Raw genomic sequence first — 144,179 nt, 5'->3', positions numbered from 1 at the left:
CCATAGAAAAGTTAGACTTCAACTTTTTATTGGAAATATGAAATAAAATCTATTATTTCATATGATTAATGTTAAGACAACATATAACATATTATTAGCGTGACCATGGATAAATTAAAGTGGTGTAATGTTTTAATTATTCACTAATATATCATGTATTATAAATGGTTAAGTAAAGATAATTGTTGCAGAATTTAAGCCACTTTCTATAGTGAAGCACATTTTATTGATATTAAATTTTATTTAAAAGTATTTTTGTAAAAAAAATATTGCTCAATCAACAAAATAAGTAGATGAAATTGTCATAGCAAAAAGGAAAGAATTTGACTTTTTTCACTAATGAAAATGATGAAATTATTTAATGTTTAAAATTTTAACTCTTTCACTCACTAACTCGAAAGAATCAAATGTTTTTAAGCCTCCATTGAATAGATTTGTAAGATCATTAAAAAAATCTCTTGTTGAATATGATGTTCTACTTTTACATCGAACTAATGGTTTTGATCCTCTTGCCTACAAACTACTTGTTAGTAAGTAAGAAGATGTTACAAAACTATTTCACGAAACTATAGATCCAATCGAAGAAAATTCATACAGTTCAATCAAGATCAATTAATTTTGACAAAAGAATATCGATCATGTTAGAAATTCTAAAGCTGAACTTGGATTTTTTTCATTAAAATTAAAGATCATTCATAAAGAAACTTCAAGATACAGAAATGTGGAAGAAATTCCTAATTAGCCAGAAAATTCAGTCAAGCTATTTAGGTTTTAATTTTTTATCGTTTGGTTATACATTTAATATGAGATTCTGTGTTTAACCATTTGAGTATGCATTTTTCTTAAAGGACAATTTTTTATAGTATTAGAGAAAAAAATACATAGAAGCTTTTGTAAGTAAGTAAGTTCCTATTCATTCAAAGTTTAGAAATCCAAACTTTAAAAAGGTTACGTACAAAAAGAAAGAAAAATGCATCATATTAGATAAATTTAAGGATTTTCATAGTGAGAGTCCTTATTGAATGAAGAGATAAAATAAATAGGTGGTAATTACTAGTGAAGCATTGAAGGCTAAAAAGCACACTGTTGTAATAACCAAATAGGTTCCATGTATAAAACAAAAAAAAGCTTGAAGAAACAAAAATTTTTACAATTAGTCATATCTTTATAGAAGAAATTGGTGGTAAATCTCAAGAAAAAGATACTTAAGAAACTTTTCCATCATTTGAAAAAGGAAATCAAAATATAATATATAAGCTAAAAGATGTTAACATTGACACTAGTAAAGGTCCTCATCTAATTGTTATCAATGCATGTTTGGCTCTATAAAAAGAGTAAGCTTATCTTGATTTTTTGATAGAGCATAGAAATTTCTTTGCTTTAACTTATAAGGAAATATCAAGAGTTGACTCGAAAGTTGTTGTTCATTATTTGGTTTTAAAAAAAAAGTGTTCAACTTATTGAGTAAACTTAACATCAATTTCATCATAACATGATTCGTCAAATTAAAACTAAAGTGAATAAACTCATCGAAGCTAGCTTTATTCGAGAAACCAAATATCCCACTTAGATCTAAAATATATTCTAGTTAGAAAAAAGAATGATCTAATTTGAATTTGTGTGGATTTTCAAGATTTGAATAATGCTTGTCCAAGTGCAACAATTAGACATGAAACTATCTTTTACAAATGGATCATTTGATTATAACCAAATTCACATAGCTTTATTAGATAAAGAGTTCATTGTATTTCAAACTTTGAAAGTAATATATTATTGTAAAGTTATGCATTTTGGATTAAAGAACACAAGTGTCACTTACTAAAAAAAAATGCAAAAGATTTTTGATAATATGCTTCACAAAAGTATCAAATGCTATGTTAATGATTTGATGGTGAAGTCAAAGAAAATGATTAATTATTTTGTTGATCTTTACCATATATTTATAAGATAGCAATGATACCAAATGAAGATGAATGTTCTAAAATGAGCTTTCAAAGTATCTTCAAGCAAGGTTTTAAGATTCATTATACAAAATTGTGGGATTGAGATTGATCAATAAAAGCAATTATGAAAATGCCAAGGCCACATAATCTTCATGAACTTAAAAGTTTACAAGGAAGATTAGCTTATATTCAACATCTTATATTCAATTTGGCTGATTGATGTCAACCATTTAGTCAATTGATGAATAAGGATGTTCCTTTTGTTTGGGATGAGACTTGTAAGAATGCTTTTAAAAGCATTAAAGCTTATTTGTTAAGACCCACTGTTTCAAAGGCACTCATACAAAGATTTCCCTTAATCTTTATGTTGTTAAACAAGAAAGTTCTTTAGGAGCATTTTTGGCACAACAAAATGATGAAGGAAAATAGACAACACTCTCAATGCTGCCAAGTTAAATTATCTCCTACTGAAAAAGAATCATTAACATTTAATTTTCATAGTGAAAAAATTGAGGCATTACTTGCAAACTCATTCTATTCATTTGGTCTCATGAGTGGGTTCTCTTAAATATCTCATGTCCAAGTTTATACTTAATGAAAACTAACAAATGGCTTTTATTTGTTGCAAGAATTTGACGTCACATATATTTCACAAAAAATCGTTAAATGACAAGCTCTTGCTAAATTTTTTGTAGACCATTTGATCCAAGATGATTGGGAATTCTCTAAAAATTTGCTTAACGAAAATGTTTTTTTTCATTGAAATTGTCAAACCATGAAAATTATTCTCCGATGAAGTTTCTCACCAAGATAGAGTTAGAATAGGTGTTGTCTTTGTCATTTGGATAGAGAAGTGTTGCTTTATGCATTTACTCTCATTGAAAACTATTCCAATAATGTAGCAGACTACAAAGCTTTAATCATTGAATTGAAAATGGCAATAGATATTAAAATTACCTAATTGGAAGTATTTCGTGATTTAAAGTTGATCATTAACCAATTACCTTCACTTTATGATGTAAAGAAGCTTAGGTATGTCAACTACATGAAAAAGTTTTTGAAATGATTTGATAATGCTATTTTGGAGCATGTGCCAAGAAAGGAGAATAAAAAAATAGATTCTCTAATTAATTTGATGTTAGTAATTTCATTTTCCCAATATAGAAGTAAAAGTTTTTCTGAGTTTTGCCACCAATCACGTTATGTGAAGACAAACTATACGAAATCCAATGTTGTTTCAATCTTAGAAGTTGAAAAAAAAGATTGACAATAACCATTGATTGATTACCTAAAACATAAAATACTATGCAAAGATTTAAGGCATATAATAGAAGTGAGATGTCAAACTCCTCGATTTATCTATTTCAAAAGTACATTTTAACGTCGCTCTTTTGATGTAGTACTTTTTTTTTGTTTAAGGAAAAACAAAAGAAGCATCTAGAGTTTTACAGGAAGCTAATTCTTAGATTTGTAGTGCAAGGAGCAAAGAAAAAAAATTTGTTTAGGGGTGCCAAAATAAAATTATGTATTATATACAATCAAAGTAATTATTGAAAAAATAGTATATAAGACACCAAATTTAAATACTACGGAATCAGAATTACATAACAATGCATAAAATTGTTTTAATGAATAAAAAATATTTTCAAATATTATAATCCTATTTCTTATTGAAATAAAAGATTTAATAAAAAATTAGGCCGAATATTAAAAAAAAAAAAATCAAATCTAACTATCAACTTAAAAAGACAAAGGGCTTATATACCTTTTTAAATCTTTAAAGAATTATGGTAACTTTAAAGAAAAAAAAAAAAAGCAATACAAGTTAAATAAGCGATTAATTTTGCATAAAAAAATTCATTTTTTTCCTTGGCTTGATTTTTCTATTATTATTAACATAAAAATAAATCAATTGGGATAAACATTAATATTAGTGCTTATTTGATTGATTGAAAATAAAAACACTCAATTTACAACATTATAAGCTCAAGTATAATCATTCTTACAAAAAACATTATACAAAATTAAGTTAATAATCATTTCCACTGTCGGTTTTGGCTTCAAATACTGGCTCCATTGCGCTGACATGGTCCGATGAAAGACTGATTTTTGGACTCTCCGCTCTCGACCAGTGACAGGGTGCCCCTGCTTGAGACTAGAAAAGTAACCATATTGGGAACAAATTTCTGAACCTTTACATATTTGTGAAGAACATTTACCTGCAGTCCTGACAGAGTTCACAAGATGTTGTTAATATAGTGGCTATACTACTATAACTATGCAGTAAAGGTAGAAAACAAAACCCTAATATAAGGATAACGATGTACTAAAGCAGTAAAATAATTTCTATATAATCCCATACTAAGCCTATTTCAATTCACGAATTATCTATTCCCAGACTCAAAGGCTTCACCTGTTCTGGACATACTTCTATTTGTCACTGTTTCAAAATCATATAGTTGAGAGACATTATCATTCTGTGCCTTCCATAGTAAGCTAAAACCATGGTTATGTTACTGGTATGCTACCCATCTAGATCAATCGGTTTGTTTTTTTTTTTTTGTAGTTACATTGTCAGCTCTTGGATGTACGTTAGTTGGCATGACCAAGTTACAGACTATAGCGAGAATTTTTAAGGATCGTAAAAGTTGAGAGAAATGAAGTGAGGTTTGCCAAAGCCTTGAAATCAGCTTCAAAAGCTAAAAGATTTTGGTAACATGAACAGTGAATAAGGTAACAAAATTGTAAAACATAAACTTGGATTTTAAGGTTGTTAGAAAGACCCTAAATTTTGTTTTCAAGGTTAGTAAAAAACCCATAAACAACGTCCAGTATTATTGGTTGCTACTTGTAAATTATTAATGGAATTAACTAATGTCCAACAACCACATAAATACAATTTAAGTAATATGTAAAAGGGGAGGAAAACTTGGTTATTTATCTATTTGAAAGAAACCATTGCCATAATAAGGGCTACTTAAAAGGTGTTGAGGGTATGAAAAAAATGTTGTGAGGCAGTAACAATTGTTAGTAGACAAAATATTCTCATGCTAAGAACAAAATGGTAACCCAGTAGGAAGAGAAATCATGAAGAGGGGTTAAATAGTTGGTGAACGCGTAAGGTTGTGACTTTGGCAGACCTCATCTCATTTCCCTCAAATTTTCTCTCTCAAAATCTTTCCTTCTCTCTATCACCTAGGCCATTTGTCGGTAATTTATTACAACCTTGGTCAAGCTACCTACCATTCATTCAAGGGCTGATGGTACTTCCGCAAAAACTGATTACCCAAATTAGGCAGCACACTGTAGCACAGGACATAAGCCACCCAACCGTTGGCCAAATAAGTCTTATTTGGACTATCCTGTAAGCATGGACAAGCACTGCCAGAAGTCGACTTTACTAGGTTAAAGTTTCACATAGTTTCCAAACATAAACACAAAAATGGACCCAACCATAAATTTGAGCTATTTATTTGTAGGAACTCTAAAATGGAGGAGGTTACACTGCATATGGACAAGATGATGAGAAAGAATCCAACATAGCTAATAGAGAAGGAAAGGGTTAATTCTTAGGGAGAGCTTATAGTTCATGGAGTCATGGCATGTGAAGGATAGGTGGAATAAAGAAGGTATGTATGGGCTATGATAAAGATGACAAGATAAAGAATATCAAGGATTATATCATAATTGAAGGGTTTTTAGAGTGGGAACTTCTAATTTTGCTTGATAAAGCACATGAGGTACCAAAAAAAGAGCTAAAGATCCCAAACAAAGCAACTCATATGGTAAATATAAGGAAACGATGTGTAGGCATCACCGAATAAAAGGTGAGAAATCATATTGACATATTCTAGCAACATAGGAAAAATGCAAATATGCAAGAAACCATTAAATGGCAATATCCTTGACTAAGGGTATGATCTCATGTCTTGAGGACAGATAATGAGTATATGAGACTCAAAAATGGGATGAGGGGAGAGACTCCTACCATTATGTCACCCTTAGTCTATCCAACTTGTCACTTTTCCAACCTGATTGCCATTTTTCCATTACTTACAGTGTGACACGGTACAATTTTAAAATGATGTTACCCCTTCATGCAAGTACCATAAAATTTATTACATCAATTTTTTAACTCTTAGATAATTTTTTTGAACCAACAATGATTCTTACTATCCCATGTCAGACTATGACTGAAGAAATCCCACTCTTCAGCCATGATTCTAGATTTTTCCTATTTCCATCTCCTTTATTATGAAAATGAGAATAGTTTAATGCCCCATTTTTGCTGAATTTTGATACAACATTTTGGAAAAAAATTTCTACCATTTTTCCTACTTGTTCAAATGTGCCTCTAATTTCATGTGTTTAGTTGTAGCTATTTGTTTTCAATGGTGAAAATGAAGAATACAAGTATCCCATCTAGCCATCCCTTTTGTTTCCTCCCTCAATCCTATTCGGGTCGCCTATCATCACAATTTCACTTTTTCTAGTCAATTTTTTTTTACTTTGACATCTTTATTTTAACTTTATTATGAATTAAAATATTTCCTAAAAACTTTATATATATATATATATATATATTTATAAAGATAGAGGTCAAAGGTAGAAACTTATTACAAAAAAATTCAAACTGTGACACCAAGGGAGTTTTTCTCATGTCATAATCATTGTCAACTTTTTTTAGGCTCTGTTCTTTCATAGAAATCAGCTTTTAAAAAATGTTTTATGAAAAATATTGATTTTTTTTTAAAAGTAAAAATTTTTTATTCGTTGGATGATTCAATAAAAATATTTTCTATTATTTGTTGTTTTATGAAAAATTTGCTCTTTTCTCAAATGGTAATATTAATATAATTATTAAAATATTAAAAATTATTTATTATTAAAATATTGAAATTTATTTATTATTTAAATATTAAAACATTCTTTGGTTAAAAAAATTAAAAATATTCAAATTTTAATATTAATACTTTAAAAAGCAATATTAAAAACTAAAATAATACTATTTATTATTAAAGCATTATTTTTATTAATATTTTAAAATATTTAAAATACTATTACTATCAAATACTATCTATATTAATATAAGAATATTAACAATAGTAATATTTATTATTAAAAAATATTAAATCATCAAAAGATATTATTTATTTCCATTTATTATTAAAATAGTAATATAAAAACATGTCACTAAAATATACTATATATTTTAAATTAAAAAATATTAAGAGAGGATTAAAAATATTCACATTACTAAAATAATATTAGTGTTGTGTTAAATTATATTCATTATTAAAATAAGAAAACTATTATTTATTATATTATTAATAATATAATACTATTTATTATTAAAATATTAAAAATATTTATTTTTATAAATATTTAGAATCAAAATATTTAAAATTAAAATATTAAAAGATCATTTTATATTAATATTTTAACATTTTAAATATTTTTTGAAGTAAAATTAAATAAAATAATTTTTATTAATATAATAATATTTCGCAATAGGTCAAATTCAAACTTAAAAAATCATATCCAACATCTCACTCAAGTCAAAACAAACTCACAAGCTTGACGAGTAACCCTACCCATGAATAGCTCTCTTCTTAAAAATGCTTTCCACTTTTGAAAAGATGAAGCATTTTTCCAAAAAATATACTTTATTTTCCTTTGACCAGCAAGATATTTTTCATTAATCAATTTATTTTTTGTCAAACAAACATAAAAAATATAAAAAATTATTTTCTGCAAGTAATTTTTTATGAAACAAACGAAACCTTAATTCTCTTTACTTACCAAATGAAAATGTTTAATCATTATATATATAGTTAAGTTACAATGAAATCAAGGAGATGAAAAAGTAAGAAAGAAACTAAATAAAAAAAATACAATATAATTATTAACATTTAAACCAATATTTTCTAATTGATAAGTTATGTATATTTACTACTTTTAATATCTTTCCCTTTTTTCTTATAACAAGAAGATATGTAAACTAACTCCACATTAAATATAAGAACTATATAGGAAATCTACAATGAACATTATTCAAGTGAATTTTCTCAAAAGATGAGTTTTTTATTTTTAGTTATAAAAAGTTATAACTTTCTTGACCAAAAAGATTACTATAACTGTCACACTATCACTTATGAAATTTATTTATTAGAGTTCCAACTTACAAAACCTTAACTTGCAAAGAAACACAAGGTTATGGAACATTATTTGCAAGAATAGAAATCCGATGCTTTTAATATTACATTTAACACCACATATTACAAGAATAAAAGATAAAATTTGAAGAAATAAATTACTTTTGCCCTCCACGTACAACATTTGTAACTTTTAAAAGCAAATCAAGTTTGTTTTTGTCTTTTTGACTTTTTACCTTGAAACTTTCAAAGAAGGATACCGGTTGCAAAATTTTATTAACCCAATGTAATCTATAGGTGAACGAACATTTCAATCATTACCTCCTATGACTCAAATGGGAGTAATGCATCAATAGTGCAGGGAAGAATAGTGCACTGCAGTTAAGAATAAAAATATCACAATAAAACTTAATAAAAGTCACAGTGTCAGGTTTTATAATAAAATAAAGAAAAATGTCTACAAGATGTTAGGAGAGTTTTATGAAAAAAATAACCAAAAAAAATGGAGGAGACAAAGTTTGAAAAATTCATGTCTTACTGATCAATAATATGTAATGTAGAGTAAATGTTTAAGTTAAACGGAAAGAGCGACAACTAGTTCCAGGTGCTGTTTGTTTTCACAGCCAAAACACAGTGTTTTCACAGACAAAGTACAGTGCTCTACCCCATTCTTAGCCCTTAATACAAGAAAAAAAAATGGACAAAAACTAAAAGAAATCACCTTTAATACCATAGTTATAACTAGGATAAGATTTACACCTTCAGAAGTAAAGTACAACTTTATTTAGATGGTAATACCTAAAAGATTTAACTCATTCACTGTTAAAGAAAGAGAAAGGAAAACATACCAATTTAAAGTGCCCAGCATGAATTCAAAACTGCAGATTGGGCGAGCAAAATCAAATATCCAAGTCATCGTCTGGGTCCTCGTCAGAATCTGGCATCTCATCATCGGAATCACGGTAATATATAATCTCACCCCTGCCAGAGTCCTCACTTGTCTGCACTGTTTCTGTGGCACCAACTGGCCTCTCATGTTTGCTATCAGCCAGAGATCTTCGGCCATCATAAATTTGTATGGGTTTACCATTACCTAAAGAAAGCAAAAAGGCCAATCCAAACAAGATAGAGAGAGAGTTATAAATTCAACAAATGACATAAAATGAGACCTAATAGAAAGCAAATAAATGCTAAAATTCAAGCACACAATTATAACCTATCCATATTTTCTACCTTGGTGCTCAAAAGGAAGTACAACATTGGCCTTATCAATTCGCTCTTTCTCTGATAACTGCAGACTGAACTGGACCTATAACAACTGGAACTAGATAAATTGTGCACATGCATTTATAAGCCAGGTCACTATTTTTCTTTTGCTAGAGGAGTACACTAATTCATTGAGCAAAGGAAAGCATTCATGCAGGTATTAGTGTAACCTCACACTTAAAGAAAGAAGAGGGAAAGGCAGGAGGGAAAGATGGAGTTTAAGCTATGACCTTCGGCACAAGACCTTGATTAATTGCTCCTTCAGATGACAAAGCTGTAAAGTTGACGCCTAAATGCTCAACGTGAACTTCTTCTAACTACATATTGGTTTAAAAACTACCATGTCAGTCTGCTGCTATCTTAGTCAGTAGAAAAAGGATCCAAGAGAGAGATGAGATAGGGAAAGTTACCATCACACGGACCCGTCCATTTCTCCGCTTAAATCTAACATGAAACTTTCCTTTCTTTAGGTTATGCTCGATCAAAGAGAAATTTTCCATATCACCTCTCTGTCCATTTGCAGGTTGATGCAATGGTTCTAAACCGGCCACCATAGATGACAAATATTCCAGAACAGCTGTAACCTTGGCCTCATGAAGGTCTGAATGAAGTAACCAAAAGATACTGGAAACCTGATCTGCAACCATAAAGTAACACTGAGAAAAAAGCATCCAAAAAGGACTCACGCACTGCAGGTATCACTTATACCAATCAATTTCAAATGCTTCCACTAAAACTCAGAAAGCTGTCCTTTTAATAAAATCAACAAAGGTATTGTTACCAAACAACATAGGATTTTGCAGCCATGAAACTGAAATCTTTAAAGGGAAAAAGTCATAAAACACCACTAACCTTCCAAGAGAACTAAAGATACAGCAAATGGCATGTAAATACGAGAAATTTCAGAAAACTGAATGATTTCAGGGAGATGGATTAAGGCAGTAAAGTATGTATATATACCATGGCTACGAAGTTTGCTTAACAGGCCTGAAACTGATGACATGGATGCATGTCTCAACATTTCATCTACCTGGTAGAAATAGAAAAACCCAATACAATCAGAGTCGGAAATTCTAGTAACATGACAAACAAGAAAACAGGATTCAGCACTAACTCGACTAAGGACTAATTTCAGAATAGTTGGTTAGTTACAACTTGCAAGAATCCTTTTCATCTCTTTAACCCAGTATACATCAGTTCAAAGAATAAAAATTGAACAATGACAAAATTTCCTCCCTTGGTAATTCTTTCTCCCTTTTACTAAAACAAGTTTCCAAAATAAAATTTAAACTTATCATGGTTAAAGTCTCATCAAAGTTTGCAATTGAGCAAAGGAGAATCTTCTCAAGTAGAAAAGTTGTTCAATCTTTTAATTATCAACTTTCAAGTTTACTTCAACCCAAAATGCATTCAGTGATTAAACATTTTGTACCATAATACAGAAAGCCATGTAAGAACAAGTTTTTTTTTTTTTTTGAAAAGCAGAGTAATTTCATTAATAAGTGAAGTTGAACCATGCAAGATCAACTTAATAAATTATATGCAGAAATAAATTATTATAAACTTTACAATTTTTTTCCTACTTACATCATACCCCTTATATGTTCATATAGTTCTAAGCAGTAAATGAAACAGGATATTAGCTTTTTTATCTCATTCTAGTACAACACCAAAACTTGTCAGCCTATCCAAAGTTTTTTTCTTTTTTTCTTTTTTTTTTAGCTTTGGGCTATTCTATCCACATGAATTGTGACTCAAAATTCAATAAACTGGAGAACAAAGTTAATGAGCGTCAATCAAGAGATTGCAAAGCTTCAACAAGCCATGACTGGCATCCATGCTTATGAAAAATGAGACAAACAATGTACTCTCCCCTCCTCTGGTGAGGTACAACAAAGCATTATCAGGCAAAATTACAACCAAGCATTCTACCAAACAACAAAACAATACAAAAACATCTATATCCAATCAATCAATTTAGTGTTTAGGTAAAGAAAATAAAGTTTCTATGAATCCCATAAAGCTCTTCATTTTAAACAATGAAAATGCACATTCTATTCTGTATAGTGCCTTTCTTTTCTCTGATTGTACATATCCCTCATAATATTTTTTGGTACTTTGTTGTTTTTAGAGAGGAAACCTCCTTCTACTTCCTCAAGAGGACATAGTACTCCTCACATGGAAAATTGATGACATTTTTTGTTCTTGGCACTTATTCGCACTTAATGAAGTTTCGATAGATTAAAGCAGAATAGCATATTGATAGAAAATTGACGAGATTTCTTGTTCTCAACACATATTGGTACTTAATGAAGTTTCCATGCATTAAATCAGAATAGTGTATTTGTCAAAATTCATGCTAAGCTCCAAATTTCTTGATTGTACTCCTTTGCAAACTAGACAAAGTTACCTAGCTAGATATCCAACAAAAATATTTTAAAGAAATAATTATCATATAATGCCAACATGCTCATTTGAACTTTGTCTAAATTTCACATTTTTGCTTTTCCCTACATCGGATGTTTTGCAATTTATAAAAAAGATTAAATTTCACTCAATCAAATATTAACAAGCATGATAAAGAGGATTACCGAGTCTATGGCAACAGAAAATCGTATCTTTCCACCTCCTACTAATCCTGCAAAAAAACCACAAACAACAATCCTAAATACTCGTAAAAAACCATAGTCATTGGATAAAGCAACCGCTGTCTTTCACACTTGAAAAAGCTAAGAATAAAAATTACCTTTGCCAAGTTCAACAATTGAATTGTACAACTTATCCATATGTTTCACATCCTTAAAAACATTAGTAGTTCTCGAAATCGAAGTTTCATGAGAACAAGCCATTAAATTTCCAGTCTCTGTTAACCGAGACTTCCAACCAAGAGGATCACTATAACAATCTAAAGTTTGAATCCTGAAATGTCACCACTAAAAATCAATTTTACAAAAACAATAAAATTATTGCAGTTTTATAGCTTCAATTTATCAGAAGATTTGATTCACCGTTTATCCGATGAAACGACGTCGATTCCTTTGTTTTTCAACAACTCCAAATAGAACGAGGGACTCCGGGAAAAACAAACGACGACAAGGCCTCTGCAACAAACAAATAAATAATAATTACTCAAAGTTCAAGACAGGTAGGGTTAATTAAACGATGTCGGTTTTGTTTCTAAGAAAAACAAAGGGAAGCGAACCGCGACTGCGATTTTCCGGCGAGAATGAAGGAGGAGAGCTGGGAAAGCACGTGAGCGAACACGTGGAAGCCAAAGGGAGAAGCAATGGAGTCCTTGATGGTGAGCGCAGGCGCGTGCTCTCCTTCTAGAGCTCCATCTCTTAGTAATCTGCAAATTGATTCCGCCATTGTTGTTGCTGCTACTGAGTGAGTTGTGTCTTTTCGATTGTGTGAAAAACCCTACAGAAAAAGGTTCTTGCACGGTTTTTACAAGGGAACCCTGAATTTCTTTGTTATTACTGGAATGAATTTAAAGTTAAGAGTTTTTTATTGCTTTCAGCCATTAAACTTTTAATTCATTGGATCATACGCTTTTCTTATAACAGCCATTGCCCATTGTCAGCGCAAGGCAAAATGCATTAGATTAGATCCGGGTAAACGTATCATCTAAAGCACGATTTTATAACATAATATAAATAAGATATTTAAAAAGATATAAAAGTAATAGTTTAAAATTTTAATAATAATTATATAAAAATTTAATTAAATAAAAAAATATATTTTATATTTTTATATTAATATAAATTACGACACATAATTTTCATATAAAAAATAATATAAATATATAAATTTTAATATTTTATATAATATAAATATATAAATTATCAGATATAATCTAAGGTTATTTTTTAATTTATTATAATTAAGTTTAATTATAAAAAATTTTTTATACAAGTTAATTATTTTTATTTAATATGATTTTTTTTTATAAAAAATGTCCATTTAAAAATATAGATAAATAAAGAAGTTGCATAACAAAAAAAAGTCACATTAGTTTTTTTAGTAAAAATTTCAGCACAGTTATATTTTTATCTAAATCTTCCCTTATAATAAAATCTTGAATCATATTTGGTATCATCAATCAAATGTACAAATCCAATTGAGAATTGGCACAGAATCTAAATTAAATTATAAAAATAGTAAAACAGAAGGATATAAATATTATTTAATATAAATTTTAAATATTTATTGATTTTTTGAATTATTTAAACATTCAATAAAACATATTCAATTAAAAGAAATAATTACCTAACTTTTTTTTTCACTTATTTTTTTTCTATTTCTTATGTTTTTATTAATTTTTTCTTTTTTAAACCTAATCTAGGGACAAGTCTTCGCCCTCCAAAAAAATTTGATAATATTATCTATAAAACCAATTAAAGTTGTCCCCAATTTTAAATTATTAAACAAATCATACACCAAACAAAATTTTGACTATCATTTATTATGTTTTATTGTTTCTTGCAAGTTAAATTATTTTTTTTTTATTTTTTAAATGATAATATTAATAAAAATAAATTTTAAAAGTTTTTCAACAATATAAATTTTTAGACAATTTATATGCCATGTGTCTCAACAAAATTTCTAAAATAAGAATAATAAAGTAAGTTAACTTCAAAAAATAATATTATAGTACTTCACTCAATTTAAATAAAAAATAAGCTTAGACTCAATACTTGATATGGATTCTTGACATATATGATTAGCAACCAAAAGTAAAATAATATATACTAAATTAAGAGTAAATTTTTTTATTTTTGTCTATTTAATTTTGAATTTTACGCATGAATTAAATTTTTTTAATCTCAATAGAAAGGCCGAGCTAAGAATACAAAATAAATTAAATTAATAATTGAATAAATTAAATATTATTATTTTTAAATTTTAAAAATCAATATTTTAAAACAATTAAGTTGATTTATTATTATTGTTATTATTAGTATTTTTAATGAATATTGTTATTATTTATCATTTTTTTGGCTAACCACTGTCATTCAAGTGTACAGTTCAATCACATTATAAGTCACTAAAGATAGTTTGATTATTCAAAATTAAAGTTTTACTACCTAAAAAGAAAGATAATCATAATGAATGCTTTTTCTAATGGTGGAGTAGGACAATGTGTCCTTAAACCAGTTATATTATAAAACCTGCCCCCTCCTCCATCAATATCAGTATGAAAATTGGTTTCATGTTTCTTTAAAAAAAAAAAAAAAAAACTTTGGTTTCATTATATGTGTTATTATTTTTTTTTATCAACCCATTAACTATTGTCCATTTATTTATTCATCCCATTTCAAAACCCAAGTCAATTAGTAGTTGAAGCATAATTTAGAAACCTAATTTAAAAAGCCAAGTCAATTATTTTATTTTTATGTACCATAATCAGCCTTAAGCTATATGTATGCATGCCATGCCGACAATGCTTCCTTAATTTAATAAAAAGTTTAGTAAATTAAGTTCCATCCCCATTAGGTGTTGAAACACTTTCTTGAGAAGACAACAGTAGTCAGATTAGATTTTTTTTTTTTTAATCCTTAGATTATATTATTTTGTAATTATAAAAAAATTTTAATTTAATATGCTCTTTATTCTTTTTGTTTGTTTATGTTAATCTATTAGATTGTTTTAATTTAATAGCACCTTGTTTTTTATATGTTTGCATTAATCTATCATAGTATTTTAATTTAATATGTTGTTTATTTTTTTTATTTGTTTACATTGATCTGTTAAATTATTTTAATCTAATATGAGATTTATGTTTTTATTTGTTTGCATTGATCTGGTAGATTACATTTTTACAAATAGATAGAGAATTTTTATTTTATTAACTCATTATATTTATATGGTAATTAGTAATTTTATTCAAACTTTCATAAATATTGTTGTAGCTATCAAGTCAAGAACAATAAATTATTTTTTCCCTAAGAATGATAACCAAAATATATGACAACATCTTCTATTCTACAAGCCAATGCTACACATTCTCAATTCTACCTCACTAATTGAAGTACCTAGCATTATATCTACTCCTTTAATTCCTAAAACTCATCCTTCTAAAATTTTTGGAGTTGAAGTTGAGACAATTTATTTATCTAATTCAAAAAGTGATCTAGGATTGCAGAAGGAAATATATGAGTATCTGGTTAATATATGTGATAAAATTCAAAGAGCTTTGTATAAAGGTTGGATCATATCAACCTAATCTTTTAGACTGTCTTGCTTGTAATTTAGAAAAGCATCCTTATTACTTTCAAGTACTATGGTTCAAATAATTTTTTTAGTTAGAATAGTTAATTAATGATTTTGTTTGCCATGCTATCTCTTTAATGAAAAGTCAAGTGGGTGCATTGGATCAATTGTATTTACTTAATAATTAGAAAAGGTACATGAAAGATGCAATTGTATTTTTTTACTCATATGGGAAAATATATGACTTCGCCACAATCAAGGCACAATGGGCTTATGTACATTTAATGACTCAAGCTCAATATATTAGAGTATCACTTGATAGGCAAACAATATAACAAATTATAGTTAATAGTCTATGCCTAAAAAGTATTATAAATGTTAATTGTTCGATGCTTGACATTTTAGGGTTGTGCCTTTAGAGATCATGATGAAAGCTTAGGAATAAAAATTAGTGAAAAACTTTCTTGAGTCGATAAAATTATTGAAAGATTTTGTTTGTCAAATTATGTCAAATCTTATAGTTTTGACATATAAATTTTTTGCAAATAGGGATATAATGAAGCAAGTAATATGCTTAGAGATTTAAATAGTTTACAAGCTTCGATTTTGAATGAGTGTGAATGTATTTATTATGTTCATTGTTTTGCTCATCAACTTTAATTAGCATTGGTTGTAGTAGTTACAGAAAGTGGTTGAAGTGTATCAATTTTTTAAAGACCTAGCTAATATTGTTAATGTGGTTTGTGCATCTTTCAAACATCATGATGAATTACAATAAGCTCAAGCAATCGAAATTGATCATTTAATTTTTAATGATGAGTTGGCAAATGGAATTGGTATGAGTCAAGGGGCTTATAATGTCTTGGTGACATTTGAGGAATTCTCATTTGAATTCAAGTATCAATTTAATGAAAATGTTTCATGTAATATGCAATATTTTTAAAAATATAAAAAAATATTGCACCTAATTATTCTCAACGAGAAGATACTCATATTGTATATAATAGATCAAGATCTTTTAAATTTATTTTTATTTTACTTGTGATGAAGGAAATTATAGAAATTACTAGTAATTTTTTTCAAGTTTTACAATGTCATTCTCAAGAAATATTGAATGTCATAAATCTTATCTTAACAACAAAAAAAATTGATTCAAAAAGTTTAGAGAAACTGGACAAGATGAATTATTGAATAACATGATATCATATTGTGAGACTTGATAGTTAGATTCTCTAAATATGAATGCTTAATACATGGTAAGTCGTGGTTGTAACAAGAAAGAAAATGTTATAATGGAGGACAAAACTTAGATGATATTTTTTAGGTAAAATTTGTAAAGTTACTTCTTAAATATGATTTAATAAAAAATCTAAATCAATATATTGATAGAGTTCAATTTGATAATCTATAATATGTAAAAAAAATTATTAAAAGTATCATTAATAATTCAAATTTAATAGGTATTTATTCAACAATAAAATTTTGTAAAAAATGCTTATCTAAAAAATATATCAAAATTTATTAATTTTTTTAAAATTTTGCATACTTGATCTATATAACAAGACTTTTTAATTTATTAATTTATTATTTTTATTTTTATTTTTTATTTAATGATTTTTAGTAAAAAACTTCACAAACTTCATTTAAGGAACTTCATCTAAGTCTTTTCTTATAATGGATCATCATTATCAAACAGATATATATTTGTGCTACAATAGATACTTAGTTGTCGGAATTGAACAATAGATTTAATGAGAATGTTATTTAGTTGCCTACTCTTATTACAACTCCAAATGCCAAAGAGTCTTTCAAATTATTTGATATTGAAAAAATTTGTAACTTTATTAACATATTTTATCTAAAGGATTTTATTCACTAGGAGAAAAAGTGCCCTCTATATGGTTAAGAGATTATGAAATTAATGTGTCAACATTATGATTTGAGAAAATATCAACACTTTCTGAACTTTGTAGAATATAAGTTGAAAGTGAAAGGTCATAGACACTTGTTGAAAGATAGAGTCATCTCATATTAACTTTTTCGATTTCAACTATATATAAAAAGCATATTTTTTCAACTATGAATATTGTGAAGACTCAATTTCACACTAAGATAGAATAAGATTATTTTATAATTCTTTGACTATCTACATTGAGAAAGAAATTGTTGAAAAATTTATACTTATTTGAAAATTTTATACTTATGCAAAAAGTGATAATTTTCAGTATGATGAAAGAACAAAAAGTGAAATTCAAATAATATTTTTATTTTTATAGTGTATCCATGTTTAATATTATAATTTTTAAATTTTTGTGAAAAAAATTGAAACTATTATTATTATTCACTATTTCAACCCCTTGTTATGATTTTGCTAGCTTCACTTCTGATGTACTCAAAAGGAAAGACTTAGATGAAATTTTTTTTATGTAAAATTCATGAAGTTCTTCACTAAAAATAATTTAATAAAAATTTTAATATAAAATCAAAATTGATGAATTCATAGAGTTTAATGAAAATATCAATAATAGAAAAATTATTGAAAATATTGTTTGTAATTTAAATTTGATTGGTTCTTATTCAACGATAAAAATTATATTAAAATTTTTAGTAAAAGTATGTATCTAAAAAAACATATCAAACTTTATTTAAAAAATTCAAAATTTTGCATACTTAATCTATATAACAAGATTTTTCAATCTATCTATTTGAGTTTTCAATTTTAATTTTTATTTAATCAATTTTAATAAAAAAATTAATTTCATCTAAATTTTTCGTATACTCAAATCTAATATCTATACTATTGTTAAAGTGGCTGACTGAGATAATGTCAAGAGTTAATATGACACCAATTTGGTTTACAAATTTAGTTAATAACCACAAGTTAATTTATTATTAAAAAATTAAAATTAAGGATATTTATATATTTTTTACTTTTAAAAAACTACTCATAAATCTTACGTTAGATAACTTTCTTTTGTTTTTTCAAAATATAATTTCCTTTTTGACTCTTTTTTTCTCTTTTCACTCACATGGCAACAACGTAAATGTGTATTTCTATTACATAAATGGGTGTGCTAAGAACTAATATTTATATATACAGTGTTTAGCCTACTTATGTTGAGTAAGGTCAATCGATCCCATTCAATTTTTGAAATTGATTAATATATATAATTAGTATAAAAAATTAGTGTTTTCCTTATATTGACAGTACTAAAATTTGTTAAGAAGGGATAAAAAATAAATTTTATCTTCACTTTTATATCCATTTTAACTTGAGAATTCCAATAATTTTCTTTTACTACAAATATAAGTTTAACTGGTGAGTGTCAAAACAAATAGGTCAGTGAACCTATCGTTAGACATTGACTTAAAGAGTCGTCACAAATATTTTTTATTTAGGTACGATAGGCCACCTAATTGAATCTGTTCTTTTTTAAAGAGAAATCTTAAGTTTGACTTAAGTATCCTTAAAAGGTAGATTCAATGTCTGCGAAACCAGAACTAGGTTTAAGAGTACGGTTATGTGTGAAGAAGATTATAGCGCCCTCACAACGCTCATCGAAAGATAATATCAATTTGATTTCGTGTTATCCATTAAGCCTTAAAAATTTTACTAAGTAATTAATTCTTAGAAATTATTTTTAATTGACACCAATACTTTTGACAAAAAATTAAAAAATTTCCTTCATCTCAAGAGTATACAAGAAAATTACTGTTTCTCTTGTAGAGACTTCATCGTCAGATTATTTAACATTAAAAAATTTTCAAGAAAGAAAAAGAAAAAAAAAAGAATAATGCTTTCACCTTTGATAGGGATCTTTTTCATTATTTTTTTATTTTATTTAAAAAATTCATGCCTTTATATAAGAAAAATTGATACTTTCAACTTTTCCTTAAAAATGCTTTTTCAAAATTTTTATTTTCAAGGAAAGTTGATTCTTTCAACTTTTCCTCCAAAAATGCTTTCTTGAAATTTTTATTTTCAAGAAAAATTAATATTTTCAACTTTTCCTCAAAATACCTTTTTTGAAATTTTTATTTTCAAGAAAAATTGATACTTTTAACTTTTTCTCAAAAATACTTTTTAAAAAATTTTTTTTCAAGGAAAATTGATACTTTCAACTTTTCTTCAAAAATGCTTTTTTGAAATTTTTATTTTCAAGGAAAGTTGATTCTTTCAACTTTTCCTCCAAAAATGCTTTCTTGAAATTTTTATTTTCAAGAAAAATTAATATTTTCAACTTTTCCTCAAAATACCTTTTTTGAAATTTTTATTTTCAAGGAAAATTGATACTTTTAACTTTTTCTCAAAAATACTTTTTAAAAAATTTTTTTTCAAGGAAAATTGATACTTTCAACTTTTCCTCAAAAATGCTTTTTTGAAATTTTTATTTTCAAGAAAATTGATAGTTTCAACTTTTCCTCAAAAATACTTTTTCAAAATTTTTTCAAAGAAAATTGATATTTTCAACTTTTCCTCCAAAATACCTTTTTTTGAAATTTTTATTTTCGAGGAAAGTTGATACTTTCAACTTTTTCTCAAAAATATCTTTTTTGAAATTTTTATTTTCAAAGAAAATTAATACTTTCAACTTTTTTGCAAAAATACTTTTTTTAAAATTTTTATTTTCAAGAAAAGTTGATACTTTTAACTTTTCCTAGAAACATTTTAAAATTTTCGTTTTCAAGAAAAAATGATATTTTCAAATTGTCCTAGAAACGTTTTTTTTTTTTTTGTCATTTTTAGAAATTATTGGAAATTTAAATAATATTTAATTAAATAAATGATTTCAATTTAATCAATAAATAAATAAGCAAAAAATTTAAAAAATAAATAAACAAATAAATAGATAAATAGAAATAAAAACTTTGGCTCGGCTTGCTAGGCTTGAACAAAATGTGGCTCTAAAGATAGACATGGTTGGAGTGGCTTGGTGTGCAGCTCGATTCAATGGCTCAACAGTGGTTAAGTGAAGCAGGTAAACGAGTCAAGGCGCTGCGGGTCAGATCAAAAGAAAACATGTGAATCCTACTTAGCTTAAAACGACGTTGTTTTCAGGTAATGTAAAAGGCCTAAAATCTCTTTTTTTTTCTCTGACGACTTTTTTTTCCTCTCTCTACATTTTTACTTCTCACTCTAGGCAATTTTCAATCACCGTTCTTTATCAAAAGTTACCAAAAAACTTATCAATTTTTAGGTTTTATCACCGAAAACTGGATTTTTCATCGAAAAGTCACTGAAAAACTTGAATTTTCATCGAAAAATTCAACCTAATTTTGAAATTTCCAAAAAATTTTCAAAAAATACAAAAAAATCCCAAAAAAAAAAAAACCCTCAAATCCAAGTCGTGAATTTCCCAGACACTTCCTACTGAAAGTTAAAGCTTCTCCAAAAAAAATTTTGATTTTGATTACTCCTTTTTTATCCCTCTCTATCTGTTCATGTTCTTGTGATGGTTGGGGTTTATATAGGGTTAGTTCGAGATTGAATGAGGGTTTGAAAATCAAAATCCCTCTATCCCCTAATCTGTTTATCTTGGTTTTAAAACAAGATTCCTTTTATCCAGTTTCAAAATTCAACTCTTGATCTTAGAGTTTCATTAGGATTAGAACTCTATTTTTACTTATCTTTTTTTTTATTATTATTTCTATTTGAAGCTTACTAAAAATTGAGTGTCTATAGTTACTTCTCTTTACATATTTTTTATGAAACAAAAATTATGCAAAGACGTAGACACTTATAATGACTTTATTTAAGAAAAAAATAAGTTAGACTAATATGAAGTCTGAAAACAAAAAACTTTGGATTGAACTAAAATTCAAGATGAACAACTTGGACTAAGTCAAAAAAGGATTTAACGCAAGCCAAAATCTAAAAAAGTGATGACTTGGATAGAGCCGAAGTTTGAAATAACTTGGACTGAATTAAAAAAAGATTTGGCATAGGTTGAAATCCAAAACAAAATGACCTAGACTAAATCGAAGTCTGAAATAACTTGGACTGAACCAAAAAAAGATCCGGCATAGGTCAAAATCTAAAACAAAATGACCTGAACTGAATCAAAGTCTAAAATAAGTGACTTAGACTAAGCCGAAAAAGGATTTGACATAAGTTAAAATCTAAAATAAAATGATCTAAATTGAATCAAAGTTTGAAATGAATAATTTAGACTAAGTTGAAGAAGGATTGAATTTAGACTAATTTGAAAAAGGACCGACATAAGTCAAAATCCAAAACAAAATAACCTAGACAGAACCTAAGTTTGAAATGAATAGCTTAGACTAAACCAAAGAAGGATCTGACATAAGTCAAAATTCGAAGAAGGACTGACATAAGTCAAATCCCAAAACAAAATAACCTAGACAGAACCTAAGTCTGAAATGAATAGCTTAGACTAAATCGAAGAAGGATCTGACATAAGTCAAAATCCAAAACAAAATGACCTAGACTGAACTAAAGTCTAAAACAAATAACTTAGATTAAGCCAAAGAACGATATGACAAAAGTCAAAATCTAAAACAAAATGACTTGGACTAAACCAAAGTTTGAAATGAATAACTTGGACTGAGCCAAAGAAGGATTTGATAGAAGTCAAAATCTAAAATAAAATGACCTAGACTGAACCAAAGTTTGAAATGAATAACTTGGACTAAGTCGAAAAAGGTCAAAATCAAATAAAATGACCTGGATGGAATTGAAGTCTGAAACAACTTATGAAGGATTTGACATAAGCCATAATCTAAACAAAATGACCTGGATGGAACCAAAGTCTGAAATGAATAACTTGGACTAAGCTAAAATATGTTAGTACAGGTTGTATCAAAATTTTGAAATGAATGTTGCTTTATTCTTGACAACTTCAATTAGCTATGATATTGAAACACTTTATTGTAAAAGTAATTCTCATGATATGCATACATGAAATGTTATGAAATGTTAGTTTTCTTGGAATACATGAAATGTTATGAGATGTCGAGCTTATCTGATTATGGTAAAAGATTCTCAAGTTCTTTGTTGTTTTCATTTACTAGCCAATTATGGATCATTTAACTTTTAAACACATTCAGTTAAAGAATTAAACTATCATTGTCTTTTAGTTTTGGCCAAACTAAGATCACCATTTCACTAAGTTTCCATTGCCTTCATTTCGCTTACCCATGCCATTTTTAGCTTTTCAGAGTAATGAAGAGAATTTTCCTATCATTACTTGTTCATTCATTATTATTTCAATATAATGACAAATGTAAAGCAATTGCATATTTCTTCTAACCTAGGTAAAGGGGTAGACAAAAAGAAAATGAGAATAATAAAAGAAGTTAGTGTTGACATCAAAAAAGAAATAGATTTTATTGATTGAATGGGACTGAGTTACAAAGACAGGCTAAAGTGGGCTATCGAATAATCATGATCAAAGTAACCTAAAGTTTTTTTCAAAAACTATCTAATTGAAGTCTTGATCCTTTGGAGTTCATCAAATCACACTTGCCCTTTATGCTATGAGAGTGATGACTTGACCCTCTGTGGTGCCTTTTCGAGTTTTCAACTTTGATATCTTTTCTTGACTCAAACTGCCTTTTGTGGGTTTTTAATTATTTTTTTAAACTTAAATCGCCCTTTATAGGTTTTCAATTTGAGCTTTTTTTGGGTTTTTTTTTGTTTTTTTTAACTCAAACTGTCCTTTACAGGTTTTCAATTTGAAATTTTTTTTTAAACTCAAACCACCCTTTACGGGTTTTCAATTTAAGCTTTTTTTTTATTTTTAAAGAGAAATACCTCTTCATAGCATCTGAATTTACTGGATTAGGTAAGTCTTCTCTATCCATTTTTGTTAGGATTAAAGCACATCATGAGAATATTTTCTTGATAACATATGGACCTTCCCAATTTGAAGTCCATTTTCTTCTATTGTCATGTTAACTTGGGAGAATCCTTTTTAAAACTGACTCTCCTTCATGAAAATATTGAAGTCGAATTTTCTTATCATGCGCCTGTATCATTCTTTTTTAGTATAATTGACCATGACATAGCGCTATCAATCTTTTTTTCTCAATAAAATTTAGTTGCTTATAATGCTCCCAGATCCATTCGACCTCTTCCAAATCAACTTCCAGTAGGACTTTCAAAGACTAAATTTTTACTTTCACTAGCAATACGACTTCTATCCCATAGACCAAAGAAAATGGCGTTACCCCAGTAAAAGAACATACTAATGTTCGATAAGCATACAAAGCAAAATGCTACTTTTCATGCCAATCTTTATAAGTTACAATTATTTTCTTAAGAATCTTTTTAACATTCTTATTTGCTACTTCTACTGCTTCGTTAATTTTTGGATAGTAAGGTGCCGAGTTATGATGCTTGATCTTAAACTGGGTACATATCTCTTTCATTATTTTACTATTAAAATTCTTGGCATTATCTTAGATAATTTTTTTGAAAGCCTATATCTGTATATTATTTCTTTCTTAATGAACTTACATACTACCGTTCTTGTTACACTAGCATACGCTACAACTTCAACCCATTTAGTGAAATAATCAATCATTACAAAAATAAACCTATGTCCATTTGAAGCCTTCGAAAGCGATGGGTCCAATAACATCCATGCCCTATATAAAAAATGGCCATGGGGGTGCTATAACATGTAGAGCAGTTGAAGGGGTATATATTTTATCTACGTAGATTTAGCATTTATCGCATTTTCTAGCATAATTTATGCAGTCACTTTTCATGGTTGACCAGTAATACCCTGCTATCATAATTATCTTGCCATCACATGGCCACTTGTATGAGCTCCACAATTCTTATCATGAACTTCTTCCATGATCTTTTATGCCTCTATCCCATTCACACATATCAGAAGAACTAGATCCCAATTCTTTTTATACAAAATATTTTGATCAAAGAAGAAACCTATGGCCAATCTCTTAATGATCTTTTTGGCATTTTAAATTGCATGCTATAGGTCTTGTTGACTTTTTAGATACTACAAGATGTCATTATACCAAGATTTTCCATCAACCTCCTCTTTGACATTTGAACAATGCACTGGGAATTCTCTCACATCAAGCATAATAGATTGAATTTCAATATCCATCTTCACCTTGATCATGGCTGCCAATATGGCTAGGGCATCAGCAATTTGATTATCTTATTTAGGTAGCTGTTCAAATTAAACCCTTTCAAACTGTTGAACCAAGTCAGTGACATACTTGTGATATTTAATTAGCTTTACATCATTTGTTTCCCATTCTCCTCTCAACTGGTAAATAACTAAGGCTGAGTCTCCGTAGGCTTCTAATGCTTTGATTTTTCTTTCAATTATAGCTTGTAAGCCCATAACATAGGCTTCATTTTTTGCCATATTATTGATATAGTTAAAGTTCAATATTGCTGTAATGGGGATATAATTTCTTTCTAGAGATATCAAGATTACCCCAATTCCATGCCCTAGGGCATTTATAGCTCCATCAAAGTTCATCTTCTAAGGTTGCTCCATAATTTCCTCATCAACTTGAGAAACAACCATTAGGTTTTCATATGGGAAATCGAGCCTCATCATTTCATAATCATCAGCAGCTCATTTTGTTAAAAATTCAGCTATGGTACTTCTTTTGATTACTTTCTGAGTTACATAGATAATATAGTATTTGAAAAACATTATCTGCCATCGAGTGATTCTTTCAAATAATGAGGATTTTTCGAAGACATATTTGACAAGATCTAATTTTGCTATGAGCCATGTGGTATGGTATAACATATATTGCCTAAGACAACAAGTCGTCCAAGCTAAGGTATAGCACATTTTTTTCTAATGAGATGTACTTTAACTAATAGTCAGTGAATTTCTTGCTTAAATATTAAATAGCTCGTTCTTTCTTGCTTGTTTCATTCTGTTGCTTTAGCACACATCCCATCAAACTTTTATTCACTGTTAAAATACAAAATCAATAGTTTTCTTAGAATAGGGGATACCAGTACAAGTGGATTTGATAGATATTCTTTGACCTTGTCGAAAGCTTTCTGACATTCTTCATCCCATTTTCCAGAGCTATCTTTACAGTGGAGTTTGAAAATGGGATCATATTTAAGAGTGAGCTAGGAAATGAATCGAGATATATAATTCAATCTCTTTAAGAATCCTTGTACCTCTTTTGGTGTGCACAAGGTGACAGATCTTGGATAGCTTAGATTTTATCAAGATCTACCTCTATTTCTCTTTTACTAACTATAAAACCCAATAGCTTCCTTTTTTTAGCCCCAAATGTGCATTTAGATGGATTTAATTTAAGCTAAAATTTTCTTAACCTCTCGAATAATTTTCGAAGGTTGACAACATGATCTTTTCTTTTCCTAGACTTTGTAATCATATCATTCACATATATCTCTATTTTTTTATGCATCATGTCATGGAAGAAAGTTACCATAGCTCTTTGGTAAATGGCCCCAGCATTTTTTAACCTAAAAGACATCACTTTGTAGCAAAATGTTCCTCATATAGTTATAAAAGTAGTTTTCTCCACATCATCCCTAGCCATCTTGATATTGGTTATACCTCGAAAATCCATCCATAAAAGAAAATATGGAATGTTTGGCCGAGTTGTCTACTAAAGTGTCAATGTGAGGCAAGAGAAAGTTATCATTTGGCTTGCCCTATTCAAATCTTGGTAATCAACACACATTCAAACTTTTTCATCTTTCTTCAATACTGGGACTATGTTTGCTACCCATTTTGGATACTTAGCCACCTCTAAGAAACCTACATCAAATTAGTTTTTCACTTCTTCTTTAATCTTTAATAACATTTCAGGCTTTATTCGTCTTAATTTTTATTGTAGCAACTTGCACTCTTACTTTAAAGCCAGCTTATGCTCTACTATTCTAGTACTAAGTCTAGGCATGTCTTGGTAGGACTATGCAAAGACATCCACACATTCACAAAGTAACTATTTTAACCTCTGCTTATCATTCAGGGGTAATGACCTACCCATTTTAACTTCTTTTTTATTATTATCATCTCCTAAATTTATTAATTATGTATTTTTTTTGTAAAGTTCAATTGGTTTCTTTTCTTATTCTACCAATTTTATTAGGTCAAAAGACAAAGTGTCATTATCTGAGTCCTTTTGATGATCAAGTTCACTAGTATATATTAGATTTTTAAAGTCAAACCCAGGGTTACTATCATGATTATCTTCATATTTATTGTTTGGGTACTTGAGAGTAAGTAAGAAAAGAGAAATGTTGACAAGATGTATGGAATGAAAAATAGAAAATGGACAGAAGAAATGAAAATACATCACATCAATCATTTTATTGAAATGAATGAATAGCCTATACAAAAAAATCCTAGTACTTTTGGATAGAAATATAGGGATTTTATTTACTACATTACTTTTATAAAGATTCAAGAATAATAGGTAGCTTATGATCTCTCAATTTTTCAACTATGAACCTTACGAGGTTAGATACACCAGTAGCTCTTTATCTTGATTGTCAAATACCTCAACTGCCACCATTTGAATGGTAAGTTTAGAAAAAAATTCCTCCGGCCCTACATCCTGGTTATCATCTTTAGAATAAATACATTCTCCTGATTGGAAAGTGTCATAAAGATAAGGAATAATCATTTTTTTTACTCTAGCTCTTATCTTTTAAACTTGGCCATCCTTTTCTCTTTCTTATTTTCTATCAGTTTTTCTTTATCTACCTTCATAGGCTTATACCCTAAGCCAAACCTCTATTGGTTGTTGATCACAGTAGGTATCTTTTGAATTTTTTGCTACTTCTTTCCTAGTCCTCTTTCGGGATGCCACCCTTTCTCAATCGTCTGTTTAACAACCATCTTGGTAGGTATTGACAATTATGGCATATATAGCCTAGATCTTTCACCAACATAGGTTGCATTAACAAGCTCAAAGAATTTATAAGAACACTCTATAGCTTCATCTATGGCTTTCATATATGGGGTATTTGTTAGCTGGGTCACAAGTAGATCTTCTTCCCTTGATATACATATAAGTTTCACATTGACAATGAACTTTATTTTTAGTGCAGCAAGGATGAGATAATGTCTGCCATGTGGATCCTTGGTTTATCCAATAAACAACTATATATGATGGTGAGATATCCATCACTTGAAACTTGACATTGAAATTACATGGCCCAATCTATAATTGTATTTCAATATCACCTACCACTTTTCGTCTAGCTCCATCAAAAGCTCTAACAACCATGTGGCTAGTTCTCATGTAAGACATGTTAATGAACAACTTGGCTAGGGTGGACATAGGCATCACATTAATTGTAGAGCCATTCTTAATAAGAACTTTCTCCATTATATGGCTTTTACATCTGACCATAATATGAAAAGCCTTAATACTTTTTTTCCCCTTTGGAGGGATTTCATCATCATTAAAAGTAATATAGTTTGAGGCTACTAGATTCCCTATAAGATTATCTATGTATTCCATAGATACATTACATGATATGTACACATGATTCAAAACCTTCAATAAAGCATTACGGTGAGGCTCTGAATTCAGCAACGGTAATAAAAACAAGATCCTAACTGGTACTTTATTCAGCTGTTCCATTACATTATACTCGTTATGTTTGATTAACCTTAGGAACTCACAAGCCTCTTTTTCAGAAATAGGTTTTTGGTACTCTTGACATAGGTCTGCCCCAGAATCTTTTTTATTCCCTTTTTCCTCTTTAACTTTTTTTTCTCTTTTCTAGCATTTTTTAACATTTTTGGAGAGTAATATCTCTTATTTCTAGTCATGCTACCCATATTGGTTATGTTTGCAGTATCAAAATTGCTTGACATATCTCATTTATTTGATTTTGGTGTTACAACATCACAGTTGTATTTCCACGGTACCACCTTATGACTATGGTACGGGAAAAGACTAGAAATTTTGAAGGTTACAACTGGTTTAGAGGTGGATTGACTCTCCATTGGCTTTGACTTTTTATAGTATATTGTTACTGATTTTAGGGTAAGCTTTGGAACCTCATCGATAGTGGATATTTCTACATTCATCGAGCTTTTTTCATCTTTATAAAACTTAACTTAGAGTGAGTCCATCAACTACTATAATATTTGATGAAACTTATCATCATTTTTTATCGAATGCCCTATAGCTTCCTTATGATATTTTCACCTTTGGGTCAGATTATAAATACTATGGTATGTACGTGGGTCTATTGGGTACAACATTTCTGCCTTAAACAAGGCATTAAACACCTGAGTTAAAGAGGTCATAATCTCATCTACCTTTCTTTTGATCTAATTGGCTTAATTATGACATTAATTATTGCTCTAATATGGGATGACAAAGGATTACCATTGACATTAGGTGCTCCTTCTTCTTAAAAGCTTATCAGATCTTTTTTATCAAGTTTTGCACTTTGTGTTTTAAAGAGATGCAATTCTCAGTGGGATGGCCTATGACCCCATAGTGATAATCACAATGAGCATTTGGGTGACACCATTTAGGGAAAAGTGGTTTGATGAGATCTACAAAGACACGAGTTACTAAATTTTTCTCCACAAGCTATGGAAGTAGGCTTGCATAAAGCATGGGGATCGGGTCAAAGTGACCTTTTCTTGATTGTTTCATAGTCTTTTTGAATTACTTAACTGGGTATTTAGTTTAAGGGTAAATCTTGCTTAGGGTATGGTAAATGAGTTGTATACGTGAGTAAGTGGTTGTGGTTAAAGCATGGGTCAATAAATCTGCTGGTATAATGGTTGATATGGGTAGTGGGTAATGATTTCTTGGGTCGGATACATGGTTGGTTGTAGAAAAAACAAAACTTTTAAATTGTTGGCCTTCATAACTCATAACATAAGCTGTAGACACCCCATTTTGTCCGAAATTTTATCGATGGAAAATTCGATACAAGCTCAATCGTGGAATTCTATTTATTTTAAATTTTATTTTGTCTTTATCATATTTATTTATTTATGTTATTTAGTTCTAGTTTAATTTCATCATTATCTGGTTATATTTTTTTTGAAGGTTGGATTTAGTGGGAGGAAGTGAGTGGTAGTGATAGGGTTAGAGTGAGATTCATCTTATGAAAGATAAATTTTGATTTTCTTTGATAACACAAATAGAATCACAATTGTTTTAAAATTCTCCTAAGTTTAGTCCTATAAATTAACAAAAGAATCAATTAGAGGAGATCAAAAAGGAATCACAGAAAAATCTAAAGATCAAAAACATAGAAGAAAATCAGTAGTGAAATAGAGAAATTAGCATAGTTTGTGTTTAGAGTAGCGACATGCAATAGACCATCGTGTAGAGTCACCAGCTGGTGGGAATAAGCAAGGAAAGAAGTGCCTTGATTGCAAGTCTAAGAAAGAGAAAAGCAAATGAGAAAGGGAAAGAAGCAAACCAGAAAAGTAAAAGGATTTGATAAAGGTAACAAATTGATTTTTGAGAGATTTTAGTTCAAAAGCCTACATGCTCTCAAGCTCCAATTCCCATTCTTGTGAAAAGTTTTGTTTATTTTCATCAATGATGTAGCAGGAGGCCAGAAAGGAGGAGACGAGAAGGCAGTGGTGGTGGAGTTCATGACGATGAAGCCACAGCTAAAAATGGAAGCACCAAAAGTAGTTGATGCAGTGCAATCCTACAAGACCGCATTCGATGCTATCGATAATAGCTATACTCTTTACCCCAAGTGCAAGGTTGAGCAGGAGCTTCTTCATATCTTTTCTATTCAGTTTGAGCTTGCTGGCTCTACCATTCTCGTATCTGACATCATTAGTAACTCTACTTTTGTGAAAAGTGAGGAGACTGGATGTGTGCTTTGCATTAAAACTAAGGACGTGAAGCTGTTATAGCCAAAGTCGTGAGCGCTGAAGTCATCGTAGAGGGTGGTGACGCATGCTGTGGTGGGCATGTGGGCAAGGACAAGGCTCTCTATGGATACAGTTGCCTCATTTGCTCCCTTGCCAAGAATGTTGCTGACGTCCTTACACTGTTGGGATCTGGTTTCTTTTTGCTTTTGAATTCTAAAAAGAGTATAAAAAATAGGCAGGGGAAGCCTATACCTGCCTATCTATGTTGGCCTCATATGCAAGCTAATCAAGTTCGAGGGCTAAGTACTAGAGAAATTGGGAAGAGGTTTTGGAAGCACCACCGATCTCCTTTTGTTCGCTCTACATGCCATGCTATTGTTAAACCATCTACCATGGTGCAAAAAAAAATACAGAATATAAAGAAGTTGAGGGGATATCAAAATGCTGTTTATTGTGCCATACTGGATTGCTCCGAAAGATATGTTATTACTGGTTCAGATGATCACCTTGTCAAAATTAGGTCTATGGAAACTGCATTTTGCTTGGCTAGCTGCTGTGGACATGAAGGTGACGTAACTGGCTGTTAGTTCAAATAATATTTTGATGGCATCTGCATCAAACGATTTTGTGATTCAAGTTTGGCAATTGCCAGATAGGTTGCCAGTTTCAGTTTTACGAGGGCATACTGGAGCTATAACTGCCATTACATTTAGTCCTAGGCCCCGCCTTTGCTTCCCAGCTTTAATCGTCATCTAATGATGAGACTTGCTGAATCTGGGACGCTAGATATTCACATTATAACCCATGCATGTACTTGCCAAAGCCTTCTGAAGCTGCTGCTATCGGGAAGAGCAATTTTCCATCTAATAATGGACCGAGACAAGCGAAATCAGTTTTTGAGTCATTACAGCTTTTCTGCATCTGAAGTCCATCCGGTCGAATCATTTTTTTTTGTGTTTATTTATTTTTAAGAGTATTTTTGCATGAATAAAATTAAAAATATATAAAAATAAAAAAATAAAAAATTTTGAGGAAAAGTTGAAAGTATCAATTTTCTTGAAAACAAATTTTTCTAAAAAAAATATTTTTAAGAAAAAGTTGAAAGTATCAATTTTCCTTAAAAATAATTCTTCAAAAAAATATTTTTAAGAAAAAGTTAAAAGTATCAATTTTCCTTGAAAATAAGTAAAAATAAGTTTTTTCTAAAAAATATTTTTGAGGAAAAGTTGAAAGTATCAATTTTCCTTAAAAATAAGTTTTTTCTAAAAAATATTTTTGAGGAAAAGTTGAAAGTATCAATTTTCTTCGAAATTAAAGTTTCTAAAAAATATTTTGAGGAAAAGTTGAAAGTATCAATTTTTCTTACACAAAAGCAATGAATTTTTGAAGAGAAAAGAGTTTATATCTAAAGCAATCATTTTTTTTCTTTTTCCCTTTTATTTTCTTGAATTTTCTTGAATTTTAAATAATTCGACGTTGGAGTCTCTGCAAGTAAAATAGTAGTTTTCTTGCATACTCTTAAGGTGAGGGAATGTTCTCAATTTTTTGCTAAAAGTATTAGAGTCAATTGAGAATAATTTCCAATAATTAATTACTTGGTAAATTTTTAAGGCTTATTGGATAACACAAAATTAAGTCGGTACCATCTTTCGATGAGCGTTTCCTCACACGTAATCGAACTCCCGAACCTTGTTTTGGTTAGTAGACCCGAACATATTCTTTTAGGAACCCTTAAGCTTAGGTGTTCCTTGAAAGGATTTATTCCTTAGGTGGCCAATCGTACCTAGATAAAAGAGATTCATGACTACTCCTTCAAGCCAATGTTTAGCAATAGATCACTTGATCTAGACATTATGACAGCTTGGCGACTCCACTGGGGACGTCCGAAAGTCAGGGCAGCAAATAAATTTGTGTTATCCAAAAGCTTAATAAAATTGAACCTTTTGTATAGATTTTTTATTCATTCATGTTTATTTACTTTATTAATTATGTCATTCATATGCATATGCATAACATGAGCTCTATACCCGAGCTCCGTCCCTCTAGGAGAGAGTAAAGTACCTATTGCTTTCGTGAGGTTTACTGCCTCCGCAGTAGCTAGTGAAATACTCCTATTCAAATTGAACATTTTTTGCTTGTAGCTTGTAATAGGTGAGGATTAGGGTGCCTTACTAGTCTGTGATGGACAATGATGTAAGGAGCAATTTGAAAACCTTTAAACTTTAACCTTGAACCACATATAGTGAACCTTAGAAGTGCCTAAACCTAAGATAGAGCCCTTTCTATCCAATGATAGGTATACCCTGAAACTAGGACATAAGAAGAATGTTTATCTAATCATTTTGATTGTCTGACTTTGTGCATCATTTTCATTATCATATGTAACATTATGCATTGGCATCACTTTTAGTTCATCTGTGAAACTAACCATGTTGTTTGTCTGATTTTATGCATCTGTATTATTTTCATGATCATGTTTTAACATTATCATTTGCATCCATTTCATAGTAGAATTCATCCATGAAAATGTAAATTTTATTCATGTATTAACGTGTCATACATAAAGCATAGCATAGCATTTCTAATCATAGTTGTGGTGTTAGAGGTTCAAGGATAGCTCCACCAAGCAGCCTTACCCACCTATATAACACAAGAACCAGAGCTAGACAAATAGAGCAAGAAAACTCTCATTGATTTGAAAAATTGAAAAAAGCACAGGAAAAGATTAAGAATGAGTTGAGTAAGAATCTAGATGCTCTCAACAAGTTAAATAAGAGGAAGGTAATAGAAGAGAATGCTAGTCAATAAGACCATCCATCACAAGAAGTGACTGACCTCTTATACCCACCTAGTTTTGGTCCACCTCAAGCTCAACCTACACAAGAGACCCCACCTCAACAATTTATATATCCTATATAGCTTGGAATGCCATCTGCCTCTAATTCAGGGCATTACCACGGCTATGTGAATCTTGCCTTTATTGAAAAAGTAGTAAAACCAATCCAAGTTCTAGATTTGGATGAATAAAAGGAAATGAGAAGGAAAAGGCAAATATGGTGGAATCTTAGGAAGATTCAAAGATTAGTATGCTTGAACAAAGGTTACGGGCAGCGGAAGGAGTGGGTTTTTATGGTTCTGTCGATACTGTTGGACTTTGTTAGTCCTGGATGTGGTTATCCCTCCGAAGTTTAAAGTGCCAGAGTTTAAGAAATATGATGGTACAAAGTGTTCGAAGACTCACATTACTATGTACTGTTGAAAAATGGCTACCCATGCCAATAATGAAAAGCTCTTGATATACGTCTTTCAAGATAGCTTCACTGGCTTTATTGCTAGGTGGTATGTCTAACTGGACATAAATTGTATTCATTCTTGAAGTGATATGGCCCATGATTTCATCAGTTAATACTGACATATCATAGACTTAGCTCCTAATTGTTTTTCCTTGCAAAATATAAAAAAAAGGGCGACTGAGTCATTCAAAGAATATGCTCAAAGGTAGAGGGACATGGCTACTCAAGTGCAACCTCTTTTGACTAAAAAAGAGATCACTGTATTGTTTGTCAACACTTTAAAATCTCCTTATTATGAAAAAATGATAGGAAATGCCACAAAAAACTTCGTCGACATGGTGATCTCAAGTGAAATCATTGAGAATGCGATTAAAAATGGTAAGTTGAAAAGAGGAGAAACCAAGAAGGCACCTGGGAAGAACGAGACTGAAGCTTAAGCTGTAGGCTTTGATAGACAGTTTAGAGGATACCAACCTTATTGACAAAGTTATTCCCTACATTATCCTGTTATAAACAATACCTCATCCTACCCATATCAGTCAGCTCCATAACCATCTTACCTATTAACATGCCAGTCTGTTTTCAGCCCTCAAACTCCCATATACAACCTTAATATTCAACCTCTCATAAGGCCCCAAGCTTATCTTGCTAACACAACAAGTGGTTTATGATAGCAATGAATTACCTGAGAAAAACTTGTATTTGATCCAATCCCTATGACTTATACAGAGTTATATCGAGAGCTCTTTAATAGCCACTTAATTACTCTCAGCCGTGTGTAGCCGTTCAAGCCACCCTATCCTAAGTGGTATGATCCTACAGCTTATTGTGACTACCACTATGAAATTGCTGGCCATTCCACTAAAAATTACACTGCTGTAAAGCATAAGGTGCAACGGTTAATCAAAGATGAAATGATAAGTTTTGATAAAAAAAGAGCAACAACACCTAATGTTAGTGGCAATCCATTGACAAATCATAATGTCAATGCTCTGAGTGAAAATCAAGAACATGTTAGTCAGAAAAAGCCTGAAAAATCATAATAAATTGAAGGGCAAGATGTCAGTAAAGATCCTTCACCTGATTGCATAAGGGCACAATTTTGGAGAATGAAGATAAGGCTGATTGGAAGTTTATTGTCATTTTAAGATTTTTTTTAGAGTAATATTAGGTTTCTTTTAGGCAGTAGGATTTCATTCGTTATCATATCAATAAAAGGTAATTTAATGCATTTCATTACATTTTTTATTTCATTCAACTACTATTTTATGCTTTGTCACCTTTCATAACTTTTGTTCTCATTCTTGAATTTCAAACGATGAATGTTTAGACAATTATAGCAATAATTTTGAGATTTAATTTTAAGAACTCATTTATATTGATTTAAAAAGATTATTTGAGCAAAAAAAGCCAACTGCAAGTAGATGTGAGATTAATATGATTCGAAGAAGTGCAGTTTCTTATAAAAGAGTCATGGGCTTATTTTGTTCAATAGATGATGTTCAAAGAAAGCATTCACATTTGAGATGAAAAATGATCATTTAAAAAAAAAAAAAACCATTCATTGTTACCACTTTGAGCCTGTTATTTTTTTAAAAAAGAAAAAAACCCTACCCAAGGATCATCATTCACACTAGGAGGTAATTTTTGAAAAAAAAAGCTCAAAGATCACAAAAGATCTCAAAAAAAAAAAAGAGAAAAAATGAATGCCATAACAAGTTGAGGTAAATTAATGAGAGTCTTTTTGTGAAGAATGAGATGAAAAAGAGAAAAATAGTGAAATAATGTAAAGTGAGGCAAAATGCCAAGCTGCATCAAGTGATGATCATTTAGTTTTAAACCCTTTAGATATATATATATTGAGCCTATTTTATCTATTTCTTTCATGATCCCATACCATGGCCTACATTACAACCTTGAAAAGTCTATTTGGATCAAGTGTGAATGCTCGAATTGAATAATCATATGTTGGGCAAAGGTATGCTCATGACGGAATCATGTTATATTACTCTAGAGATTAATGTGTGAAAGATATCAACAATGGATGAAAGATGAAAAAAAAGAAAAAAAGAGGATAAAAGATGAAAAAAGAAAGAAAAAAGGGAAATGGATGGAAAAAAAAAAGAGAAAAAGTGAAAAATGAAAAAAGAGAAAATAAAAAATATGAAAGATGAAATGAGAAAAAAAGAATACTCAAATTGAAAACCCGAAAGGGAAATTTGGGTAGACCAAACCTCTAAGCTGAAAGTTGGATGAACAATTCAAATATATAGAAGATCAAGACATCTAAAGATCTTTTAAAATTGGGGCAAAGTTTGATGAACTAAAAATGATTTTGACAATCAATGGAATGAGTTTTCAAAAAAGAATCTTGAATTAATGCTCAAAATTGTCTGAATATTCATTTGTCCCAATGACATACATCCAACTTGTGTCTTTCCCTCATTTGTTTTTGCACCAAGACTCGCTTTTCATTTATTGCTTTTCTCTTAATACACCTTCTGCTCTTTTGTTCTCACATCCCTAAAATGAATCGAGGAAATATTTGATTGCATTATGTTTGTCAAGAATTGAAATGATAATGAATGAATATGTACTTAAAAGAGTCTTGCATTTTTTTAAAAAGAAATCCAATATGATAAAAAAAATGAAGAGATCATAGAAACTTGAAAAGGATGATTTGAGATAACATGTGGTGTGATCAAATGATGAAAATGGTGATAGGTTGGTCAACAAATGAAGAGAGTGTAAAAACTTGAAAGTGTGATATGATCAAGTGATGAATACAAGGATGAATTGATCGATATGACTTGCAAGTTATGACTGAATGATGAAAATAATATGGATCAGTGGATAAAGTTTGTTTTGGAATGGTTAGGACTGAGAAACCTATGAGTGTGACCTACTGATGGATGATGAAATTTGTTTGGAATGGTTAACGCTGAGACACCTATGAGTAATGACCCAGTGATGGTGGATGAAACTTATTCTGAAATTTGTTAGTGCTGAGAAGCCTATGAATGGTGGTCAAATGATGATCGATTGATAAAAATTATTCCAAAGTATTGAGAAACTGAACAAGGAAGAAATACGAAATGGTGAAGTCTTGAAAGCCATATTACCACAATTATTTAAGACTTCATGACATCATTGACGTCTGTATTACATGCATCATGTCGGCATCATTGCTTGAATAGTACATGTAGATAATTTGATGAATTAAAACTTTGTTTGGACATACATGGCACTATGAGAATCTAGGTTGTTGCATTTGCATCATTAAGAAAGCATTTGGATATTTGGTCATAACATTTATTCATGCAAATTTTTGAGTCACTTGAAAAACAAACTGTGAATACTTTGATGAGAATTTTTGAGTTCTCAAATGAGAATCTTTGGGTTTGAAAATGAGAATCTTTGAGGTGTGAAACCCTAAAGTTCATCGAATGTGAATCTTCAAACTAGAATGAAAAGTTTTGAACTTTTGGATGTGAATCTCCAAAATTCAAAGCTTCAAACTTAACTTTTGGATGCTAATCTCTAAATTTTTAAGTGAGAACCTTTGAACTTAGATGTGAAACTCTAAGTTGTGTTGCATGTGAGCCCTTGAACTCAAATAAGAAGCTTTGAACTTTTGGATGTGAATCTCCAAAATTCAAACAAAACAAAAATTCAGACTTTTAGGATGTGAATCCCAAGTTTTCCAAATATGGACCTTTTAATTCGAGTGAAAAGCCTTAAATGTTTGGATGTGAATCTCTAAAATTCAAAGGAGAATCTTTAAATATTGGATGTGAGTCTTGAAAGTTGTAGATATGAATCTTGAGATCTTGCAAATTCAAATTTTTATGAAATTGAAATTTTGATAATCAAATTTTAGTAAATTCTTGTGGAGCTGGAAGGTTCTCGCGAATTTGAACCTTTGAATGTTGAACTCAAAATGTGAATCTTTGAGTTCCCATTACAAAATTCCTTCAGACGTGATCTATAACTCCTTTGGACATGATTGTCAATGAACAATTCACTTTTCCAAGTTATGGTGGCTCTGTTTAAAGGAGCAATTTATTTTCTCAAAATTTTGTTACCTCTGATTAGAGGAGCCATTTATTTTTTCAAAGTTGTTGAGCCTCTGCTTAGAAGAGCCATTTCTTTTTTCAAAGTTGTTGAACCTCTGATTAGATGAGCTTTATTTATTTTCCAAAGTTGTTGAACCTCTGATTAGAGGAATTTTATTTATTTTTCAAAATTATTAAACCTTTGATTAGAGGAGCTTTGTTTATTTTTCGAAAGTCGTTTAGAAAAGCTTAATCAAAATTTTAATAAAAAAAAAAAAGAAAAAAAAATATCAAGTTGAGTCTTAAATGGGTGTTTATGTCTTTGCACAATTCATGTTTCACAAAAAATGCGCAAAGAGGGACAACTATAGACACCCCATTTTGTTCGAAGTTTTCATCGATAAAAAGTTCGATACAAGCTCAATTGTAGAATTCTATTTATTTTAAATTTTATTTTGTATTTGTCATATTTATTTATTTATGTTATTTAGTTCTAGTTTAATTTCATCATTATCTAGTTATATTATTTTTGAAGCTTGGACTTAGTGGGAGGAAGTGAGTGGTAGTGATAGGGTTGGAGTGAGATTCATCTTGTGGAAGATAAATTTTGATTTTCTTTGATAACACAAACAGAATCACAATTGTTTTAAAATTCTCCTAAGTTTAGTCCTATAAATCAACAGAAGAATCAATTGGGGGAGATCAGAAAGAAATCACAAAAAAATCTAAAGATAAAAAACACGAAAGAAAATCAGTAGTGAAATAGAGATATTGGCATAGTTTGTGTTTAGAACAGCGACATGCAATAGACCATCGTGTAGAGTCACCAGCTGGTGGTAAGAAGCAAGGAAAGAAGTGCCTTGACTGCAAGTCTAAGAAAGAAAGAAGCAAACGAGAAAGGGAAAGAAGCAAACCAGAAAAGTAAAAGGATTTGATAAAGCCAACAAATTGATTTTGAAGAGATTTTAGTTCAAAAGCCCACATGCTCACAAGCTCCAATTCCCATTTTTGTGAAGAGTTTTGTTTATTTTCATCAATGATGTAGCAGAAGGCCAAAACAGAGGAGACGAAAAGGCAGTGGCAGTGGAGTTCACGACGATGAAGCCACAGCTGAAGGTGGAAGCACCAAAGGTAGTTGATGCAGTGCAATCCTACAAGACCGCATTCGATGCTATCGATAATAGCTGTACTCTTTACCCCAAGTGCAAGGCTGAGCAAGAGCTTCTTCATATCCTTTCTGTTCAGTTTGAGCTTGCTGGCTCTACCATTCTCGTATCTGACATCGCTGGTAACTCTGCTTCTGTGAAAAGTGAGAAAACTGGATGTGTGCTTTGCATCAAAACTGAGGACGTGGAAGCTGTTATAGCCAAAGTCGTGAGTGCTGGAGTCATCATAAAGGGCGACGACGTGTGCTGTGGTGGGCACGTGGGCAAGGACAAGGCTCCCTATGGATACAATTGGCTCATTTGCTCCCTTGCCAAGAATGTTACTGACATCCCTACACTGTTGGGATCTGGTTCTTTTTTTGCTTTTGAATTTTGAAAATAGTATAGAAAACAGGTAGAGGAAGCTTATACCTGCCTATCTATGTTGGCCACATATGCAAGCTGATCAAGTTCGGGGCCTAAGTACCAAAAAAATTGGGGGGAAGTTTTGGAAGCACCTCCGATCTCCTTCTGTTCGCTCTACATGCCATGCTATTATTAAACCATCTACCATGGTGCAAAAAAAATACAGAAAATAAAAAAGTTGAGGGGATATCAGAATGCTGTCTATTGTGCCATACTCGATCGCTCCGAGAGATATGTTATTACTGGTTCAGATGATCACCTTGTCAAAATTAGGTCTATGGAAACTGCATTTTGCTTGGCTAGTTGTCGTAGACATGAAGGTGACGTAACTGGCTGTTAGTTCAAATAATATTTTAATGGCATCTGCATCAAACGATTTTGTGATTCAAGTTTGGCGCTTGCCAGATAGGTTGCCAATTTTAGTTTTACGAGGGCATACTGGAGCTGTAACTGCCATTGCATTTAGTCCTAGGCCTTGCCTTTGCTTCCCAGCTTTAATCGTCATCTGATGATGGGACTTGCCAAATCTGAGATGCCAGATATTCACATTATAACCCACGTATGTACCTGTCAAAGCCTTCTAAAGTTGCTATTATCATGAGGAGCAATTTTCCATCTAATAATGGATCGAGACAAGCGAAATCAGTTTTTGAGTCATTCCAACTTTTCTGTATCTGAAGTCGAGTCACGCCAACTCTCCAACTGAATCATTTTTTTTTGTTTATTTATTTTTAAGAGTATTTTTGTAAGAATAAAGTTAAAAATATATAAAAATAAAAAAATTTGAAGAAAAGTTGAAAGTATCAATTTTTCTTGAAAATAATTCTTCAAAAAAATATTTTTAAAGAAAAGTTAAAAGTATCAATCAATTTTCCTTGAAAATAAGTCGTCTAAAAAAATATTTTTAAGGAAAAGTTGAAAGTATTAATTTTCTTGAAAATATGTATTCAAAAAAAAAATTTTTGAGAAAAAGTTGAAAGTATCAATTTTCCTTGAAAATAAGCTTTCTAAAAAATATTTTTGAGAAAAAGTTGAAAGTATCAATTTTCCTTGAAAATAAGTTTTTTCTAAAAAATATTTTTGAAAAAAAGTTGAAAGTATCAATTTTCCTTGTACAAAAGCAATGAATTTTTGAAGAGAAAAGAGTTTATATCTAAAGCAATCATTTTTTTCCTTTTTATTTTCTTGAATTTTCTTTAATGTTAAATAATTCAATGATGGAACTTCTGTAAGTGAAACAGTAGTTTTCTTGCATACTCTTGAGGTGAGGAAATTTTCTCAATTTTTTACTAAAAGTATTAGAATCAATTGAGAATAATTTCTTATAATTAATTACTTGATAAATTTTTAAGGCTTATTGGATAACACAAAATTAAGCTGGTACCATCTTTCAATGAGCGTTGTGAGGGTGCTATAACTTTTCTCACACATAATCGAACTCCCGAATCATGTTCTGGTTAGTAGATCCGAACCTATTCTTTTAAGCTTAGGTGTTCCTTAAAAGGATAGATTCCTTAGGTGACCAATTGCACCTAGATAAAAAAGATTGGTGACGACTCCTTCAAGCCAATGTCTAGCGATAAATCACCTGATCTAGATGTTATGACATGAGCTTTTCCTTCTTTCTTCTTGGGTGGGCCACTTTTTTTTGGATTGGTCATCTCTCTTCCATCTAATTTACCATTCTTAATGGCGTTTTTAATCATCTCACTTGATATAAACATGTCAGAAAAATTTTTCGTAGCATTTCCTATTAATTTTTCATAATAGGGGGCTTGAGTGTACTTACAAAAAGCACTATCACCTCTTTCTCTATGAGGGCTGGTTGAACTTGAGAAGCAGTATCTCTCTATCTTTGAGCATATTGCTTGAAACTTTCTGTGGTTTTCTTTTTCATACTTTGTAAGGAGAGGCGGTCACGTGCTAAGTCCATTATGTGTCTATATTGGGTTACAAATGCTTTTGCCAAATTGTTCCAAAACGGATATGGGCTCGATCTAACTGCACGTACCATCTTGTCATGGAGCCTGAAAGGCTATCTTAAAAGACATGTATCACAGTTTCTTATCATGAGCATGGGCGACCATTTTGCTGCAATACATGGTAACATAGTTACCAAGCATTTAGTCCCATCATATTGTTCAAATTTAGGGACTTTAAACTTCGGTGGGATAACCACATCTGGGACTAAACATAGTTAGGCCGTATCCATAGAGCCGAAATAATCCATACCTTCAATGGCTTGAACTTTTTCTTCCAAAATGTTCATCTTTTGCTGGGAGCTTGACTCTTCTATTACCTTAGAGGTTTTTACTTCCATCATCTCCTTCTCCTAAAGGTCATCAAAATAGGGGACTTTAATTGGTTCTATTCTCTTTTCCCCAAAGGTAGGGTTAGGGTAACTATGACAGGGCACCTCAGGATATGTGTAAGCATATGTTTCAAAAAATGGCATGGGTGGGCCTGTGTCTCCTGAGAAGATTGACCTTGGTTTAGACCAAACCTATGAGCGTATAAATGATCCATAATTTTTTATCTTTTATTCAGATTGAGGGTTTCTTCTACTATCTTACCTTATCCAATTTTTTCAACATTTCCATCATTTTCATCAACTCTTTTTTTATTCTTTTTGAGCTTTTTCGATCTTATCCATATGGGTATTTTGTTCCTATTCCATTTGCCTTGCTCCCAATCGAGTGTAGACACCAAATTTTGTTCGAGTCTACTAGATTAATTTTTATTTTCAAGTTTTGTTTATTAATATTTTTGATATTATTATAAAAATATAATAATTAAAAAAAACAAAACAAAAACAACAGAAAATATAAACAGAAAAAATAGAATATTGGGGTACTAGCCACCCACCCCTCTGATCACCCATACCTTGCTAGCATTGCCACCCCTGTTCTATCCCCTCACCATACCTTACAAACCCTGTTCACCCCCTGTTTACCAGAGCCAAAGCTTTAGACACTTAAAAGGCTAGCCCCTTTAAGGCACCAGACCTTTCCCGTCAGACAGACGACCCCTCGATCCCCTGGAGCCCTATGTTCAACCATCAATGACTAAGCACCGATCTTTTTTCTCCCTTCACTCATACACAAACATCCTCGAGAGCCTTTGTGTTCTACCCAAGGACCAACCCCCATCAAAGCCCTCACACCCATAAACCCCAGCTCTCCCTTACACAAAAAAGTCTTAGGTTCCTGTAATGTTTCTAGCCCTAAAACACACTGCCCTAAAATCACCCAACATCCTAAAAAAGTCCCATGCCCCCTACAACCAACCACAAAAAAATCCACAAAAAAATAACAAACAAAAAACATAATCCTCGCCAAATCAGCGAGGAACCCAATGCCAAGCCACCTGCAAAAAATAAAAAAATTCGTCAATTTTTTTTAAAGGAGACCGAAAGCTTCAACCCTTGATTTATGCCGATTATGGTTGTTTATGGCAAAATAGACATCGGATCTGAAAAGATCACATTAAGGTGAACGTTTGGAATTTTTTTGTGTTTTTCAACCATTGGCAACCACTGGCGGTGACCCAGGTGGTGGCCGGCATGACGGCACGAACATCGACGATCGAATGCTGCCAGAGCCCTTGGAGCTCTCTCTTGAGCTTTGAAAACGTTTTTTGGGCAGAAAGGTTAAAATGAGCTAAAAAAAGTGGGTTTTATATAGAAAGCTAAAGCCCAAAACGACATTGTTTTAGGCAAAAGATGATCCGCGCATGGACCTAGATTCGATCTGAGATCCGCATAAACCGACCTAGTGACCCGCTTCAGCCAACCTTTAACCAATCTAGACGAACCATCAGTGAATCAGTTTGAACTAGTCTGAATCGTTGAACTGCTGAACCAACCGTCGATCGAACCATTGACATGTCCGCTTTAGGTATTTTTTATTTTTTGATTTTTTTAAAATTTTTGATATGTTATTATTTTTGTTATTTTGAGTTTTATTTTTAATATTCATGCATGATAATTTTTTTAAATTTGTCAAAATAAATATTTGATTGTTTTTAATAATAATAAAATGAAAACAACTAGGATAATAACTAAAAATATATATTAAAAATGTTTAAAAAATAATAATAATAATAATCCAATAATAATAATAGAATAATAAATTTTTTTATTTTCCCTATCTAGATGTTGGGGGGAATAAATATATAATAATTTTGTCTTGACATTAAGAAATTATATAAAAAAGTTTTGAAAGGTAATAATAATAATAATTAACAATAATAACAATAAATTGTCATAAAACAAATATATGAAAAATTTTAATTAATTTTCAAAAATTATAAAAATCAAACTTGCTTTGAAAATCCGCCTAGATGTTGGAGATTTTTAGAGATGTTCGTATTTTTTTAATTAAAAAATCTAAACTCTAAAACCTTAACCCTAAAATCAAAAATCAAAACCCTAAACCCTAAAATCTCAAACCTTAAGATCGAAACCCTAAACCCTTCAAACCTTAAAATCACAACCGCAAACCTTAAACCCTAAAAATAAAACTTTAAAACTAGGCCCTAAACCCTTAAAACCCTAAAACTAAAACCCTAAACATCAAACCCTAAATCCTTAACCCTTAAATTGAAACTCTAAAATCTCAAACCCTAAAATAAAAAATCCAAAACCCCAAAATTTGAAACCTTAACCTTTAAAACCTCGACCTAAGCTCTAAATAAGACCATCCCAAAATCCTAAAGACATGTATAAAAATCTCGAAATAATTTATTCTCAAATGCTGCCTAGACGATGAGATATTTAAGAAACTTTATTTCATTAAGTTTTCATGCTAGTCTTTAATTTTCTTTAATAATAAAATTATATGCTTTAATAAAAAAAGGTACTAATAACATGAAATCTTAAATATAAATGGTCGCACTTAAGCTCTATCTAGATATTGAAGAATCAATGTGGTTTCAATATATTTAAGAATCCATTTTTAAATTACGTTTCATTATCTTGCATAATATACATTAGCATGCTCACATCATTATATAATTGTTGGCATTCATTTTACATTTCTTTGTCTTTAATTTTTACTTGCTATCTAATAATACTATCATTTACTTTTTCACACAAATTTTTTTTTATTTACTTACTTTTAAAATTGTGATATAATAAAATAAAACGAAAATAATATTTGGAAAGAAATAATTCTCGGTGTTCTGCTTAGATGTTGGAGAGTCACCAACAATTATCTTCGACAAAGAGTGTTATTTTTATTTTAAAGAGTATTCTGTTAAATCTTAAGTGAAAAAAGTTATTTTAAATTCTCCCTAGATTTTGGAGAATTTTAAGATAATTCTTTAACTTAAAGATTTTCTCAATATTCCTAAATAAAGAGTTTTAACAAAAATTTATTTTTAAATAAAGGGGATTATTATTAAATTTCAAATCAAAACCATTTCATCCAACACTGAAAATAGCGCATGATTAAATTGTACCAATTTATGGGCATTGTGGGAGTACTAATCCTTCCCTATGTGTAATCGACTCTCGGACCCAACCTGATTTTCCTGGATTGAAGTTTATCTTTTTGATAAATTTTAAACCTGCTTTTATAGTTTTATTAAAAAGATAAAACTTTTGGGTGGCCAATCACACCCTAAAAAAGATTGGTGGTGACTCTTTCCATTTTTCTTGATTTTAAAATTATTTTAGTTGAGCGGTCCCAAAACCATTACAATAGCTTGGCGACTCCGCTGGGGATTATTTGAGAGTCAGGTCAAAATTTTAATTATGCGCTATTGACAATGGTTGGATTTAATTGATTTTATTATATATTTAATTTAATTCTTTTATTTTATTTTTCAAAAATATAGAAGTTAATGAATAAAATAAATTACATGTTAGTTACTGTTTTATTTTGATTTTATGTTTATGATTTATTTATGTTATTTTGATTAATATAGTACTTTGCACACACTTTGCATTTTCACTCGCATGCATGAGCTTTAGACCTAAGCTCTATTCCTTTTAGAAGGAAGTGAAGTAGCTACGCTCCTATGAGGTGATAAGCTCCGTATTTGTTAGCAAAATACTTTCACTCAGATTGAACCCTTCCATTAGTAGCCCATAATGGGTGAGGGATGGGGAACCTTACTAGTCTATAATAGATGATGATGTGAGGAATAGTTTGGAAACCTTTAGATGTATAAATCCTAACCCAGCACATCGTGAGCCATAGAAAGCTTACTTAGGGTAGAGCCTTGCCGACCTTTTTATAGAAATCACCTAAAAATATATTAAAATTTGAAAAAATGGATGATAAAAGAAAAGCATTTTCTTTAAAAAAAATAAATTTTCTCTTAACATGGAGTTCATTCATTTGGTAATTGTCCAAATTTTACATTTTCATAAAATATTTTAAAATAAAATGATTTTTTTTTAGCATTATCCAGCAAGCAAAAAAAGAAAAAAAAGTTTTCAAAAAAAAATAAAGATTTTTCTTTAATTCTTTGTTTATTGGCCAATTAAAAATTAATTTTCAAGTCCTAGTTATTTTGTTTTTCCTTCTTAAAATTTTTTTTTTCATATTTTATTTCATCTTTTGCATTTCATACATCATAACAAATAATACATGCATCTCATCCCATGTGCATCATAATAAGATAATATAAGCATTCCAGCCCATCTGTATTAATGAATAATCCATGCATCCCATATTATGTACAAGTTGATAAGTGATATATGTCTTCCATACGCATCTTAATAGGTAATGCGCACACTCCATTTTATTACATATTTAAAGGTAGTGTCAATTTTACTTGGTTGGCATAACACAAGCATTGCATTCCATGTAAAAATATAATGTGCATTTGATATGTTCATGCATTCCATACAAGTATATTGCATTAGTCATAGGTATACATCTCATCATTCATCTAAGTATGTCATTGTATTTTATGCATATGGATTCATGAAAACTAGGGTCTTATAGAACATACATTGCATTTCATATCCCACCATCCCTACAATACAACATTACATTCCTTGCACACATATTCATGGTTAAAAAAAAGTTTCATTCGGGGTCTTATACATATAAAAAATTCATTGTCTTAGGCATATATACATTTCATGACATTCATTAGTCATCATATTCATAAACATATTGTATGTGTCGTGTAAGTTAGAAATTATTTTTGTGGCATTCATTCAATAAGGGTAGTAATCTAGAATTTTTTGTTTAAGTCTCGGAATAAAATGTCTGTCTTGCTAGAAATTAGAGTGGCAAAAATGGGAGATCAATTCGAAGCAAAGATTAGTGCTTTAGAGTTAAATCAAGAGGAATTATGGCTCGAGCTTCAAAAGATGAAACAACAGATGACTCAATTGATAGAAATGGTTAAAGGTAATGGTGAAGTTGAGTTTGTTCCTCTTCAAGGATCGTTGTCACTTTTGATTCCATCAAATTAAGATCAACTGGCTCTTATTAGTTCCAGTACTTTTCTCGAGCATACTAAGGCATTGGGTGATTTGAACAATGACTAAAGTTTGGGTGAACTTAAAAGAAGAATGGGTGAACTAGCCACGCAAATAACTGAGCTTAAAAGTTTGATTTCCAAGGATAAGTCATTTGATTTCAAACAACCTTCACTAGCCATCCCGATTCCAAACTTGCACCTAAATCCTTCTTATGACTATTTCCAACCTCATTTCCAAGCATCTAGGATTAGGCCTCCAAATTTCATGCAACCTCTGAAATTTTACACTTGAATCGATACCCACCATATTATATTTCACAATCACTTGTTCAGCACACTATCCTATCACCATTTTTTCAACCTAATCTTTGACCCGGAGTTTCTCAATCCACTTCAAAACCAGCTATACTACCATCTTTTCAGCAATGCAAACCAACCATAAGATAAAAAAACTTTGGCAACACCAAAAAAAAAAATCTCTATTGATCCAATACTCATGTCCTACACAAAGTTATACCCATTACTCCTAGAAAACTACATCTTTGTCCCTATCCCTACTGAACCTGCAAACCATCTTTCCTCGAATGGTATGACCTTAGTGCTCGATGTGAATATCATTTTGGCATTATGGGCCATTCTCTGAAAAACTGCACGACTTTGAAACATAAGGTGCAGGGACTGATGAAAGTCGAATATCTAAGTTTTGACATTAAAATGAAGCCAGTTATTCATAAGAACCTTTCATTGATCCCTACTGATATAGCAGGTAGTGCTACAAGTAACAGTAAGGTTGGCCATGATGATGAATAAAATGTAAAAGTTTTTAAAGAAAAAGGTTATCCTCTCTAGCAATCATAGTCAATTGTTTTTGGATTTCTTAGGCGAGACGAAGGGGAGTGAAAACAGGTCTAGCACTTTTTTGCCCTAGCTTTAGAACAGTTTATGATGTATAAACTTGATACTTTTGAGAATGAATGGACACTTCTTTTTACTTGAATTTTTAATGAATTGATGCCTTTGTCCATTTTTAATAATTGTATGTCTAAAAGAGCCTGTGAAAAAGTGATAGTTGTGAGTATGTCTTCACCAAACTTTTAAGGTGGAAGAAATGTATGCAATAGGGAATTTGAGCTTGTCCTTAACAATAATAAAATTTGACTTGCACATCATGCATCATTTATTTGAATTCATTGTTTTTCATTCTAGCTAAGGATAAAAAATTATGATTGTGAATATGCTTTTGTTAAACCTTCAAAGCCAAAGAGTTTTTTATAATAAAATTCATGTCATACATTTTTTACTTTTGATAATTAATAAAAGTTGCAAAGATAACTATCCTAAGAAACGAGATCAATTAAGTTTGTACACTTATACCACTCGAGTCGATACCAAAATCATGGAAAATGAAGATGTAAATTGGATGGACAAAGTAGAAAAGGCCCAACAAAAAATTAAAAAAATAGTTATGAGAATGCAATAGAACGTGGACAGACAGTTGGCAAGATTAAAATAAATGTTAGTAGAGTTGACAAAAGAAAACATAATTGTTGAAACATACAGGACAAGGGAGGAAACAGCTATTGAGCCACCATTATATTCAGCTAGATTCACATATGTTTAAGAACCTCATATGCCACAAGCATCTCTAGCAACTTATCAACCTTATATTGGCATTTCTACCAAGTTGCCCCCAGTTCAGACAAATGTCAATCTTGAGCTACTCGTTACGACTCCATTGCTGTGCCTAATGTGGATGATCCTAAAGGATTAAAGAAATTGAAAAAGGTGTCAAATCCATCAAGAGATACAATGATGAAAGATAAGTATGATTTGTTAGAAGGGAGATTAAAAGCAATTAAAAGCCATGATATGTACAAGAATGCTGATCCCAGTGAACTTACTTTAGTGCTTAATCTTATTATTTTAGCAAAGTTTAAAGCCTTAAATTTTGAGAAGTATGATGGAATGAAATGTCTTTTAACACACATCACCATGTACTATCAAAATATGACAGCTCACACCCATCATGATAAGTTATTGATCCATTGCTTTCAAGATAGTTTCACTAGGTCTACGACAAAATGGTATGCTCAGTTGGTCGAAATAAGATTTGCTCTTGGAATGACTTAGCTAGGGCTTTCCTAACACAATACAAGCATATTGAAGATATGGTGCCAAATAGGTTGTCTTTGCAGAACATAAAGAAAAAGTCAACTAAAACTTTCAAGAATATGCATATAAATGGAAATACATAGCAGCCCAAGTACAACCACCCTTGTCAGAGAAAGAAATTGTTGTTCTATTTGTCACTTCTTTGAACACTCTTTGTTATGAAAGAATGGTCGAAAATGTCTCCAAAAACTTTTCTGACATGGTAATTTTTGGTGAGATCATAGAAAATGCAATCAAGAATGAGAGGATTAAATTAAAAGATGTGATAGATGTTGAAGAGAGAAGTACATCAAAAAATAATGAAAGAGAAATGTAAGTAGTCACAATGGAAGGGCATCTACCTAATAGCTTCATCCCATACAATCCATATCCCTCTCATTAGCCTTGCCATCCTGTCACAGGTGGTATATATCAAAACCCATATCTTTGCCAACCAAGCCAGCATTTGGGCTTTCCAGCAAATTTTCATCCTCAAATGGCCATTCATGATATTGTTTTTACATTTGAACCGACCATTTGACCAATAAAAAACTGAAAAAGAGACCAAAAAATAATCGAGAGAAACTACCAATCCATATTTCTCATATTTTACCTTTGCTAATAGAAGGTCTATATCTCGCTCATGTGCCTTTAAAAACAACACCAAATCCATCAGCAATGAGTTATGATCCCAATGACAAATACGATTATCATATGGGGGTAATTGATCACTTAACTGAAAAATATAAATAGCTAAAAAAAAGTTGAAAATCTTATCAAGAGTGGTATTCTGACTTCAGAGGTGATAGAACAATGGAAGTTGACTCCATCCAATTGCCAAATGTGAAGAGTTGAGATAAATAGAGAGGTCTAAAGTTTTGAAAAATCAAGATAGTATGATTTCTTTTTAAATCATTTCACTATTTATGTATGACATGTACATGTTATTCTTAGGAGTTATCTAACTTATTTTGGAAGAATTTAATGTTTTGGATCTTTTTAATGAAATTTTCTCTCTATGCATTTGTTTGAATAAAAGTCCCACATAAGTAACTTTTAAGATAAAAAACTTAAAAAATAAAAAAAGTTTTCTTTTATAATAAAAATGGAAAGATTCTTAAGAAAAATGGTGATTAATATTAGGAAGAAGTTCATCAAATACCTTCACACCTTTTTGAATACTTTTATGCCCCTAATCACTTAAATGATTGGACTCATCAACCATAACCCTTCAGGAAATGTGAGTTTGAATTCATACTTTAAAGGGGTGATAATCTTTTCTTGGGTAATGAGCAAAAAAGGTCAATTTTGAAAGTTTATTTTGAATTATTTTTTTAAAAAATAATAATAAAAAACAAGTAAGATGCTCTTTCAAATTTGTAATTGGTAATTCAATATGTGTCAAAATTTTGCTATAATCATAGACACAAAAGTGCCTAAACTTTTCTCTTTAGTAACCCTTATTTCTTGTTTTAAGGCATAATGAAAAAAAAAGAATCCACTTTTACCAAAGACAATTTGTTGCATACCTTTATACCTTTTCACTCTCTCTCACCAAAAAATGCCAAAAAGTTAGAGCTCAAAGAGCCTTTTTGAACTGTGTGATCAATCTTATGCAACTTGATTTTTATCATCATGAGAACTTTGAGTGAAAAACAAGATGGGGCATAAAAAAAACAAAAAAAAAAACAAAAAGACATTTTTAATGATTTGCTCTTCAAACCAAGTAATCACATTTGAAATGATGAATGGCCATATTTCTCTATCCTTCTCATGTATAAAAATTATCCACCTGCTATTCATTTGAGCTTATTAATTTTTTTTTGTTCTAAAATGAACCCCGACCAAGGATTATTTTCTACATTAGGGGCAAAATAAGGATACCTTTAAGAGACCAACTTTAATAAAAGTGTTTCATATTGAAAGCATCTAACATGCCCCTCTGAGATGAGAGTCCGAGGTAAGAAATGACTAGGGCTTCAATTGAAATCCCAAGAGTTCAAGAAAATAAACGGTTATAGATGAAGTTAGGTGTCTTTGAAGAAAAAAAAAGAAAGAAAAACATGCACCTTGGGGATAAGAATCTGAAGCTTCAGTTAGAATCCAAAAATAAAAAATAATAAAAAAAAGAGAAAACATGTACCTTGAAAATGAGAATTCAAGGTAAAAAAAAAAGGGTGAATAAAATTACTGAAATTAAAACTAGATGTTTCAAGAAAAGAAAAGCAAAGAAAGAAAAGGTAAAGAATGCTCATAAGGATTCTTGACCTAATTACCCTGAATAACATATACTTTTGAGCCTGTTTATCCATTCTTTCATAACCCTAAACTTTGGCTTAAATTACATACCCTAAAAAGTCTATTCTGATCAAATATGGATACTTGGATTAAAGAGCAATGTCTTTGAAGATTTATATGTAATTTTTGGTATTTGGCAAGATTTCACCGAGTTCTTCATTGATAAAAAATATAGCTCTAAAGTGAAAATCTCAAAAGGGTAGTTTAGAGCTAAAGTCATTCTTGAGGCCCTAAATTGAATTTTAGAGTTCGAAGTTTCTATCCAAAATAAAAAAAATTCTTGATGAAAAACTTTTTGAAAGATCAATACTCATTGAAGACTCTACATTTCATCAAAAAAAACAAAAAGGAAAACCAACTTCTTTCTTTTCCCAAATCTTGTTTAAAAACTAATGGCTAGTTTTGACACACATTGAAGTATCATGTTTTCAATAAGAGAAAAGTGTTTTAGAAAATTATCTTTTTTGTAAGCCTAACAAAAATCCTTAAACCCTTGTCAAGCTTTCCATGAGATATGCCCACCACTGAAAAAAAATTGAATTGTCAACTACCCCCCATCCACAAGTATTCCAAATAGTAATCATCGATTTTCAAGAGATTCAATAGCTTGAGATTTAAATTTTCTCATTGATTGTAAAGATACTTTATGTAGGACAATGTTCTAATCACTTTTGAAAATTTTAGAGATTAGTTGAGCATTTTGTATAGAATACTGAAAACATTTTTTGGTGAAAATTAAAAATTGAAAATTTAAACAGAGATCTTTAAAAAAAAAAGATAAGGTAAAAAGAGTCTTCGCATTTGCATCAATTGCATAATGAGAAAGACATTTGACCTGCAAATGAAAAAATAATAAAAAAAAAAGATATTTGTAGTTGCATCATTTGCCTGTGCATCATTAAAGAGACATTTGCATTTGCATCACTTGTATCTGTATCACAAAAAAGACATTCATGTTTGCATCACTTGCATTTGCACTTGTATAAGATATTTGCATTTGCACCGTAAAAAAATTTGCATTTACATCCTAGCATCTGTATCCTAAGAAAAGGTATTTGTAGGGGCATTTACATGAAAAGAACATTGTCATTGTCAAATGTATTTGCATCAAGCATTCATATTCTTGCATTTGCATTGACATTTGCATTCATATCGATATTTCCATTAGCATCATTTGATGAGAATAGACATTTGTATAATGATTGCATTTATCAACTTTGATTAGGGAAAAGCCATTTTCAATTTTCAACGTTTTAAAGTTTCAAAGCCTTTGTTTAAGAGGAATCATTTTGAATCAAGATTTTAAAACCTCTGTTTAAGAGGAACCTTATTTAAACAACACCTTTAGAGTCTAAAAAATCTCTGATCATGCAAGAGCCATGTTCAAAAAGATTTTTAAATTTTCAAAGCTTTATTACCTTTGACTGGGAAGACATTCAAAGATTTTAAAATTTCGAAGACCTTCGAGCAAAAGATTTTTAGATTTTTAAAGTTTCATGGCCTTTGATTAGAGGAGCATTCAAAGATTTCATGATTTCTAAGACCTCTAGGCATAATTTCGATTCGCAATGTTATCTCAATCCATTTTTTAATTTCAACTTGCGGCGTTATCCCAATCGATTCTATAAGACCTTCTAGCATGATTACTAAAATCTTTGGGTATAATCTTTAAGACCTCCAAGAATAATTTTGATTCGCGGTATTATCCCGATTAATTCTTTATTTTTGACTTAGAGTGTTGTCCCAATCGATTTTGTAAGACTTCTGGACATGATTTCTAAGACCTTTGGGTATAATCTTTAAGACCTCTGGGCATAATTTCGATTCACGATCTTATCTCGATTGATTCTTTATTTTTTGACTTGCTGTATTGTCCCGATTGATTTTATAAGACCTCTGAGCATGATTTTTAAGACCTCCAGGCATAATCTTTAAGGCCTCTGAGCATAATTTCGATTCGCGGTGTTATCTCAATCGATTCTTTAATTTCAACTTACGATGTTATCTCGATCGATTCTGTAAGACCTTTGGGCATGATTTCTAAGACCTCCAAGCATAATCTTTAAGGCCTCCAGGCATAATCTTTAAGGCCTCCAGGCATAATTTTGATTCGCAGTATTATCTCGATCGATTCTTTAATTTCTACTTATGGTGTTATCCCGGTTGATTCTGTAAAACCTTCAGACATGATTTCTAAGACTTTTAGGCATAATTTCGATTCGTGATGTTATCCAATCGATTCTTTATTTTTCAACTTACGTGTTGTCCTAGTTGATTCTGTAAGACCTCCGAATATGATTTCTAAGATCATAGAGCATAATCTTTAAAACCTTCAAGCATAATTTTGATTCGCAAAGTTATCCCAATTAATTCTTTAATTTTGACTTACGGTATTGTCCTGGTCGATTTTGTAAGACCTCTAGCCATAATTTTGATTCACGGTGTTATTCCAATCGATTCTTTATTTTTTAACTTACGGTGTTGTCCCAGTCGATTCTGTAAAACTTTCGGACATGATTTTTAAGACCTTCAGACATAATTTTTAAGACATTCGGGCATAATTTTGATTTGCTATGTTATCTTGATCGATTCTTTAATTTTGACTTACGGTGTTATCCCGATCGATTTTGTAAGACCTCTGAGCATGATTTCTAAGACCTCCAGGCATAATCTTTAAGACCTCCGGGCATAATTTCGATTTATGGTGTTATCTCGATTGATTCTTTAATTTCAACTTGCAATGTTGTCAAGGTCAATTCTGGAAGACCTTCAGACATAATCTTTAAGACCTCTGGACATAATTTTGATTCGTGATGTTATCCCGAATCTTTAAGACCTTCAGACATAATCTTTAAGACCTCCGGACATAATTTTTGACTTATGGTGTTGTCCCAGTCGATTCTTTACTTCTCGACTCACAGTGTTGTCCCCATCGTTTTCTTACTCCTTGACTCACGGTGTCGTCCCGATCGTTTTCTTTATCACTTGATTTGTGATTCAAAACCAAAAAAAAGAAAACTTGATGTCGTTGTCTTTCCTTATTCCTAATTCTTAGTAATATGCAAAGAGGGGCAGCTGTAGACACCGAATTTTATCCAAGTCTACTAGATTAATTTTTGTTTTCAAGTTTTGTTTATTAATATTTTTGATATTATTATGAAAATATAATAATTAAAAAAATAAAACAAAAAAAAATAGAAATAGCAAAAATAGAAGACTGGGGTGCCAATGGTGCCTTGCACAGCACCATTGGCCACCCACCCCTTTGATCACCCATACCCTGCTAGCATTACCGCCCCTGTCCTGTCCTCTCACCATACTCTGCAAACCCTGTTTCCCCCTGTTTACTAGAGCCAAAGCCTTAGACATTCAGAAGGCTAAAGGGGCTAACCTCTTTAAGGCACCAAACCTCTCCCACTAGACAGACGATCCCTTGATCCCCTAAATCCTCTGTGTTCAACCCTCAAAAACTAAGCACCGATCTCTCTTCTCCCTTTACTCATGCACAAACATCTTCGGAAGCCTCTGCGTTTTACCCAAAGTCGACCCCCATCAAAGCCTTCACACCCAAAAACCTTAGCTCTCACTTACATAAAAAATTCTCAGCTTCCCGCAACGCTTCTAGCCCCAAAACACATTACCCTGACATCACCCAACATCCCAAAATAGTCCCCAGCCCCTATAACCAACCATGAAAAAATTCATAAAAAAAACAAACAAAAAACCTAGTCCTCGCCGATTCGACTAGGAACCCAACGCCAAGCCACCTATAAAAAATAAAAAAATTCATCAATTTTGTTTTTTTTTTTTAAAAAAAAGGAAACCGAAAGCTTTAAGCTTCGATCTACATCGATCGGGGCTATTTCTGGCAAAACAGACATCGAATCTGAAAAAGATCATATTGAAGTGAATATTTGAAAGTTTTTTTATGTTTTTCGACCACCGACGACCACCGACAGCGATCGTCGATAGTGACCCAGGCAACGGTTGACATGACGACACAGATGCCGATGATCGAAAGCCAACAGAGCCCCTGGAGCTCTCTCTAAAGCTCTGAAAATTGTTTTTAGGCAAAAAAGTTAAAATGAGCTAAAAAAAATAGGTTTTATGTAGAAAGCTAAAGCTCAAAATGACGTCATTTTAGGCTAAGAAAGATTTGTGCGTAGACCCGGATCTGACTCAAGATCTGCGTAAATTGACCCAACGATCCGTTTCAGCCAACTTTCAATCGGTCCAGACGAACCGCTAGTGAACCAATTTGAAACAGTCTGAATCGCTGAACCAACCACCGATCGAACCGGCATTGACCGAACCGTTGACCAATCGGTTTAGGTAATTTTTTATTTTTTATTTTTAATTTTTAATTTTTTAATTTTTTATATGTTATTATTTTTGTTATTTTGAGTTTTATTTTTAATGATCATGCATGATAATTTTTTTAAATTTGTTAAAATAAATATTTGATTGTTTTTAATAAGAATAAAATGAAAACAACTAGGATAATAACTAAAAATATATATTAAAAATATTTAAAAAATAATAATAATAATCTAAAAAAATAATAATAAGAATAGAATAATAAATTTTTTTATTTTTCCTACCTAGATGTTGGAGGGAATAAAAAAAATATAATTTCGTTTAGATGTTGGAGAATTATATAAAAAATTTTGAAAAGTAATAATAATAATAATTAACAATAATAACAATAAATTTTCATAAAAAAAATATATGAAAATTTTTAATTAATTTTCAAAAATCATAAAAATCGAAGTTGCTCCGAAAATCTGCCCAGATGTTGGAGATTTTTAGAGATGTTCGTATTTTTTTAATTAAAAAATCTAAACCTTAAAACCTTAATCCTAAAATCAAAAATCAAAACCCTAAACCCTAAAATCTTAAACCCTAAGATCAAAATCTCAAACCCTTCAAACCTTAAAATCAAAACCTCAAACCTTAAAGCCTAAAAACAAAACCCTAAAATTAGGCCTTAAACCCTTAAAACCCTAAAACTAAAACCCCAAACATCAAACCCTAAATCCTTAACCCTTAAATTAAAACTCTAAAATCTCAAACCCTAAAATAAAAAATCCAAAACTCCAAAATTTAAAACCCTAACCTTTAAAACCTCGACCTAAGCTTTAACCAAGACCATCCCAAAATCCTAAGGACATGTATAAAAATCTCAGAATAATTTATTCATGAATGTCGCCTAGACGATGGGGTATTTAAGAAACTTTATTTCATTAAGTTTTCATGCTAGTCCTTAATTCGCTTTAACAATAAAATGATATACTTTCATAAAAATAAGGTACTAATAACATGGGATCTTAAATATAAATGGTCGCACCTAAGCTCTGCCTAGATGTTGAAGAGTCAAGGTGGTCTCATTATATTTAAGAATCCATTTTTAAATTACATTTCATTATCTTGCATAATATACATTAGCATGCTCGCATCATTATATAATTGTTGGCACTCATTTTGTATTTCTTTATCTTTAATTTTTACTTGCTATATAATAATACTATCATTTACTTATTCACACAAAATGTTTTTTATTTACTTACTTTTAAAATTGTGATATAATAAAATAAAAACAAAAATAATATTTCGAAAGAAATAATTCTCGGTACTTTGCCTAGATGTTGGAGAGTCACCAACAATTATCTTCTACAAAGAGTGTTATGTTTATTTTAAGGAGTATTCTATTAAATCTTAAGTAAAAAAAGTTATTTTAAATTCTACGTAGATGTTGGAGAATTTTAAGATAATTTTTTAACTTAAAGATTTTCTCAATATTTTTAAATAAAGAGTTTTAACAAAAACTTATTTTTAAATAAAGGGGATTATTATTAAATTTCAAATCAAAACCATTTCATCCAACATCGAAAATAACGCATAATTAAATGTTACCAATTTATAGGCATTGTGGGGGTGCTAATCTTTCCCCACATGTAACTGACTCTCGGACCCAACCTGATTTTCGTAAATTGAAATTTATCTTTTTTATAAACTTTAAACCTGTTTTTATAGTTTTATTAAAAAGATAAACTTTTGGATGGCCAATCACACCCTAAAAAAGATTAGTGGTGACTCATTCTATTTTCATTGATTTTAAAATTCTTTTAGTCAGTCAGTCTCACAATCATTATGACATCGAGTATTATACGAGTGACGTACAAGTAGGCTTGAATTTGTTAACGGTCGAGCTATCCTTGAACCTTGAATACCATATCTCAGAATTAGCAAGTTTATATGACTATCTCATGAAAACTTAAGATGGTTATTTTGTTAAATGTAATGAATGAAAATGCATGCATGCAAAAGTATTTGCCTTAAAACAGTGTTCAACCAAAAGATTTCATTTATTTCAAAGAACTTTGTTTACATAGAATTTATCATCCTAGAATTATAACCATAGAATCGCTTGATCTACTCATACTGATCTCTCACTTCCTTAATGAAGTTTAGCAAACGCTGTTCATGTTTCCCTACTAGGGCCACCACTTGTTTCAGTACTTCTGCCTCTTCAACCATTTCTTCTGCCTTACATACCCTTTTACAAATTTGGGTTGTTAAGTGCTCGATATACCTCTATCTCTTTAGGTTTTCCCTTTTACCACACCATACTTGCTATAATAATTCTCCATGTTCTCTAACCAATACATCAATATAATTTTATTGTTCATTTAACCTTTGTCTCAACCTACTTAAATAACTATTCAACATGTTTTTTTTTTGTCTGCACCTAGATACGTTTTTTCTTCAATTCAACATATTCTTGCTTCAATCGCTTATTCTCATTAGTCAGCTCAATAATTATTATCTCTTTGGCTTTCACCTTCACATACAATCTCTTATATTCCTGGTGTAGCTCCACTAGGTTTTTAACAACTGTATCTTGTTCTCTAGCAATCTTGTAAACTTTAACTTTATGTTTTTTAGCTTTATCTTTTCATTAATCCTTCTCCTCTTAAAGTTTCTGGATTTTTTACTTTAGCTTATCTTTTTCGATTTCAAACTCTTTTTTCACAAGCTCTAATTCTGATGGTATTTCTTCAAGTTTTTTTCTTGTTGGTTGTTAAAACTTTCATGAGTGAATACAACTTCTCTTCCTCATCTTATTCTCTAGACCAAGTACTCAAGAATGACTTAATCAGTAAAAAGTCCAAGACTAACCCTATGGGGGGTTTTTTCATACTTTAATTACATCATTCATCTTCTGAAATGCTTTTGATTCACTGTAAGAAAAATTTTACTGATAAAGTTTATGTGTCATAGGAATGAATTGTTCCGCCTCAAACTGTCTTTTCACTAAAAATGGTGCATAACTTGTTACCTCTCATAAACCCGAAAATGAAACCACGGTCTTATCTCTACACTAATATAGCATGGGTTCATGATTCATCTATAGGACCAATCATCTCACTTCAGTGATTGTTAGTTTTTGTAAGAAAGCTATCCACTCTTTTTTAGACTTTTGTTCTAGCCACTCACTTTTATAGAATTCTTTAATTAAAGCTCGATTGTAGAAATAAAGCTTTGATAATGCACTTCTTTTACATTCAAAGTGGCTTTTCATCCATAGATACAATAGTTGTATACAACCTATGAAACACCTTTTATTCTGGCAATAGTAACTCAACGATTTAATAGTTTCTACTAATATTACTGTTGAAAGATTGTAGCTATTTACCACACTTTCAAAGAAGTCAACCACTGCTATCTCAATATAACCCAAAACTTTTGAAAAAATCACCATTCTGTACATGGCTAAGGCAAACACATCTAACCCTTACTCTTCATTGACATTTTTGAACTAAGAAATCATGAAAGAACTTTCAAGGTAAGCAAACTTGTTCTTATTTTTTCTTTATATGAAAATCCATGATCTTCTTGTTTATGCCTATAAGATGGGTCAGATTCTTACGAAATCTTAATTTATGTTTTTTAACGTATATTTTATTAAGAGCCTTGAGGTGCAGTCCCAACAGAGTAGAATATTCTTTAATGGTATGTGTCATATCAACTTTATTGAAGATGAAACACTTCTATGAAAGATCTCAAAATTACACCGTAGCCCTAATTAGTTGATTCTCCACATTCATTGTAAGAAGGTGTGCTATATGTCTATGTATCTAGCAAAAATTCTCTCATTTTGATGGACTCATCTTCTTTTATATATCAACCAAGTCTTATAGATTATTTTGTTTGAGAATGATGGATGTTTTTTGAGACAAGGTAGAAACATGGCCAACTGGTAGACAATTCTCCTCTTTTTGTTAGATTTTTTCAGACTAAACCTTTACCTCATGTGGTGACTAGCAAAGAGCCAATACCGATAAAATGCAGACAAGTCATTTTGTGGAATCCATGAAAAAACTCTTTGTTGAAAATTATCTTTTCAGGCAAATATTCTTTATGCAACTTCATGATATGAGTATGAATCATGCAAAAAGAATAAGAAAGAAGATTAGTACACTGGATAAGAAAGAGAAATATAAATAAATAAATTAAAACATCATACATAATAAAAGAATGAATCATAAGCTTTTGGTCAATTTAAAGGGTAGGATATGGCTCTATCTGTAGGTTAGGCACTTTCAAGGTTTATTATATATGGTTTAAAGGTTAAAAATTTAGAGGTTCCCAAATTGCTCCTTACATCATTGTCCATCACAGACTAGTAAGGCACCCCAATCCTTACCTATTACAGGTTACAAACGAAAAAAGATTTAATTTGAGTGGGAGTATTTCACTAGCCACTGCGGAGGCATTGAAACTTCGAAAAAGCATAGGTACTTTACTTCCTCCTAGAGGGACGGAGCTCGGCTATATAGCTCATGTTATACACATGCATATGAATGACATAGTTAGCAAAGTAAATGAATAAAAAACCTTTACAAAAAATCTAATTTTATTAGGCTTTTGGATAACACAAATTTATTTGCTAGCTTGACTTTCGGCTTGTCCCTAGTGGAGTTGCCTAACTGTTATAATGTATAGGTTAGTGAACCTGTCACTAGACATTGACTTAAGGAGTCGCCACCAATCTTTTTTATTTAGGTACAATTGGTCACCTAATTGAATTTATCTTTTTTTAAAGAGAAATCTTAAGTTTAACTTAAGTATCTTTAAAAAGTAGATTCAATGTCTGTGAAACTAGAACTAGGTCCGGGAGTACAGTTACGTGTGAGAAAGGTTATAGTGCCCCACAATACCTATCGAAAAATGGTACTAGCTCGATTTCATGTTATCCATTAAGCCTTAAAAATTTTATCAAGTAATTAATTATTAAAAATTATTCATAATTGACTCCAATACTTTGGTAGAAAATTAAAAAAAATTCTCTCACCTCAAGAGTATACAAGAAAACTATTGTTTCTTTTATAGAGGCTTCGTTGTTGAATTATTTAACATTAAAAAAATTTCAAGAAAGGAAAAAAATAATGCTTTAACCTTTGATAGGGATCTCTTTCATTATTTTATTTTATTTTATTTAAAAAATTCATGCCTTTATACAAGAAAAATTGATATTTTCAACTTTTTCTTAAGGCATTTTGAAATTTTTATTTTCAAGAAAAATTGATACTTTTAACTTTTCCTCCAAAAATGCTTTTTGCAATTTTTATTTTCAAGAAAAATTGATACTTTCAACTTTTCCTCAAAAATACTTTTTCGAAATTTTTATTTTTAATGAAAATTGATATTTTCAACTTTTCCTCAAAAATATTTTTTTTCAAAATTTTTATTTTCAAGGAAAGTTGATACTTTTAACTTTTCCTCAAAAATATATTTTTTTAATTTTTATTTTCAAGGAAACTTGATACTTTCAACTTTTCCTAAAAAATAACTTTTTTGAAATTTTTATTTTCAAGAAAATTTGATACTTTCAACTTTTTCTCAAAAATACTTTTCAAAATTTTTATTTTCAAGAAAATTTGATATTTTCAAATTTTCCTCAAAAATACCTTTTTTTACCTTTTTTTAAAATTTTTATTTCAAGGAAAGTTAATACTTTTAACTTTTCCTAAAAAATGCTTTTTTTTATTTTTATTTTCAAGAAAATTTGATATTTTCAACTTTTCCTCAAAAATACTTTTTTTGAAATTTTTATTTAAAAAAAATTGATACTTTCAACTTTTCTTATCAACATTGTAAAATTTTCATTTCCAAGATAAATTGATATTTTCAAATTTTCCTAAAAATGTTTTTTTTTTTCATTTTTAGAAATTATTGGAAAATTAAAGAATTTTTAATTAAATAAATGATTTCAATTTAATCAATAAATAAATAAGCAAAAAATAAATAAACAAATAAATAATAAATAGGTAAATAGAAATAAAAACCTTAGCTCGGCTCAGCTGGACTTGAACAGAATGCAACTTCAGAGATAAAGATGGCAAGAGCAGCTCGATTCAATAGCTCATCAGCAACTAAGTGAAGTAGGTAAATGGGTCGAGGTGCTGTAAGTCGAGTCGGACTAAAGAAAAACACGCGGATCCTACTTAACTCAAAATGGCATCATTTTTAGGCAGTGTAAAAGGCCTAAAATCTTTTTTTTTCTCAAATCACTTTTTTTTCTCTCTCTACTCTTTTGTTTCTCACTCTATGCGATTTTTTATTACCATTTTTTGTCAAAAGTTATAAAAAAAACTAGTCAATTTTTGGGTTTTATCACTAAAAATTGAATTTTTCGTCAAAAAGTCACCGAAAAACTTGAATTTTCTATTGGGATATGGTTCACATATGAGTAAAGAATCTCACATCATTAGAAAATCTGAATAAGATATCCTATATATATATGAAAGATCCAAGAACCTAATAACTTAAACTTTTGAGCTCAAATGGTGTCCAACATTTATGTATGGGTTCTCTGGTGTGCTCCCATGGGCTCTAAGTATGATTTATCTCTCCAACAAGTGGTATCAGAGCCAAAAGTCACGGGTTCAAGTCTCAGTAGTGTTACTGGAGGGGAGATTATTGGCATATCAAAGGTTGGTTGCGTTTATCAATTTCATATACTTAAACACCGATATTAAAAGAAATTATTGATAGATTGGAGGTTAGTCTCATCCATTAACTTCATGTGCTTGAATGCTGGTATTAAAAGATTCAACTTGAATGTAGCGAGTATATGATAATATGCAGAAGTGAAACACCTAAGTGGATAATGTGTTGAGTCAACTTGAAGTGTAAGCTTGATGGAGCACTGAGACAACCTAGGCACCCAGGTTGAGTGCTATGCCTTGGCCCAAAAGCACACTAGAGTTGTAAGGTTACCTAGCCCAAAAGAGGTGTTAATAAGGACTTACTTGCATGAGAGAGTTGAGGTGAAACTTGATTAAAACTCACAAGTGAACGGGGGAGATTGTTGGGATATGGTTCACATGTGAGTAAAGAATCTCACATCATTAGAAAATTTAAATGAGATATCTTATATATGCATGAAGGACCCAAGAACCTAATAACTTGAACTTTTGGGCCCAAGTGGTGTCTAATATGTATGTATGAGCTCTTTGGTATGCTCCTATAGGCTCCGAGTATGGTTTATCTCCCCAACATTTTTGTCAAAAAATTTAACCTAATTCTAGAATTTCCAAAAAATTCCCATAATATACAAAAAAAAAATCCCTAAAAAAACTAATCCTCCAATCTAAGCCATGAATTTCCCAAACACTTCCTACTAAAAGCTAAAGCTTCTCCAAAAAAATTTTTAATTCTGATTACTCCCTTTTATCCCTATCTCTGTCTGTCCATGTTCTTGTAATGGCTAGGGTTTATATAGGGTTAGTTCGAGATTGAAGCTTACTAAAAAATGAGTGTCTACCGTGAGTTGAAAATTTTATAGCATGTATTTCTAGTAATCTTTTATTAATCACATTTTCAAATGAAATTATCTTTTTTTCACTTTGTTGTTAGCACTTAATTATCAACAATAATTTTGTTCCTTAATTATCTTTATATGTTATATATGAGTTTGATACAATTTATAATTGATTGATTTCATCATTATATTGTGGAATATTTTCTTTTATATATTTAATTTTGCCAATGTTGTATTGTAAATAAAAAAGATAATAATACTATTATTATATTGACCTTACTGACACAGGTTTTTGACCATGTCTATGCCAATATATATATATATATATATATATAAGAAATGTGCAAAAAATTTTCTTATATTTGTGTTTGATTATGTTAAGAATGTAAACACCAATTGGTAGTAGATAACGATGTCTTAATAGTTTTTAAAAAATATTAATTCTAAAATATCATATGGATTTTAAAAGAATATGTTTTGAAGAGTTATGAATTCAAAACTTTCAGATCTTTTTGCAAAATTTATTGTCATGTAATTTTTTAAAAATAATTATCAAAGTTGAATTTATTTGAAAAAAAAGTCAGTTTGAGACAAATATATTAGGGATGATGAAGTAATAACGTTTTTGTAATATATCCAAGTTGGATTCAAGCCAACTTGTGTAATTTAATTTTCAATGTTGTATGTCCTTTCTAAGAAAAATATTGGTGGTTATCAACTTTTATAATTATTTATAAATGGTGGTTTTGCATTGGGTTTGGATAGGTTCATGCGGGTAATTTTTTCTTCAACCAAATAATTTTTTTTTAAAGTTACACTCATAATCAAGTATTATATTTATATAATCAACTATTACATCATTGAATAATCAATTAATAAATTTTAATTTAATTAAACAACTAAATTCATACAGTAAAATTTGAACTTAAGACCTTAAGGTTTTAGGACATTCTCTTTATCATTAAATTAGGGTCTCATTTGCTTCTTCAGCCAAATAATTAAATATAAAAAATAGGAAGTTAGAAGTGGATAATTAGGAAATTAAAAAAGAATTAAATGAAGTTTCACATTACATGTGAATGTGATGCAACATTAGAAAATAATAAATAAATAAACTAATGTCATGATCAGAGAAGCTAGGCTATTATATTCTTACTATCAAAGCATGCATTGGTGTATATTACTCATGTAGCTCATCAATGGTTCATCTCTCTAACAAGTAGTGTAAAAGTCTGATTCATTTCCATTCATTAAGACAAGAAAAAGTTATATGATTCTAGATGATTGATGTCTATAAATGGTGTAATTCTCCATGTTGCTTGTTTTGTGATACATGACACTTTTGAGTAGTGCAATAGCTTTATCTTGAGAGAAAACATTCATTATTATTAATTTTTTATAAAGGAAATTACAATACGAAGATAGAGAAAGAAATTAAAATTATTAAATATTATTTTTTAAAAATATTTGTTTAAATCTAATCTCCTTTAAAACGGAATATACCCATTCTATTTGGCTTAAGAATTATCCCAAGTTTCCTACCTGCCATAGCCATTCTTTTCCTAAACAACAAACGCAGCATTTATTTTTTAATACCTCAAATTAATATTATAAACCCTTATTATTTATTATTTTTTAAATTTATTAAGTAATTTAATTAACTGAAAAAAGAAAACTTCGAACAACAAAAAAAAAAGGCACATTGGATCTTGCCGCTGGACAACGTGGAAATTCCTTTACTTCACGTGCGCCTCAATTTTTTCCCCACTTTTTTTCACCTAAATTTTCCTTTTTCTTTAACCCACACTTTTTTGAAGTCCAACCATTATTGAACGAAAGTCTAACTGCCACGTAAAGCATTTATCCTGCCACGTGGAATAATTGGCAGTTAATTCAGTATCATAGTAAAAAAATTAATTATAATTCTATTTTTCAGGAGTGGACCACATGGCAAGTGGGTCCCAACCAAAGTCATGAAATGACAGAAATAAAAAAAACTAATCGACGAACACAGAATCTCCACCGACACGTAATTGATTATAACGATGTCTATCCGTTGGTGACCTTGTCAACGCCTTTTTCCTTTCCGATTTTGCAGGTTCGAGAATTTCAATGCCTTTCCCTTCTCTGTCGATATTTTCTTCGATTTTATCAAAATCTCTCGCGAGAATAAATGCCGGTTTTAATTAAACTTTTATTAAATATTGATTTTTCTTTTTTCTTTTGTTTATTTTTTTAATTTCTCGAGGATGGTTTGGGTCATCCCTTGTAGTTTTCACAACCAATGGTTGGGGACATGTAGCAGACAATCTTAACTAGAAAAGTTCGTAAGGTGATAATAATAATCTTAATATTAATTTTTATAGTAATTATTATTATTTTAAATAAAAAATATATAACTTCTTATTGTAATTGAGTTTGAGTTCTTGAACAATATATATATATATATATTAATAAATTTGATAATTAAAAATATGATATAATAATATGGTATAAACATAATATAAAAAATAAATGTAACATAATTAAAATTTTAACAAAAATTATCATGAATTTAATAAAATTGATAAATACATTTTGTATTTTTTGTACCGATATAAATTATGATATTTAATTTTTATGTAAAAAAATATAAACACATGAATTACTAATATTTTATATAACATGAATATACAAATAACTAGATTTATTTATTAAGAATTGGTACTTGAATCAAATTTTAAAAATAATATCCTCGTTATATTCAAGAATTTTTAATACTTTGATACGACAAAATTTCATTAGATAGTTTAATGATGAAAATTGTTAAATTATGATAGATCAATTTATTTATGAATACAATGTTTAAAATGAAGTATATAATTTTTTTTGTCACATCAAAAGGGTGAATAATTTTTTGAAAATTATAAAAATTTAGGCTTATTAGTGTTCCATTAAAAACATACTTTGATTATAAAACAAATGAGGTAAAAAAATTTATTAAGATGAAATTATTTCTCTTAATTGTTAAAGCACATTTTCGTTACTTTTATGATTTGGGTGAATTTTCTTAGTTGTAATTCGTGATTACAATAGATAAGTCAAACTAAATCTTAACATGCCATAAGTTAAAGATTCTAGTTACAACTAAAAAATTTGGTGGACATATCAAAGAAATCTTTGAATATTAAAAAAAATCTTTAAATTTTTTTTTTTGGATTAATGCTATGAATGATCCTTTAATTATAAAAAAATATTTAATGTGGTATCTAAATTTAAAAATTTTTTAATGTGATATATGAATAATAAATTTATTAACTAATATGATACTCAACTTTAATATGATTAATTTCAAATAATGATATATGATGTACAAACAACTTTTAAAATATTATATTAGTTAATAAATTTATAATTTAGCTACCACATTAAAATTCAAGTATTATATTAAAATTTTACTATAATTCAAGTACCATTCATTACATTAACTATTTATTTTTAAATAAATTTTTATACTTATATTATATCTAAAAAAAACTCTTATCTTTTTATTTATATCTAAATAAATCTTTATTTTAAATAAAAAATTAATTTATATTAAAGACTTATTAGAGTATAAATTTGAATATAAATTAAAAATAAATAATTTATTCTAAAAGTTATGCAATACAAATTAAAATTTAAAATCTCATTTTAAAAAGTCAATGAGAGTTGACTTTTTTTATTCTTTTAGTCAAGAAACAAACAACTAGTTGCAGCTCAGGTTTTCTCATTTGTAACCCACAAATAAAGAAAAATTATAACTGGAGTAAAAATTAGGAAAATAAAACAACTTGGCATTGATCATATTTACTTTATTTTAAGTATTTAAAATGAGAACCAAAGATTGGCCCAAAGAAAAGGGAACTGGGAACGTGAAAAAAGAGGGCATGGAAATTTCGTGCAGAAATGGGAGGATTAGATGAGAACGAAAGAAACTGCAAACAAAGCAAAGCAGAGTCATAGTTAAAGACCCCACCTTCTTTTCTTCGAATCTCTCTCTCTTTTCCAACTTGTTTCCCTCTCTATTGTTGCCCTTTCAAACTCTTCAAATAACAGCAAACAATGCCCATTGCCTTCCTTCTCATCTTTCTCCACTAGTCTTTTTCTTTTTTTTTTTTGACATAAAAATTTGTTTTTTTTGTCTATTTTTCTTTTTCCCATTTCAATAATGGCAAAAGCTAATGCTGATAAGTTGAGGCGGTTAAGAGCTTGGGTGCAAAACTACGATTGGGGAAGATGTGGGGCGGAGGCACAGGTGGCGAGGCTCTTGGCTTTGAATTCTGGGGTTGAGGTTGAGCCTGACAGGCCTTATGCTGAGTTTTGGATGGGAACCCACGACTCAGGACCAAGTTTTTTGGCCGATGGAGAAGAAGGAGGAAATTTGGGTTTAAAGGAGTGGATTGGGCAGAATCCAAATGTGCTTGGTCATAAGGTTTTGGAAAAGTGGGGGTCTGATCTTCCCTTTTTGTTCAAGGTTTGTTCCTGTTTTTTTTACTTGGATTTGTGCACTTTCTTTCTCTTTCTTTTTATTACTGGAAAATTGAATTTCGATTATTGAGTTGGTGGGTTTTCTCTTTAAAGGTTTTGTCTTTTGTGTTTTAATGGAAATTGAATTTTCGCCATTCATATAAAAAGTTCCTTTTTTTTTTTACCATTATTTTGGTTTTAAGTTGGATGTAACTGAATTTTGATTCGTTATGGTGTTCTTGGTTTTTTTTTTTTTTTTTTTTTTGGTATCTATAAGTTTAAAATTTGATTTTTGGGTGGTTTTGATTTCAATTTAAATTTAAACAACTGGATATTGGAATGGTTCTTGGGTAGTTCATGCCAGAGAATTAGGCTTGAGAGTGGAAAATGGATATCAGCATAACATTAACTAAAATATTAGCAAGTTTGTCTGTAAATTGTCTAATTTGGTTCAGTGGTTATGCCAATATGTTGTAATATAGGTACTTTCAGTGGCAAAAGCCCTGTCAATACAGGCGCATCCGGATAAAGAATTGGCAAAAGAATTGCATAAGTTGCAGCCAAATCTCTATAAGGATGGTAATCACAAACCTGAGATGGCTTTGGCAATAACTGAGTTCAGGGCGCTTTGTGGGTTCATTTCTCTTGAGGTACTACATGAATCATGCTCAATTTTTACTGCAACTTTTAGTTCTTATAATATTGCTCTCCTGCTGATTGTCTTTATGTTTCATAAAATTCTCTTAGTAGGGATACATGATAGTCATTGGTAATTACCTTTTGCAACTAAATGTATCATCTATGCTCTTTGAAGTTGTAATCATGCTGAATAACTATTGGGGAAATGATATGGATGACTAAGATAATTGATTTTAACTTTTCATGAAAGTTAAATCCCTTGTTTCTGGCCTGACTTGTTTTGGCCTCTAAGTTTTGGCCTAAATGGCAGGGTTATAAGTATTATACTTGCTCTCATTTTGGTAAAATTTAATGTCATTGCATCAGGATGTTCTCATGTCTATTGATATTAGAGGGATTTATTAATATTTTAAAGCTTAATTTTTATATATATGAGCTACTTATTATAATGCTCCAGGAAAGTTATCAGGTCATCATATTTTAGAAAAGTTTGATACCTATCAAGCAATTCCATAGTGCTTCTGCATGTTGGGGAAAAAATTTTTTAAATGTGAAAAAATATCAATCTTCATGTGTTTCCTCAAACCTTTTTTTTCTTCTGCTTATATTCAATTATTTCCAAATTATGTCTGAAATAACTTGAGATTGCAGGTACTATTTATGTGCTTTTTCCAAAACTTACATGTTATTTGGTTTAGCTGAACTATGCAACTTGTCTGTTTATTTAACATTTTCTGGTGCTTATCTCAACTATAGTTATTATTCAAAGGAAGTATCTATCTTATTTGCAGGAGCTTAAGGGTGTGCTTGAAGATGTTCCTGAGATTGTAGAATTGGTTGGCACTGCATCAGCAAACCAAGTCTTAGATATTGATGAGCGAGATGGGGCAGAGAAAGTAAAATCTGCTCTGCGGTCAGTTTTTACCCAACTAATGTCAGCTACCAAGGAGATGACAACTGAAGCAATATCAAAACTGAAAAATCGGCTGCACATGGAAAGTCAGGTCAGCAGAAATTTCATCAGTATAGAATTTTTTTCCTTACCGTGTAGAGTCATAAAACTAAGAAAGGAATCAAGGGTCATGACTTAATTATGTTCTTTAGAAACATGACCTGGACAGGGAACATTCATGAGGTCCTTTCTTTTAGTGTTCCTTCATAAAATGGCTGTCCTGAACACCTGAAAACAAGTTCTGTATTAGTCTGTTTTAGACTTCTGCCAGCATATGGCAAAATGGATCCTAACCAAATCTTTATTTATTTAAAGAAAAACCTCTAACTGTATGAAGAAAATTTTGATTTTGACAGTAACAAACTGATTTTCCTTCTAGGCTTTGATTTTGGGGATCTTCTGCTATTTACCACTCTAATGCATAAATGTCACTTGAATAATACCTGGGTGTATTGACATGAAAAAGTTCATCTAATTAAGTTTTCCTGATGGTCAAAATCCTACCACATTGCTTATTCAAGCAGCTAAGTTGTGAGCTTAAACCGGTATATTCAGCTTATTTTGCATAGCTCTATGTTGATTATGTATAGTGAAATCAACCAGGTAGAAAGCTATATTATAAAGTTGGCTGCAAAGGGTGCATGGTAGATTTTTTTCCCTTGTTGGCCAGGCATATAAGATTTTTCTAATAATCAATTAATTTATTTTTATAGTACTACTAGCTTTGCTAGATATTGTTCTCTTTCTCTTTCCAGATTGTAAAGTTGTTAAATAGTAGCTGCTCTGTATAGTTTTTCTTCCCTTTTTTTCTCTCCTGCTTATATCATTGATCTTTGCTTGATATTACTCTTCATTTCTTTTTCTTGCATCAGTTGAGGTGTCTAACTGAGAAGGAAAAGTTGGTGTTGCACTTGCAAAAGCAATACCCAGGTGACATAGGTGTCATATCTGCCTTCTTTTTCAATTATGTGAAACTTAGTCCTGGTGAAGCATTGTATCTTGGGGCAAATGAGCCCCATGCATACTTGAGTGGTGAATGCATTGAATGCATGGCAACGTCAGACAATGTTGTCCGGGCTGGTCTTACTCCCAAGCATTGTGATATCCAAACTCTTTGTTCCATGCTCTCATATAAGCAGGTACAAGTATTTAATAAGGTTTTGAACATTTTATATTTGAGAGTAAATAATTCATAACGCTGATCTTTGATGATAGGATGCCACTGCGAAGTGCTTTATTTCTACATGACTCGATTAGCAACATTTGTTTATCTTTTCTGATGGGGCTGTTTTGATTGATAACATCAAGTAAAAATTTATGCACGTGCTTGGATTTAGAAAAGACATTTCGCTTGACGAACAATTACCCATTTTGATAGAAGAGGCTTTGGTCTAATTGTTTTGCTTCACGTATTTTCCCGCATAATCAGCTTGACTCAAGATATTAATTTTCCCTGGAAATCATGTTAACTTTAATACTCCGGTGATACTTTGAAGTTGACATTCTGTTTGCGGGGCTGTAGAATCATGCCTTATGCAGAGGTGGCTATTGTGGATTGATTAGTGACTTAGTATTTGTTCTATGAACTCAAAGGTAACGGAAGTTCAAATTCTGATTTTTGTTGTTTCTGTTCCAGGGCTATCCTGAAATCCTGAAAGGATTTCCATTGAGTCCGTACATAACAAGGTATCTCCCACCCTTCGACGAGTTTGAGGTTGATCATTGCATTCTTCCAAAAGGAGCATCAACAGTTTTTCCAGCCATCCCTGGCCCTTCTATTTTCCTTGCCTTTGTCGGGGAGGGAACATTGCATAGTGGATCAAGGGAAGATATAGTTGCCGAAGGAGATGCGCTCTTTGCGCCAGCCAACATCGAGATTACAATTACTACTACATCTGAGCTGCAGCTATACAGGGCAGGGGTGAACAGCAGGTTCTTCCATGCCTTGTGAATTCAGAGCAGAGCTCCAGCCATCATCACAGCCTTAGGGAGTAAATAGTTTATTAATTATTTATTTTTGCACGTATCTATGCTATCTTTTGTTGCCATTTATAGCTATCCATTCTTGCACTACAGTGTAATTTTTGGATTTGCAAATATATAGTAAAAGTTAATACCATTCATGTATTGTCTATCCCAAATATAAATAAATAATTGAGTTCATTTCAAACAACAAGCTGGTTTCCCAGTTTTTCTGTGCAAGAAAATCTAATTTCCCAGAAACCAATCACCCTGAAATCATGGTTCATTTCCCCATGGACTGGTGGAATATCCATGTTCCCACCACCTTTCATTTTTTATTTTCTTTGTTTGGATAAATATTAATAAAGAAAAGAAAAGGAAAGAAAAAGAAAGGAAAAGAAAGTTTTTTTTTTAAAAAAAAAAGAATATATGTAACTCTTGTTTGGATAATTAAAATTAATAAAAAAAAAATTTAACAATTATTGTTTAGATAAAGAGTGAAAAAGAGAGGAAATAATTCATTATAATAAGTTTTTTCAATTATAATCTTTCATTGCCTATAATTTTAGAGCATTTTTGGATTATGATATATTTGTTATATTGTCTGACCTCATAATTATTGTTATATCAATGATTTTTAATAAAGTAAAATAAGAAGATATTTTACAAATATACATTGATGAATTTTGAGTTAATCTAACATTTCATAAACTCAAGAAATATATCTATTTATATTCAACCATTCTTCAAAATCAAATTACCAAAAAATTATAAAAAAATTTTATATTGAAAGATATATATGAAACTTACTTGAAAAAAAAGATGACTTTGAAAAAATTACATGATAATTATAATCTGCTTAAGTTTTTTTTTATTAAGTTTTTAGTATTAATAAAAAGATAAACATAATAGCCTTTTTATAAAAAAAGATTTTTCAACTTTCCTTTCTCTAACTTTTCCTCTAAATTGGGATATTAAAAAATTTAAGCTTATAAAAAAACTTAAATGTTATTTGATTTCCACCTCTTTTTCTTTCTTTAAATTAAATATTTATCCAAACAAAAAAATATGAATTTTATTTCCTTTACTTTCCTTTTCTTCCTCTCCTCTCAATCCAAACACACTCCAAACACACCGTAAATGATGGGTGGTGGTTGCTGCAAATGGAATATACCTTTTTTAAATCTCCTTATAATGTCAGCAGCAACAGAGTAATGTGACTTTGCGGCAACATGCAATCCCCTACCCTCCACAATTTGTTGAAATCTTTGATGTATAATTGAAAACTTCATTTTTCTTTTTTTTTTTTTTGGGAGGGTTGAATGATCATAAACTACTTGAAAGTTGAATTTTGTGCTGATTTAATTCCCTTAATCCATATTTTTCCATTCAATTTAATGAATAAAAGGAACTTATAACATATTACACTAACCCATCTAGTTTTATAATTTCAGTTGAATGATAAAAAATCAGAGGCAACCATCGGTTATATTTTCAGCTACCAGCTCTTAAACAACATTAAATAACACTTTCTTGCTTTAGCAGGGAATTCACAATACGTGCAGAAATCAATATGTAGGCCACAGAGAGAGTATTTCCATTTTCCAAAAACATAAAAGATTCATTTCTCCTATTTGAAAAACAAACTTAAATCAGAGTCAAAATTACCAATAGTACCCTATCCAATGCTGTTAATAACTCTTAACATAAATAAACAGAACAAGAAAAAAGCTTGTCCATCAAAGTTCTTTTTCAGGCCTCTGTTATAGGGTACTCAAAAACTACATCTTTCCCGGTAAGCTTCCTGAATACTCCTGCAATTGTCTCCAGCTTGTATTCGGTATTATTTTTCTCCTTTGGGTCCAAGAAAACCTGAGGAAGAGACAACATTAGATATACCATGGTTGATGGCAAGCATGAAAAGAAGAGATATTCCATGTTGTTACGGTTAACAAAAAGTATCTCTTAACTACCTTCATTATTTTGGTTCCATCAATTTGGTATCTGGTGCGCTTCCCAACAATCTCAGCAGGGTGCACTATATCTTCAAGCATTGCATCATGAACAGCAGTAAGTGTCCGGTTGTGAGGTCGCTGAACAGCAGAGCCTTTCTTTGGTGGCCTCAATATCCTCCTGTTGGCAAGCACAACAACATCCTGCAAAAGAAAATACATTAACCAATAATACAACCAAAATCAAGTCTAATTGACAAGTAACTTCCAATGGGGCAATATTGGACTACACACACACAAACACATACATGATTTTCTAACTTTTTAATGGAAAAGTAGAGTAAATTACCTTTCCACTGAACTTTTTCTCCAATTCTCTAACAAGGCGTAAATGAACCTTGCGGAATGCCTTCCTCAATCTGTATGGTACGAAAATAACAACTGCCTTGCGATTTCCGGAAACATCCATTTGACTGTAGGATTAAAATGCATCTTCAACATTAGTTAAAAAATGGCCAATTTAAGGAGTAGAAAACAAATGAAAGTCTGGAAAAGGGTGTGGGCTTCGAATCCATACACTGCTGAGTTTATAAACAGATCTTGCAACTCAGTCTTAAAATCCTGGTTGGTATTCTCCAAATCAAACAATGCCTGCAGCACCATCAAGCATTGGAATTTGTCAACATTTGGACTGATACACAATAAGGTACTTAAATATGACAAACCTGCGCAACTGTCTCTTCAAAGTCAGTGGGTTCAGCATCCGTGTCCTTATGGATCTTCTTCCTTGAGGTGTACATTTTGGCAGTTCTAGAAAACAAATAATATCCATCAAGCTTTTGAAAAGGTACTACTCATACACATTAAATGATGTTTTAACTAGATTGGCAATTTTAAACACAAAATTGTAACACAACACAAAAAAAGCATTAGAAAAGACACAAAAGCAATATGGTTTAAAATTTTAGCAAAAAATGTATTATGGGTTTAGCAAAAAGAAATATATTTTGTGTTTGGAAACACAATTTTTCATATTTTATTTACACATGTTTGACACAACACGAAAATGATACAGATAAAAACACCTAGGCACAAACATGAAAGAGATCATCTACAAATATTCTTACATAGTTAAAAAAAAAAAAAGATCTATTACAAACATGAAATTCTAACAGGGAAATACTTATCATAGCTCATTTTCCTTAAATAGTTAACAGAAAGAGATCCAATGATCGTCACATTTCATTATCTTGCATAGTTAGCATAAAGAGATCAACTACAAACATGAAAATTCTATCAGGATATGCTCACAGTTCAATTACATAATCCTCGAAAAGGTGGAGGATTACTCATTTTCTAAATCCATTTAAATAATATAAACAAAAAGGAGGTTTCTTTGAATAATAAAAGAGGCATAGTAGAAGAAAAGAAAGAGAACCCAATTCCAAAACAGGTGAAACAAAGGCAACTCATTTTGTCATGAACTGAATTAGGCTGAAACATGGCTTGATTTACGCTACATAAAAATGAAAAGACTAGGCTTTGAAATATAAAACATATGGGGCATAGAAGAGGGAAACAGAGAGAACCCAGATGATAAAAAACCTTAGCTAGCAGAGAAGCGAAGTTGTATATGAATCTATGAAGCTCTCCTTTGGGCTTCGGCTTCAGCTGCTGCTACTTCAAGGAAGAAAGTGCGGAGTGGTTAAGCGGGTTCAGTATTTGTAATGGCAAAATTAGGGTTGGATTTTGCCCCGTGCAGCGGTTCAGATTATAGCTCTTAAACGATGTCGTTTTATATGTATACTTGATAAATGTTTTCTTTTCTCCGAAATATATTTATGTTTACGGAAAAATAAAAATCCTAATTATGTTACGAGAACAAAATTTTCAAAAAACAATAAAATTATTTTAAATTATAAATATTTAAAAATAAAAAAATAAAGAAGAAAAGAGAAAATGAAATGAAAGAAGAATAATAATATATATAAACTTGGCACTAATTTTCCCTTTTTTTTTTCTCTGACTTTCACAAAACTAATCCAAAAACGTTTTACTTAGTTGGAAAGAATTACAACTTATCTTCATTTTATTGATATTTTTATTATTTATTTTTTAACAAAAATATAAATAATATAAAAATTAGAATATATATAATAAAAAATAAATAGCAAAACCATCAATAAAGTGGAGTATTAAAAATGCACGCCATAATTAATAGCAACAAAATTTCATATAATATTATTTTTTTTGCCAAAATATAATATTATTAAATATATGTTTTTTGGATCTAGAATATTCAGAGAAAAGAAATACGTTAAAGATCTTTTCCCTAAACAAAATTTCAATTTGAAAAGTATTTTTTAACCTAAAATTATCTTTTTATATTCTCAAAAATCCATAAACCATTAAAATTAATTTTTATTTTTCTTTTATTTTATATTTCTTCTTTTTCTTTCTCCTTTTTCTTTCACCCCTCTTTAGAAAATTGTTACAAAAGTCCTTCCCCAATCATAGGCTCAAAAAATATGAATGTAACATCTAATTAGAATTTGCTATGTGACCAAACATGAATCCTCACTTTTTACTAAAATGACAAGATAATTATTATTAGCTAGTATGCCGATGGATTTAATATGATAATTTTTAATTATGTGTCATGACGTGATAAAAATGAACTATCTAATTAAGATATTAGCTCTATAAATAAGTATAAAATTTGATTAAAGATTTTCTAGTTGATTTTGATTAAAACAAAAATATTCTTTCGATACTCAAGATGAATTTTTTATTGGTTACTTATATATTTTCATGTTTATTATTATATTCAATATTGTCTTATTGGGACATCTATGGTTAAGATTATAAATAAAACAATATCAAAATATAACAATTCTCATATAATATCATTATTAATCTCCAGTTAAAGATCACTTATACTACTATTATATGAAAATGTTACCATAAATACTAAGTGGTATATCAAATGACATTTTCATATGAGTTATGTTTAGTAAATTTGTTTCTTATCAAGCACTCATGTATTAATTCAAAATTATCTAAACTTCAATCTATAAGATTAGTTACTTAATTTATAAGTAAAAGTATAACTATGTGTCAACCTTAACAATTTTTATCAATGTTCTTTTTTGACAAAACATTAACTAAGAACATTTAAAAATATAGCTTTGATTTGATAATGATATCATAATAATAACTTGTTTGTCATTCTCTTGCAATACTTATATTTATTCTAAAGGGTTTATCATTAAGTAATAATAATATAAAGAAAGTTTATAGATAAATAAAAGAAAGCATATATAACAATTTCTTACTTGCATTAAAGCCAATCACATATATATCTAATACCATATTAAACTACATGTTTACCATACTTTTACTATAACAATGACTTAGTTGGAGGATTAGTTATGTTATCCTCCATGAGTGCTTGTTTAATTTTTCATATCAACTCTAGTGAATATTTTTATGAAATGATAAAGTCTCAATATATGTTTGGATCTTTGATGAGACCTTGGTCCTTTGCCTATGCAATTGTTTTGTCATTATCACAATAAATTGTTATTGGATTTACAATGCTAGGAACTAGACTTAGTTTAGTTTTGAGCCTTTTGATCCAAACTATTTCTTTCACAGCTTTAAATGTATAGATGTATATAGCTTTAATTATAGAATATGTTGTTGTGACTTGTTTGAAACTTTTTCAACTAACTGCACCACTATTAAGAGTAAAAACATAACCGTTTTGGGATCTACTATCATTCTTGTCAATTTGGAAACTAGCATAAGAATAACCCTCAACTTTGAGTTTTTTTCATAGACAAAAAAAAAAAATCCTTGGTTATTCTTAAGTAGTTAAACATAGTCTTTATTACCATCCAATGATTATCACCCATATTAACTTGGTATTAACTTATTATGCCTAAGGCATAGGATACATTTGATTTTATGTAAAGCATTGCATCTATGATAGATCTAATTATCGAAGCATATGGAATCGTATTATGCGATCTCTCTCTTGTGTCTTAAGACATATATCTTTGGAGAGATTAATGCCATGAAACATATGCAAGTATTCCTTTTTGGATTTTGCTATGCTAAACCTTTTAGCACTTTGTCTATAAATGTAAATTGTGAGAATCTAATCAACCTCTTAAATCTACCTTTATAGATCTTTATTCTTAATATGTATATTGTTTCTCCTAAATCCTTCATAGAGAACTTTTTTGGAACCCAAATCTAAATCGATTGGAATATTGGTATATCGTTTTCTATAAACGATATGTAATTTACATATAGCATTACGAAAACAAATGCACTCTTACTAGTCTTCTTGTATACATAAGATTCATTTGTATTTTTTTATAAATTTAAATTCTTTGATTGCTTTATCAAAACGGATATTTCAACTCCTCAATACTTGTTTAAGTCCATAAATGGACCTTTGAAGCTTGTGTACCTTATTGGTATCTTGTTTGGATTTAAAATCCTCAAGTTATGTCATGTACACTTCTTCTTGCAAATTCTTATTAAAGAATATCGTTTTGACATCCAATTTTTATATCTCGTAATTATGGTATACAATTATAGCAAACATAATCCTAATGGATTTTACCATGGCCATTAGAGAAAAGGTTAATCAAAACCAACTCCTTGTTTTAAATTATATTTGTTTACCATTTGTTTAACTTTTTGTACACTTGTATATTGCCATCCATGTTAGTTTTCTTCTTGAAAACCCACTTGCATCCTATAGGTCTAATCCCTTCAGGTCGGACCACCAAAATTCAAACTTGCTTATATATATAAACCCAAATTATTTCACTTAAAGCTATCTAATCCTAAAGTGGTTGCATTTAAGCAAATTATCATGGATGGATTGCCTAGGCTATTGTTGGAGACAGGCAAGATTACAAAATAGTTTATACCTAATAGTACATCTTTTGGTGGAATATCTTATAGTAAGGAAATCTCAAACCTTTTTTGAAGTGCCAATACAACCAAATTGACTTTTGATGTGAGGAATAAAAAGTATCTAATGAATTTTACAATCTCAATCCTTAAATCATTCATAGAATTTATCAGCATCCTTATCTTTTTTCTATGTTGGCCTATTGATCTCACTAGTGACATATCGTTAGAGTTTTCTCCCTTTAAGAAGGCCATAAATCTCTTCAGCCTAAAACAATAATTATCTTCATATAAAATAGCTTGAATTAACATAGAACCTTCAAATTTCTCCATAATAATAAATTTATATGTACAAAGTCAATTAAATAATGCATAAACTATATATAATTAGGTAGTTTTATGAAAAACAAAGGTTAAAATAAAAAATAACATGCTAAAAAATCTAAGTAATCGATTGAATGTAATGAAGAATTAATCAAATAATGCTTAAACCTAACGATCAAAGACAAAACCAGTAGGCTGAATCAGTTAAATTTGAAAAAAGTCAATTGATATTATGGCTGCTAGAGAACGTGACAAATGGTAGAAAAGAGACTAAAATGGTAGTGACATGGATAAATGATAAGGTGACACATTATCAAAGTTGATGTGTAATTAGAATATGACACCCATTAAGATGCTACCGCAACTAATCGATGATGTGGTAAATTTTCAAGTGAATTGAAAAATGACACGTCAATAATGTGATAAAAGCTATCTTGTCAGAAACTTGTCAAAATGGATTGAAATTGACCTAACGTGTAAGAGTGCATGCTATCACGAATGGAGATGTTGTTTCGATTGTAGAACCGTTGGTTGCCAAAAAAGTGATTTTTGATGTGAGTTTTTAGAAAAAACCATTGAAACATTGAAACTTGGGTGGCCAATGATTAGGAAAGAGAAAATTGAATAAAAATTAAAAAAATTGAGGCTTCGATACTAAGTTAAAAAACAAAAAAATTTGAGGAACTTTTATTTCTATATATTCAAATGAACAATCTTGTACATAAATTTATATGCAAGAACATCCTAAATTTAGGTTAATTATATCCCTAATTTAAACTAATCATTTTGTGAACAAAATTATATAATGACTAGAATTAAAAAGGCATAGGATCAAAATAATCAATATAGTCAACATATATACTAACTTAAAAATATATGCATAGTAAATATAAAGACACATATACCATTTTATAACAAGTAGATGAAAGTAGTCTCCCCAATTTCACTATTCACTCAATATTTATTAAGGTATCTAATTTCATTCCATTTGTTATCTATTGATTGGCACAAAATATAAGGATAAAATTATATTTTTAAGCTTTAGATACTTTTAAGGAAATCGATTAAAAATAAGAAAACAACGCTTCTTGACTTTCCATGAAGACGCATGAAAGGAGATTAGAAAAAGACGCTGGGGGCAAAATAAAGGCAAAAACTAAGGCTTGAAATGAAAAACAAAGAAAAAACTACAAGAAAGTTTTTGGAGTACAGAGAAGCTTTTGGACATGAAATTAAAGACAATTTGGAAAAAAAAAAAAGATTGCAGGTAAAAGCTTATGGACAAGAAGCTTATGAGTGAGAGGGAGATGATTTGGGAAAATTGAGAAAAAATGAAGATTAAAGGTTGAATAGAGTTTCTTGAGGGAGAGGATTTGGGAAAAACAAAAAACAAAAAAGAGAAAGATTGAAAAAAGATAGAGCAAAAGTCCAATCATGATTACAGTAGATGTAAAAGATTAGTCTTGATATGGTAATTTATAGGTAGATCAGGTGTAGACATCTCAATCGGGGTGTATTCTTGCGTCAATTAATGAATTGACAAAGAAAAGTGAATGGAAATTTTTTATATTATTTTGAAAATTCTTTTTAATTTTTCATATTTTTTTCATATTTTGATGTAATTTAGTTGGTAATTTGTTTAAGCTTTTAATTTATAATTAAATGAAATGATATCTTGAAATAAAAGTAACATAAGCACATCCAACAAATGAAAAGAATCTTGAAAGGAACCCATTACCCAAAAAATTGGTAGAACGAATGATACCCTCAATTTTTCATAGTTATTTTGCGTCATAGCTTAAAAATCATTGGTAACAAACAAAAAACAATACTGAATTTCTTTATTATGTATTAAAACCTCATTTATTCCCTTTTTTTCCTTTCTATTCACTCTTATATATTTTTTTTATTTTTGCCTGATATTTTTATTTGCATATATTTACAACATAATTAATTTTATAAATTTTTTTCAAGTAACAGAAAATATATGATTTAGTTACAAAGATAAGTATTTTTTCTTTTATTCTTTAATAATATTTAATTGTATTATAAGGATTCATTATTTGTTCTATTTAAGGTTAGATATTGTTTACGAATAATACTAGTATTACAGTAAACAACAAAATTAAGAATGTAACTATAAGGTTTCATTGTTAATACTTTTTTATTAATTAAGGGAACTGCCACATTGTCGATACATTTTTACTAACAAACATACACATTTTTAATACTATTTACTCTTATAGTTTTTCTTATAATTGTTAAGGTTTTGGATGGTTAACATGAGGTTTGATAGCAATTGCAGATCAAATTTTGATTTTGTAATTTTATCTTTGTTTAATGAAATAGATATATACAAATGTATTAAAGTTATATGTCTCACATTGCAAGGTTCTAAGTGAAATTAGATATCATTCACTTTGCCTTACCATCATCTTGGAATTGTTATGGTCTATATAAACTTTATATTTTTGTTTAGAGTTGTAGGCTTGATCTTTTAAGTTTTGTGGATTTGATATAAAAAACCAAGGCACTTAAGGGAAATTATAAGTGATTAGATGTTTTGAATATTTCATTTAATAGTCATCATATTTTCAAATCTCTAAACAAATAAATTTTCACTAATTAATCATTTCAAATGCAGACAACGAAGGGAATAAAAACTGTATGTTCTCTATTAGTCCAACCTTAAAAATACGAGTGAGCTCTTTGAAAAGGTATTTTTATCCCTCAGAACTCTATATTTAAATGTTATTGTGAAGTTGCATTCTATGTGAAAGTTGAGCTTTACAATGGGAGGATACTAGAACAAAAATTTGTAGAATTAACTTGATGAAATTGATTCTTCAATAACTTTTTCAATCTTTAGCTTCCTTAGTTGCTACATTCTTTCAACATGTTTCTCTTTCTTTTTTATGGTACTAATGTGTTTCAATTTTTTGTTACAATAGAACTTGTATTGTCTCTTGAAAAGTTAAATGATGACAAGTCTTTGAATTTGCACAAAGTTGATATATCTTTCCTTTTAGAACCCAAAACAAATTTCCTTTTGCCTTTCCAATGTTTTTTTATTACTATTTGACCTATAACTTAACCTACATCTCATATATTTAATAAGATTATCAATACATAAATTACATTATTAATCTTACAGATGGTTAACAAAGTCACTGCCATGTATTTGGTATATTTCATTGTAACTAAAATTGTTACCAAGCAGGTGAAGTAACTCGCACTTTTGCACACTTTTGCTTCTCTTTTTGTATTCACTTAATTGATTGTAATAGTTTTGCTCTTGAAGAATTGCATCTGTCTTATCAATTGTGGACATTAGAGAATTACATTGAACACCTTTCTATCTTTTTCATTTAGTTTGAATTCATTAAAAAACTTTTTGAATATGCACATCAACATTTAACAAATCAATATATTATTTTACATTCTATTTATTTGCATAAATAATATCGTATTTTCTAACTACATTTAGATCATATTCCTTAAACAAACTTCCTGACATAGTGCAGGCTAAATTCTTGTTATAATTGTTGTAACGGTTTTGAAGACCACTAGACGAATTTGAAAACAAAAGAAATAGAGTCATCATCAATCTTTTTTGGTGAGGTGTGACTAACCATCTATTAAAACTTATTCTTTTAATAAAAATTTTAAAATTAATTAAAATTTTATTAAAAAGATAATTTTTAGGTCTATGAAAATAGTTTAGGTTCATGAATGGGTTATGTGTAGGGAATGATTAGCACCCTTACAATGCCTGTTTAAAATGGTATCAATTAATTATGTGTTATCTTTTAATATTGACTAAAATAGTCTTAAATTTGGTATTTAAAATTTACTTCCTAAACATATTTTTAATTTTTTTAGTAAGCTTAAAATAAATAAATAAATAAGAACCCTTAATTTGAAAATTTCTTAAAAATATTTCAATACTTTGACAATATTAAAAGAAACTATCTCACCTAAGGAATTTTAAAAATCGTTACTCAAAATTCTCAAAAATCTTATTCTTGGTGGTTTATATTTATTTTCATAAAATATGATATCTAAATTTTAAAAATAAATAGCATTTTCTTAAAAACTCATTTTTATGCCGTTTATAAAAAAAACGAGAAATCTTTATCAAAAATTAATCTAAATGCTCTAATACATTTTTTAGATAAATTTTGTTACTTAAAAATTCCTAAAGAATCACTATTCGGATTTCTTTAGAATCTCATCTTTGAAAATTTTTCGTCTAGTTTTAAAAGTCATGTAATAATATAGTTATCTACAAATATATTTATTTCTAAAAAACGCACTCTTATTTATTAAGAAAATTGTTCAAATTAAAGAAAACAATTATAGAAATGAAAATTTTCTATATTGAAAAGAAATTTTTAAATATTCTAATACTTTGTCAATTTATAAAAGACTTTTTTCACCAAAGCAATTTTTGAGAATTTTCTTTTCTTATTTAATTTTTATTCTAATTCCAATCTTTAATTGCTATTATTATTTTTATTAAAAAGCAAAAATAGTTAATCACTATATTAATTTTACTTCTAAAAGAGTAATTATATTATTTCATCGTTATCTAATTTAATCTTAGGAAATGAATGAAAATCTTTTGTATTGAATATTTTTTTAAATATTTCATTACTTTGGTAATATTTTTAGAAAAAGTATTCTCACCTAGAGATTTTAAGGAATCATTATTTAGACTTCTTTAAAATCTTATCTTTGGAGATTTCCATTACTATTATTATCAACATTATTATTATTATCATATCAAAAATATTATTATTCATAACTTTAAAATGCATGAAAAATAAAATATATCAAACATGGATTTAAATATGAAATATTAAATTAAAATAAGCATGAGAATCTAAACAATAAAGAAATTAACAATACATAAAATTAAACTTACAATTAAATTTAAAAAATTATAAACAAATTGCATAAGTATAATTAAAATTAAACACACATAAAAATAAATTTTATTGAAAACAAACTTTAAGTTTTATATTTTAAAAATTATTTATCAAAGAATTTCAACTAACAAACTTATAAGAACCCATCTTATTTAAAACTAACACAAGGAAGACAAAGATCATGCCCCACGGCTTTTAAGATTTATATTTTGACAAATTATTCATCATAAAAGGTTGTTTAAGTCCATCATCTTTAAAAACAAACAAAAGGGTGACAAAGTACATGGCCCTCACGTCATGGCCCTTTATACATATTCATTCCTTTTTTTTTTTTTAAAACTACCACTCTCCCATTTTAGATCAAACCAACGTAAGGCAAAGATGAAATAAACAAACTTACAGCCGTGGTCCCACGCCATTGCTTTGGTTGCCTAAATGGTGTTCTTCTTCATTTTAATAATTTTTTCTATTCTTTCATTTAAACTTTTACAAACAAACTCCATCCAACCATTGACATAAAATAAAACAAACCCTCAAAGTATTGAGACCCTTAACTTCCATGGACCAATTATAGAACATGCATTATATATACTAGGTGCAAAAGTGAAGAGAAGAAAGAACAAGATGCGTGAACAATAATGAAAAGCCAACAAACATAACAAAAGGAAGTTTTAAGCTTTCTTGTTTCATTTCATGTAAAGATTAAACATAATAGCACCTATGTAATATAAACTTTTAAGCTTATATAATAACATACATATGGAAACAACAAGTAGAAGAAGAAAACAAACTTTCAACTTTCAACACCAAACCACCATCATTTTACAAGAAAGAAAAAATAGTTGCAGAACATTACTTTTTTTCAACTTTTATTTTCTCTGTTATGGCTCCTTCATTTCTTTTCTTTTTTTTTTTTGGCTCCTTCAGGCTTCTCCTTTAGCAGATCTTCACAGCTATTTGGCCAACTCCTCTCTTTTTCTTTTTTTTTTTCCTTTTTTCCTTTTGTATTTGGCTTTCCTTATTTTTTTTAGCAATTATTTCTTTTTTTTTTTTTTATGTGTTTGGCTCTTTTCCAGCCTTTCTAGCCTTTTCCTCCCTTCTTTGACCGAACTCCCTCTTCCATTTTAATAGTCAGCCTCTAAAACAATATCTCATTCTTGGTGAATATAAAGCCTTGGATGAAATCTCATCCAAGGGTCAAAGCTTTTCTTTTTTTTTTTCTTTCAAGGAACCACCTTTGGCCATTGGATCAAGATTAATAAAAGATCTAATGGTCTACATTATTCACTACAAAGGTTAAATTTTTATACCCTTCAAACCCATGAAAAGACCATTTTACCTGTAGTGTAAAGTTTTCGGTATTTAGACTATTTTCTTAGAAATCAATGTTTTCATGCTCATTTTTGAGATTTTAAAACACCAAAAATCATGATATATTATAGAATTGATATTTGAAAAGTTTCGTGAAAATTTGAGCTTGGAAAAGTTAAATTACGAAGATAACTTTATAGGAGTATTTTGGTAATTTCACACTTTTCAAGGCATTACTGTGATTTCAAATGCACTAAAATCATAAAATATTATAAAATTGAGATCTAAAAAGTTTTATGAAAATCCAAGCTCGAAAAGGGTAAATTATGAAAATACCTTTATAAGGGTATTTTGGTAATTTTATACTTTCCCCAATGCAATAAAAATTTTTAGTGTTTTAAAAATCACCAAATTTAATTTTAAACCACATTGATTTCAATTAGGCTGTGAGCTTTAAGGATTGATCTCGGTTCTATTTATTTTGATCAAGTTTTGTGTAATTTTGATTTTATTGACTTTGGAGTTTACTCGTTTCATTTATTCTTTAATTTCCATATATCCACGTGAAAAGATATCATTCGTATAAATCTCATGTGAAAGAGTTTGATAGTAATCATATGGGTCTCCTTTTTATTAGGCCTAAATATCAAAGTATTTTATAGGCTCTTAAAAAGGCCTTTATAGGCTTCAAATGAGCTTGGGTTAACCATGCTAAACTGTTTTGGACAAAATTCATTATCTACAATAATTTAAAGAGATATTTCTCAATTGAATATTAGCTTGACACATGACTTTTTTTAATTGTTTCATAATTTTTTAAGAATTGACATTAAATGATTGGTTGCTGAATTCAAGTTTTTTTTTTGTTTTTTTCCTTAAAAAATTAAGTTGATTGAGTGATGATATTAATGAGCTTTGATTCATAGGTAACTGGGTTGAAATTTTATAATTGATCAATATTAATAATGGATAAATATTATATTGGTGGATTAGATTGTCATATATGTATTGTTGGATTGGAATTTAATTTATACAATCTATTTAAAATAGTCTCTCTGTCCAACTTCAATTATAACTTCAATTTTTTAAATTTTTTTAATCTTTTCAAGATTATTTAAAAAAAGTAAAAAACCAACAAAATACTAAAAGCACCAATGATAATGAAAGTAAATATGAAATTTTTTATATTCCAAAAAAAATGTAACAACAAAATAAAATTCAAGACTAAATTCTTTCTATAATTCTAGAAATTATAAAAATAAATCTAAAAAATAAAAAGTAGATATGTGCAAATATATTTTTAATTGACGTTATTTATTTTGAAACCAACAAAATAAATATAAAAGTAAGAAAGTTTTAGAAATTTACTTAGTAAAAAAAATAATATTTACCAAAATGAATAAGAAAAAACTAATATTTTTTTTAAAAAAATCATGTATCCTAAAAAAGAAAACAAGAAAATCAAAAAAGAAAACAAAAGGGTAAAGAAAGTAGATTTGAAATTTTTTTAAAGTTGAAAAAATGATTTTAAAAAATAATTAGAAAAGACACAACGCAATTAACCAACAATCAATAAAAAACAAACAAGAAAAAGAAAACTTAGATTTAAAAAACATAAAATTTTTTATGTTTGAAAATTAAAAAAACAATACATCAATACCATAAGAAGCGAAAGTGGTGGAAAAGGAAAGGAAACCATAGACCAAGAAAAATGTACTAAAAAAACTTGTTGGAAAAATATTTTATTTTACCCAAAATGACGAGTAGACTATAAAGATAAAAAAAAAAAAAAAAAGAAAGAAGGAAAAACATGAATAGGAAGGATCAAGTTCATAGGGTTTAGAAATAAAAATTTTGAAAAAAATAAAAAAAAAGAGGTCGAAGGCAAGCAACTAAGGTGAAAAAGAAGTCATGAAGAGATTGAAAATATTGGTTTTTTAGACTCTTTATATTTGAGAAAAAAAAATGAAAGCTTCAACGATGGATAACCAAATTAACACCACTTAGACAAATGCAATTGCTTCGGTGAAAGTCCATTTTAGAAAATCAAATTTAGGAATAAAGTTTTAAGTCTAACTATAAAAATGATTTTATAAATTTTTATATATAAAAATTGTGCTATATATATATATTTAATGTTAAATATAGAATTAATGATTTTACTCATATACATCAAGATGATAATAAAAAAAAAATTATTTTGAAATTTCTCCAAATTAAAAAATATTGGAGATTTTTTACGAACATTTTTTCAAAGATTTTCTTAAAGTGAGGAATAATTTAACAAATTTTGTTAAAATATAAGGAGAATATTTTGAAAAATAATATATGTATATATATATTTTTCTAGCTTGAGAATTAAATTCAAGTAATTACAAAAAAATAAAATAAATTATAATCATATATACATGCTATTAAACATATTTAAATCATGTTTTTATTTTATATAAAATTATTATGATTTTAAATAATTAAAAAATTGTAAGAGAATTTAGATATTTTATTAATCAGTTATTATTTTATTTGAGCATGTGTGAATTTAAATTTTCATATATAAAATATGTATAAGTATTATTAAGTTAATAAATTAAATAATTTATATTTCATCAAAACAAAAAAATTTTGTGATTTGCACATAGTTGGGAGAATTTTCTAATCTATACATTTATACTTATATATAAAAACGATTCCTTTTTATCTATACCTATGACACCTCAACAATGTAATAAAATATAATTGGGCGATTAGTTTTGGGATAGAATTTTTTTTTAAGCTTGGGTATCTGCTTCGCGCTTCTATTTGTTTTTATAGTTTCAGTCTTTCTTTGTTTTTCTTCATTTTGTTCCTTCGGGTGAGTTTCTTCTTTTCTTTTTATGTTTCGTTTCTTCATTTTTTGAGTTTTTTTTTTTTTTGTGGATGAAGAAATTCCAGATAATTTATCTCATAATTCAAGTTATTTTGATGTTGTTCTTTGTGGGTATGGATGTTGTGCGATTTATTGTTTTTGTTTTTCATGCATTATATAGATTATTGTTTTTATGGTTTATAGGTTTCTTTTTTATGTATTGATTTTTTTTTCATACATGGTACTTTTTTTTCATGCATGGTGATTTTTTTGATTAAGTTGTGTTTTTTTGGTTTTGGATTGGTAATCAGAGGTACTTTTATGTTAGAAGGTGAATTTTTTCTTTTGTTTTCATGTTTGGTTTCTCAATTTTTTAGGTTTTTATTTGTTGGATGAAGAAATTCGACATATTTTAATCCTCAATTTGAGTTATTTTGATGTTGTTCTTTGTATGCATGTGTGTTCATTTTATTGTTTCTGTTTTGCATGCATTGTACATATTATTATTTTTGTGATTTTTGGGTTTTGATTTTGTGTTTGAATCAATTTTTTTTTTCATACGTGGTGTTTTTTTTTTTGTTAAGTTGTGTTTTTTTTTTTGGGTGAATAATTAAGGGTAGTTTTATGTTTAGTTGTTTTGTTTTTATGCATTTTTTGTGGGTTTTGAATTGTTATTATAATAGTTGTGGCAATTTGTTTTATTGGTGGTGGCAATTTGTTTGTTGTTTTAGTGGTGGATGTTGAGTATACTGCTGATGGTTGTGGCTTTATTTTATAATCTTTTTTTTTCCTCTTTTGAAATGATTCAAATGGTTGATATTGGAATTTAATATTATAATATAATAAGTTCATTTTTAAATGGTTCTAGTTTTTTTTATTAATATTTGTTTTTGGTTTTTTTAAGTTTTTAGTATGATATTTTGGTTTACACTAATTATTGCCTATTCTATTTGGTTTCTAATTATATATGATTGTATGCATATATCTATGCATAATATATAATTTCAAATTTTATATAGAGTTTCATCAGTGATTCAAATTTAATGTTGATATATATGTTTTCTTCGTCTCTAATATAAGAAATACTCTATATATATGGAATTTAGGCATTTTTTTGACATTTACTTCTAAATTCTTAATTTTGGTTTTTTTTCTTGCGGCAAAACCTTGCCAAAAGTGATGGTGGCCGAATAGATTTTAATCGTCATTACCAGCTCTATAAGAAATGACACAAAATGGATGATATCCAAAGAGAAAAACAAAAATTTTAGGAATCTATAACCTTTTCTACTAGCTTAGGAGAGTATGGATACTCTATTCGTTTTCTCATACATAATATAAAAGCTATTTCTATCATATAATTACTTGCCATATCATTTATGTTATTAAAAATGATTAGAATAGTAATTTAGAAATAATATTTTATAACATTAATCTTAAGATTTCAAAGAAAGAAAGAAAAAAAGGAGAAAGAGAGAAAGGATATATGATCCATGTAAGTTTCACTACCCCAACCGCTTTTATGCTTGTTGTTAACTCCTATCCATCTGCCACCACCACCACCAACAACAATAACAACTCCATAGCCCACTAATCAAACGGCTCACATCAATTTCAATGTCAAATGCCAAGTTCAAAAATTTTTAATTCCCTCTTTTTTTGGGTTTTAATAATGTTTTTTTCGTTTATGGATTTTAATTTTTAAGATTTTGATTATTTTATAGTGTAAAAAATTCTTAAATTCAAGTTTTTCTTTTTTCTTTTTGTAAATTTCTTTATTTTCTTTAGGAGGTTGTTGGTTTTGTACGAGTTTGTTTAAACTTAAGAATTCTATCCTATTATTGTCATATGATTATTTTCTTTGAAAGATTGTTGATTTTTGTAAAATGGTTTCTAATGTTAAGGAATTTATTTTTATTTGTTGTAAATGTGTTTTTTACTTGATTCTATTATGATTTCTTATAATTGTGTTAATTACTTAATTTCTTAAAATATCTGGATAAACAAAAAATATAACAAACTAGATTTTCTCAAGTTGGAGCCACTCATCATGGTAGAACACAGGGACTAACTCGGCTTGGATATACCTTTGAAGTCAGTGGAGCATGAGTTTTTTCCTTCTTTTTTTTAAATTTTGTTTTTTTTTTTTATTATGCTATGATTGTAAAATTCACTAAGTTCTAGATATCCAATCTAATGTGATTTGTAAAGATTATTGACTTTTTAATTAGGTTTATATTTACATGTCCATTAGATGTTTAGATTGTTTCTTTCAATTTAGGAATGCATATATATCACCTTTCTTTATATTGCATTTTGTAACTTTGGTTTTTAAATGTTTTCTTTCCACTGTTTTTATGCCAGTTGTGATAATGGGTTTCGAGGATTCATTAGTTTTACTTGCTTCCAATTTTTAAAATAACAAGTATGTTTAGTTTTTGACTTTTTATTATTTTGACATTTGATAGGTATCTTTTACTAACATTGCTAAGTAATTGAGAATTCTTTGATCATGAATTTTATAGAATTATTTTATTCGATAAGTCTTTGTGTTTTACGTTAAATTCTTTACAATGTTTTTCTTTTCACCCAAATAAGATATGTGATGTTGTAATGTAATGTAGGAAAGAGTAGTCCCCATGCTTACTTGGAAGACAATAAAACATGATATTTAATTGGACATTGAAAAAGTAAAATGATGCACGGAAATCTAGAATGGTGGGTATTAATATGTATTTTTTGATTGCTTAACTAATGTTACATTTGCATTAGTTGTTTTTGGTGAGTTAACTACATTATTTTTATCTTTTTTTTTATTATTTAGGCCATTAGTGGCTCATGAGGAAGTAAACTTGCTTTTGCTTATAGTGAATCACATCTTGCCAATGTGCATAGTCTACTTGATTGGCTACTATTTTATTTGTTGAAACTTTTGATACATCTAATAAGGTAATCAACAATTCTAGGAATTCCTTCCTTTTAGTTTGAATTGATAATATCTCTTTCATATATTGTAAGGTTACTGGCTTAAAAGAGATGGTTCTTCTATAAAAAAAAAAGATCAATTGGTTTTATAAAAGTTGCGTTGCTACTATTTATCTTAACGGTTTATTCCATGTGAATTGTTTGTTGGTTTAGTTGCAAAGGATAATTGTTCTAATATTGTAAGATAAGTTGTTAATTTTCTAATGATATATTTCACAAAAACATGAAAAAAGGTTTGATTTATAATTTTTCAATGAATTTCATGCCAAATATAAAGGTAGTGAATATGAAATCATACAAAAAAAAGTAAATTCAAATTGCTTAAGAACTATTAAATAATTTAAATTCATCTTTTATGTGCATTATGTTAAGACTACTTTGTTTTATGTTTTTCATTTCACTTATCAGCTTTTAAAAATATGCATAGGTAATTCTTAAATGGTTATGCATTTACTTTACATTCATGGCTTTAGCTAAGTTGAAAATGCGTGCAAAATGTGTAGTACACATGTTTTTCCTTGATGCATTTTTTGTGGAAAAATGTACATACTTGTTTTAATATTCATGGTGCGATTGCATATTGTTGCATAGTTAGATTGTATTATATTTCTTTGGTGACTTTTAAATTATGTATTTGTTTTCGATGAAATACTTTATGATGACTGATGATTAACTTATTTATCCTTTCAACTCACTCTTGAACTTGTGAAAGACATTGACTTTAACATTTTATTTTTTTAGTTTTGTAAGGATAGTATTTATTCTAAACTACCTAATTATTTCTTATTGTTGTTTGCACCAAATCAAACTATAATTTTTTAATAAAATAGTATTTTTCGATCATAGAACATTTTTGTATATGATTGATATGCTTGCTAAAATCCTATTTAATGTATATATGTAAATGGTATCAGAGCAGAACTCCCTATAAAAATTCTCCTTCTGTTCTATTTCTAATACTGAGTTGAATAGAAAAAATCAAAAGAGTTTTCATTCTTATGGATTTATCAAATACTAGTAGTTTTTAACCTTCCACTTTTAGATATTTTTTAGTTGATCTTTTCCCCCTCCTCCTGTACTTAAAAAATCTTCTTCTAAATATAATTTCTTTTATGAAGTAGATTATGTCACAGAAGAGAAAAAATCCCAACAAACAATCTTTCCTATTATAAACGCTTATATTGCTTTTTTCAATACCTCCACTTCCTTTACCAAATCCATTAAAACACTTTTAAAACCAAACTTTCAAGCTCCAAAAAAATATGTTCAAGCCATAAAGTTTGATTAATGTATTATCCTAGCAGAAACCCAAGAGCACTTTGTTACTCTTCAAATTTCACAAAATTTTCACAAAAGTGGTTAAAACAAGGATACACTCACATCCACATTAATGCTATCAGAGAAGCTTTGACTTTTTATGATAGAAATGGTATTCTTGTGTGTACCAAGATGGTTTTTTTATAAACGAGATTTATAGACTACAAACAAGCAGTACTTGGCATAGTTGAGATAACGTTCAATGTAGGAACTATCTTCTTCACAGTCTTCCCAAATTATAATATCTTTTCATGATCCGACACTACTAAATGCTCCAAAAGTTCAAGTACAGATTGTAAGCACTAAGATGAAAAGATTCTACGTAACCCTTCACTATCAGATGGTATACAAAATTCAAGATCATACCATAAACTTGCCCCTACCAAACTCTAGTGATGCTGTATTTGTAAAAATAGAAGCAGCAGACAAAAATCCCAAACATGTTCACATTTTGAAGCAAATCTCAAATGAAGAACTTGCCACACTACTCCTTAAGTTGTGGATAACAAGTTGCCAAAAGATTTGGAAGAAAAATGAACTCATTCAGCATTTTGATCCTACTTACAAGACTACCTAAGATGGTACTGTGATATTTGAGTTTGATCATAGCAAAGAAAAAAACATTCCTACCCTAACCATGTTTCCTACATAGTTCATGATACAAAGATGGCAAGCTAAACCAAATGTTTTAGTTACACATTTCAAGTTAGATGGCAAGCTTGTATATGCATATAGATTTTCACAAGGACACTGCTATTGGAACATTGATTGCAGATACAAAGGTTGTTAGAAAAATACCTATAAAAGCTTCCTTGATGATGATGATTTTTCAAAAAAGCAAAAGAAAAAAAATCTTCCTAACAAAAATTGAAAGAAAGATATGAAAAGGGAGACCTTAAAGTTGAACTCCTTGGTGAACCCTCAGGAAAGTTTAACTATTATGTCATCTATCCCAAAAATGATAAAAACCCAAAATCACTTCTCAAACCCTGCAAAATCCAAGCTCTTAAAAACCTTGATTCAAAACAACCTTTATTTCAGGTGTGTATGAGGCAATCAGGATACTCTTACGAGTCAAATTTCCCTTATTTTCAAGAATTCCATAAAAACTAATGCAAACACATTCAAAAAATCCCAAACATCACTGACAAAGATGAATATGAAAACCAAAAAAGTATTTCTTGTGCAAAAGCAATTTTGAACTAGCAAACTAAAAATTTTCTTCAACAAAATGCATACTTGACCAAAATAGAAAACAAGTTGGACCAAGTTAGTCACTATTTTGATCACAGTCTCGTCAATCTTCAAAATGTTATTCTTGAAATCCAATCAAGGATAATGACTCTAGATCGAAAACTCAGATACATGGCTGAAACCAACATTGGATTCACTTATATTTTCATAGAAAGAGAGAAAAAAATACAAAGCCTCAAGATTTAACTATAAATCTTCAGAATTAGCTTTGTCAGAAACAATAACAACAACAACAAACAACCTCCAGTTTCAGTATCTTCACTCCTATCAACACTGGAATGCATGACACTTCTTACCAAGCTTACACTCTTTCTTTTTACCAACCATACAACTTGCGTCTAACCTTTCTACCGAAACCTTTTTTTCATACCTTTTCAGTACAAACCTCATTCTATAACAACACCTTCACAATCAAGACAATACTTCATTCCAATATAAGATCAACTAGAATAACCTCCCTTCAAAATAACCAAAAAATGGATTCATAGAATTAGAGAAAAATAACCAGTTGGCCAAAAACCTAAAAGAATTGCAGAATAACCACTTCTTCAACCTCTGAAACTAAAACCAAGCTCAAGCCCTGTTTCTATACCTTTAAACCCTATACTTCAACCACCATTAGAACCAGAACTTTTAAAACAACTCATGATTTCCTTTACACCAAATATCCTTCCACAAGTGATATAACACATAGCACAAAAAACATCCCTCAAATTTTCATTAAAGATATCTTTCCTACCAAGTATGAAACAAAATCCCAGATGGAAAGTATTGAATCAAAAGAGTCAAATGATTCAAACGATATACCTCATCATATTTTCATGACAGAACTACAATTGAAATTTTATAAGATAACCCAGAAGTGCATAACTCTAATATAATGGACACTGAACAACAACATCATCCAACACAAACACATGTTTTTTTTTTCACATAAAAAATTCTTAATTTTTACAATTGATAATATTTTTCCTTCCAAATGGCTTTCGAGATTCTAAGAATTCCTTGCATAGGTACTTGTTGAATTAAAACTCTAATCCCAATGTTACGATGAATACAATTTTAATTAGAATTATTTTAAGAATGGTTAGAACCCTTAAAATTTTTGAAAAAATATTGGTGAATATAGACAACTATAGTTTCTTCAATGCCCAATTATTACAAAAATTGTATATCGATTTTCAGCAATATTTTATGGCCAAGACACTCACGATTGGAAAAAATCAAAAAATAATTCTTCAAGCTCAAATCTTGTTCTCCCTATCTAAAAGATCTTTACAAATATTATCAACAATTCTCTCAGTATTTTTATATACTTGATGGTTTTGATGATGTTAACTTGAAGTAAGCTTTTCTCAATTCTGTTCTAGAAGAACTTGCACAACAAATAAGGACTCAGCTCAACTTAAGATCCCTTGATGTCAAAACCATAAATTTTTGTGATATCTACAACACGATGTTTAAAGCCCTTGATAAGATTTGTAAAGTGCACAACAATATTGCAAAATTGGTGAACTATAGAAAGCTAAAAAGACCATGTTTTTACTCTTTTTCTGGATTACAAATCAAATGTTCTTCCAAAGATTCTTTTTCTTTGTAGTCACAAAAAAAAAAAAAACACATCAGAAGATTCAGACCTCCTAGAAACTCCTATTTTCCTAAAAATAAAAAGCTATTCAAACAAATCGAAAAGCCCAAAAGATTCCATAAATTTAAGTTTAACAGAAAGAAAAAAGACTCGAAGCAAAAAGGAAACAAATGTTTTCTTTGTAAAAAATCAGGACATTTTGCAAAGCACTGCCATAAGTTAGACAAAAAATAAACAAAAATGATATAGGATATTGCTAAATCTCTGGTATTAATTTTTTAAAAGATAACCTTGATTCAGTTTTCTTCTTTAATGATGAGCAGAATAAAAGATCACTATTTATGATCAAACAGTTTGATGATGATAACTCATACTCAAACTCAGATGATTATTCATATGATCAAAGTTTTAAGTACATATCAATCTAAGAACTCTAGAAAATCCAAACCCTTCAATATCCAAAAATGCCTTTAACCTTGGTATAAATTTTACCCACAAACATTCTCCTTAGATCACTATTTCAGCCTTTTTGACACTAGTGTTGTTCAAACCGTAGCTAATCCCATCGTGTCACCTAAAACCCTTTGAAAAAAAAAATTTTTTTTTTTCAAAACCACTAATGAGAAAGTATTCTCTACAAACTTTATCATTAATCCTGTTACCCTTTAAATATTCTCAGGTTGTCAAATAACTTAAAAGATTTCAGGATTATCATTTCCACAGAAAGATCTTGTTATTGATTTTGATGTTATTACTAGTATACCAATTTTAAGACTAAGTGGAAAAGGAATAAACTTTAAAAGTTATTTCAAACCTTGAAAAAACTTTCCAAACCTTTTCACATTGACAATTTAAACAAATTTCTTTAAAAAATTCAAGCAAAAGTTCATTTAGATTTTTTGTGCAAAAAATCATTCAAAATTTCTCCAGAAATGCAACCATCCACTTTGGTAAAACACTGATTTCTTCATTACCCTTCTCTTAAAAAAAGATGAAAATATCAACCTCACAAAAGCTGGTAACTCAAGAATGAGTTCAGATCATTTGAAGCTGGCAAGTCAAGAATGTTCACAACTTTAGACACAAGAATTAATTAAACCACATTTTTCTCCATAGGCATTTGAAGCGTTTTACGTCAATAAACGTTCAGAACATGTTCATGAAAAATTAAGATTGGTATTTAATTATAAACCACATAATGTTTTTCTTGCAGATGATAAATTTTCTCTTTCAGACAAAAAGTCATTGTTTGCAAACCTATCACAAGCTAAAGTATTCTCCAAGTTTGATATCAAAATAAGATTTTGGCAACTAGGTATACATCTACAAGACAAATACAAAATGGCATTTTGCATAACTCAACACCATTTTCAGTAAATAGTTATGCCTTTTGAAGTAAAACTTGTTCCCTCACTATTCCAAAAAGCAATGACAAAGATTTTTGCTCTCATCCTTGAAAATACACTAATATACATTGTGATATCTTACAGTTTTCTTTAGATATCACATTTCATACATGGTTATTGGATAAGATCCAAAAAAATATTCAAAAGTATGGGATCATGCTCTCGAAGAAAAAGATGATCAATGATGCCTTAAAAATTGATTTCTCAAGAATACATTTGAAAAATGGTCAGTACATAGCTCAACCTCACATTGCTAAAATACTTACAAATTTTTTTGATGAAAATCTCTCCAAAAAATAAGTATAATAATTCTTCGATATAGTAAATTACATGAGTGAATTTCTTTCAGATCATGTACATATAACTCATCTTCTCAGACAGATGTTGAAGAAAAAACCACCTAAGTAGTCTTAAAAGTAGACAAAGTACAAATACTAAACATAAGAATGCAGTTACTTTTAACTTTAAAGATTCATTCAGATGGCAAAAGAATAGTGCAGACAAATGCAAGCAACAAATTTTGGTCAACAGTCCTTATCGTAAAAAAGATAAAACTAGACAAATATATGGATACAAAAGTAAAAGATTCAAAAAATCGTAACTCTATTATCACTTTATGCTAAAAGAAATTTTAGCTGTAAAGTATGAAATCTAAAGATTTAAATTTCACTTCACTGGATACCATTTTCTAGTAGAACTAGATATGATAGCTTTTAACCAGATACTCAATTTCAGAAAAAAAAATAGATGCCAAATGCATTGTTGCTTAGACTCTTCCAAAGGTTTTCAATGTACTCCTTTACAACAGCACATATAAAAGGCAAGGATAATGTTTTCCCAAACATGTTATCTAGACGTCTTTCGAGTTCTTTAAAGATTATTCCAGTAATCTCCATGATGAATCCTTCACCTTCACCTTCACCTTATTCCTCCCAAGCTTTATCCTCAAAAAATCCCTTTATTCCTCTTTCAAGAAAACCTCAACCTCACCCTGATGATGAATTTGACCTATCAGATAAATTTTTCAACATCCTAGTTGAAAAATTTCTCGCTGAATTACCAAGACTAATTGTAACCAAATTCTTTGACCAAAAAGCCCCACACTTCCTGTTCAAATACCAATCAAAGATACTCAAAAGATTTGGAGACACCTTCATTCAATTCCTTAGAATACATTCAGAATACCTTTTTATTCACCCCATCAAATTCCCTAACTTACTTTGGTTACAAAAAAAACTATTTGTTTCACATGGTACCTTTGTCACCTTTATGATTTTGTTGTAGAATTTCCACTCTAGAAGCTCAAAAAAACTCGTCCACTATTTTCATCAGTCAACCATCAATCTAAAAAGACAACAAATAGATCCCAGTCATCAACACCTCAAGTTTTTCTTCTAATGGTTCATACCTATTCCTATATGGATCAAATGGATAAAGACTTATGAAAGATACACTAAAGTATCCCTCAATCCTCGTATCATTTTGATTTTTCACATATCTTATAGTTATTTGGCATATGAACCTCAGTATTTCTCTTACATGACAATTTATAGTTCACAAGGTTATTCATTGTCAGACTCTTTATTTGATCACCCTGCTGAATACACAGAGTTTCAAAGACAAATATGTGAAATAAACCACAAGATTTCAAAACAAAATTGACCAGAGCTCTAAGATGATGTTTCATGAAAAAATTATCCTTCGGAATACAACTATCAGCTCAAAATTGATAAAAAAATTTATGAAACAAAATTCAATAGCGTATGGCCAGAACCACTTCCTATAATAACAAGATATGAACTTGATTATGCTGGATCAATAGAATAAAACCCTTATTGGAAACCCCCTGATGTTATTAAGGAAATGGAATGGCAAGACTCATAGGACCTCTATGAAGATTTTAACTCAGACCTATGGTTAGAAAACATAGGTTATGATTTCACCTCAAGTGCAAATAACTCATATCTAAACCTCTCTCTAGATTACATACATCATTCTCACAAATGATGTTAACTATTCAATCAAAAATTTAGTCATGGTGCTGAAGCAAGATGAAAACCCCTATTCTAATCCAGTTATGTTTAATTATGTGTGAAAGATGCTTTTCAGATTCCTCTAAAAAGATTTCAAAACAATATGATGGTACATTAAGTTTCACTTTTGTCAACATTAATTTTGGTGTCAACTTTAAGTTATTTTTTAGTCAAGTTTACTTTTCTAAAGCTATTTTGATAAAGCAAAAAGAATCTTACCTTTACTTTATTAAAGTTACTTTATTAAAGTTGTTTTAAGTCAAGTCAATTATTTTATGTTAAGTCATGGATCCGATGTCATTATTATAGGTATTACTTAGTTACTATTTACTTACTTTTTTCTTGTATAAATTTGTAACTCCCTCAAGAAGGCACAATCAATTTTTTAAAAAAAATCCTCCCTTGTAAGAAATCATCTTTTATAAAATATGTTTGACTAAAACCTCTCATCTCTTTTGGTAATTCCTTCTTCTTTCTTCAATAGTTAGGATTAGAATCAAAAATAAATTTTTTATATTATGGTTTGCATTGATATAAGTTAAGTATGCTCTGTAGTTGTCACAGTATTGTGGATCTTCTACATCAAAAAGTCTTGTAAAATTGTCAAATAGATCATTGATTCACTCAGCCAAAGAAAAATTACTGTACCAAGGCTTACTAAAATAAACTACCATAGTAAAAGACATGTTTCCATAAAAGTTAGGCTACTAGTTTGACGTTATGCCAAGAGGATACTTAGTCTTAAACACCGACTAAAATACCTTAGTTATATGTCTGCACTATAGACTATTTATGTTTGGTATTACCTTGATGCAAGTAATCAATCTGAGTTCCCAATCTATAGTCATTATCTTTAATTAGATTTCAAGAATAATATTTTAACGATTGATGAGACTTTGGTCAAAATGGTGACTGACTTGATCCAGCTTGTTTTCTATCCTGGTCATGTATGCATTCTGTTGAAGAGAATTTTTACTTTGCCAATTCAAAACTGCTTATGCACGAGAAACACTTTTTTGGTTTTCATATTCATCTTTGTTAGTGGAGTTTGGGATTTTTGGAATGTATTTACATTGGTCTTTGTGGAATTCTTGGAAAGGAGAAATATCTGAATCATAAGACTGTCCTAGTTACATCATGCACAACTAGGGTAAAGGTTGGCTTGAATCAAGATTTTTAAGAGCTTGGATTTGGTAGGCTTTGGGAAGTGATTTTGGGATTTTGTCTTTTTTTGGATAAATGACATAATAGTCAAACTTTCCTGAAGGTTCACCAAGGAGTTTCAACTTCAGGGTCTCTTTTTTTATATAGTTTTTCAACTTTTACTGGGAAGATTTTTTCTTTTGCTTCTTTTAAAGATCATCATCATCATCAAGGAAGCTTTTATAGGTGTCTTTTACATCCTTTGCATCTGTAATCAATGTTTCAATAGTAGTGTCCTTATGAAAATCTATATGAATATATAAGTTTGCCATCTGACTTAAAATTTGTAATTAGAATATTTGGTTCAACTTGATATCTTTGCATCATAAACTGTGTAAAAAAATGGTTAGGGTAGGAATGCTCTTTCTTTTGCTGTGATCACACTCAATTATCACAGTACTATCTTGGTTTGTCTTATAGGTAGGATCAAAGTGTTGAATAAGTTTATCTTTCTTCCAAATCTTTTAGTAACTTGTTGTCTATGACTTAGGGAACAGTGTGGCAAGTTTTTCATTTAAGATCTATTTTGGAATGTGAACATGTCTGAAATTCCTGTTTGCTGCTTCTATTTTTACAAATACAACATCACCAGAATTTGGTAGGGGCAAGTTTATAGCATAATCTTAAATTTTATATACCATCTAGTAATGGAAAAATTGCATGGAATCCTTTCATCTCAATGCCTACAATCTGCATCTAAACTTTTAGAGCATCTAATAGTGTTGAATCATGGAAATACATATTGTAATTTGAGAAGACTGTGAAAGAATTCCTGCATTAAGCGTTATCTTAACTATGCCAAGTACTGCATTTTTGTAATCTTTGAATCTCGTCTCTAACAAAGTCATCCTAGTACACAGAATACTATTTTTACCATGAAAAGTCAAAGCTACTCTAATAGCACCAAAGTGGATGTGGGTGTATCCTTGTTCTAACAACTGTTGTGAGAATTCTTCTGAAATATGAAGAATAAAAAAGTACTTTTACGTTCCTATTGGGAGAATACATTAATAAAACTTTGTGACTTGAACATACTCTTTTGGAGCTTGAAACTTTGGTTTTAAAAGTGTTTTGATGGATTTGGTAAGGGAAGTGACGGTATTGGAAAAAGCAATATAGAGGTTTATAATAGGAAAGATTGTTCATTGGAATTTTTTCTTTTTTGGGATATAATCTACTTCATAAAGAAAATTTAATTTAGAAGAAAAAGATTTTTAAGTATAAAAGAAGGGAGAAAAGATAAAATAAAAAAAGATATAAAAATAAAAGGTTGACAACTACTACTATTTGATAAATCCATAAGAATGAAATTTTTTTTATCTATTCCTATCCTACTCGATATTAGAAATAGAATAAAAGAAAATTTTTTATATGGAGTTGCTGCGTTAATACCATTTACCGACGTAAAGATCGGTTGCTTGTATCAAGATAATACCAAACATAAGTAGTTCATAGGTCAAACATATAACCAAAATATTCTAACGGGTATTCAAGACTAAGCATCTTCTTGGTATAACATCAACTGGTAGTCTGACTTTTATGAAAACACGCCTTTCACTATGGTAGCTTATTTCAATAAGATCTTGGTACAATAACTTTTCTTTAGTTGGATGGTTCAATTATCTATTTGACAATTTTACAAGGTTTTATAATACAGAAGATCCACAATACTATAGCAACTGTGGAGCATACTTATATCACTGCAAACCATGATATAGAAAAACTATTTTTGATTCTAAACTTAACTACCGAAGAAGGAATTATCAAAAGATAAGAGAAGTTTTAACCAAACATATTTTATAAAAGAGAATTTATTACAAAGGAAGACTTCTTCAAGAATATTGATCGTGCCTTCTTAAAGAAGGATTTACAAATTTATACAAAAAAAAGTAAGTAAATAGTAACCAAATAGGACCTATAATAATGACATCGAGTTCATGACTTAACATAAAGCAACTGACTTAACTTAAAATAATTTTAATAAAGTAACTTTAATAAAGTAAAGGTAAGATTGCTTTTGCTTTACCAAGTAGCTTTAAAAAAGTAAACTTGACTAAAGAATGACTTAAAGTAGACATAAAGTTGACACCAAAGTTAACGTTGACAAAACCGAAACTTGATGTGCCATCATCTTGTCTTGGAGTCTTTTTGGAGAAATTTGAAAAGCATCTTTCATACATAATTAAACATAATTAGACTAGAATAAGGGTTTTCTTTTTGCTTCAACACCATGATTGAATTTTTTATTGAATGGATTAGCCTCATTTATGAAAACAATGTGTGTACTTTAGAAAAAGGTTTAAATAAAAGTTATCTGCACTTGGGGTGAAATCATAACCCATATTTTCTAACTATTAGTCTGGGTTAAAATCTTCATAAGGGTCTTGTAAGTCTAGCCATTCCATTTTTCTGATAACATCAAAAGGTTTTCAATAGGGGTTCCATTCTATTGGTCCAGCATAATCAAGTTCATATCTTGTTACTTCAGAAGGTGGTCCTATCCATGCACTATTGAATGTTGTTTCATAAATCTTTGTAACAATCTTGAACTAATAGTTGTATTTCAAAAGGTAATTTTCTCACGAAACATCATTTTGGAGCTTTGGCTAATTTGTTTTGAAATCTTGTGGTTCATCTCACACATTTATCTTTGAAACTTTGTGTATTATACAAGGTGGTCAAATAAAAAGTCTGACAATGAATAACATTGTAAGCTATAAATTATCGTGTGAGAAAAATACTGAAATTTATCTACCAAATAACTGTAAGATTTGTGAAAAATCAAAATGATGTAAGGATCAAGGGATACTTTAGTGTATCTTTCATAAGTTTCTATCCATTGAACCCATATGAGAATAGGTCTAAACCATTGAAAGAAAAACTTGAGGTGTTAATGATTGAGATCCATCTAATATCTTTTTGGATTGATGGTTGACTGAAAGAGATAGTGAAAAAGTCTTTTGAGCTTCTAGGGTGAGAATTTTATAACAAAGTGGTAGAGGTGACAAAGCTATCATATGAGACAAATAATTTTTTTTGGGAACCAAAGTGGGTAAAGGAATTTCAAAGGGTTAATGAAAGGATATTTTGGATATATTCTAAGGGACTGAATAGAGGTGTCTCCAAATCTTCTAAGTATCTTGGATTAGTATTTGAATATGAGGTATGGGGCTTTTGGTCAAGGGATTTGGTTACAATTAGTCTTGGTAATTTTGGGAAAAGTTTTTCAACTGAGATGTTATAGGTCAAATTCATCATCAAGGTGAGGTTTTGTTGAAAAAAGGAACAAAAAAAATTTTTGAGGATAAGGTTTGGGAAAAAAAAGTGATGGTGAAGGATTCATCATAGAGATTTCTAGAATAATCTTCAAAGAACTCGAAAGAGGTCTGGGAGAAAGTCTGGATAACATCTCTAGAAGAGCATTATTCTTACCTTTTATATGTGCAATAATGAATGTTTACTTTGAAAACTATTAAGAAAGTCTGAGCAACTTTGCATTTGGCATATGCCTTTTTTTTAAAATTGAACATCTGGTCAAAAACTTATATATCTAGCTCTAATAAGAATTGGTATCCAATTAGATGAAATTCAACTCTTTGGACTCTATACTTTATAGCTAAAATCTATTTTAGTGTAAAGTGATAATGAAGTTTCAAATCTTTGAATCTATCGCTTTTGCATCTATATATCTGTCTGGTTCTATCTTTTTCTTTAATAAAGATTGTTGACCAAAATTTATCGCTTGTATCTATCTACAATATTCTTTTGTCATTTAAAGGAATTTTTAAAGTTGAAAGTGACTACGCTTTTATTTTTAATGTTTGCACTGATTTTGTTTGCTTCTGGGACCATTGAAAAAGCTTTTTCTTCAATATCTGTCTGAAAGAGTGAGTTGTTTGTGCAATATCTGAGAGAAATTTACTCATGTAATTTACTATGCCGAGGAATTGTTATAATGTTTCTTGGAGAGATTTTTATTAGAGAAATTTGCAAGTGTTTTAGCAATGTAAAGTTGAGCTATGTACTTACCATCTTTCAAATGCATTCCTAAGAAATCAATTTTTAAAAAACCAATGATCATTTTTTTCTCTGAAAGCATGATCTTATACTTTTAAATAATTATCTAAAACTTATCTAATAACTGTGTATGAGATGTTACATCTGAAAAAAATAATAAGATATCATCAATGTATTTCAATGCATTTTTAAGGATGGAAGCAAAATTCTTTGTTATTGCTTTTTAGAATAGTGAGAGCAACTTTTAATCCAAAAAATATAACTGCCCATTGAAAATGGTGTTGAAAGATGCATAAAGCCGTTTTTATGTTTTATGGATGTATACCTAATTACTAAAATCTTGCTTTGAGATCAAACTTGAAGAAATATTTTAGCTTGTGACAAGTTTGCAAACAATGATTTTTTGTCTGGAAGAGAATTTATCATCTAAAAGAAAAACATTAAGTGATTTGTAATTAATTACCAACCTTAATTTTCCATAAACTTGTTCTAAATGTTTATTGACATAAAACGCCTCACACGTTCGCAGAAAAGTTGGTTCAATTAATTCTTGTGCTTGGAGTTGTAAACATTCTTGACTTGCTAGCTTCAAATGATCTAGATTCATTCCCGAGTAACTAGCTTTTATAGGGTTGGCATTTTTATTTTTTTTTTTAAAGGAAGGGTAATGAAGAAATCAAGATTTTACCAAAGTAGGTAGTTGCATTTATAGAGGAATTCTGAATGATTTTTTGCATAGGAAATTTGAATAAACTTTTACTTAAATTCCTGAAAGAAATCTATTTGAATTGTCAAGGTGAAAAGGTTTGAAAGGTTTTTACAAGGTCTGAAATAACTTTCAAATATTATTTTCTTTTCACTAAGTCTTAAACCTGGTAAACTGATAATAACATCAAAACCAATAATGAGGTCTTTCTGTGGAAATGAAGATCCTAAAATCTTTTGAGTTATTTGACAACCTAAGAATATTTGAATAGTAACAGGGTTGCTGATAAAGTTTGTAAAGAATACATTCTCATCAATGGTTTTGAAAAATGATTTCTATTTTTTTCAAAGTGTTTTAGGTAACACAATGGGATTAGCTATAGTTTGGACAGCATCAGAGTCAAAAAAAGTTGTAAGAGTAATGGAAGGAGTGGTTATAAGTAAAAATTTTGTACTGGGGCTAAAAGCATTTTTGGATATTAAAGGATTTGAATCTTATGAAATTCTTAGATTGACATGTACTCAAAACATTGATCATTTGAATAATCATCTGAGTTTGAGTTTGAATAATCATTTGAGTTTTGAGTCTGAGCTATCATCATCAAATTGCTTGCTCATAAATAATGATCTTTCATTCTGCTCATTATTAAAAAAAAAAATTGATCCAAGGTCATCATCTAAAAGATTAATACCAAAGATATTAGCAATATCATATCATCTTTACAGATTTTTTGTTTGACTTAGGGTAGTGCTTTGCAAAATGTCCTAATTTTTCACAAAGAAAACATTTGTTTTCTTTCTGCATAGTTTTTTTTCTTTCCGCCAAACTTGAATTTCTGGAATCTTTTGGGTTTTTTTGTTTATCTGAATAGCTTCTTACTGTTGGAAAAACGAGAGTTTCTAAGAAGTCTGAATCTTCTGATGTGTTCTTTTTTTCTACGACTGTAAAGACAAAAAATCTTTAGAAGAACATTTTATTTGTAATCCAAAGGAAAAGTAAGCACATGGTTTTTCTAGCTATCTAGAGTTGTTCGCCAAGTTTGCAATATATATGTGCTCTTTACAAATCTTATCAAAGGCTTTAAGCATCATTTTATAGATATCATTAAGATTTATGATTCTGACATCAAAAGATCTTAAGTTGAGCTGAGTCTTTATTTGTTGTGCAAGTTTTTCTCGAACATAATTGAAAAAAGCTTACTTCAAGTTAACATCATCGAAACCACCAACTCTATAAAAATACTAGGATAAATGTTGATAGTGTCTATCAAAATCTTTTAGATGGAAAGAACAAAATTTGGACTTGAAAAATTATTCTCTGATTTTTTTCTAATTTGTGAGTGTTTTGACCGTAAAATATTATTGAAAATTGAGATACAGCTTATATAATTATTAGGCATTGAAGAAAATATAATCGTCTATATTCACTAATAGGCATAAAATTTTTTTAGGGTTCCAACCAATCTTGAAACAAATTTGATTAAAACCGTATTCATCGTAACATTAAGATTGGAATTTAACTCAAGAAGTCCCAATGTAAGGAATTCTTAGAATCTCGAATGACATTTGGAAGGAGGAATATCATCAATTGTGAAAATTACGAACTTTGATGTGGAAAAAGGAACATGTCAGTTTTGGAGGAGATTGTTGTTCAATGTCCATTGCATCAGGGTTGTGCACTTCTAGGTTGTTTTCTAAAACTTCAACTGTTGGTTCTGTCATGAAAATCTAAAAAAGTGTATCATTTGAATCATCTGACTCTTCTGACTCAATACTTTTCATCTCAGATTTTGTTTCATACTTGGTAGGAAAGATATCTTCATTGGAGAATTGAGAAATGTTTTCTTGTGCTATGTGTTGTATCATTTATGGAAAGATATTTGGTGTAGAGGAAATCATGAGTTGTGTTGGAGGTTTTGGTTTTGGTGTTGGTTAAGGTGTAGGGTTTAAAGGTGTACAAATAAGGCTTGAGCTTGGTTTTTGTTTTGGTTTTGAAGGTTAAGGAAGTGATTGTTCTACAATTCTCTTGAATTTTTGGTCAACTGGATGTTTTTCTCTAAATCTGTGAATCCATTTTTCAGTTATTCTGAAGGGAGATTGTTCTAATTGATCTAATGTTGGAGTAAAATATTATCTTAGTTGTGAGGGTGTTGTTGTAAGAGAAGGTTTATACTAAAAAGGTGTGGAAAAAAATTTTAGGGGTGGGTTGAAGGCAGGTTGTATGGTTGCCAAGAAGGAAGAGTGTAAGCTTGGCAAAGGGTGTCATGCATTCCAGTATTGATGGGAGTCTAGATACTGTAATTAGAGGTTGTTTGTTGTTATTGCTGTTGTTTTTAAAAAGTTGATTCTGAAGATCTACAACTTAAATCTTAAGGTTTTTCATTTCTTTTTCTCTTTTTATGAATGCATAGGTGAATCTAGTGTTGGATTAAAAAAATGACTATTTGAATATGTTATTGTCATTTAATGAGTTTCAAAACATTAAATGACTTTCAAAGCAAACTAAAAGCTTTTAACTAGTTTATATAAAAATAAAAGTAAAAAACCGATCCTTGCATTGGGAGACACGTTCTTAGTTTGGCAATATGATTTTAGACAAGCCAATTTATAACGTACCCAATGTAATCAATTATCCATACAAAGTGTTATTTTTTTTATAATTGATAATATTATATTATTTCACATTCATTTTTTTTATTTGGTATATTTTTATATTGATTTCATTTTTTTATTCCTTATTAATAAAATTATTTCTTTACTTTATTCTCATGGATATGTTCAACTCTTTTGAGTCACCTTCAACCTTTAGATCTTCCTATTTTTACTTTCTCTCGTACTTAAAAAATCTTTTTTTTTTAATTTAAATTTTCTTTATAAGATCAATTATGTTTCAAAAAAACAAAAATAAAAATTCAAGAAACAAAATTTCCTTTCAGAAAATCCCTATAATGCTTTCTTTTGAACTTTTTCTTCCTTAGTTAGGTCTATAAAAACCCTTATCAAGCTTGAAAGGAATATGTTTAAGTTTTCAAGTTTGATCAATGCATTCTTCCAGCAAGATCTCAAAAGTACTTTATTACTCTTCAAATTTTTATAATTTCCAGTGCAGTTGATAGATAAAGATACACCTACTCCACTTAGGTGTTATTAGCATAGCTTTTAATTTTCATAAACGAAATGGTATTCTTTTTTATACAAGGATGGCCTTACTGGATACAAGATTTAAAGACTACAGCATGCAATACTTGGCATAGTTGAAATAACTTTCAATATGGGGATGTTTTTCTTTACAGTATTTCCTAACTAAAATATCTCTTACATGATCCAGCTTTCCTAGAGGCTATAAAAGTTAAATTTTAGATTGTAAAAACAAAGATGAAAGGATGCCAGGTAACTCTTCACTACCAAATGGCATACAAAATCCAAGATCATGCCATAAACTTGCCTTTGCCTAACAATGCTAAAGCAGTTTTTGTCAAGTTAGAAGCCGCTGACAAGATTCTCAAATGCATCCACATCCCAAAACAGATTTCAAATGAAGAGCTTACTACATTACTTCTTCAATCATGGACAATAAGTTATCAGAAACTTTGGAACCAAGATTAACCCATCCAGCACTTTGATCATTCTTACATCACGAACCTAGATGGCACTTACAAAATCAAATTTGATCACAAGGAAAAAAAAATTCCTACTCTAACCTTTGTCTTTCCTACACAATTCATGAAGCAACCATGTCAACCAAAACCAAATGTAGAAATTAAAACTTCAAGTTTGATGGATTCCTTGTATATGCTTACAAATTTCTAGAATGAAGTTATTAGGACATTAACTACAATTGTAAAGGATACTACAAGGATAGACGTAAAAGTTTTTTTTATGATGAAGATTCTCAAAAGAGACTAAGACATAAATCCTCCCAGCAAAAGTTGAAAGAAAGATTTGAGAATGAAGGCATTAAAGTAGATTTCCTTGGTGATCCCTCGAGAAAATTTGATTATTATATCATTTATCTCAAACAAATGAAACCATAAAATCCACAGCCAACTTGTCCAAAAAAAACACCTAAGAAGCCAAAACCTTAGCCAAAAAAACCTTTTACCCTGTTATGTTGGCCTTGCTTATATTGCTAATAAAGAAGCAAAAAAGGCTACGTTAAAGCAATGTTATGAACAAAAAGTCAACAATGTTGTTCCAAATGTTTCTTTTCAACCTCTTCCTCAAATTTGCATAAGATTTTCTTATGATCCAAAATTTCCTCCTTTTCCAAGAATTCAACAAAGATCAATACAAATATGTCTTAAAAATCCTAAATCCTATTGATAAATAAGAAAAAGAAAACCATAAAAGAATTTCTCCTATAGAAATAGTCTTGAATTTGCAAACAAAAAACTCTATTTTTCATAATACAACCTTGCACAGGATAAAAAACAAGTTAGACTAAATAAGCCAACATTTTGATCAAAATCTCGTTAATCTCTAGAATATTATTTTCGACATCTAAGCAAGAATAATTATTGAAGATCAAGAGCTCAGACAGCTAGTTGAAAATAACAATGGTTACACTTTTACTTTTATTGAAAGAGAAAGAAAAATAAAAAGTCTCAAGATTTAGCTTGCAGATCTCCAGAATCAACTCCATCAGAAACAACAGCAACAACCTTCAACCCTAAGCCCTAGTATCTTTGCTCCCATTAACATTGGAATGTATGATACTCTTTACCAAGCATATACCACACCTTTACCTCCAAAACCTTTCTTTACCATATTTGAATACCATCCCAAACCAAGCACATCAGTATTCACACATTTATCCACATCCATTCTCTCATACCTTCAACCAAAACCATTCTTTACACCTATTTTAGAACAACTATTATAAATCCTTCCCTTAAACCAACCTCCCTTTGGTACTACTGAAAAATAGATAAACAGATTCAGAGAAAAGTAGCCATTTGAGCAAAAACCCAAAAAAATAGTAAAACACCCATTTCCACAACCCCTGAAGCCAAAAGCAACCATTACTCTAGTTGTTACCTCATATACCCTTACACCTAACTATATTCATGAAACCATAGCATGTGCTTCTTCTAAATCTCTTCCCAGCTTATGATTTCTTCCATTCCAAATATTTTTTTCATCCTACTCCACAGAATGGCACAAAAAAATCTTCTTCAAATTTTAGTTGAAAATATCTTACCTACTATATATGAATTAGGTTTTTCTATAGCAAACTCTGATGAAATATTTTTTGATTATACTATTGAGACATTCCTACAGATATTCCTTATAGAACCAATAGTTGAAGTCTCAAAGGACAATCTAGAAGTTCATAACCCATAACCTATGGAAAATGACCAATAACTTTCTTCGTTCCTCCCTAATCTTATAATTCCTCATCATCATCCACATTTTCAATATTCATAATTAATGACATTCCTCCATCCAAATGGCATGCAAGATTTCAAGAATTCTTTGTATAAGGACTAGTTGAATTGAATTCCAATCTTAATCTCACAATACAAATGGTTTTAATTCGTTTTATTTCAAGAATGGTTGAAACCTAAGAACTTTTGGGATAATATTGGTGAATACAAACAGTTATAATTTTTCCTTTGCTTTACAATTACAAAAGTTGTATCTTAGTTCTTAGCCATATTTTGTAGTCAAGAAGCTCATCAAATGGACAAGAGCAGAAAGTAAAATTTCAAGTTAAAACGTTGTTCATTTCATCCAAAATATCTTGACAAATACTACCAACAGTTTTTTTAGTATTTCTATCTCCTTGGTGGATTCAATGGTGTTAATATGAAGTAAGCTTTCCTCGACTCAGTTCCGAAAAAACTTACCTAAAAGATAAGGATTCAACTCAATATTAGATCTCTTTATTTGAGATGGGTGACATTTACAACGCTATGGTAAGAGTCGTTAAAAAGAAAATAGCATAAGTAGATTTTAGACTTGGTGAATAACTCTAGAAAAATGGATAGAGTATGTGCTTATTTATCGGTTGCCTTATAAACCAAATATTCTTCAAAAAAGTCCTCTTGTCATTGTCATCAAAAGAAAAAGAAACATTTTAGAAAGTTAAATGTGCCCAGACACCTTAGAAGCTCTCATTTCACCAGACATAGAAAATTCTCCAAAAAGCTTAAAAGATTTCAAAGATTCAAGTTTGGCAAAAAAAAAAAAAAAAAACCTAAACAATAAATTCAACAAATGTTTTCTATGTGAAAAATCAAGTTATTTTGCAAAACATTGCCCTAAATCTGATAAGAAGTTCGTTAAGATGATACAGGATATTGATAATATCTTTACTATTAATCTCTCAGATGATGACCTTGAATTAGTATTCTCTCTCGATGATGAACAGACTCCTCAATCACTGTTTATGATTAAGCAACAAACTAGAGATATTTTAGACACAGACTTGAATGATTACTCAAAAGATGATAATGATCAATATTTTGAATATATGTTAATCCAAGAACTCCAAAAAATTTAAATCATTCAGCCTCTAAAAATACCATTAGTCAGTGCAAATTTTTACTCATAAACACTAACCTCCCATTAAAGTTACTATTTTTTTTTATACTGATGCAGCCTAAACTATAGCCAACCCCATTATCCTACTCAATTTTTTTTGGAAAGATAAAAAACCTTATTAAAAACTACTTCTGAAAATATTTTCTTTATAAATTTTATCAACAACCTTCTTATTATTAAGATTTTCTCAAGATTTGAAATTACTCAAAATATTTTATGATCACCACTTCCATAGAAAGCTTAGTTATTGGTTTCGACATTATTACTGATATATTAGGTTTCAAAATTACTGGAAAACATATTAAGTTTCAAAGTTCTTTCTAGTCATGCAAAGGCCTCCCTAACCTTTTCACCATGACAGTCGAGATAAATATTTTTCAAGTTCCTTTCAAAAAGAATGAAAACGTCAATCGTACAAAAGTTAGTCATTCAGACATGAATCTATATCACTTCAAGTTAGCCTTTGAAAAATGTTATTAGCTCCAAGCTTAAAGTTAATTGAACGCACTTCTTCACCATGGGTATGTGAAAAATGCTCTTTGCTCTAAGATCAGAACAAATTCAAGAAAAATTAAGATTAGTTATTAATTATAAGCTTTTAAATCTTTTCTTTACAAATGATAAGTTTTCTCTTCCCAACAAAAAAGTGTTGTTCACAGACTTGTCATAGACAATTTTTCTCAAAGTTTAATATAAAGACAAGATTTTGGCAATTTGGTATTCATCTACAAAAAAGATACAAAACACATTTTTGCATCCCTCAATATCATTTCTAGTGGACAATAATGCCCTTTAGCTTGAAATTAGTTCCATCATTGTTTCAAAAGGCGATAACAAAAATCTTTGCTCCAATTATCAAGAATGCCTTTATATATATTGATGACATATTTTTCTTTTCTCCAGATGTGATAACTCATGTACAATTATTTGATAAATTCCAATCAATTGTGCAACAATATGAAATAATACTATCAAAAAATAAGATAATTGGTGTCATAGAGATTGATTTCTTTGGAATACATTTGAAAGATGGATTATACATTGCGCAGCCTTACATTGTGCAATAACTTTAAGATTTTCTTGATGATAATCTTTCGAAAAGACAAATCTAACAGTTTTTTACAATAGTAAACTACATGAGTGAATTTCTTTCAGATCTCGCTCAAATAACTCATCATCTCAGACAAATGTTAAAAAAAAAAGCATCTTCAATGGTCTACCAGTACCTCAGCCAGATTGTATTTATAAAGAACCTTTTATCCTTTTATGGTACCTTCGTCAAATTTATTTATCCTCATAGAATTCAATGTAGCATACCTCTTTATAAACTCATTCACTTAATTAGAATAACCCATCCTCTTCCTAGTGAAACAGACCTTACTAAATGGTTTGACTTTCCTTGAATGGTTCAAATCACAATAATGGATTGAACAAATCAAAGATATTCTCCCATAATACTATATCATTTTTATTTTTCACAAATCCCATCAGGTGAACAATGATAATGTAATCAGTTGTCATACATACTCAACCATTTATGATTGCAACCTATATTCCTTGTATAAATGATTGTACGTATATCTTACTGAGTACCAACTTTTTCTCCAAAGACTTTGTTATCACATTCCTCGGATCCTTGAAAAATTACCACCTTCCAAAAAAAAAATCATGGTGGTGATACCCGCAAGAATACATTAAAGATTTACGTTATCGTATTAACAAATGGATCCCAACAACCCTTGAGATAATTAGTTCAATGTCCTATCCCAAAGAATCTCCCAAAATTGGCAAAAGTAATGCAACTTTCCTCGTATCCTTATTAGCAAGATTCAAGAGATGTCACAAAGATTAGAAAAATATTTGAAGACAAGATTCATGATTCGTGGTTCAAACCCCATGACAAATATCCAAAAGAAAAATGTAATACCCCAACCCAAATGATAATTGCACTAAATTATTACCAAAATCCATTAACTTATTTAAAAGATTATTTACTACAAAAAAAATAGGCTGAGGTATTATATAAAAGAAAACTTAACAATCGTGAAACAACAAACAAATGAAAGTGCTTCTTCTCCATCTTTCTTATGGTTAAAGAGAATGAAAAATCAAGTTAAAAAATCAAGTTAATCTCCTAAAGAAGAGTATATACTCTCTTTCTATTTAAGAAAAAAAATATCATGTTAGTTGCTATTATTTATAGTTAAAATTATGAGAGAAAAATCAAGAAAAATTATAAAATATTTCATTAATCTTCATGATCAATTTGGTTAAATTATTGAGTTTTATTTACTTCATATTATTAAGATTGAATGATGATTATTGAATGAATTTTAAAGGTTGAAAGTAGAGATACGAGTTTTTAAAGATTAAAGGAGAAATTATGTATTTAGATGAGAGGTTATTATTTACAAAAGTGCATTAAAATGAAATTATGTATTAATGGATAAGTTATTACTAAAAGTATTATATATCGTTGGAAAGCTTGTTGAATCTATTTTTCAACGAAATAAACGAAAGTCGAATCCCAATTTTTTTATAAAAAGTTATCTAATTTTTACTTAAGAATGTATAGGATACCTGGCAGCAGTAGCAAAGAAGAATTATGAAATTTCTCTTAATTTTTATACAATGAATTACGAATTGAGCCATACATGTTTGAAAAAGTTATTGAGTTTACTTTCCAACGAAACAAGCGAAATTAATTTGGAGTCTCCTATGAATAAATATGTAATTCTTATTAGAAGGTTTACATATTGTCTAATAGTAGTATATGACGTTGATTGCAAAAATTATTATAATTGATCTATAAAGAATCACGATATACCATATATGGTTAGAAAGTTTATCAAGTCTAGTTTCTAACGCACTATAAAGATCTTAATTCTAAGTTGAATATCTTGAGATATGATCGTTTTAATGAAAGGAGCTTAGGCTGTCAATTTTAATTAGTTAACACTTGTGTAACTTAGTTGTTTTTAATATAAATTGTCTAAAAAATGATTGATTAATTTTTGATATCTTGAAATGAACTTGAATAGATGATGAATTATTTTAGAAGAAAGCTAAATGGTGGAATCAAAAGGAGGTAAGTAAAATTTCACACATTTTACTTGTTTTTGAACTTATGTATATATGTATGTTTCTAAATAAGTGAAAGTTCATTTCTTTATTTTCAATATATGAAAATAGGGTTGAGCATATGATTATTTTGTTTCTCTATATAAATAATGAATCATGCTTATAAATGAAATGAGAAATTGGATTATGATTAAAGAACGATTTTATGATAGCTACGTATTTATATATCTGAGAAGTGAAATCATCGACACTAAAACTAGTTCTATAACCCTAATTAACGAGTTATAGTAGTTAGCATAGCCATAAGCATACGATCCTACTAATGGGTTATAATAGTTAGCATAAAGCCCTAACTAGCAGGTTATAATAGTGAGAAATGATCATGAGAATGAAATTATCGATATGACCAACATCATATGTTATAGCAGTAACCATAGCTAATGATAAACTAACAATAATAACGATTTGTGTGTTGAATTTATGATTTTAAAAATTGATCCATAGTTTGTATATGAAAATGATTTACGATGATTTTTAAAGATTGATTAATGATTTGGTTTGATTATGATTTCAAATGACAGCATATGTTGCAATGATTTATAAATTGACATGTTTTAATGTTAACTTATGATTTTCGAAATGTTTTACATAATGATGATTTGTGAAATATTTTAAAGTTATGATTTGATGAATGTTTTGAATGATTTATATATATGTATGAAAATGATACTTGATCCAATAAGATCTGTAAGCCTATACTTGCTAAACTGTGGTTTGCACATTCCCTTTTTATTTTCTCTTTACAAATGATTAAAATGATAAGTTTGCTTAGTCTTGTGAGAAACTAAAAGATCAAATTGGAAATATTACTTGAACATTAGAAATATTGTTAGCTAGTGAGATATTATAAAACGATTTTGTATTTTTATTTATTTACATTTAGGTACATGAAGATTTATTATTAGCTAAATTAAAGTTATGAATTTTACATGAACAGATTATTTTATTGAAAAATTTTAGAATGATTAAAAAAAATTTTCGTATTACTTCAAAATTTTATTTTAAGGTAGGCCATGTTGCATCTTGATCTCGGATTTTTTTTTTTTTCAAAAATGTTGTACTGTAAGTTTTTGTCATGAACCTCTTAATTATGTTTGGTCTTATTCCTTCACTTTTCAATGTAAGTTGTAACTCCTTCATAAGGAAGACAGAGATCTCAAAACCCCTTTTTGTAAAAACCTTTTTTATGAAATATAAATTATAAGTTTCTAAACTCTCTTTTGACTATTCTCTTCTATCCCAATCTTAGTCTTAGAGTTAATTTTTAGTTTTATAACATGGTTTGCAATAATATAAGTTAGTAGTATAACTCTACAGTTGTCACAGTATTGTTGATATTTTATATTAGAATTCTTATGAAATTGTAAAATAAACCATTGATCCACGGATAAAAAAAAATTACTATACGAAATAATACTAAAGTAAGCTACTGTAATGAAATGTATAATTCCATAAAAAATCAAGCCATTTATTCAAAGTTCATGCCAAAAAGTGTTTAATTTTGAGCACCGATTAAAATGCCTTGGTCTTATGCCTAATCTATAGACTACTTATGTTTGATATCACCTTGACCTTATTGGCAAAATTCAGGAGATATCACAATTATTAAAGAAATATTTAAAAACAAGATTCATGATTAATGATTGAAACTTTATGACATCCAAAAGAAGAAATTGAAGATGAACTATTTGAATAGGTTGATTAGTACCTATCAAAATAATTTTGTGAATAATTTGGAGAATAAAAATCTTTCCTATTCTAATCTAAAATGTGTAATTATTTGTGACTTTATTTAATAAGACAAATAACAGATGATGACATCAACTTTAGTATCAAGCCTCCACATCACGTCAAGTTTGTCAACTTTATGTCAATTTTATGTCAACTTTATTAAAACTATTTTGATAAAGAAAATTATCTCTTCTTTATTAAAGTTTGTTTGTTTGTTTGTTTTCAGAAATGTTTTACTTTTAAGTTTTTGTCATGAACCCCCTAGTCATGTTTTGATACCAAAGGAGATAGTTCAGTTGCCTTCCTAAAAAAGATACAAATATAAGTAATCCATAGATTAGGCATAATACCAAGATATTCTAGCCGGTGTTAAAAACTAAGCACCCTCCTAACATGAACGTTAAGCAAGTAACTTGACTTTTATAGAAGTATGCCTTTTACTATAATAGCTTACTTTAATATTCATTGATATAATAACTTTTTCTTATCAATAGATCAATGGTCTATTTAACAATTTCATAAGAATTCTAATGCAGAGATTCTACAATATTGTGGTAACTACAGAGCATACTAACTTATGTCAAACTATGATATAGAATTAATAACTAACTCTAAGACTAAGATAAAGATGGAAGAAAATAGTCAAAAGAGAGTTTAAAAAATCATAATTTATATTTCATGAGAGAAGTTTTTACAATAAAGGTTTTGAGATCTCTATTTCATAAGAGAAGTTTTTAGGGGTTTTAAGATCTTTCTTTCATAAGAAAATTTTTTACAAGAACGGTTCTAAGATCTTTGCCTTCCGTATAAAACAGTTATAACTTATATAAGCATGAAAAAGTAAAAGAATATGACCAAACATGATTAAAAGGTCCATGATAAAGACTTAACATAAAGCATTTTTTAAAACAAATAAATAAACTAATAAAGTAACTTTAATAAAAAAGAACAAATCTTTTTTATCAAAATAACTTTAACAAAGCTAACACAAAATTGACATAAAGTTGACAAGCTTGATGCGATGTTGAGGCCTGATGTTAGAGCTGCTGTAGAGACTGATATCATCATCTATCACTTATCTTACTAAACAAAATCATACGTAATTATACATATTTTAGATTGGAACAAGGAAGATTCTTATTTCCAAATTGTTCACCGAATTATTTTGGTATGTACTAATCAACACATTCAAACAGTTCATTTTTAATTTTTTTTTTTTTTAAATCTCTATGATAGGGTTTCAACCATTGATTATAAATCTTGTCTTCAAATATTTCTCTGATCTTTGTAATATCTTCTAGATATTGCCAATAAGGACTTGTGAAAAATTGCATTAATTCTGTAAAATTTAGAAGATCAAAATTAATGAGTATTTATGATAGGCCACTGATCCAATTATCATAAGGCAATGTTGAGATCCATCTACTAATGTGATAATGTAAGTCTTCAATGTATTCTGAAAGGTAGCACTACCATGGTTCTTTTTTGAAATGTGGTAATTCTTTAAAGATCCAAAGAATGATCCTTGTTGATCTTGCAAAATCTTTGGAGAAAAAATTGATACTTAGCTAGATATACATATAATCTTTTATACAAATAATACATATTACAATCACAAATGGTTAAGTATGTGTGAAAACTAACTACACAATCATTGTTCACTTAACAGAGTTTGTGAAATATGAAAATGATATAGTAATATAAGGTAATGTCTTTGATTTGTTCAATCCATTATTGTAGTGGTTTGAACCATTTAAGGAAAGTGTTGAACCATTTAGCAAAGTCTGTTTCACTAAGAAGAAGAGGGGTTCTTTTGATTAAATTAATGAGTCTACGGAAGAAGTCTACTATATTGAATTCTATGACAATAGTTTGGATTTGACAGAGGTACTATAAAAGAATAAAAAGTTCTTTGTAAAGATAGTTTGGGTTAAGCATTTGGAATAAATGGAGAAATATGTATTATGAATGTAACCCAATGGGTCTGAGTCCATGGTCAACACAGGTTTCAATGAGAACAGATTGGAACTTGTAAATGAGTCATTTTACTCTGTCAACAAAAGTCTTTTTAATAATCGTCTACCAAATGTCTAATAAGAGATCTTTCACTGAAAATTATGCAATGAAAGATAAAAGACTAAAAGGATAGTAAAGGATTCATCATAACAATAACAGGAATGATTTTCAAACTTTTCAAGGTTTGGATAACATATATGGTGGCACATTGGCTTTTGCTTTTATATGCTTCATGGTAAAGGAATACTTTGAAAACCACTGACATACCCACAACAATTGTGCATTAGGCCTCTATTTCTTTTTGAAATTCAATATGTGATTAAAGGTTTACATATCTAGTCCACGAGAAAGTAATAACCAATGAAGTGAAATTCAAATATTTGGATTCCATATTTCACTACTAAAATCTTAGAGAGTATAGTAATAGTGAATTTTTGAATTTTTAAATTTTTAAATTTTTAAATTTTTTGCTTTTGTATCCAAATATTTATCTTTTTACATCATTTTCTTCAAGGAGAATTGTGGACCAAAACTTATCACTTGCATTAGTCTGTTAAATTCTTTTTCCATCAAAAAGAATTTTTAAAGTTGAAATAAACTTTTATTTGACTTTGACCAACTTTATTGACTGTTTTATCTTTAAGGATGAGGCTTTTTTTTTAACATTTGTTAGAGAGGGTGAGTTATTTAAACAAGAGCTGGGAAAGATTCACTCATGTAATTCACTATTTTAAAGAACTGTTGGACTTGTCTTTTCGAAAAATTATCATTAGGAAAATCTTCATGTGTTTAATCAACGTGGGACTATGCAATGTTTAATCCATATTTCAAATGAATTCCAAACAAATTAATCTCTATGACACTAATTATCATTTTCTTTTTTTACAACATTATTCACTGTTCACTTAATATTAAAGGATGCAAAAGCTATTTCATATCTTTCCTATGGATGAATTCAGTGTTGCCAAAATTCCATTTTTAGATCAAACTTTAATAAAACTTTTACCTGCAACAAGTTTGCAATCAACATTTTCTTGTTAGACAAAAAAAACTTATCTGCAAGGAAAAGATTATGAGGCTTGTACTTAATAACCAATCTTAATTTTCTTTAAACTTGTTCTAATATTTTGCTGACATAAAATGCTTCATATGCCCATGGTGAAAAAATGGATTCAATTAAACCTTGATCTTGAAGCTGAGAACATTCTTTACTAGCTAACTTAAGATGATCTAGATTCATGCTTGAATGACTAGTTTTTGTGGGATTGATATTCTCATTCTCATTTTTTAAAAAAGAAGGGTGAAAAAAAGTCAAGGTTTTACCATAAAAGTTTTTACTTTTTTTGCAAAAATTCTAAGTGGGTGTTGCAAAAAAGTTTAGGACTAACTTTTGTTGGATTTCTTGAAAAATATCTATTTGGACTATCATGGTAAAAAGGTTAAAGACGTATTTCCAACACTAGAAAGAACTTTTGAACTAAATACCTTTTCTATTGATCTTTAAACCTGATATACTAGTAATAATGTCAAAATTAATAACTAGATCTTTCTGTGAAAGTTGTAATCCTAAAATCCTTTAAGTAATTTCATATCATTGGAAAATCTGAATGGTAACAAGGTTGCTGATAAAATTTGTAAAAATATATCTATTTTCATCAGTAATTTTGAAGAAAATTTTTTATCTTTTCCAAAGAGAATTAGGTAAGAGAATAATGTTGGCTATGGTTTGAGCTACACCAATGTCATAAAAAACAGTAACTTTAATGAAAGGTTAGTGTTTATAAGTGAAAATCTAAACTGGGGCTAAAAGTGCTTTTATAGGCTAAATGATTTGGATTTTCTGAAGTGCTTAGATTGACATATACTCAAAGTATTGATCATTATCATTCATTTCTTAGTAGTCATCCTACTCTGTGTGTGAACTATCATCAACATATTACTTGATAATAAACAGTGATTAAAGAGTCTGTTCATCATTAAGAGAGTATATTGATTTGAAGTCATCATTCGAGATATTAAAATATCTTATATCTAACTATTAGTAATATCTTATATCTAAATAGGCTTCTTGTCAGACGTAGGGTAATGTGCAAAATGACTTGATTTTTCAAATAAAAAACCTCTGTTAAATTTTTTCTTTGGGTCTCTTTTCTTCTTGTCAAACTTGAATTTTTGAAATTTTTTAAGCTTTCCGGATAATTTTTTATATATGGTAAAATGGCAACTTTTGAGCTCTCTGGACAAATTTAACTTTCTAAAATATTTTTTTTCCTTTTGATGACAAAAACATGAGGACTCTTTTAAAGAATATTTTATCTATAAGCCAACTAATGAGTACGCACATAATCTATTCATTTTTCTAAAGTTGTTCAACAAGTCTGAAATTTAATTGTGCTCCTTGCAAATCATATCAACGGCTTTTACCATAACCTTGTAAATGTCTCCAAAGTTCCTGCTTCTCAAATCAAAAGATCTAAGATTGAGTTAACTCCTTATCTTTTGGGCAAGTGCTTATGAAATGAGTTGAAGAAAGTTTGCTTCATATTAACATCATCGAATCTACCAAAGAGATAGAAATATTGAGAAAACTATTGATAGTGTTTGTTAACAGCTTTTAAATGAAACGAACAACATTTTAACTTAAAAAATTACTTTTTGATGTTACCCATTTGATGAGCTTTTTAGCTACAAAATATGGCTAAGAACTAAGATAAAACTTTTGTAATTATAGAATATTAGAGAAATTATAACTCTCTGTATTCACCAATATTATCCCAAAAATTCTTAAAGGTTCAGACCAATCTTGAAACCAAATGGATTAAAACCATCTACATTGTGATATTAGGATTGGAATTCAATTCAACTAGTCCCCATGCAATGAAATTCTTGAAATCTTACAAGTAATCTGGATAGAGAAACGTCATCAATTATGAAGATTGAGAATTTAGATGAAGATGAGGAACTATAAGATTGAGTAAAAAGAAGAGAAAGTTGTTGGTCATTATCCATAGGATCTAGGTTATGAACTTCTGGATTGTCATTTGAGACTTAAACTGTTAGTTCTGTAAGGAAAATCTATGGGAATGTTTCAATATTATCATCAGAAAATACTTCGTCAGGGTCTACAATAAAATAATCTTATTCATTTATAATAGGAAAAATATTTTAAACTGAAACCTGAAAAAGATTTTCCTGTGCCATTCTTTAGAGTAAGGTGGAAAAAGTATTTAGAGTGTGAAAAATCATAAGCTAGGACGGAGGTTTAAAAGAAGCGCCTGCTGTGGTTTCAAAAATATAGTTAGGAGTTAGGCAGATGAGGTAGCAATTGGAGTAGTGGTTGTTTTTGGCTTTGGGGTTATAAAAATGGGTATTTTATTATTCTTTTAGGTTTTTGTTCAATAGGTTGCTTTTCTCTAAATTTATTTATCCATTTTTTAATAATACCGAAGAGAGATAGGTATGAGATAGAAATGTAAAATGGTTGCTTTTCTTTAAATCTATTTATCCATTTTCCCAAAAGTTCACCAATGAAATCTATTTCAAGGTCTCCACTCTCAAATATTTCTTTCAATTTTTGCTGAAAAGATTTCTATCTTGGTTTCTTTTAAGAATCATCATAATAAAAAAGACTTTTATTTTTGTCCTTCTAGTATCCTTTACAATTGCAATCAATGTCCCAACAACAATATCTTTTGGGAGATTTGTATACATATTCAGAAAATCAATCAAACTTAAAGTATTTAATTAGTACATTGGGTTTTGGTTGACATGATTGCATCATGAATTGTCTACGAAGACAGACACTGGAGTAAGAAGTTCATTTTCCTTGTTGCGGTCAAATTTGATTGTTATAATGCCATCTAGGTTTATGATGTAGGAAATATCAAAGTGTTGGATAAGGTCCTCTTGGTTCCAAGCCTTTTGATAACATGTTATCTATGACTAAGAAAGTAAGGCAGCAAGTTCTCCATTTGAAATCTATTTTGAGATATGGATGCATCTAAAATCTTGTCAGTAGCTTCTAACTTAACAAAGATTGATTCACCAGAGTTAGGCAAAGACAGGTTTATGACGTGATCTTAGATTCTGTATGCCATATGATAGTGAAATGTTACCTAGCATCCTTTCATCTCTGTTCTTAAAATATGAATTTGAACTTTTAGAGCATTTAAAAAAGTTGAATCATGTAAAGACATATTGCAGTTGAAAACTACTGTAAAGAAAATAGCTTTCGCATTGAGAGTCATTTAACTATGCCAAGTACCGCATGCTTATAGTCTTTAAACTTTGTATCCAGTAAAGTTATCCTAATACAAACAAAAATACAATTTTGCCCACAAAAACTTAATGCTATTCTAATAACACCAAAGTGGATGTGGGTGTATCCCTGATCTATTCACTACTTTGAAAATTCTAAAAGAATTTGAAGAGTAACAAAATGCTCTTGAGATTCTGCTAGAAAATGCACTGATCAAACTTAAAAGCTTGAACATATTCTTTTAAAGATTGAGATTTTTGCTTGACAAGGATTTTTTATGAGCTTAACTAAAAAAGAAGTTCTAGAAACAGCATTGTAGATATTTACAAAAAAAAGTTTTGTTTTTTGGATTTTTTGTTTTTTGAAGCATAATTAATCTAATTAAAAAAATTTAACTTAAAAGAAGAAGATTTTTTAAGTACAAGAGAAGGTAAAGAAAAGAAAGGTCTAAAGGTTAAAAGTGACTTAGAATAGTTTAACATATCCATGAGAAAGAAGTTTTTGATTATCCAATTCCACCGCTCTAGTCATAGTTTAGTAAATAGTTTTATATACCTCAAAAAGGTTGATAGGCTTAAAGAGATTGATAGGCTCTAATACCAAGGGATACCTCAAGTTTTTTACATAAAAACTTATGTTTAGTTTTAAAAAATTATGCCTTTTATCTTTTTTATTTATTAAATAATACATTATGAAACAATTTTTTCTATTATATATCATATCAGCATTAAATTAGTCACACTTCATCTTAATTTCATCTTAATTTCATCTTACAACATATTAAAAATTAACTAAATAACATTTTCTACAAAAACCTTTAATTAAGCCAAAAAGCCTTAATAGTCGTTATGAAAAAATAAAATATTGAATTAAATTAAATTAAATTAAATTAAATTTTAAATTGAATTTATCTTATTATATGTTATTTTTCATTGATTTATTTATCTATTTATTTAATTGATTTTTATATGTAAATGTTGTATTTACTTTTGTATTATTAACATCATAAATTTTTTTTTTACCCTTACTTGATATGAACAAAGTTAGCATTTTCTGACTCAGAAAGTTAAATGATGCACCTTAATCCATTTGCATACAATTTAGAAAGCTTTTGGAACAAAATCTTGAATTTGATGTTATCAAATATTCCATTCTCATCCAATAAAATTAGAAAATAATATCCTTTTAGTTAAAGAATTGAAGATAACTCATGAAATGTCACTGAAATTAAAACAGCTAGCATTGTTTCTTCTCTAAACTCTGAATTTAAGAGAATTGAAGATCATCTCACTAATGATCAGTTTCCTTTTATTCATTTCAATTCTCATTCAACAGTCAAATTTAACTTTCACTTCACTTCTTTTACCCCCTTCTCATTCTTTTTCTTTATGAAATCAATTATGCCGAATCCATAACTTAGTTCGATTAGCTTATGCAATCACCTCTTGAGGTAATATTTAATAGATTTGAGATTTAAATTTCAACACCTACAATTCTTTTCTTTATCCCTAAGTTGTGACCTTCTTTATACAAAAAAACAAAAAAAAAAAAAACAAAATCAATTATCCCAGGCTCTCAGGGTCAAAGATTTCAATTGAGTTATGGATGTCCAGGGAAAACAAAATAACCAAAAACTGCAAACTTCAAATTCCAACACTATCATAGTAGCAAAAATAGAGTTAAATCTAGAATTATCATTGCCTCACAAAAACAGGAAAAACAAGCTGACAAAGTTATTCATACCCGTTGGCCGTGAGAAAATGAAAAGCCTCTATAATTCCCTCCATAGTCACTATCTGCTCAAACCATTTAGCCATGATTGTATAACATTAGCACCTTTGTCCCATGAACAGTCCAACATCATGTCGTGGGCAACTCCTTCGATACAGATTGGTGACACATCATAAAAACTGCCTATCTCTCTAAGTCCTTTGGCATCCTACATTTATATATTTATCTATAAACAGGGGGAAAGGGTCTTAAAAAGATAAAAACTGTCTAAAACCAATAATCTCAGGCATGCAACTTTTCTTATAGGACATTATTCTCATATGTTTGCAGCCTTTGGCATGAGAAAGCAGAATGCAAAGTCGGATGTGCATAAATTAAGGTTGAAGATAGGAATTACCACTATGAAGTCATCTTTTGCTCCCAACACAAGAATTTCAGTAGAACAGTTAGTCATTTTAGGCACTGGAAGTGATGCATTCAACTTCCTTAGATCGAACAATGGCATCCTTGAGCTTTCTTTCATTAGCTCCTGATAACTGAAAAAGGAAAAATAACTCAAAAGGCTAAGTCTACAGTCTACTATGATAATAAAAGAAACAGTTTTGGGAACTAAATTTGACTTGCAAGACACGGTTTTTGGTACATAGGAATAGGCATGCAGAATGAAAACAATATGAGGGATAGGCTGTAAAACGAATAAGCAACTTCATTATGTCTTGTAGCTTATAGATAGAAGAATGAGATCTGGGGATAGTATATATGACATGAACAAGCTCCTCAATTTTTCAGTTAAGAACTCCATCAAGACACAATTCCGTTAGCATAGAAGAGGAGTCGTAAGCTCCTAGATTATGACTTTTTTTTTTCAAACTTGCCAAACAATTCATGAGAAAATCTATCTGCCTTGCTGTCTTATCATTATGAGATACTAAAATAAGAGTTTCATTTGTATGACATCCATGAGTAAAATTAATTTGAAATATGCGTAGATTTTCTTTAGTTATTAACTTCACAAAATTGTTGCCTATTGAAACATCTTATTTAGAATCTGCAAATGCAGAAAACAAATATCCAGCTACCAAACCGAATAAATGATCTCAATTTGTTGCATTAATTTACCTTCAGAACATCTTTTAAATAAACACACTTTCAAGTGATTAAGTTGATATCTTTGAGGTTCTAACATCTTTCTGCATAGTCTTCTCCAGAAACTACAAATATTTATTCTTAGGTAGTATGACTTGACTAAGCATTATTGACAGTTCATTTCAATATCAATTTTCAACGAGATTTTATTAAATATGCACAGAACAAGTGCAAGTTCACAATTGAATATATCATATTATTTCTTATCATCAATAATTCCAAACAAAAGAAAGAAATGAATGTTAACATATGTGAATAGTAGGCTCACGAACAAACCGTAGCACTAGGTTATCCTCCATTATAGCAGAGAAAAAGGTCTCCCTGCAAAGGGAGAGCGAAGTTTGAAAAGCTTTAGCAGCTAGGCTGCGTGTCACCTGCTCAGAGGATTGAACAAATCTCTTGTCAAAATTTGAAGGTTTGTTTTGTATACTTTTTATGAAAGTTAAGCAAAAGAACAAAAAAAAAAGTGTAAGATATCATGAAAAACTTATCACCATTTCCACATAATCAAAAAAGGGTGTATTTCAAGAATCTATTCTGATGAAGCGAAAAGAGGGTCCTCAAAATGAAGAGACAGAATCTCTAAGTAATCGGTCATTGACACAGTGACAAATTGTAGCCTCTATAATCTTGAAGTAAAAATTTGAGACAACACATTTCTCTAGATGTTTGAAGCATATTTCAAGGAGTAACATCCAATTAATCAAAGTCCATTTATATCCATACGCTAAGCATGAATGAGGCAACAAAGAGAGAGAGTGGGGGCATGTTTACAGGTTAGCATCTAAAAATCTGAAAGCTTACCTTAAAAGCAGCAACAGGTTTGGAAATGAGATACCGCCACACTAAGCCACTAAATAAAATTACGAATGTCAGCCCTGGAAAGTTACTTTAATGAAAAGAAGAGTAAGCTAGATTGCATGGGCAGTTACCGATTACCCGAAGGAGGAACAGAACAGACTAACACAGCACCTCTAAGTTTGGGGTACAAAGTTTCCATATCTGGAAATTTTCAATCAGCATAAGTAGAAAGTCAGTATAAGAAATGTTTTTTAAAACCACCAAATCAATCAAGATAAGTTTGATGAAATGAAGGAGGGCTTTTAGGTCTAAGGCACACATCAGAAGGCCCAGTTGAAATTGGAAATTCATGTATTGGTTCAGATCTTAAATCAGGTGCATACAATGTGCCTTGTGACAAATACTAGATTTCAGATATGACTTATAGCCAATCAAAACATTTCTAAAGCAAAGCTGAGATATGGTAAAAGTTTGTCAACTATGAAAGCAATAGTAATTGATTATTCTTGTATGTTTAGGACATGAATCCATTGGGATCAATTTTTTGAGAGCTTGTAATTATTACCATACAATCAGTAAAATTTTGCTTATGCCTTGTTGATCTATTACTTTTCACTTTCTCAACCAGTATGATCCAGCCATCTAGACATTTACCTGAATGTGGTTCATTTCTCATATTTGCAATGTAATACTGGATAATAAGGCCTCCAAATGAATGTCCAAGTAAGACTGGTGCCAGGTCCAGGTTTCTCTGGATGAAATCAGCAACATCACCTGCATGTGTCTACAGATTATGAGTGAATGGCAAATTAGACAAGGAATTTTTTTATATAATCAATAGTTTTTCAAAGAGTAAAAGAAAAGCATATCTTGTCAAGGAACTAGTTTCTGGAAAACGCCAATTACCTGAAGAGAACCAGCAACAGTTCCAGAAGGTGCATCACTTTCACCCTGCCCTTACTCAGCAACAGTATTGAAATCAGTACAACATTTTCAAAGAAAAAGTTTCATGCAAATGAAATTTCAGAAATATGCCAGTATTTAAATATAATGCAAGAAAATTGTCAGTCAGTGGCCTAGAAAAAAATTACTTTCCAATAGTAAATGGGAAAAGGAATCACCAACTCAATTTGGCGTACCATTCTGTGTTAAGAATTATTGAAAAAGAGTTGATTTGACTGAAAGCATAGAGATATTAACTATACTGTTTTTTTCTTTCATACATGTAGCTTAGAAAATGCTATGGTATACTATTTTTGCAAAGCCAATCTCTTAATGAAAATTTTAGGTCCTCAACTATTCAGTTCATGTAGTTAAATACTTACATTTTATTCCTCTTAGCATATGTGAACCGGCTAAAGTTTTTTAAGGAAAAAAGAAAAAGATCTTGTATGAGATTTCACGAAATTGGTTTTCATCTCATCGATAGTGTGATGGAGATACATGTACTAGCAATTACTATTATCCTAAAATGTAAAATGAAGCTCTATGGTGGTTATGATTTCAAGCTTTACAAATGAGGCAAAACATATATACATGTGCATTAGGATGTAAGTGCTTGACCAATCTCTAATTGATGTAAACTTAACACGCATTAGCCAATGGGGTTGATTGAATAGGTAAAGATAAAATACTTCGCTTGTCAAGCCTAAGTTCAATTCCCACTGCCAGCAATCCCCTTCGTGGGGATATGTAAATCCAATGTAAATCCTCTGAGGTCTGCGGTTTGCCTAGCCATGGATTGGGGAAGCCTCGCTCATTTTAAACTTTTATATACCAAACAAAAAACTTAACACGATTGATATCCGAACAAAGTACAAACATCACAAAGGAATTTAAGGCGCTCATATGGAAACAAAAATTTTCAACTTTGCAAGTGTATAGCCAAGACTGTCTTTATGATATGAAATAGTCAAAACAAACGCTTTCCTTTTCCCATCAACTCAATCTCAGTGAATTGCTAAATCTAAGTCGGTAACTGCTTTCAAACTCTATTCACATTCATGCTTCAAGGAGATAGGGTGAAATCAATGACTCAATTCCAAGAGACAAAGAGATATGTGTGGCTATTGACTTTATTTTGAATCTTCATTGTGAAGAAATAACATGATAAACTAACACCATCTCAAGAATGCTAAATAATTTTCACACCAAGGGATGGTTAGATCAAGTGCAAAGAGAGTGTGCTCTTCTCTTCGTTTTCTAGATTCAAATACACTATAAGGCTGTGGGAAGCTAATTTCCTATGAATTCGCTAGGCTAGGCGTAGATAAGCCTGATTGGATCAACCCAGGAAGGAGATGTACCAGGCAAACCCCAAGAACCTCTTGTTGCTTAAACAAACAAAATAACTTTGTGTAACGCATCCTTTCTTTTCTTTTTTTCGGCCATATTCACTATGATTTACTCAGATAAGTCAGCAAAATATGTTTCCTTTTTCAAGTTCCCAGCAGTAACAATTTTTGGAGCAAAATTTTATTCCTTAAACATTTGCAGATTAAAAGAATAACCAACCAAGTATTTAACATAAAATGATTTAAGAAATGAAAAAAAAAAAAAAAAAACGAAATTATAACTCCAAATTGAGCTTCAAAAAGAAAGGAAAAAGGAGAATCTTAAGGTGTGGGAAAGAGAAAATGATTAAAACCTGACCAAGCAAGCTAAGAGCATAGCAATCAAAGCCAGAATTAGAAAAGAAAGGCAACCAATGTTCAGCCCAACACCAAGCTGCATGGTAACTTCCATGAACAAAAACCAAAGGTGGGGCCTTTTTCTCGTCTGGGTTTTTTTCTTTCACACTACTCTTCTGCAGGATAACCTCCATGTTCAGACCAGAGGGAAGCTGATGCAAAATACGCGACTGTCCTTGTTTCAGCTCATATGGAACTCTCATTTTCTGAGGTCTGTTAAGAACAGCAAAGGGCTGTAAGGTCATTTTAGGAGTGTGTTGAATCGAGAGAAGAAAGGCCATTGTTTTGCTGGGAAAGCTGAGCTTTCTCTAACTGTTCTTGTTAGTGCCTTTTAATCTCATCGGACTTTGCTTTTTGATTTTACCCACATCTTGCTATCGGTAGATTTTGCAAAGGGGAATAATACCCGTTTAGCCCTGATTTATTATATTTTTTAATATAGTATCTAAATAAAAATATATTTTAATCATGTACCTATATTATATTTTCTTGTATTAAGTTATCTCAATTCTTAATATCATTAAAATAATATTAATATGAAATACTGAAGTAATTGACACGTGATTATCACGTAATTTATACGTAGTTATCACGTCTTATTTTTTAAAAAAATAAAAAAATTTTAAAATATAATTTTTAAAAAAAAATTTATTATTATTTTTTTAAAAATAATATATGATAATTACATTAATATTACATGACAATCAATTAAATATGACGTCAACATTATTCTAATAGTGTTAAGAGATTAGGATAATTTAATACATGAAGTTAAAGTTTAGATAATTAAAAAAAATTTTCATTTAAATATCATATTAAAAAAATTATAATAATTTAAAAATCAAATGGGGTATTATCCCTTTTGCAAATAATGTCTTATTGGTTGGAATGCATGGAAAATATCAAATTCATCTTATTATCAAATAAAATATAAAATATATATTTTTAAATTTATATAATATTTTTATTAAAATTTTTAATTATATTGTTTTTATATTTTTATATTATTTATTTTTTCTAATTATTAAATTTATTATTTATTATTTATTTTATATTTTTATATCATGACAATATAATGTGATTCACTCTTTCTAATTTTGTAATATTAATTAGAGAAATTATATTTAAACTCTTCAACATAAATTTTTATTGAATTTATAAATCTCATTCGTGTTTATATGAATTTTATGTGCTTGTCTTTTTTTTCTTTATTAGTTAAAGAAATCTATTCGGGGTCCAATTGTAATTTTTGTGATGTAAAATTTATTGATTTTGTTGAATTTAATATTAATATGGTAAAAACTATAAAGATTTTAACTATCAGTAAACTCTTACAAAAGAGTGGTCACAATCCTTAGCCTCCATATTTGAATACAATTCTAAAAGATTTTTTTAACTCTTAAATGTCTTTCTAAATTACTCATAAGCGAATAGTTTATGTTAGATATATTATTTTTATTAAATTAATATTTAAAAGACAAGAGTAAAATTATATTTATTTTAAATTCAAATCATCTTATATTTCAATTAAAAATCGGTTTGGATTGATTTAATTTTGGATCAATTTTAGTTTAACTTGAATGAGTTTTTTTGGTTTTGAGTCAACCTTATTAGCTCTAATATTTTTTTACTTTATTAATAAAAAATTTTAATAAATACATTACTTCAAAAAAATTAATAAATAAATTTGTTTAAATTACTCTTTTTATCCAATTTTACTTGTTCATCTTTCATTTTATTTGAGGTCCTAAAAAAAACTTATATATTCTTTCTTTTTTTGAACACTTAATATTCTTATTCTTTTATATTTTAAAAAATGTTTGATATATATTTTTAATTTTTTATATAAAAACTATGAAAATCATTAATTTCATTAAAAAATTAAATTTTTTATATAATTTACACAAAAAAATTAAGGATTAAAAAAATTAGGAGCAATTGTCAGAATGAAACATTATGCCATCGTTGTTTCTCTATGTAATCACACGTAATTGTTTGAAGAGTATTTGAGTTGATGATTAACAAGGGTTGTGCAAATATTGTAAAACTAATTAAGAGGTTAGATGAAGCAATGAAACTCTTTTATGAAATGTCTCAAAAAGGACCGATCTCTAATAGCGTCATTACTAGTGATGGCAACGGATCAGGACGGGATGAATTTTTGTTTACCTCGAATCCGACTCAATTTTAAACATATAAAACTCGTATTCATACCTCGACCCGATAAATTTTTTTTGTTTTTAATATTCGAATTCGATCCGATCAGATATTGTATAAAATCGAAATCAATCCGACCTGAAATTAATAAAATATTATATTTAATATAAATATAAAATTAAATATATATAAAAATATATAAAATTAAATAAATAATAAAAAAATAATTTTTTTATATATATCGAGTCGGGTTTACCTAAAATCCAATCCCGATCTGAACCCAAAATTTTTTTATGCCACCCGACTCTATCGACTCTATACCAGATTTTCAAAAAAAAAAAAAAAACCGATCCTATGAGGTCGGGTCAGGTCGAAACCGTTGATTTTGGGTATTTTTGCCTTCCCTAGTCATTACATCACTCTTATACATGGCCAGTCCCGACTGTAACAGAATGATAGTGCTTGGTTGAACAGAAAATGAAATTGCAGAAGAAAGAAATAGACCAGGGAAAGAAAAGAGAGTAAGAAGCAGGAAATTGCAAATTTTCATTCATAACTATCTCGTTACAACCTTGTTGATATATATGCACCACATGTGCTATAAATTCAGCTAACAGAATTTACCAGATATTGCTAAAATGACAGAAAAAAAAAAACAAATGACAACTGCCATAACATGATGTCTGGTAGCTAGCAATACAAATCTTATGCAAAAAGAAGTAATAATCAACTGCCAAGTTAGCACCGACGGATCCTCATAATCAGCTCCAGCTGTATCAGCTCTCAGCTTTCAATTCGATTCCTTCTGTACTTAGCTCAGCTCTCTCTTTTCTTAGCTCAGCTTTCAGCTTCAGTTTCAGATTCAGCTCAGCTTCCTCCCTCAATGTAGCTTTCGACTCCCTCTAATAATCATATTTCTTCTTGATCATCCTGCTATTTTCTTTCCCTGCCCAATTCATCACATTACCTGCCCCTTCAAAAGATCCTTGTTCCCAAAGATCAAATGATAAAAACATTATGTTTGTATAAATATTAGTAAAGGAAAATAAAAGATATATATATCCCTTATTTAGATAATTAAAATTAATAAAAAAAATTCTAAAACTACTGTTTGGTTAAATAATGAAAAAAAATATAAGTCATTATATTTTTTTTTAATTATAACCTTTTTTATTAAATAACATATAGTATCACATTAAATTTTTTTTGGTTGGAATATAACTGTAAAATAATGTACAATGATAAAATTATTAACTTTCGGATTGTTTTAATTTTTAGAAATTTGATTAATAAGTATTTATAAATATTAATTAAAGATAATAAAAATATTATTTAAATACATATGATGTATTGTTTTCATTAATTTTTTAAAAAATAATGCATTAAGTATTTTTTTCCTTAAATTATATCATTATTCAATTATAGTAACATTTCCATTTTTCTAAAGCAAATTGAAAAAACTTTACTTGTTGCTAGGATTTTAAAATCCAAAGTGAAAGTTATGATCATGGTAATTTATACCTATTGATGTATTCCATATCTTCAATTTTTCCTTATTCATTCATAAAAATAGTCATTAATAAAATTTATGAAATATTAAGTGAAAAAAAAATTGAGGAGAGTCTATTCACTGATAAATAATATTTTGTATTTTTGATCTAATTTTAGAGTTTAAAATCATACACTTTAAAATTTAGAGAAATTAATAATAATATAATAGTCATTTTATATTTTAAAAATTTTATTCTTTTCCTTTTCTTTTCCCTCAATTTGGGGTAATTAAAAAATGAAAGAATTTGAAGGAAATCAAGGAGAGCTAAGCACCCTTCCTTTCCTTTATTTTAATTTATGTTATATACAAACAAAGAAAAAGATTTTCCATTTCCTTTTGTTTCCTTTCCTTTCCTTTCCATGACCTTTCCTCAATCCAAACATACACTAAGGTCAACATTGTATAATCTTCCCATATACCATTTTCTGACACTAGAATCGACCACACAACTAAAAATGGAGTTACTGTTATCTGTTTCTCAGCTTCAATTTATTAGTTAGCTTGAATTCTTTCTGGTTGCAGTCTTGTTGGTTCCCCATGTATGTTCTTGTAAGAAGTAGTGACGCAAGTTGTTGAAGAGGGTCTGCTGCACTAATGGTTAAAGCATTAATGCAAATCTCCAAACCGTCATTAGGGGAAAGTTTGAACCAATCTTCTCATCCATGATAGCGTATTTCTCATCCTAAAATTCTTTTTCAAACCTTCTCAAATTTCGAATAAGCTTTTGGATTTGGACAAATAACTCGGCCCTTTGACAGATATACTAATGTCAAAATCTTTTATCACATGAATAACAAATAATAGAAATACCTTAATATCAATGTATCTCTATCCAATTCAATTGGTTTTAGGGCATACACTAACACATATGAAACAAAACCATGTCATGAAAGTTTAATTTTAGAATTCAAGATTTCCCGGAACATATAATAAAGAATAATACAAAAATAGTTGAATATAAAAGACTTGGTACTGATAGGGAAGCTAAATCATATTATATCCCAATCAGAATCCTTTTCTTCCCAAACATCTCTCAAGGTAATCATCAATTTGACAAAGATGATTTTATCACCTTTTAAAATCTCGATAAATTTGTACTTCTCATAAAAATTGTCTTATTATTATTCTAAAATAAATTACTAGGAAAACCAAAAATCTTAACGATTATTCTTACAACAGCGGGCTTTAATCAATTCAATTAATGATTTGTGTGATGTAAAAATATTCACAAAATTATCATACTAAAATTTAATTACAATATAAATATGCTATTTCAAAAGCATATTAACAAAATAAGTCTAACAAAAATCAATTAATTTCAAAAATCAATTAATTTCATTTAGTGAATATTCAAATAATAAAATAATTTTATTAATTAAATGAGTTTTTACAACATTAAATGATTTATTGGCAAAAAGGTTAAATTTTAAATTCACAAAATTAGAGCAACTAAAATATCCAACAATTCATTTAAAATCCATTTAACCAGGTCCAAAAAATTTCATGAAGAAAGTTACTAAATAATTAAATGCTCAGTTTAAGACTTAATATTTATGCATTTCCTCAATTAAGATTATCATTTTTAATTTGATTCAATTAAGAATTAAATATTTTTGAATTAGCCCAAAATAGAACTTCATAAAAGCAGTAAGATTGCATGCGCTAAAGCAAAAATAATGGCGTGTGCAGTCCATGCAGCAATAACGGAATGAGTCTTAAAAAAACCAAAAACTTCAAAAGCTCAAAATGAGCTTTAATGGTAGCAACCAATCAAATAGAAGTTGTTAGAGACTCTTTAGATGAGTTTGGCTCTCATATTAAGTGTTATAAATTTGGTTTAAACCTCACTAAGCCACTAACATGATTTTAAATCAAAACTAAATTGAATTGGATATGGATGGGAGCAACGGCAGATCTTAGTGCTTTTATTTTGAGGAGATCAAATAAAAGTTTAAAATTATATATATTTTTCATGTGAGTTATACTACTATATATTTTATTGACATATAACATATATGTAATAATATACTAAAAAATAACAAACTTATAAAATCTTAAATTTTATTAATTCAAGATAAAAGTATAAGAAAATAAAAAAAAATAAAAAATTAATAATTTTATTTAAAATTGTAAGCAATGTTCTTTTTTAAAAAATAAAATCTTATACAATTGAATCTAAACTAAATCTTTGTTTTTATGTTAATCACAACTAAGTTATTTATAAAAAAAAAATTATCTTTAATCTTATTTCATAGTTTTATTTTGATGGTTTTCATAGTTAAAAATGTTTACTCAGCTCACTAATTATTATGGATATCGAAAAAAATTAGAATAAATTTAATCAATCTATTAATGAGATAATATATTTTTTATTTTTCAATTTTTATCAAAATAAGGCACAAATGTGATAAAGAAGATAAATTTTGATGTTTCACTTCATTGTGCATATCACGCTCAAAATGTTTCAATTGAAATTTTAAATTTAATTTATCTTGGTGAATAGAAGTTAGAATTTAAAAAGTTAAATTGAATTTTTTTAATTCACATGAATTATGACTTAATATTTGTTGCAAATCAATCAATTTTAAGTGTTTGTCAATAATGATTAGTAGGTAAAATAAATAGATAGATATCAATTTTAATTTTATCCTTTTAATTTAAAAAGTTTAAATTAAAAAAAAAGTTCCAATTTAAATTTATTTAATATAAATATAAATATCTATATATGAATAAAATTTATATTTGATGCATTGATAGTATATGCATTTCATACATTTTCTATTAATTAAATGATGTCACCTTATTAATAAAAAATTTTAAAAATTTAGAAACCCTTAAAGATAAATCTATAAATTTTAATTGTTTAGTTTGAAAAAAGCAATTTATTTTTTACTTTCTACAAAAACTTAATCATAACTTAGAATTTTTAAATTAAGTTAATCAAACGTATCTATGAATTTCGATGAACTCTTCAAACTTGAGAATTCAAACTTTGTAAAAGTGAATATTAAAAATAATATTCAATCATAATTACAACTAAAGATATTAGATAAAGAGAAAACCTGACTTTGATTTAAACAATTTACCCCAAAAAAAACCTAGCTATCATAATGATCCATGTCAACCACACCTAGCCACCACCCTGACCACCACATTCGGCCTTCAACAACCTTTGATGGAGGACCACCACATTCAGCCTTCAACAATCAATAATGGAGAAGCAAAAGCACCGAGCCTTTGTTGTATCCTGCCCAAAAAGCAAGCATCAAAGATTATCAAATTCCCAAATCCAATTTTTCAAAACTAGCCAACAACAAAAGAAATCTCTTTAATCTTGATCTCAAGCCTGCTATCTCATCATCTCTTACCCTTTCAATTTATATTATATCTTTCTCTTTTATTTATATTTAACTTTTGCCGCAAATTCCTCCATTGTAAACAAAGGGAATGAATTACGTATCATGTTACTTGTTTCTCATTCACCAAATCACAACAATAGAGGATGTCAATTAACTTTTCTTTTAATAAAAAAATACTTATCTTTGAGGGTTTCTAAATTTTTAAAATTTTTCATTAATGAAGTGATAGCATTTAATTGAATAATAGCATATAAAATATACTTACTGTTAGTATATCAAATAAAAAAAGAATTTTTAAAAATTCTTGTGAGGGCCTTTGGCCTCCCTAGCCATGCTTACCATCCGCCCCTAGATGAAAGCTCAATCTCACGTTACTGAGGTCCACAGAAATATTGCCACCATCCTGTGCATTTCGATGCCAACTCCATGACTCCAAACAGCGACCTGCACAGGAAAAAAAAAATGAGAAAGATAACTGTTATCTATTAGAAATTGAAGTTATAAAATCTAAAAGGCAGACCTCGTATATATAAAGGTGAGAGTAAAGACTTCCCTTAACATGTTAATCAAAATTAATTTATTTTATTATAAATTTATTATAAAATTAATATCGAACTCATAGTTAATTTATTATAAAATTAATATCGAACTCATAGTTAACTTAAAATTAAATTACATGATTGAATAAGTCACTATAGGATATAGTTACAATTACTCATAATTTGATATTAATTAACCTAAATCCGTAATAATTAACTATGCTAGAACACAATATAAAATAAATGCAACACTAATCTCAATTTCCTATTGTTTCTTTTTCTTTTATTAATTTTTGAGTTCCTCCACTCATTCATTTCAATATTGTATTTTTTAAATATATATTTATATTTATAATTACAAAATGCCTAATTAAACGACAACCTCAGATGGTATTGGGTGGTGCAAAATTCGGCTTAAAGGATAAAATTGCGGTGAAAGAGATTTTTATACCATTTTTCTCTTGGTGAATTTGTTCACTCCCTTGAAAAGATTTGTCTTAAAGGGTACAAATTGTGGTGACAGAGAGGTTTGGCTTAAAGGGTGTTTAAATTTAAGGATGAGAATGTGTTGACTTATTTGAAGAGTAGGAGAGGTAAGAGGAGTTGCTAGGTCTAGGTGACTGTTAAACTGCTACAAACTTATTCTTTTTCTCTTCACTCTTATTTTTCAAGTCTATTAGGATGACATTGTCAAGAAATATGATATTATTATAGGGTAAGTTGTTTAAAAATTATGGTGAACTGTGTTTAGTAATTACATCATTTTGATTAAAAGTAATTTAGAAGTTTTACTGGTATGATAAGATTATTACCTCGAAAAATTATTTGATTTTCAACTTTTAAGATGAAAAAGTTTTATCGAAAAATAATTTTTAATATTATTTTTTGATTAATTTATCTTCACAAAAAATTAGATAATATTACCCTAAGAAGTCAGTGACTAAAATTTTTAAAATTTGATTTTTAATCACTTATTTTAAAAAAAGGATTTATGTTATAAATTTATATTTACAAGAAAAAAAATAATAATTTATATAATAATTTTTTAAAAAAATATTTTTATTAAAATTGATTTATAAAATAAAGTTTAATTATTTATAAATTATTGATTTAATAAATATTAAATATTTTTTTAGGTTATTTTAGATAATTTGTACTATATGATTTATTTTTTCATATAATATTAAATATAGTGATTTAAAATCATTAATAATTTATAATATTATATGAAATATAATAATTTATAATATTATATGAAATATAATAATTTAAGATTATTGGTAATTAAATCATTTTAATGATTTTATTACTATAATAATTAAATTATTATGATGATCTTAAAAATATACCAAATGATATTTAAGGAATTAAATTTTACTATTGCATCCCAAAGAATTCATCTATTTTGGTCACAATGTCCTAGAAAGATGGATTCTTTATCCTTTTTCTTTTTATTGCAATGAATGGGCTATACATAATATTTCTTAAGACAGAGAATAGCAGTTTGATTTTTTTAAGTAAAAAGATAAATGTAGTTTTTTTTTTTTTTCATTTTTTGTTTTACCTTCAAATTTCAGATTGGTTTTTGAACTTTTGTGATGCAAAATTTGAAAATGCATTTTCTTTTTAATGTTCTTTTCTATGTTCTTTCATTTTCTTTATTCCTTGCTTCTTGCAAGTTTTGTTTCATTCTTTGGAAGGTTGTTCAGCTTTCTCCGTATAATGGCGAAGTTGTAGATATGTATAGCACTTGACAGTGACTGATCCTTACGATCCTGTCTCAAACAGCAAACCCACCTTTAAAATCCTTGATTAAATTTCGTAATTTAAAACATAATAAATTTTTTTATTACATCATAAAAAAAAAATCTTAGAACAAGTAAAAAAAAAAAAATTCGGTTTGAAACCAAACTCTTGATGTCTCTTTAAACGTTTTAATCATTAGACTAAAAGTTTGAAGACAATTTAAATCATGATATAATGATATGATATAAATAAAATATAAAAAATATAAAAATAATACGATTTAAAATTTTAATAATTATTATATATAAATTTAATAAAATAAAAAAATATTTCATATTGATACGAGTTTTAATATATAACTTTTATATAAAATATTATATAAATATATAAATTTTAATATTTTAGATATCACAAATATACAAATCTCTATTCTCCACATACAAATTCAATAAGAAAAATGTGCAGACTCAAGACCCTAATAAGTCCAACCAGGGATACAGCTATCTAAGAAAGCTACATATATATATAAAAGAAATGACTTCCCTCTCGGTTTCAGCATGTGTAAATTATTGCATACCTTTGAAAATTAACTACGCCCCAAGGCACAGCTAGGAATATGCACTTACTGCTTTGCCAAAAGCAAGAAAGGCTCAATAATAAATGAAAAAAGAAAAGGACAGAGGAGAAGATTATCATTTTATATATGTACCAATTCAATGCACTGCATAGTGTGAAATATATAGACAAGTTATATATATGCAGTTTGGTAAGTGTATCAATTACAATTGCAGGATCACTGTCAATTGTATCAGTTTCAATTACTATGATTAGAAAAGCACATTTTTGGGAGAGATTTTTATCTTATACTACAAGTTTCCCCATTAATTTCATCCACAAAAAATGTTTTCCCATTAATTTTTTTTTAGTATATAAGATTTTGAGCTATAAAATGGTAGTTTACACCCAGTCCCCTCCACTCCCAAAACTTGAAATTTTATCTCAAAATTTGAATCCAAAACCTTTAAACTAAAATGTAAAAGTCTTGATTTATTGAGTTAAAACATGAAATGCATGGTAGGAGTATACTTGTATGTCATTTTCAATTCTCTTATGGACCCAAAATTTATTCAATTGCAATTCAACCACAATCATCATACTTTTTATTTTTATTTTTTTTCAGGAAGTGGAGACAGCCTGCCTGCCTACAACTTCTATATTTCCATTTGTTTCCCCATTTGCAATTGGTACCTTACTTTTCTGATATGATTGCATGGCTCCTACAGAAACAAAGCCATTTGTCAGAACAGGACCATTATTGATAATCCTGTCAGGATTCAAACTAGCTCAAGCAGTAATGGATTTTTTCATCCTTGCCACATAATTACTAGTCTTTATTCCCTGATCAAATGGCACCCTCCTTCATTATCTAGCATACCATTACCACTGCACTGAATGATAGCCTTTTGAATTACCAGAAGTGGATCAGGCTTAATTTTTCATGCCTTCATCTGTATGGTAGTGATCAGTAAAAGACTATGGTTTCATTGATAGCAGTAAAAAAAGGCATTTCCTGGTATCATGAAGCTAAAAACATTCATGATAGATTTCTCATTTCAGTGTCTGATATTTTTTAAGATGGCTCAGGTTCGACTATGCTGTAAGTAGAAAAAAGTTGTATCAGACCTTTTCAGTGCATCACGACATCAAGCTACTAACATTGAGTCAGTTTTAGAATACAAAAACACTCAGCTTCTGGACAATCTCTTTGATCTTTTTGTACAAGAAATGTTGTTCGTGATCTCCTTTGTGGAATGATTGATGTAAATAGAACCTGAATCCTAAAGCTCATGTAATTATGATAACTTTCTTAGGCCAAAAACAGGAAAGAAAAAATGGGACCATAGAAATATCAGGCCACTATGAATTCAAAATCTAATAATTGGAAACCTGCTTGTAGGAAAAAGTTTTCTATTCTGCTTCACGGGCAATTGCTTCACTTTCTTGATTCCCATCAATTAGGGTCTCCCATGGTAGTTCCAAATTTTGATGAATGGTTCATGAACCAAATATTTTAGAACTGACATTATTAGTATGGTAGATGATTCTAAATATTTACCCACCCACCTCAAACTGAAGGATTGGACTGTAAGATCGAATTGCAAGATGGACATTTGAATCAAGCATGTTGATTTTAAATATATATAAAATATTATTATTTGAACTGAAAATAATTTTTGTTTTAATATATAATTTAGTTTTTATCAATTTTTATCCTTCTGATATTCTTTTTAGTTTATATTTTTTTATTGTAAGTCAAAAGAAACGTATATTATAATGTTTGATTTTGAAGATTTTTTTTTTAAACAGATAGATATTTATGGTTTGAACTTCGTAATATTTAATTTTAATAAGAAATGTAGTGAAGTTTTATGAATTTGAATTGTGTGATTATAATTTTTATTTATAATATTGAAAAGTTATTATTTAATTATGTATTTTGGAAAAATTTTAAAATTTAAAATCAACTTGAACCGCACTATATCGACTTTGCATGAGTGATCCATAGTTTGAGGATGTGATGTATCGATTTACGATTCAAAATTTTTAAGATCGATCCTGTATGAATGACCCACGATATTAGCTTTTGGACCGACCATCTGGATTTTGCACTTCCCTACATACATGAATAGGACTTTCTTTTGCAAATGCTTGATCCATGTGCCTGAATTGCTGACCACTGAACTGAATAGGTTTAAAATTCTTAAAACAAAAGGAAGGAAAGAAAAATAAAGAATAGAAGAAGAAAGAATGAATGTTATCTACTATTACTATTACCTTTATTTCCTGAAATTTAATATCTTTTTCTATGACAAAAAAAAAAGGAACTTTAAACCATATATATTCCAATGTTTGAACTCCACTTCAAAAATTACAATGGCCCATTTCATTATATATGTGTAATTTTCTCAGTGGAGCCTACCAAAAGAAAATTCAGGATTAGAAAATGAAACCTCCACTTGGAACTCCCATGTGTTTTCAATTTTACTTGATTGAAAAGCAAAAACAAAATTACTATGATACCCTATTTTTTTATGATTTGGACATGACAATAGCTTACTAATATGGCACCCCTATATATACCATAAATCTGTTCATAATAAATTCCATAATTGAGATCCATAATTTCCTTCCAGGATTGAAACTTTCTATATGGGTGAGTTCAGACAATATTTGCAGGGTTTTAGGCCTTCTCAGCTTATGTCAGAAATGGATATCAGCATGGAAATGACAAAGCAGTCTTCAGAGCTAAATTCAAGTCTATTGGAGAATTTCAGCACTGCAGACTTCTCTTTAGAAACCTTGTTGGCCCACCAACTACCTGAATTCCCAGCAAGCTGTACTTATAACAACCTTTCGAGTACTGTGCCTGCCGGCAGCCTTGGTGCAATACCAACTGCTCATACTGTTACGGTGGATGAAGATGTTTTTGTTGAAAGCAAGAAGAGAAAAGCAAATGAACAATCAACCAGCAACTGCCAAAGCATTTCTCCTGCTGTTTCCACAACTGAATTTGGAGGAGACTCCAATATCAGGAAAAAGAATGTATGTGATCCACTTGTTTCTTGAACTCTTCTTTCTTTTACAAATTTCAGTTCTCATCTTGATTTGAGGTTTGAGTTTTATGTGTCTCTTTGACATATTGATCCATTCAGAGATTAGGCAAAGGGAAGAGCAACAAGAAAGAGCCAGAGAAAGCAGAAGAAGTAATTCATGTTAGAGCAAGAAGAGGCCAAGCTACAGATAGTCACAGTTTAGCAGAAAGGGTCTTTTTCTTTGGTCTCAAAATGAATGACAATATTATGAAAATAATGATAATATGAGTAAACTATAACATTGATCATTTTCTTTATCAGGTAAGAAGAGAGAAAATCAATGAGAAAATGAGGTGCCTGCAAGACCTTGTTCCTGGATGCCACAAGGTAAAAATGTTACTGGATGCAAGCATGTTATTACTTGAACAAATCTTTACTTAGCTGTGAACATATGTGATTTAATATATGAGCTTATGGCTGGATCGACAGACAATGGGAATGGCGGTTATGCTGGACGAAATCATTAATTATGTTCATTCATTACAGAATCAAGTTGAGGTAAATCAACTTCATGTTTTTAGCTCTCAAGTTAATAATACCAACACTTTTGAACTAATGTCCTTCTTCTTCTAGTTTCTTTCAATGGAGCTTGCGGCAGCCAGTTCTTCTTATGACTTGAACTTGGATACAGAATGCATCAGAAAGGCACAGGTACAGAAAGATTAAGTAACTTCTGAAAGCTATCACCAATTGTGAGTGACAACTTTTTTTCCCTCTCTTTAATCAGACACCAGCCAACCTATTGAATGAAGTGTCCAATGTTGAATTTCTAATAAAGAGACATGAAATTGTATGTAACAAACTTAGTTTGACTCTCAATAAATGACTTGCTGCAAGGAAATGAACAAATGTCCTGTCAAAACCTGAACCATAGTTCAAATCTAGCAGACTGATTTCACAGATGTAATTTGGTAAACATTCGTACATGAGTAAGTAGAAGTAACTAAAACTTTATTCAAGTATTGCGTAGATTTAGTTAAATTGAGTGATTCTGGATGCTAAATGATGCAGGGGACAAATTCACATGTAGCACAACAGATGGAGAAATGGGCAAGAGATAGATATGGAGAACAGAATTGCTTCCATTGGACATGGCCACTTTGACTGCACTTTTGGCCATTACTTCTTGTTTGCTTATAAAGCACATGAATATGCTTCTTACCTCATTTTCGTGCAAATCAAATCTGTTTCCAGATACGATGGCAAATGTTTCATCCGCTTTCATACACGTTACATCTGTTTCTAGTTAGACGTCAATTGTCCTAATGAACTTATCACGAGGGGTTGAGTCCGAAATACCTGAGCATATCCCTATTTTTTTGGTCTCAATTAAGGGCTTCTTTTTCTTAGTTTTGTCTCTAAAACCTATTTGTGGCTTATAGCACCTTATGCACTAATGATGCTATGTCAGCTGGAGCAAGTTAGGCATGAACTGGCTTTAAACAGGACTGAACTTATGTATTTGTTTGTATTTTTCATGTCCATTTGGTGAAGTATTTTGTCAATTTATGAAATGAAACTTGATATTCACCCACCTTGATATAGACAGACTTGATATTCTCGGGTACAAATCAACTTTTTCAAGTGGCTGAAAACCATTGAACTAACCTCTTTTAATCCAATTTAAAATGAAAAAAAAAAAGTTTCCAATTAATAAGACAAGCAGTTCATTCAGACTCAATAGCATTCCTGCAAAGAAATGATAGGCTTGATAGCTATCCAATAGAAATCAACTTTGCTTAATTAGATAAATGCAAACCAACAGTCTTAGGACTGACAAAAATTAATGGGTCCAAACATATATTGATAAATAGAATCTCACAGATATTGCCAATTTATATGGTGAATGATTGAAATTATGGAGTATAGAATAATACTGAAGGGGCATTAAAGGTAAAAAAAAAAAAAAAAGACTACAGGTGCATTGCATCCAAATATTTGGGATTGGGAGAGGACAGCTTGAATGGGCCATATCATGTTCATAAGAAGATGGGGCAGTATTGGTTCTCAACATTGTTGATGAAAGTTCTATTAAATCTTTACATCCTTTTCTTTGACTCCTTTTTACAAATTTCACTTAGCCTTCTTCTGGATAAAATGCACCATTACAAAGACAAAATGTCCTGTGTTAACAAAATTAAGTAAGGTTTCAAAATTTACCATTAACCTCTATTAGTAAGTGGGTAAGTGTCACACACATATATATATGTGTGTGTACACAGAACACGCATATGTTCAATTTTTAAGTTTTTTCATAAATTAAAGGGTCGGACCTTCATACTTATGTCTGTCGCATATGTGTCAGACATGGATATAAAAAAAAATAAAGAATTAGAGCAACATAGTCTTTGGCTAGGATCAGTCCATCGAGCCTTACTAGGATTTGTACCGATACTGATCTCAAAATTAATCCACTAAGGTTTGGAAGAGACATGAAATTGTGTAGACAATATATTCTGTTTCTAATGCATGCTGGGATCAGGAGGACGCAACATGGCATTCCTAACTTCAAATGAAAGGGACCTGAAAGGGAGAAAGAAAAGGAAAAGCACTCTATCATATGCTAAACAGCTCCTTTAATAATGAATTCATCTTGGTTTTTCTTTTGTCCTTTTTTTGGATGGCTAATGGCTGATACTCCAGTCAGTTCAATGCTATATATGATTTAAAACGAGGCCTAATGCCTTCTCAAAAGCTTCTTCTTTTTTAAAACGATTCTTAAGTTTTTCTCCTTAATTTTTTTGGTTTATACAATGATAAAAATATTTCTTAAATTATACTTTAACAATTCAATGACTACTATATAAGATGTGATTTCTATTGGAATAATACTGTTAAATAAACCCTTGAATTTTACTCAAAAATGGAAATAAGTCACTGATTTTTTATTGCTTGAAATTAAAACTATTAATTTTTATTTTATTATAATTAGAACCTTAATGATATAAAATGCTCAATTTTTTGTTAAAATTATTATTTTTTAATTGGATGATTTAATTTATAAATTTATTTAGATGTGTTAAATGATAAATATTTGAGGAAATGCTATTTTAAAAATTGTTTGGAGAAAAAAAAAAAAAGGGTAAGTGTTATCTCTCTGTGTCAACATACCTCATTCAAATAGCGAGGTAGAAAATGTGGTGGGGTTTTGATTTGATCATTTTCAGGAGGCCTATTGCATGTTGTTTCTAGTCTTGTTTGCTAAGAAACCATTCACATTGAAAAGGTTATAGCA

At 29.4% G+C, this 144,179-nt stretch overlaps 6 protein-coding genes across 12 annotated transcripts; 3 read left to right on the top strand and 3 right to left on the bottom strand.

The window, feature by feature from the left end:
- Positions 1-3,861: 3,861 nt before the first annotated feature.
- On the bottom strand, positions 3,862-13,000 carry LOC111305750 (elongator complex protein). Of its 7 annotated transcripts, none has more exons than XM_022903520.2 (10): positions 12,567-13,000; positions 12,373-12,465; positions 12,111-12,283; positions 11,956-12,002; positions 10,325-10,394; positions 9,775-10,001; positions 9,595-9,681; positions 9,332-9,407; positions 8,947-9,191; positions 3,862-4,170 (listed from the first exon to the last, which is right to left on the bottom strand). In XM_022903520.2, exons 1-9 carry the CDS (start codon positions 12,731-12,733, stop codon positions 8,998-9,000), a joined length of 1,134 nt encoding a protein of 377 aa, XP_022759255.2. In that variant the 5' UTR covers positions 12,734-13,000; the 3' UTR covers positions 3,862-4,170; positions 8,947-8,997. The 7 variants fall into 7 exon arrangements, with proteins under 7 accessions (XP_022759255.2, XP_089606614.1, XP_089606615.1 ...); XM_022903521.2 differs by having other exon boundaries at positions 4,023-4,162; positions 12,567-12,989; XM_089750491.1 differs by lacking the exon at positions 3,862-4,170 and adding an exon at positions 8,338-8,473 and having other exon boundaries at positions 12,567-12,989.
- Positions 13,001-38,579: 25,579 nt separating this feature from the next.
- Positions 38,580-39,286, top strand: LOC111293491 (uncharacterized protein At5g48480-like). The gene has a single exon (XM_022886234.2). It carries the CDS (start codon positions 38,843-38,845, stop codon positions 39,284-39,286), a length of 444 nt encoding a protein of 147 aa, XP_022741969.2. The 5' UTR covers positions 38,580-38,842.
- A 27,565-nt stretch (positions 39,287-66,851) lies between these two features.
- LOC111305749 (mannose-6-phosphate isomerase 1-like) lies at positions 66,852-71,247 on the top strand. Its single transcript, XM_022903519.2, has 5 exons — positions 66,852-67,529; positions 68,005-68,172; positions 68,953-69,165; positions 69,986-70,252; positions 70,750-71,247. Exons 1-5 carry the CDS (start codon positions 67,224-67,226, stop codon positions 71,062-71,064), a joined length of 1,269 nt encoding a protein of 422 aa, XP_022759254.1. The 5' UTR covers positions 66,852-67,223; the 3' UTR covers positions 71,065-71,247.
- A 1,428-nt stretch (positions 71,248-72,675) lies between these two features.
- LOC111306298 (small ribosomal subunit protein eS7y-like) lies at positions 72,676-74,687 on the bottom strand. The gene is made up of 6 exons (XM_022904200.2): positions 74,633-74,687; positions 73,753-73,837; positions 73,605-73,678; positions 73,377-73,500; positions 73,049-73,231; positions 72,676-72,947 (listed from the first exon to the last, which is right to left on the bottom strand). The coding sequence occupies exons 2-6, from the start codon at positions 73,825-73,827 to the stop codon at positions 72,828-72,830; spliced, it is 576 nt and encodes a 191-aa protein (XP_022759935.1). The 5' UTR covers positions 73,828-73,837; positions 74,633-74,687; the 3' UTR covers positions 72,676-72,827.
- LOC111305748 (alpha/beta-Hydrolases superfamily protein) lies at positions 73,747-128,493 on the bottom strand. Its single transcript, XM_022903517.2, has 9 exons — positions 127,896-128,493; positions 126,155-126,199; positions 125,903-126,032; positions 125,380-125,449; positions 125,252-125,300; positions 124,724-124,821; positions 123,699-123,837; positions 123,314-123,509; positions 73,747-73,837 (listed from the first exon to the last, which is right to left on the bottom strand). The coding sequence occupies exons 1-8, from the start codon at positions 128,217-128,219 to the stop codon at positions 123,363-123,365; spliced, it is 1,002 nt and encodes a 333-aa protein (XP_022759252.2). The 5' UTR covers positions 128,220-128,493; the 3' UTR covers positions 73,747-73,837; positions 123,314-123,362.
- An 11,959-nt stretch (positions 128,494-140,452) lies between these two features.
- LOC111306297 (transcription factor BEE 1-like) lies at positions 140,453-142,512 on the top strand. The gene is made up of 6 exons (XM_022904199.2): positions 140,453-140,894; positions 141,005-141,115; positions 141,206-141,271; positions 141,374-141,442; positions 141,518-141,595; positions 141,956-142,512. The coding sequence occupies exons 1-6, from the start codon at positions 140,502-140,504 to the stop codon at positions 142,046-142,048; spliced, it is 810 nt and encodes a 269-aa protein (XP_022759934.1). The 5' UTR covers positions 140,453-140,501; the 3' UTR covers positions 142,049-142,512.
- Positions 142,513-144,179: the final 1,667 nt, after the last annotated feature.

Source organism: Durio zibethinus, chromosome 21 (assembly GCF_047325235.1).
Source record: "Durio zibethinus cultivar Kanyao isolate XHJ-2024 chromosome 21, ASM4732523v1, whole genome shotgun sequence".
Lineage (NCBI taxonomy): Eukaryota > Viridiplantae > Streptophyta > Magnoliopsida > Malvales > Malvaceae > Durio > Durio zibethinus.
Note: the sequence above shows the minus strand (reverse complement) of the source record. Positions and strands in the feature narration are given on the sequence as shown.

Excerpts from the sequence above, each read along its gene's own strand:
- LOC111305749 (XM_022903519.2), top strand. The coding sequence starts at position 67,224 with ATGGCAAAAGCTAATGCTGATAAGTTGAGGCGGTTAAGAGCTTGGGTG. Across the intron at positions 67,530-68,004 it reads ATCTTCCCTTTTTGTTCAAG|GTACTTTCAGTGGCAAAAGC; the intron begins GTTTGTTCCTGT and ends GTTGTAATATAG. Across the intron at positions 69,166-69,985 it reads GGCTGCACATGGAAAGTCAG|TTGAGGTGTCTAACTGAGAA; the intron begins GTCAGCAGAAAT and ends TTCTTGCATCAG.
- LOC111293491 (XM_022886234.2), top strand. The coding sequence starts at position 38,843 with ATGAAGCCACAGCTGAAGGTGGAAGCACCAAAGGTAGTTGATGCAGTG.
- LOC111305750 (XM_089750488.1), bottom strand. The coding sequence starts at position 12,733 with ATGGCGGAATCAATTTGCAGATTACTAAGAGATGGAGCTCTAGAAGGA. Across the intron at positions 12,466-12,566 it reads GCCGGAAAATCGCAGTCGCG|AGGCCTTGTCGTCGTTTGTT; the intron begins GTTCGCTTCCCT and ends TGTTTGTTGCAG. Across the intron at positions 12,284-12,372 it reads GTCGTTTCATCGGATAAACG|GATTCAAACTTTAGATTGTT; the intron begins GTGAATCAAATC and ends GTGACATTTCAG.
- LOC111306298 (XM_022904200.2), bottom strand. The coding sequence starts at position 73,827 with ATGTACACCTCAAGGAAGAAGATCCATAAGGACACGGATGCTGAACCC. Across the intron at positions 73,679-73,752 it reads TTGAAGAGACAGTTGCGCAG|GCATTGTTTGATTTGGAGAA; the intron begins GTTTGTCATATT and ends ATGGTGCTGCAG. Across the intron at positions 72,948-73,048 it reads ATGGAACCAAAATAATGAAG|GTTTTCTTGGACCCAAAGGA; the intron begins GTAGTTAAGAGA and ends TCTCTTCCTCAG.
- LOC111305748 (XM_022903517.2), bottom strand. The coding sequence starts at position 128,219 with ATGGCCTTTCTTCTCTCGATTCAACACACTCCTAAAATGACCTTACAG. Across the intron at positions 126,200-127,895 it reads CTCTTAGCTTGCTTGGTCAG|GGTGAAAGTGATGCACCTTC; the intron begins GTTTTAATCATT and ends GAGTAAGGGCAG. Across the intron at positions 125,450-125,902 it reads GAGAAATGAACCACATTCAG|ATATGGAAACTTTGTACCCC; the intron begins GTAAATGTCTAG and ends GAAAATTTCCAG.
- LOC111306297 (XM_022904199.2), top strand. The coding sequence starts at position 140,502 with ATGGGTGAGTTCAGACAATATTTGCAGGGTTTTAGGCCTTCTCAGCTT. Across the intron at positions 141,116-141,205 it reads GTCACAGTTTAGCAGAAAGG|GTAAGAAGAGAGAAAATCAA; the intron begins GTCTTTTTCTTT and ends TTTCTTTATCAG. Across the intron at positions 141,272-141,373 it reads TTGTTCCTGGATGCCACAAG|ACAATGGGAATGGCGGTTAT; the intron begins GTAAAAATGTTA and ends CTGGATCGACAG.